General features: G+C 44.3%; 1 protein-coding gene and 2 long non-coding RNA genes across 3 annotated transcripts; 2 read left to right on the forward strand and 1 right to left on the reverse strand.

The window, feature by feature from the left end:
• Positions 1-9179: 9179 nt before the first annotated feature.
• Positions 9180-11474, reverse strand: Gadd45a (growth arrest and DNA damage inducible alpha). Its single transcript, XM_052173870.1, has 4 exons — positions 11271-11474; positions 11079-11180; positions 10727-10964; positions 9180-9838 (listed from the first exon to the last, which is right to left on the reverse strand). The coding sequence occupies exons 1-4, from the start codon at positions 11312-11314 to the stop codon at positions 9725-9727; spliced, it is 498 nt and encodes a 165-aa protein (XP_052029830.1). The 5' UTR covers positions 11315-11474; the 3' UTR covers positions 9180-9724.
• LOC127678715 (uncharacterized) lies at positions 10896-89757 on the forward strand. The gene is made up of 3 exons (XR_007976621.1): positions 10896-10984; positions 83494-83594; positions 89470-89757. It is a non-coding gene; the product is annotated as an uncharacterized LOC127678715 (long non-coding RNA).
• On the forward strand, positions 48387-51847 carry LOC127678716 (uncharacterized). Its single transcript, XR_007976622.1, has 3 exons — positions 48387-50034; positions 50567-50684; positions 51556-51847. It is a non-coding gene; the product is annotated as an uncharacterized LOC127678716 (long non-coding RNA).
• Positions 89758-144179: the final 54422 nt, after the last annotated feature.

The raw sequence follows: 144179 nt of genomic DNA on the forward strand, positions 1-144179 counted from the left end.
AAAGGATGGCCTATTCCAGGTAAGTACTATGATTAGGTACTATTTGTAGTATTTTGCTTCTATTAATTAACTTAAACTCACAGCAAGTCCAGGAAATAGCTACTGTTTTTTGTCTGAAGTTAAACACATACAAAGGGAGAAACAAATTAAAATTCTTATGGTTTGATTTACATAGAAAAACCACATAGTCCTGTTTGCTCCTCACTCTTGTTTCCAGTCCACAGGAGATACATTCTAAATGCTGCCAGTGGTCACGCAAAACCACGATAGTGCAAGTGCTACGCAGACAGCCTTTTCTTGTATGTACATAGTTATGATAAAGTTTAATTTTAAATTGGGCACAGTCAGTTGAATAACAGTAACATAGTAAAATGATTATAAATATGCTATAACAACATTTTTGGACTGTTCAGTTTTCCTTGTAATATCTTCCAGTCTTGTTTGACCACAGAGGAGGGCCTATTGAACTATCCAGTCTCCCACCTGGTTGCTAGTTTAATATCCCAGCACAGGAGAGCTAGGATCTCTGGTTTTGTTTTCTTGTCCAATAAAAAGAATTCAGGCTAAGCAATGCCTAACATTTTCCTGTAGCTTTGAATTTCATCATGAAAATTGAATTTTGCCATGATCACTGTCTTAGGTTTCCATTGCTGTGATAAGTAGCATGACCAAAAACAATGTGAGAGGAAAGGGTTTATTTCAGCTTGTTCTGTATCACAGTCCATCACTAACTGAAGTCAGGGAAGAAACTCAAACCCAGCAAGAACCTGGAGGCAGGAGCTGATGCAGAGGCCCTGGAGGAGTGCTGGGTACTGGTTTGCTCAGCTTGCTTTCTTGTATAACCTAGAAACTCATCACCACCACTAAGGGGTGGGGTGGAGACACCACCCACATTGAGCTGGGTCCTCCCCCATCAGTCATCAATTAAAATGAACTACCAGCTTGTACACAGGCCAATCTGGTAGGGACATTTTCTCAATTACTGTTCCCTCTTCCAAAATTATTCCAGCTAGTGTCAAGTCATAAAACTAGTTTGCACAATCACCAAGGTGATTTCCCCAGGGCCAGGCTTATCCATGGCACTCTGGATGTGCTGACCCTTGCTATTTCCCCAAATGTGGGAACGTTGACTGAATAATTTGTGGTAATGGGAGTCTGCATTCCCTCTGTACTGGGGTAAGAAAGAAAATTGGAAAGAAGCAGAGTTCAGAACAGGGAGGCTGAGAAGAATGGGTTCATGGTGTATAATTAGAGATGTTTGAAGAGTCGCTGCTTACTATTTTCAGTGATGGACTTGTCACCAGGACTGAAGAAATTTTTTAAGGAAAAATTAATTGCAGAAAGGCATTTCAGTTTTAATTGTCTACGGTAATAGAGTTAAGAGAAGTTCTTCAAAGATCTTTCTTATGGTAAGTCACATGTGAACGACAAGGCCTTTGGCTTTCATTGACTTATTTACCAGGAAAGTAGCACAATGGAAGATATACTCTTGGATAAATTCCAGAAAGACAAAAGAGAGTTTGCAGGGAGCAGGTGAAGTACTGAGCGAATGTGTATTATTAGCATGAGCATGGCCATGCTAAGGACTTCAGTGTCTCGAACACATGGACGTGGCAAGGCTTTCCCTGATACCAGGATGGATGTTGATACTATGTGCAGAGCGGCCTCCTCCAAATGACTGTAGCCTGAGACTGCTTCTCTACATAGACCTCTTATCCAGATTAGCTAACCAGCAAACACGCGCGCACACACACACACACACACACACACACACACACACACACACACAAGAAACACCCTGAGTTTTCCAGTGCATCTCCATCTGGGAGCATGGCCCACCTAGCCCCAGCATTTCTGTACACGTGTCTATGGTTTCTTCATTCCCCATCGCCCCAGGCAGGTCAGTTGCATCAGAGTTTGTTTGGAAATAATGGTGAATGGGCAGTAGGATGGAAAGATCAATTACTACCCAGCTTGGCAAAAGCTGTATTGCTCTTGCTATGCCTGGAGGAATTGGCAACAGTCTTGGGGAGAAGGCAAAGTATCTGTTGGACTTTGAAGGATGAGTAGAGCCTTCTCGGTGAAGAATAGGGGAAGGATTGTAGACGCATTGCTTCTTGACGGGGACAGAGCAGTTTTAAAGGAGAAAGACTTTATTTTGGTGCATGGTTTAAAAGGTCTTGGTGGAGAAGTTACCTGTGGCTGCACAGATTTGTAGGACTAGTTCTATCTTAGCAGACTAGTATGAAGAGAGGCCCCAGTCAAAGCCACACTCCGGAGGCTTGGGTCTTTCCCCCTTGAGCAAAGCTTTCCAGTGAATGACTTTTGGCTCCTTGTCCCACCTCCCAGGGGACTACAACTTGGCTTTTACTACTACCACTGGTAGAATGGAGCTGATCACACACACAACAGTTTCCAGGTTCAGTGAGGCAGTCCATCACTGCCTCAGACCTTGCTAACAGTGTGACCACTCTCTTACACCACTGTCCTCTGTGACCTCAGACTTTCCCCTGCTCTTCCACCTCCTGAGCCTGACTCTTGCTTTCCTCCACAGCCACAGATTTGTGTTCTGTGACCCCCAGAGGCTTCTCTGACTTTGGCTGTTTTCCTTGGGAGATCACACCAACTCTTCATGGTAAAAGCTGGATGGTTTGGGATTTTTTGTTTTTGTTTTCATTTTTCTGGCCCGTTAAGAGTACTTTTGTCTTTGTGCATGGAGCTTTGAGACAGGATCTTGCCGGCCTAGAACTTAAGTTGTATGGCTCAGGTTGGACCTGTGTCCCCTTTGTGCCCCTGTGCTGGCGTCATGGGTCTGCACCAACACACCAACCTGAGTTTTGTTCTGTTTTGGGTCTTGGGTTTTTTCTTTTGTTCTGAGGTGAGTGTCACTGTTAACCATGATTGGTCTAGAACTGTGGGGCTCCTGTGATCCCCCTGGCTCTGCTTCCTCAATAGGAATGTCCTATTGTGTCTGTGTCTGTCCTACTGGACATTATCTTTACGGATTTACTTCTTTTTATGTTATGTGTATGAGAGGTTTGCCTGGCTATAAATGTATATAGTGCCCACAGAGGTCAGAACACAGTGTCCGATCCCCTGGGACTGGAGTTTCAGATGATTGTGAGCTGTCCTGTGGTGCTAGAAACTGATCCCAGGCCCTCTGAAAGAGCAGCCAGTGCTCTTAATCTTAATCCATCTTGACAACCCTGGACTGGACATGTTTAAACACACATATTAGGACCCGAACTATAAATCCAAGGCTAAACTCTCCCCTCCCCAAAGTTCAGTTGGTAGCACTGTTACACATAAGTTGCCTGATCTGAAAGCCCAAGAGACATTCTCATTCCTCAAACTGATAACCAGCTTATGCCTACTTGACTCCCAGATATGTCTCAGACCCATGCCCTGGTTTCTTCGTTTTTCTGAAACATTGCTGCACTGAGTTGACAGTGGAGTTTGTCTTGATTTACTTGGGACTGTCACAGTTGTTCCATTAAAGCTGCTACTATTTACTTACTTTTAGCTGCAAATGAAATTGGTTCAAGCACATCACTGAAAATCCCTGGGCTTACCCTCAGGTCTAAACTCAGAGCTCTGCTCTCCAGCCTCTTCTGTATCCCTGGAGTAGGCGGCTGTGATTCAAGTGTCTATTGACCATGTAGCACCAGAAAAAATTCTGAGATCTCTGGCTGAAAAGCTACCTTCGCTATCCCCAAACCATGGTCAAGAGGATAAGACAAGTACACGACATGTCTACCCTGAGGCTGGGGTGAAGACTATCAAAGGACTAAAAGTGCAAGGCAAGGAATAAGGCCAGCAGGGACTCTAACTAGTCCTCTGCCAGGCAAGCCTGTGAGACCCAGCTCGCTGGAGACCTTAATCTACCTGAGAGGAAAGAACTAGAAAACATTCAGATTTGAATCTTTTTTTTTCTGGGTGGTGTGTGTGTGTGTGTGTGTGTGTGTGTGTGTGTGTGTGTGTGTAAAAATCCTCAAGCCAGATGTGATAGTGATAGCACTTACCTGTAATCCCAACACTTGGAACTGAGATAGGAGGATCAGGAGTTCAAGATTAGCCTTGGCTACAATACTGAGTTCAAGGTTTACCCAAAATTCTACCAATAAATAAACAAACATAAATAATCCTGAGTCACCTCACTGTCTGGAGAGCAAAGTCCATGCTGCTGTGCCTGGCATGCAAAGAAAGTCCTCAGTGTGTCTCTGCCTTTTCGTGCCTTTACCTGTCTCTAGTCCCTTAATAGTAAACCTGGGTAAACAGCACTAAGGGAGATCCACCCTTCCTCCTAACAGAATCCCAATTAAGACTTGTGACTCAGGTCAGGCATCACCCTTTCCTGGAAGACTTTCTGACCATCACACTGCACAGGCAGAGGGAGGGGTATGATTGGGGCTGTTGGCCAAGCTTGCCTTGGTAGCACACTGATCTGAGAGTTGTCTTTTGTGGAAACCACATGGGATCACTCGTCGGAAGCAAGCTCTAGCACAGCACTTGGCATGCAGCGGCTGCTCAGCCCTGGATGTTTGTCTGGCTTTGTAGCAATCCTCCTACCTCAGTCACCAGAATTACAGGTACTAACCATGGATTTTTAACAAAAGTGTTCTGTTAGCCCAAATGAGAGGGGAAGAGCTAAAGTGAGCACTTGGTAAACAGATAGATTAGCGATAAAGTGAGCACTTCCGGCAACTCCCCTGGTAGCAATACCTGGAAACTGGTAGCAATGCCTCTGGGATCTGAATGTCCAGGGCATTGTTGCCTTCATTTTAACTAATTTACCTAATTGGTAGTAATCAGAAGGAAACTTTCAAGAGACACTAGAACTTTGCCCATGTTTAAGTGTTTTGCCTGATTTTTTTTTTTTGCATTGTTAACTATTGTGTAAACAAAATTTCAATTGACTGCACTTTCTAACTTCCCAGTTGTGCTACGCAAATATATATACAATTTATATATGCATAGATATTCCTGCCCCCCTCCCCCATTGCACTCTACCACTGAACTACAGCGCCAGTGTTCCTGGAGCTGTTCTGGTCCTAACAAGCTGGACTCAGCCATGGAGCCTCAATCGGAAATTAGAGACAATAGTGAAATGCAGCAAAAGAGATTCACATCGAATCCGGAAAAGGAACAAATAAGAGGTTTAATGACCTCTTCCTCCTCCTCCTCCTCCTCCTCCTCCTAATTCCTGGCATGAGGCTTAGATTTAAATTGAGGACAAGAAATGTGCAGTCCTGGTCAAGGGGTGGCCCTCCCTATCACTGACACATCACTCATTGTCGCGGCTCCAGCCTCCAGGTCTGTCCTGGTATTCAGCGCTGTGGGACAAAGCCCCCCTGCAGGCTGGCAGCGCCAGCTCCTTTCTTCACAGCGTGAGACTCCCAGGGGAATTCCAGTTCCTTGGGGTCCATTGTCTCAGTAGTAAGATAGCCAAAGGGAAGGGCAGTCTTACATTAGAATGTCTTCATTCCTCTCAGCATAGTTACACAACCCCAACTCTCCCAGTTATTTTTAAAGAGCTTTCCATCATAAAGTGAGTGGGTCAAAGCTTGCCTTTCAGACAAGGTTTGGTGCCTTCTGTCTTTCCTGCCTCATCACCTTCTGTCCAGTAGACCTCATCTGCCCTGGCTTTGCCACTCATTAACAATTTGCTCCTGGGCAAATTAGTCTTTTTCTAAGCAGCATGAGGACAGTAACCAAACCCACTGCTCTAGGACTGTTGTGAGTGTTGGCGAATTGTAGTTGGTAAAGTACTTGGCTCGAAGCTATCTTGGTATGTCCCCAACATGCAGAGAGCTCCTTCATCAAGAAGAATGTCAACCCTATCACCTGAGCTCGTCCTGCAACAAAGCACTTCACTTTCCCTGGCAAATGGTTTGACTTTAGTGACCTGTCTCCAGCTCAGGAATCCTTAGGTGTTGGGTGCCTCCCTATTCTCCCAGTGTCAAGGTAGGGACACACACACACACACACCAAACTAGGCACATCCTTGAAGGTAAGTCACTGTTGCTTTTATAGCCCTGGGACATAGTACTATGTACATGACAGACATCCAATAAACCTATTATAAAAACTTGCTTGACTTTCTTACAAATTATAAACTTTTTGGTGCCAAGAGGTCCCACAGGCTGCATCTCCGGTCTCTGCAGCATCTAGCAGAATTGTACACAGTCCATCAGCCGAGCATTTTTATGTTGTCTGCAAAATACAATGCTAACTCTAATCAAAGAACTTATAACCCTTTCCTCAGTTCTGTCTATATGCCCTCAGGAAACTTCTCCCCTTCAAACTTCCACAATAGTCCTTTATGCCTTTTGTTGCTGGACTCTACTTTAGGCCCTATCAATGTGATTTCTGTTTCATTAGACTGTGAGCTCCCTGAGGCCAAAGTGTCTTTTTCAGCCTGGTCTAATGACCACAGTAAACCTCACTAAATAGCTCTTGGTAGTTTCCGACTACTTTTTCAAAGTTCTTGTGTTCATGTAAAAATTGTTTAAAGGAAAAGTAAAATTCAGCTTCTAGTTTGAGGGATCCTGGCTTTGTCTTGTTTCAGTGCTATCAAGCTTTGTTCTTGAAGAAAACAGACCTCTTCCTATGTGGCAAGAATACAATTTTTTTTTTTTTAAGGGTGAAGGTTATAGTAAGGTCATAAAGCATACTCTACAAGTTTCTAGTTTCCTACAAATAGCACCTTTTATTTTAGCTTATGGAATAGTTTATTATAAAAGGTTACTTACATGGACTCTTTTCATTACAAAGCTCTAACTCACTGAAGACCCAGACTAACCAGGCAAAGCAGAAGCAATATTGAATCTGTGAAGTCACCTGTGGAAAAATAGGTATTTTCCACTTTTCAGCAAACAGCACATCTCAGCAGGTGTGTAAAGTCTTTGTTCTTGGTGCATGTAAGGAAGTCAGTTGTTTGCTTTTGTGTTTTTAAGAGGATAGCAGGACAGGTGGGTACTAGGTAGCCCAGTGGCCTTAAACTCAAAGTAATCCTCCTGCCCCAACCTTGTTTAATAATTTTTAAAGCAATTAACTAAATACTAGGATAAGTTAGAGGCATACTTTATTTATACTTAACTTTTTCATAGATTTACCTTTTTATGAATTTTATTAATGTGGTATGGTATATAGGTGTGTGTGTGTGTGTGTGTATGTGCATGCATATGTGTGTGTGTGTGTGTGGGTGCATGTGTACATGTCATGCACTTGTGTGGTCAGACAAGTTTGAGAAATCCAGTCTCTTCTTCTCCCTGACGTCTCAGAGATCAAACTCAGGCTGTCAGGCCTACTAAGCCAATGGCTCATATTTTTTCTAACTCATGTTTGAGTTGTCTTATGAAAGAACAATAAAACAAAAATCAAAAGAAAACCTACCTGCACTTATTGTTGAGCATTTTCAAGAACTGGAGTAATCTTAAGGTTGTATCCCACTACTTCATATCACTAAGCACTGGGATTTAAGTGACTCAAACTCCTTTTTAATAATATGTATGATAAGTAACATCTCTGTAAGGCCTTCAATATTCTCCTGTTGCTATGATCCGAGCAAATACCATGTACTAGGGAGTAATTATTTTTCCCAGGGCCAGAGATATTGCAGGATCTCATACATGCGCTATCACTGAAGCTGAAGCCTCGGGTTTACAATTTCTAATCATTCATTTATTTAACAAATATTACCTCATCACCTACTATATGGATATATCTATGGATCAGATATTAGTTCACCCTTCTAAGAGATGACAAAGCTCTAAAAGGCAACTCTGTAGGCTGGATAATGTGCTCTTCATTCTACATGTGGATAAGTGAGAACAGGGGAGGCCTGATGCACCCATGCCCTTCCCTCCCAGCAAACAGCGGCTTTTCTCCACTTGTCCTGCGTGGTTTAACTTAGTTCATGAAATACAACAGTTGTGGACACAAACGGAACCAGCCTCTGGTGGGAAGGCTAAAGGTCTTGCTCGTAAGGAATTGCTCTTAAATCTCCTGCTAATATAAAAAGTAAATGTTGTTATTCCAGTTGTTTGAGATTACACATTGGCCTAAAGCAAAAGACGAAATAAGGCCTAGAAATCCACATTCCTAAGAGTAGAAAACCAGAAGGCTCATGGGCCTAGGCAAGAAGGGCAGTAGCTTAAGGGCTTGGTTGCTGCTTCTGCTGTGATGGTCACAAGAAGGCTGGCAAACCGTAGAGGCCCAAGGAGCTCCAAAGAGAGAGAGGGAAGATGAGAGAGAGGGGGGGGGGAGGGAGCACTGCAAACAGCAGAGACTACAGCTCAGCTCCACCAGGCTTTTCTCCAGCTTGGCTTTTGCTTTCCTTGGCTCCTGGCTCCGCCCACATGGGCCTGCTAATTACCAGGTGCTTTCTAACCAGACAGTAGAAAGGCTTCTTCTACTTAAGTCTTTTTTTTTTTTTTTCCTTCCTTTTTCTCTGACACTTCTTCCCTGACCTAACCAGACCCCTCACAGCAGGAGTGGAAATGCTCTGGAAAGAGGCTACACACATGACAAAACCTGTCCCAGTTCTACCTTACTAGTACTGTACGAGCCTTTCATCCTATTAGCTGCCCGGTACCTCCCTGTGTTAGCTACCTACAACACTGACTGTGTCACTTCCTTCTGCGGACTGTGCCAAGTTCACAGAGAGAAGCTCGAATACATAATGGTGATGTAAGAACTCCTGTCAGAGCGTCTGAGCCAAACCTCCACCTTTCTAACCCTCTCTCCCTTATCTACTTACACCAGAGGCACCCAGAGGCACCCCTGCAGGTCTCTCTGCAGGCTCTGATCTTTCAGGCCTCCACCACTGCACTAACGTTGGTAGCTGTTAGCAATATCCTTTCTTTTCCCTCTCTCTCCACCTAGAGAAATTAGACTCATTTCTTAGGCCACCAATAAAATGTTTTTTCCTCAGTAAAAGCTTAACTCATCTTCAAGCAGCTTTGGTAACCCTCCTCTCTGCTTCCACATTTTGCATGCAATTAATTATAGCGTTTAAATAATTCACTGCAATTCAAAACTTTGCAAGGTGAATCTACATTTTCCCTTTTCCCTTGCCCAAACTTTCTACAATCCCCCATCTTTCTGCCTAGTGTAAAATAAAGCAATATGTCCGGTAATGTTGTAAAACACAAACCACACATTGAGAAATAACACAATTATTCCATACCAGTTTATTTTAGATAATGTGCTTCAAAAACTTTATCATAAATAACCTTTCACATCATAAAATAACTTAGTACGATTTATAATAAAACTTCTGAGAATTTAACATCTCATCAAAATACATTAAACTGTGGCTTGAAAATATGATTAATCCTTTTCACTTTCCTTTTATTTGAGGGCATAAAAGACCAAAAAAATACTCAACACTATTGCTACACATTTAAAGTTTCAACAAAGCAATATTTGGCTTATTTGAATGTAACCTGGCCATCCTAAATTAGCAGTTTTCTTTTGCACAGTTCTTTGTAGTTTTTGTCCCTTTTGACTTGGATTTCTGTTTCCTCTCGGCTTTCTTCCTCAGGCTCGCCTCTCTCTCCCTCGGCAAAGTCATCTCTGAGCCCTCGTGCAGTTGAACTCAGCCCCTTGACATCAGTTTCTGTAATCCTTGCATCAGCGTGGGGAGCGACTGCTTGAGTAACTACAAAGGTATTTCAAAACTTCAGTGCAATTTGGTTCAGTTATTTCCATTCGGATGCCATCACCGTTCGGGGAGATTAATCACGGGCACCCACTGATCCATGTAGCGACTTTCCCGGCAAAAACAAATAAGTTGACTTAAGGCAGGATCCTTCCATTGTGATGAATGTGGGTTCTGAGAACAGATTTAGAAAAAATTACTTCCCCAGAAAATAATCAGCTTCTGCTACTAATTGTACTACTTGTGAAAGGGTCAAACCCCGAACATTCTGCTAAACAGCATTTGGCAAAGTCTAAACACCTGTAATGCACACTGAACTACAGAGTTTTGCATATTAACTACTCCAGTTTGCATGAGGTTATCATTCTTAAGCCCGCCCTTCCAAGCATGTACCCTAGTGGGGGTCATAAGTAAATACTCCTGAAAAACATTCTCAGGCTGTGTGCACGGTGAGAACTGCAGGGCAGGCAGCCGGACTCTTATCTTCCCTGACGATGAATAGCACTTTTCACTGGCCTCAACATTCAGACTGCCACTTCCCTACACAAGTCAGAAGTACAAAAACAAAAGAACCCCAGAAGAGCAAAACTGCACTTTCTGAAAACACTATCCACCCGCCACACATTTTTAAGCGGTGGGGAGGAGCGTGGAGAGGGCTCGTTTTAACAAACTCAAGGGCAGCAAAGAAAAGAACTCCACTCCGTACACTTCAGAGTATCTATACCCAGGGGATTACTAAGGTCTGTCTCCCACACCACTTCTATCTTTAGCTTTGACAGCAAATGAAGAATGAAGATGACTTCTTAATGAAGGGTGAACCGGGAATTTATTTGGCTTTATCTAATCTGTTCTGCTCAAAGAATTAGTCACGCGAGGTAGAGCAGAGGTAGGCAGGGGTAGCCGGCAGCCTGCTGACTCACAGAGATATCTTCCGCCGCTGGAGGCCACCCACGAGCTTAGACACGCTCCATTCCATATCAGAACCCCCGCGAGATCGGCGTCCGGCTAGCTCGGACAAGGTCCACCCCAGCAGACTCTGGGCTGCAGCCCCGGGTCTCTTACCGTCACCAGCACACAGTGCAGGTCCGGGGTCTGCGCGGCACCCCCGCTCTCCGCCGGGCCCGCGTCGTTCTCCAGTAGCAGCAGCTCTGCTAGCCGACCCGGGTTGCTGACCCGCAGGATGTTGATGTCGTTCTCGCAGCAGAACGCACGGATGAGGGTGAAATGGATCTGCAGAGCCACGTCCCGGTCGTCGTCTTCGTCCGCAGCCAGCAGGCACAATACCACGTTGTCGGGGTCTCTGCGGGCAGCGGGACAGCGGTGAGTGCATACGCTCCGGGGGGGAGCGCGGGGGTGCGCGGGGGAGAGGCGGATGGGTGGGCGAGCGGGGACGCGGGCGGCCGGGGCCACTTACACGTTAAGCAGCTTGGCAGCCTCGTACACGCCGACGGTAATAGTGCGCTGACTCCGAGCCTTGCTGAGCACTTCCTCCAGGGCATCGCCCACCGTGTCCATCCTGCGGACGGCAGGGCGAGAGCGGGTCAGCCGAGTGCCCGGCCGCCGAGGCTGGAGGGGCGGCGGCCACCGAGTCCGCAGGCACACTTACCTTTCAGTCTTCTGCTCTGCAGCCGAGAATTCCTCCAAAGTCATATTGCAAGTGCGAGTCCCTCACGCGGCGCGCGGGCTGCTCCTGGCCCCCACAGTGCGCGCCGGCTCTGCGCTCGCTCCCACCCGCCCTTCTCCGCTCCCTCCGGCTTCTCGCCCAGCCTCGCCGGGGAACCGCACTCAGCTGCCTCGGGGCCACTGGAGGACAAAGGGCCGGAGTCCGGAGATATGGGGCTAGCCCTCAGCCAACCACGTCCAGCCTCATTTGCATGCAGTTAGGCCATTGGGTTATGCAAATTAGCAGACCTTGACACTCCGACCCTCGCTCCACCCAACTAGGCAGAGTTGAGCGGAAGTGGGCGGAGCTACACGGGAGGGAGCCCGCGGGACGAAGGTGGTGCTAAAACCCGGTTGGTGGGGTCCTCAGCCAGCTCTAGGTAGTTTGTGGAGCCATCTGGTGCGGAGGGCTTTGCAGTGGTTCGGCTGTCCTCAGCGCTGACTGAAACAGTCTGTCAATTGTTTTTCTGGTTGTGGACATCTTTTGATTGTCATTTCGTGTCCTTTGTGTTAAAGGGCTGCTTTTTAAAATTCATTTCCAGGGATTAATGTGCTTCAGTCTTGATGTTAGTAAGCATATATTTAAGTGTCCAGACATACCAGGCAAAGCTTGCTTCAGAAGTGTTTATATGCAAGTTTCAGATAAAGCTGCTTATTCCCAGTAGTGCTCTTTCGGTGCCCTGATGGCTGGTTTGATTTGGTTTTGGTTGGCTGCGAGAATTTGAAACTCCAGGGAGAAAAATCTCAGCACATTTGTATGTAGTGATGGCACAGTACCAAGTTGGAATCTTTTCTACAAAAAGCTGATGAAATTTCTGCCCACTCCATGTAAGGCGGGGAGCTGGTGATCACAAGTTTAATGAGCCAAAACCACCGTTCTTAAAATCTTTCCTGAAAAAGGCTCCTCTGATCAAGAGCTAAGAGACAGTTTCTGTGAAACTCAGAGATGCCACAGTCTAAATTCGAGGTGCTCATGATGTTCCGTGAGCTTCCCATCAAAGGCAGACGAGTATGACACTGCCTTTACTGTCCATGATCTCATTCTGAATTACTGTCGCTGAATCGTGAAGCTGTAACTGTAGTACATTCTAGCCATGTGCTAAAATTTCACCTTTGAGATAATAACAACTTATAGGTAAAAGGCAAACCTTCAAAACTGCAAGCCGGAGTTATAAATTAAAAACAATTTTTAATGCAAAATTTTACTGGATAGCTCAAAACTCCCTTTGTTTTATGAGCTAATTCAATAAACACAAAAGCATTGCCTGAACCTACTAGTCACAGAGAGTGGTGAAACTGCTGCCCATAGGTTTACATTCCTAACAGTGCTTATACTGAGGTCACTGGGCAGCTTACCGTTACAGAAGTAAATTTTGCAGAGGTACATGTGAGTTTTGCATCCTTAAGTTTTTATTCTTGTGGACAAAATATTTTCAAATTCTCTTAATCTCAACTTAATGGGAAATGGATAGGTTGGTTTTCAAATTCACTTATTGGAGATGTCCCCAAGAGACAATATAAGTGTCAGTATATGACTTACACTGAGTGCTTGTAAACCTCATACTTATGCCTTCAATCTTTAAAGGGCTATGCCTGTTAAAGAATTCCTCGGGGCTGGAGAGATGGCTCAGCAGCGAAGCACACTGGCTGTCCTTCCAGAGGTCCTGAGTTCAATTCCCAATGAGATCTGATGCCCTCCTCTGGAATGCAGGTGTATGTGTAGTTAGAGCACTCAAATAAAAATAAATAAATATATAAATAAATAATAAATAAATAAGGGAGAGGGAGAGACTATGAATTCCTCTACCATGGACCTGGGATTCTAGCTCAGTGGTAGAGCAGTTGCCTAGCGTGTTCCAGGCCCAGGCTCAGAATTTGATCTCTAGCCCTGCAAAACAGCAACAGGAACAAAATTTCAATATTGAAGTTTAGGCTTCAATTGTGATGGTTAACAGTGATCATTACCTTAATGGTGATCTAGAATCATCACTGAAACACCAGATCATCTAGATTAGGGTGCATAAAACCATTCCATGGGCTTGGAGCCTTCACTGCATGTGAAAAGGAAAACAGCTACACTAAGCCTGGGCATTCCTGGTTCATTCCTAACCGAGGACACCCCAACTCTGGCTGTCAAGCCTTCCCCAGGATGGACTGTACTCAGGAATGAACCCTTCCTTTCTTAATTTTGCTGCAGGAATAAGACAGGTAACTGGCACTTAAGCATGTTTAGCTTTATGAAACCAAAATTACCCAAATTGATCCGAGTCATAATTTGGAGACTAATGAACTGTGTTCCCTAGAACTCCAGGGTTCTGCCCATTAGACACTTCTTAAAAGTTCTCTGGAAGGATACAAGCTGACCAAGAATTAGAGGATCATGTGACAGCAGAGACTATGACTTCATCAGCTTTGTATCCTCAACACCAAGCACAATTCCTACTTTCAGTAGTACAGTGGGTGTCATGAGTTGAAAAGAACCTGAGAATTAATCAACACTTCATGACCCTACAGTCCTGTACATGAAAGCTCAGAAAACTCAACTTTAACATCAATTCAAACACTCAAGCCCTGAACAATTTCTGGTCCTTTCTCTACAAAGACTCCATGATCTAATCCAATCTAATCCAATGTATTAAACAGGGTTCTTAGGAGTAGTGGAACATATAAAATGAATATATATGTATGCATATGTATATGTATACACACACACACACACACAAAGGGGATTTATTAGGTTGACTTACAGGCAGTCTATAGTCCAACTAATCCAACAATGGCTGGCTATGAACAGAAATTCCGAGAATCAGAAGTTGTTCACCCCATGAGGCTAGATGTCTCAGCTGGTCTTCTGAAATCGCACTGATGGCTGTGAAGGAATAGACTTGCTAGCAAGGCAGGCAACGAGCAATGCTTCCTTTCTCCACATAAGCTTCCAACACAAGGAGTGGCCCAGATTAAAGGTGTGACTTTCCCACCTCAAGACCAACATTAAAGAAGTGTGCCTTGTCACCTCAAGATCCAGATTAAAGAAGTATGTCTTCCTGCCTCAGGATCTGGATTAGAAATGGATCTTCCTATTTCAAATTAAGCAAAAAATTCTCACTGGGATATCCTCTATTTTTGAATTTTAGATAATTCCAGATATAGTGAAGTTGACAACCAAGAATTGCATCACACCTATGTTTCAACTGGATTTTAGGACAAGATGGTATTCACTGTCATCAGCTAGTTATGCTGAAAGTCCCATAATTTCTCATCTAAATGGAATCTGTGGGACAGTAGAACCATGTGCTATTTATGCCAATTCAGATGAAACATAATACTATAGTGCCCCAGTAAAGACAATTGTTTGAAGTTTAAAATGTGTATAACGTAGTAAAAGTTGAGTATTTATCCCTAACAAACTATACTTCATGCTGTGCTTAGCCTTATAAAAAGGCATTTTATCCAAGTCTTGAAAGAGTCTTCTGGTATTCAAAAAATATTCATGTCATCCATTCTGACTCAGACAAGCTTGTGTCACATTACCTCATTGCTGAGTCTACCTGGAATGTATCATCAGTGATTGTCTTCTGTGGGAGTTAGAGTTGGAAGGAGGAACCGCATCCAGCTTCCCTGCTTGATTGCAGTTGTATATGAGGGACCGGGATTAAGGTGATAGACGTTTATAGTTCACATAACAACTCCAATATGTAAAGTTATTGATTTAGATAAAATTTCTTTTGCTGTGATAAAAATACCATAGCAACTTGGGGAGGAAACAGTTTATTTGGTTTATATATCCTGAATCACAGTTCATTGGTGGAGAAGCCAAGGCAGGAAGTCACATCAGGCAGGAGCCTGGAGGCAGGAGCTGCTGCAGAGCCCAGGGCAGGACGGGCGCTGTTACTGTCCTGTTCCCCATGGCTTGGCTAGACAGCCCTCTGAGTGTAGAACCTGTGACCAGCAGAGGTGCCAGGGATAGCACCTCTTACAGTGGGCTGGACCCTCCCACATAAGTCACTAATTAAGAAAATATGCTACAGACTTACCTGCAGCTCAATCTTACAGAAGCAATGTCTCAATTGAGGTTCCGTCCTCTCAGATGGCGCTAGTTTGTGGCAAATTAACAAAAAACTAAACAGCACAGTTACAATTTTGTTTGTTTCTGCCAGAGTCTCAAGCTCTCAATCCTCCTGCCTCAGCCTCCTGAGTGCTGGAATTACAGGTATGCAGCATCATACCTTCCTAATGTCATTTTAAAACTACTCCAGGTAGTCCCAGGTATTGAAGTATAGAGAACTAGAATGACATTTTAATTATATTTATAAAATCTTTAAATGGTTATATCTAGTACTCAAGGGGAAGTAGGTATTAGACAATTATTAAATTATTTTGATGTTTTGCATATTAAAATTTTGTGACATCATCCTCATTCTTATCATACATACATTCCTCTTACTGGTTCTATAATACAAAATTGTATGATTCCCTCTTTTAAACAGTAGCCAATGCTACTGAAGGAAAGGAGCCTGTTATTTCAGTGTGAGTCAACTCAGTCTACTGCCTAGAGCTGAAACCCCAAGTGAAACAATCACAAGGCTTCAACTTCTTGTTGCTCTTGTTTATCTGCATAGAACTTCTAAGTCTTTTTTGGTTTGTGCTTTTTGTTGTTGTTTGTTTGTTTGTTTGTTTGTTTGTTTTAAAGCAAACCTGTGAGTTTACCTCCATTTTTTGTTTCAGAACATTATTTAGACAAGATTTACCATCAGTTATAAGTGTGTCTTTCCTTAGGATCAGTATTTCCTTTAAATTTGTAGCTTGGATATGAAAAGTTCTCACACCACTCCCCTTCCCTCTCTTCCCCCGCCTCCTGCTCCCACTCCTTCACCCCTCCAAAGCTTGGACAGCGAAGGTTTAGTCTGCAGTTAATGGTGCTACTTTAGACGGCAGCAGAAATGTTAGGAGCTGGTGCCTAGCTGGAAAAAGTAGGTAACTGGGGATGTGCTTCTGATGGATAGCCCTAGTTCTGGGTCCCTTCCTTTCTCTTGCCTCCTTCCCACCAGGGTTAGGCACCCTCTGTCTCTTGTTCCCACGTGATGACCTCCCAGCTGGCACAGTCAACAGAGCGTTTGAAACTCTGAGCCACAACAACTCTTTCTTTTCTTCTTTATGTCAGGTATATTTTTCTTCTTTCAGCCATGAGAAGTGTGTCTAAGATAGAATGAAACATGAAAGTTTAGTTTCTTGACCCATCACAGGAATGGGAAAAAGTCCAATATGATCATAATGATCTCTGCCCACTCCTGAGTGTGAGCAAAACTCTTGACTTGCTTTAACTAATAAAATATGAAAATAGGGTTTTACATTCCGTTGCAAACAGGAAAGGACTTTGTAAGTGTAATTAAGGTCCTAAGCAGTTGACTCTGAATGAAAGAAAGGGAAATTCTCCTGTGTAGCCCTGACTCAGACAGATAAGGTCATGTTGGTGTGTGCACATGTAGTCGTTCATGTGTGTGCCTGCCTATGTTGTGTTCTTGGGAGTCAGATTAGATAGATGTCTCCTTGGCCCAGAACAGACCATGTGGGGGACAGTGGCTGGATTGTTAGCTGCAGGTGAGGTCTTTAGAAGAGAACTGGACCCTCTCTAAAGAGAGACTGAATATATTTTTCCATTGTTGGCTTGAAAGAAGCAAACTGCAGTAACAAGGAAAGCAGTTATTCTAACAGCCTATGGAAGCTTAGAAACGCATCCTTCCTCATCAGGCTTCTAGATGGCAATGTGGCCTGACCAACACTGATCTAAGCATGCTGTGACTTAGAGCAAGAGACCAGTGGTCTGTGTCCAGACTGTTAGTACTACTACATACTGTTATTATTAATCTATTAATTAAATGTCTTAGACAGTTTCACACATATACAAAACACATATTGCCCACTCGCATCCCCCACCTGCCAATCACCTCATCAACACTATTCCCACAAATCTTCTGTCTCACACTGATGGTTATTTACTTTGTTTTGTGACCCACTGAGATTACCCAAGGCTGTCTGTTCGACCATGAATTTGGAGGCCAGTGGTCTCAGCAGTGGGTGCACAACTAAAGAGGGTCCCCATCTTCCAGAGTCCATCACTAGCAATGGTTCATAAGTAAAAGGTGACGCCCAGGGAGCCCTCCCCACTCCCTGTTCTTTGACTTATTAATAGAACTTATCTTCTAGAGTCTGATGCAGGTAACTATAGTAATTGAAGGTTAGTAATTGCAATACTTTTTTTTTTTTTGTAATTGCAATACTTGTATTGAGTCTACAGAATGGTGGTTCATAGTCTTTGCTCTATTGTCTGACTCTTACTTACGTCCTGCATTTTCCTCTGCACTATTCAGAGGAAATATTTCCTCTGCTCTTTCAGAGGACCCAAGTTTGGTCTCAACTCCTAAATCTGATGACTTACAACTGCCTATAATTCCAGACCCACAGGGATCTGATGCTTCTGGGGGCACCTGCACTCACATACACATATGTACTCCTACATTCACATAATTAAAAATAAAATATATCTTTTTAAAAATTCTTAAACTGTTTAACATTTATTTGTTTTACTTTGTGTGTATGTATGATGTGTGTGATATATGTGTATATGACTTGTATGTGTGATATTTGTGTGTGCTGTGTGTATGGTATGTGGTGTGTGTGTGTGTGTGTGTGTGTGTGTGTGTGCATATCTAGTGTGAGAGAGAGAAATTGAGAGAGATATGTTTGTGCACATATGGGCACACATGTAGAAATGTCAGCAGACAACTTTCAGGAGTTCTGTCCTCCCACCACATAGGTTCTAGGGATCAAACTCAGATTGTCAGGCTTGATGTCAAAAGTTCTTATCTAAGCTACTAAACATGGATGATACGTTACCTCCCATGTAAAACTGTTCAATATTCCCAGTTCCACCAATTTGGAGTTTAAGAATTACTTATCCGATGGCAACTCTTTTCTGCTATAAAGAACCATGGTAGTTTGACATGGTGGCATATGCCTATAATCCCATACTCAGGAGATAGAAATAGGAGGGCTGCCACTGAGTCAGTCGAGGCTACATGGAGATGGGGATGGTGGGGAGAGAGAGTAATGGAATCATGGTGTTGTGGGCAGTTTGGGCCAGCTGCCCTGTGTTGCTTCTAGATGTTCAAATCTCACCAGCCAGTCAGCATGTCAAAATAAGAGGACTAGAGCCTTTAAGGTTCCCCTCACTCCATTTCCCTACCTCTCAACGAGAGTTTGCCTCAGAAGGCATCCATCCCAGGAGTGTTTTGAGAGGCTCTATTCAACAGGTTGGCTTCAGGGGAAGAAGATGGGTGCCTTGGTAGCCGACCGTTGCAGGTCTGCCCCTGCTCTTACAGGCTGGGAACTTCCTCCCTGAAAGAAATGATCCTCTTCCCACATCAGCTTCTTTGCAAAGTTTGCCTCTTCCTCTCAACAGCTCTGTCCTTGAACCTCTTCTCTGTCTGTCCCCATGGTTCTCATGACCTCATCTAGGCTCATGGCCTTGATATTGCTACTCCGGTGACTATCAAATGTATGCGCGGTCGGCTGAGCCGTGTGCTCACTCATCTGTATCAGTAAGCATTTCGAACTTCAGATGACAAAAGTTGTCCAGCCTCTTGTTCTTCTAAATCTGTCCCTGCTGTGGTCGCTGGCACCGCCAGTCCTCCCTCCAGCTCCTTTCTCTCTCAGCCCTCTTCCACTCTATCAGTAAATACTATTGGCTCTACTTCAAACTGTAACGTCAGGCAACCTTCTCTTGTGCTCGCCGCTAAGTCCCTCTAAGATGAATGTATGCACTGGTCTCTGGCCTGTTCACCTCCAGAAGTGTAAACTACACCCTCTGATACAACTGATCTGCAAAGGTCGTGCTCTGTCTTTTTAAGTACATCACCGCTCATCCTCTGACACATCTGTCTTTCTTAAAAACTTTGTCTACCTGACTGTCCTCTATTGGCCATCTCAAGTATAGTTCAGTGGTTAGAACAGTGGTTTGCAACCTTCCTAATGCTGCGACTTTTAAATATAGTTCCTCAGGTTGTGATGGTCACCCCCCTCACCATAAAATTAATTTTGTTGTTACTTCACAACTGTAATTTTGCTATAATTTTACTATTATAAACCGCAATGTATCTAGCTAATATGCAGGGTATATATGTATATCTTATATACAACTCCTATAAAAGGGTTGTTCAGCCCCCTAAAGGGGGGTTTGGTTCACTGATCAATCTCTGAGTGACCAGAACAGTGCCTTACATACAGTAGACCCTTAAACATTTTTTTAACTCAGATCTTATGCTGAAAAGATGTATGTATGGATTTAAGGTTATGGCAAATGAACTAGAATTAGGTCTGTAACCCGGTCTTTTTGTACATACCAAAGTAGAAACTGTCTTGATGGAACACTACTCTGCTTGTGGCCTTGCTAAAGCACAGAAGCTGTGCCTACTATTACACATTATTCTTCATACTCCCTCCATGCTGCCCTAATGTTTGTTGAATAGGTTGTTTGTTTTGTAAAAGCCATCAACTGGTATGTTTTATAAACTAGTGATCGGTGATCTCTACTAACTTACGCTGAACTCTAAAACTTAGTAAGTTAAAAAGGTGCTTAATTGCCAAATTCAAGGCTTATTCTTTCAATGTAGCATAAACAGATTATGGGTCTTTTGTTTGTTTTTGTGTTGGGGACTGAATCTTTGTTATATTCTACCACTGAAGTCTCCGATTCTGTAAAGGTTTTAGGGAGGTCCTTTTTTTTAGATGGGAGAGTTTAAAGATGCAGTGCAAATAAGGATAACAAACAATTTTCAGAAGATTGAAAACAAAAGAAATGAAGAATAAAGGAAAGCTAGAGCAGTCTTTACTACAATTTCAACGTTTACCCCTCTAACTTCAGTGCTTTTAAGAAAGCAGTAAACCTTACGTTGTAAGATAGCATTCACACACTGTGACTCTCTGACCTGTGTGAGCACTTCTGTGCTTCACACACCAACCATATCAGTGTGTGGCAGAGTGATGGACAGTGTTTAACAGCATTCTCGTGATGACATACATGATTTTCTCCATATGTTTTGGTTCAGCTCCTTATAAGACCCAGGAGTGAGCCCAGGAATGAAAAATAGTTTTGTTAATACTTCTGACCACCAAACACAAACGAGTCATGGATTTTCTAGGATTTTTCAGCCGGAGCCTCAAAGGGCGAACAAGTTGTCCTCTTGATTGTAAGCAGCCTCACTACAAGTGCATGAGAAGTTGCTTGTAGACTCATTTCATTGCTTACATTTTATCCCTGGTCTGTATTTAAGGACGTTTTGAAGTGATGTTGTACAATTAAGATCTGTGTAGCTACTTTGTATGTGTAGCCAACTATGATAAATCTAGTTTGATGTCCTTCCAAGGATGTGCATTAGATAATACGTCCTGTAATGCAGGTTATTTGCTGGCTCCATCACTCAGTTTTTTTCATTTGCCAAATAGTTATGAAACCTAAAAAGAAAAAAAAAGACCCACAAAACAGAATTCTCTCCAGACAATATGGACGTCAGCCCCACACAGGCAGAGCAGAGGTGTGGCTGTAGTGGCCTAAAGGGAATGGGACTCTCGGTAGGCATCAGTTTCTACCCAGCACATGTATGCAGCCCACACACATGTATGCAGCCCACACACATGTATGCAGCCCACACACATGTATGCAGCCCAGCCACAGCCCGAGACACGCTGTGAGCACAACTGGAAATAAGACAGCTGTTCTCTAAGTCCAGTCCAGCTCTAATATTTTGTACTCATTCATTTGTTATTCTGTTATTTTCTGCATTCACTGAAACATGCCATCCCTTATTACCACTGAGAGAGACCAACAGACAGAGACAGAGACAAAAAGACACGTATGCATACAGAGACAGACAGACAGACAGATACAGTGGCAGTGTTTTGGCCTTAAAATTTAAATCTCCGCCGGGCGGTGGTGGCCTGTAATCCCAGCACTTTGGGAGGCAGAGGCAGGCGGATTTCTGAGTTCGAGGCCAGTCTGGTCTACAGAGTGAGTTCCAGGACAGCCAGGGCTACACAGAGAAACCCTGTCTCGGAAAAAAAAAATTAAATCTCCAAAGAATGTGTCTAAGACTTCAAAACACATTTTCTACAGCTTTGCTATTGATTTTTCAAAATTTCCAGTTCACCTCCAGAGTTCCGTCGAAGCTCTCTCTCTTGCAGTTTGCTGTATTAACCTCAACACATTGACTGCTTCCCAAATGCTGTGGTGTACAGTTTGGCCCTGAGTCCTCATAAACAGGCCACACCTGGGAGCTGGTAGGAACTCAAGCATCGGAGAACATCTACAACAGATGGGGAAACGACTGGGGCCAGGTGGGCTTCTTGTTTAATGACCATCTGAATTAAGTTCAGTTAATTTGGCGTGTCTCTAATTATCCCTAGCAACTGGACCCTCTACTCCGGTTTAGAAGTTTAGGTTTATATATTACATGTAAACTGCCAAAACACGCCCGCCCATCTGTGACCCAAAGCTATACACACGTGGCCTTGAATCCAGCCACAGTTCTCATTTGGTTTGAGCTCCTAGGAGCCTTGAAGGCAGGCAGTCCTCTCCAGGGCTCTGCTGTCTGCTCTTCTCAGGTTTGGCGACATTTCCCCCTTTATTCTTTGCTAGGATTTTATCAATAAGCAAGCTTCTAAACTAATATAATATGCTTCTTTGCACAGTATTCAAAACTCAAGAGTGTCTAGACCCATGCAATGGCAGATGCCTATAATTCCAGCATTAGGAAAAAAAAAAAACATTCTTCTTTCAGGGATAAAAATCATACAAATGATATTTAAGAAGCAGCATTAACTGAGGCAATATGTCTGTTTAGTACTTATAGTTATACGTTGTTAATGATATGGTACCACTTTATAGTTGCCTTTTTAACTGTATTTGTTCTGATTTCTTTCATCTCAATAAAGCACTATATCTGTTTGCATTTTCTCTAACCTTTACACTGTCATTGATGGCCTCCCAGTCTACCCACTATGATGAAAACCTCCTCTGAATTTCAGTGCAGCCAAGGCTACAACCAATATGCAAGGTCCTTCTTGGATGAAGTAAGCCCTCATGAAGAGAGATTTGACAATGGGAATGATGTATTTCCGTGTGCTAAAGAGTTGGCCTTGATGTTATGAAAATATTTCTCTTCTGCGCCTCTTTATATACCAAACAACGACTTCCCCCAAATCCACTTTAGAATGCCAGTATGTTTTCTTTCATCCTCTGAAGGCTTCCTGTGTTTGTGAACTTTCAAACCAGCAACTGCAGCCTCAACATCTGGACCCTCCCACCTTAGGGGACATTAATTAGCTGACAGTATCCAGTAACTAGAGGCCAGAGTATAAAGGACGAAAGGGCCAGGCTGAAATGGTTGAGGAATGTAGCAGCTGGCTGGCAGGCAGGCAGCACCTCAGAACTGGCCATGGCTCACATGGTTAATACTGTTGCTCCCGGAATTGGGCTGCCGTGCCAGGAACACGTTTCCCCCGCCCCCCCCCCCACCTCACCCCCTCACCCCTTCACCCCCTTACCCCCACCCATCTGACCCCCTGGCCACTATGCTGTGCTTGTCTGCCGGAGGGCTGGGGACCATTATCAACTCCCAGCTGTCATTTGATCTCCATCTGGCTGCTGTCATTAGAGATGCCTTTTATCGTCTGCCAGAAGTATAAAGCTGAAGACATTTCTGTTTCTCACAGATCTTTGCTTCTGGCCCTTGCTTTTCTACTTTTCAAATGATTCTGTCCGAATGTTTCCCATCATTGGCAAGAGAGGACTCACTAGAATATTTACCCACAAGTTATAACACTTCTTGCTAAGTGAACTACACGTAATGTGTTAATGATCATGTGTGTGAGCACAGATGCGTGTGGATCACAGAGAGCATGTTGACGTCAATCTCCTGCCCTCCTATTTGAAACAGGATCTCTTGTTTGCAGCTGCATGTGCCAGGTTAGCTGGCTCTGTGGATTCTTTGCCTACATTTCAGGGATCAGAGATGCTCGCTACCACATCTGGCTGTACATGGGTGCTGAAGCTTTGAACTCAGATACTTACACTGGAGCACTTTGCCCCCTGAGCCTTTCTCCCAATCACGACAATGGGACTTTTGAAATAGAAGTCCTAAAGGTGGTCTGTCACTTGGTTGACTTCAAATATAGTCTTCAATTAAGTGTGATTTTTGAACTCCTTATATAAATGTGAGCTTTGCTTGTATGAGCTCATGCTGTGGCATGTTTCTGAGGTTGTAGATCATGACAACCTAGTGATGCAATGATGCAGGTCTCCCCAAATTAAAAAAAAAAATAAGTCCAGTGTACCATGGGCTGTGTTTTCTAATGGTTTAACCACCTGAGGATGACAGAAGAGCACATTCTGAGACGATACTTTATGCACTTCATCAACTAAATGGTCTACTCCCAGCCTAGTGACTTATGGTTGTGCTCCTCTGGTAGCTAGGATTCAGGTCTCAATCAAGGATGCTCTTTTGAAAGTGATTTCACATTCCACATGCACTGCTGCAAAGGATGCTGGGTAGCATAGGCCCCAAATATCACCAAACAAATGTAGAACCCTTGCTCTATGTAGCAAATTGATCCTTTAAGGGATAATTATAAAGAATTTTTATGTATGCTCTTAGTACAGAGTTTATTAAAAAAAATTAAAAGCCGGGTGGTAGTGGCACATGCCTGAAATCCCAGCACTCTGGGAGGCAGAGGCAGGCAGATTTCTGAGTTCGAGGCCAGCCTGGTCTACAGAGTGAGTTCCAGGACAGCCAGGGCTATACAGAGAAACCCTGTCTCAGAAAAAACCAAATTCAAAAAAACAGAAAACAAAAAAAAAATTAAGATACAACTTTCATTCCAGCTCTATGCTATGTATGTAGAAATAATAGGATGGCCACATGTAAAAATGTAAGCAGTGCTCCTCTGAGCACAAGATCACAAGTTATGCTGGTTTTTTTTCTTCACAATTTTTATTGATGTTTTCCCTAATAAACAAATTTTACTTAAGACATTTTAAAGTAAGGCTAGAGAGTTCAGCAGTTAAGAGCACTTGTTGATCCTGTGATGCAGTTAAGAGCACTTGTTGATCCTGTGACGACTCAGGTTCAATTTGCAGCACCACAAATGTCACACAATTGTCTTTAACAACAGTTTCAGGGATCCTGACACCCTCTTCCAGTCTCTGGGAACAATGTACACACATGATGCACAGACAAATCACACATACATATAAAATAGCAAAGTAATTAATTTTTTTGATTAAAATATTTTCTGAGATGAAATTTATCTTCCATGAAGCAAAAGACACTTGTGTAACCCAGTAAAGAGATAAGGCCAAATCAAGCTCTGACCCTAACAGTGGTATATGCTAGTAAAGCAGATGCTTGGATCATGTCAGAAGACTTCCTGCCTGTCATTTCACATAGCCTCTCTTCCCATAAATAATTTCTGTTCTTATCAGAACAGTTACTTAGGTCATTTTTGTCAAGTCATATATATGTGCACATATATACACACAAACACTTTGTTGTTTGGTTGACTATTTGTTTTTGAGATAGGATCTTAGTACAAAATCTAGGACCCATAGCTGGCTTAAATTCTCAATCCTTATAACCTAGTTTACTGAGTCTCTGTCTAGTTCATAACAGTTTGTATGTATGTGTGTACACTTAACTGAATGACATAGCATCAATATGAAGGTTAAGGTCAGCTTTGTGGAATCAGTTTGCTCTTGCCATATTTATTTTCCAGGGATGAACTCAAGTCACCAGGCTTGCATGTCAAATGCCTTTACCTACAGAGTCATCTTGGTGGCTTTCAAAACAGCTTGTTACAAGAAGTTTCTATGCAGACTCAGATAACACACACATGCACACATGCATGTTCATATATAAATACTCCCATATATAAACACCTCCACCCACAAACACCCCAACACAAAAACACATACATAGCCACACACACACACATATACACATACACACACACATGTACAAATCCTCCCATATACAAACACCTCCACAAACACACATATACACACATACATGCTCCATTTTTCTGCATTTGAGGATTTTTACCTTACCAGTGAGGAAATAAGAGAGACTTAAAATAGAACATTTAAAAACTAAGACATACCACTCAAAAGACTTCAGGGAAGACAGAAATAATCATAAGCTGCTCTGAAATCCATTACCTTACTTCAGTAGAGAAATAAAAGACAATGCCAAACTGTGTGTTCTAGATCAGGACTAATTTATCTTTTTCACTGTGTCCTTGTTGACATTGTGAACCACAGGGCACTGACTCAGTACAAAATTGTGAACACTACTCATTAATCAACAAACATTTATTTGTTCTTTTTTTTAAAGGATGTATTTATTTTATGTATATGAGTATGTTGTCGCTGTCTTCAGACACACCAGACTAAGGCATCAGATTCCCATTAAAGATGGTTGTAAGCCACCATGTGGGTGCTGGGAATTGAACTCAGGACCTCCGGAAGAGCAGTCAGTGCTCTTAACTGCTGAGCCGTTTCTCCAGCCCCATTTATTTGTTCTTGGACAATTTATTCTTATTGTGTCATTGATTTGCTCAGATCAATGGATATATAATGATCTGGATATATGATGGAAAAATGGTAGGCATGGTCTCTAACTCCATAGAGGGATCTGATGGCGAAGGTTGATGCTATTTAATACCAGGTAGGCTAGCATGTGGAGGGTTCACAGAGGAAGGGTATGAGCAAACCTGAAGAAACAGAGCAAGAATCGTGCTTTGGCTAGTGAATAAAGGGTAGGTATCAAAAGTGACTGCAGATTGTATGAGCAACTTGGTTAATGGCAGAACCACTTAACTTTATTTTAATCATAGAAAATGAAAAGAAAGTCCGTGGCTCCAGGATGAACTGTGGTGGGGATCAGACCTCAGCTGTGCACTGGGAAGGCAAAGGTGACTTGACAGATGAGATACGGTAATATGAAGAATTGGAAGGAACTGTCCTTAGTGCCCACTAGCTCTTCCTGCGGCACATGCTCTCCAGCTACCCCTCATATCCTTTCTGAGTGTCTAATCCCTCATCCTGCTGAGGTGACAGCTGCTCCTTGTGATTCTGAGATGCATTATTTTGTTTTTTAATTTCTCAAAGTATCACATGCATGGAGTGTTTATATTTTAATTGAACAGATGTTAGGAGGACAGGATGAGTCAAAGATCAAGGTTTTGGAATTCTAATTTCTTAGCAAAGGGAGCTTCTCAGGCTGTGTGTACAAGGCTCACTTTACCAGTCTCTCTTGCTCCTGCATAGTCTCCCTTGCCTTTCCCAATATTTTCTTTGTGACATTTGTGTTGATTGGTTGTCTTTGTTTGGGATCCTAGTTCTGTGACTTTGGAAAACTTCTTCAACATAACCAAACCTCAGCTTAAGTACCTTTGGTGCATTGCACCAATGTTGGCAGACTTGGTGTCTTATACATTGGTAGTTTCTCAGTGTTACCTTCACATGTTTTTGGATCTACTGCTGAGATCTTATACTTAGAAACTCACTCTAGGACATAGTTAGTCTCCATAGGTAGACTTCATATACTCTCACATGGGTTTCTTTACCAGTCTGCAGGGACATGGCATCTATTTCTTTAGGAGTTATGGGACTGTTTAGATGGTTTAATCTGATACTAATCTAACTTTGGTATTTGGTATCTGTCTGGAAAATTGTCCATTTCATCCAGATTTTCCAGTTTTGTTGAACATAGACTTTTATAGTAGAATCTGATGATTTTTTAAATTTTCTCAGTTTCTGTTGTTCTATCTCCCTTTTCATTTCTGATTTTGTTAACTTGGTTACTGTCTCTGTGCTCCCTGGTTAGTCTGGCTAAAGGTTTATCTATCTTGTTGATTTTCTCAAGGAACCAACTCCTGCTTTTGTTGATTCTTTGCATTGTTCTTTTTGTTTCTACTTGTTTGATTTTGGCTCTGAGTTTGATTATTTCCTGTTGTCTACTCCTCTTGGGTGTGGGACATGACATCTGTGAGAGATGGTCATTAGTTCCTCCAAGATGTAAGTATACATCCTCATATACAGTAATTATTAAGGGAAATAATGTATCTGGATCTGCACAGATCATCCCCACTTCAGTACATATATTATACATGTGTTGTTTGATACTTATAAGATGTTGAGATTCATATATCTATGAATCAAATAAATAATCTACTCTAATAATTTATACCCATGAGTAATATACATGTTTCTGCAAGTCAATTAATATTGATCCAACATTCATTCCTTTACTCACATGCTGCTATTAAGCACCTATTGTATACGGGTCAGTATACCCAGTGCTATGTCTATAGTGAGGAAAGAGACAGAGTTCCAAAGGAGTTGATGTTGAAGAAAAAAAATCAGGATTAGTTGTTTAATTTTTCATTGTGGAAAGTTATAATACTTAACATTGGAAGTTACTATGAGAGTCATAGCCAGGGTTCAATCAAGTAATTTGGTCAAGGTTGAGGGAAACTCCTGAGGAAATTACCAAAGCACTAAGAAACCGAACACAGTTTGTAGAAGGGGAAAGAGGAGAGTGCCTTGCTATTCATAGGATGAAGATGGTGTGTTTCTTGACCTGACCCAGGGGAGTCAGGTTCAGGCTTTAGAAACTTAATGAGGTCCTGAAGTAGGGACCACTCAGCAATAAGGAAGCTAACCAACTAATTGACATTGGTGACAGCATAATAAAGATATTAAATATTTCCCTTACAAAATATACACAGGCTATCCAGGTGTCCAGCTTTATGGGTGGTCTCACTCAGCACAGCTGCTTTACACATCTGTGAGGTCATTCGTTCTTCTAACCTTACAATGCAGCTCGACACTCCATTGTAGACTCCATTTGAAAGCTAAGTAACTCATTTAACAGTGTACCTGTGACCTCACCCATCTGAGGTGAAAGGTCATGATCATTCTGTCTCAGCAGCCCAGTTATTAGCCCATTATCTAAAGAATGCTGTCCTAGTAAAGGACAGGTAAAGTATTAAACATGTTGATTGGGTTGTACCTCAGTGATAGGGTTTCTGCAAAGCACACTGAAGATTCTAGGCATTAGCACCAACAGAATGTGGAAACATTAAATTTGTAGTGTTATGGTTGTCCCTGGAAACAGGAAGTGAGCTATAGAATTACCTGCCCCTCTTGCTTTGAAAGATTACTTAATACAGACAGTTATGAATTCTGTGCAGATACCTTGCACAGTTTCAATGTGTGAATTGAGGTCCTAGGTCCTAAAGTTTCTTAGCTAAGAAGTAAAAGGGAAGTCAGAATGGGCAGTTCACACAAATGAACTGAAGCATGAGAAACCAAATAGAAGAGCACACAATCAGAGGGTTAAATAGAAGGGCTTTAGCTGTGGGAATGACTCTGCGCCTTCTGGAGATTTGGCATTTACGCTCCGTATCAGTGAGTCGTCATACCAAAGCGCTGATGTGTTCATGTAATTCTTACTTTGTAGATTAGACGAAACAGGGTTCATACACCGAAAAGAATGCAGGAAGCTTCCTGAGAATAGTTTGGTAACTGAGAAATCTCATCCGAAAGGTTTAAGGATCAGTTCTATCTCGCGGGGAACTCCACTGACACCCAGAGGCTATTTGGAAGGAAACCAATGATAAATAAACAGGTTCTTCTGCAACTCCTGCAAGTTATAGAATTGGAGTTCACACAACAGCTTCGTGTCTCGCATTTGTGCCTTCTCTAGGATGGGCTTCCCTAATAAAATGGAAAAGATGGTATTAAATAATTAGAACAGGCAGCATTTTGAATCAGTCTAACAAAAGCAAAAATGGTATTCTTTAATTTGAACTTTATACCCTCTGCCTCACCCATGCCTCTTTCCTGTGAGTCCTCTGTGCACCTTAATAAGTATTAACTCTGCAAGCCATCTTCCTAGTCTTTCTCCACACTACCTTTCTTGGCTATCCCTGGTACAAAGGCCAAGTTCAAGGCTGGAGCCTCTCTGGCCCGTACAATCACAACTACTGCTGAGCTGGCCAGGGCTTTCTCCCTTACCCTCCCATCTGCCTCTGGCAGGACTACCACAAGAGTCTTTTTACAAACTAATCCATTCAGGTTACATCACTGCTAAGAAGCCTTCTGTGGCTTCTTGCTAGTGATGGGCCAGATTCCAGCTTCCTTACACGATCTGGCCTCCACTGACCTTGCCAGTATCATTTCCTGCCTCATAAAGTACTGCTTGGGTACTCCTTGTCCCAACAATTCTGAAGCATTTATGGTATCTATCAGGTCTGCCTTTATCTGGGTGACACCTGTTCAGTTGCACAAAGCTTGGGAGCACTTCCTGTTTGATTTAGCAGCCTGCTATAACTGTTATGAAATTGTTAATAGTGTGTGTCCACAGCCACATTTGTGTTGGGCTCAACAATGTAGGTAGCTGGCAGCAGAACACAAAACATGTTGTTTCATTCCTCTGTGCTGCCTGCCTTGCCTCTGCCTACCAAGTCTTTCCCTCCACTCCAATCAGAATGCTTTTTCTTTAAAGCCCAGTTAGAACTCTGCTTCTTAGAGAAGGCTGATCTGGAATCATGTGCTTCCACCTCTTGCATCCATGGCTCGCCCGTTCTGTGTTGCTCTTTTATGTCTCCATACACCTCACATAATAACCCTGCGTGGCAGTTAGTCTCCCACCTGCCTGCCTCCTTTCATGAGACTTTGAACTCCTTAGGGACAGGGTTCATGCAAGGTCTAGGCAGTACAGTACCGTGGTTAAGAACTGGAAAAAAATGACTGCCTGGCTGGGTGTGACCCTGGAGAAGCCTCTCTGTTTCTTCATTTCTTTCTTTAGTGGTAGGAACACAATCAAAGAATCTACCTTGAATGGGTAATTCCTTCCAAATATTATTAAAAAAAAAAGGGTTCAGCATTCAGTAGGTGGCATATAACTATTACTTATTCCTGGACATTGTTCTCTTTATGTTCCTTTAACCTACTACAATCTACAGCCAACAGACATTTATTCCTTATGAGCTGAATACATACTGTGTGCCAGGCTCTGTGTTGGCTTCCTAGGCTGCAAAGTTCTGTCCTTGAAGGGTTGACGTTTATCAGGGAGAAGAACATGCAGTTGAGAAACATGGTCCAGTGTGATAAAGTGCTAAGTGCAAAATATTTTAGAACGTAGGGCAGGACATTCAAATCACCCTGGGGAGAGGTAACTCGATTGGAGTTGTTAGAATGAGTAAGAGTTGGCTAACCATGGAAAAGGAGAATATTGTAGGGACAGAGATCATATGCAAAAGCACATATGCATGTCTTTAAGTCTGCATTTCCTTCTGTGTGACTGGAGCGAGATGTCTGATATGTTCTGCAGAGGCTAGAGAAAGAGAGTCAGGCAGACAGGTCCCTATGCTAGCCTGTTGTTTGAGGTTGCCAGAAATGCCTTGTGAAGGATTAGAAGGCTATACCGAGTCTCCATAAAAGTCACTCTCACTTCTCCAATGAGTGTGGAGAGTTCACTACAAGTTGCTATGCTAGAAATCAGGGATACCAAGATGTAAGGATCTAGTTTCTATGCACAAGATATCTATAATAACTCATTAAAGTTTTATTTCACTTTTTAAAAGTTTTATTTAATTACTTAATATTTGTTTGTGTGCATCTGATATATATGTATGGGTGCCCATAGAGGCCAGAAGAAGGTGTCAGATCCCCTGAGTTGTAGTGACAGGTACCCAATGTGGGTGTTGGAAACCAACCCCTTGTCTTCTGCAAGAGCAGCCAGATGGTTCGAGGTAGGGCTAGGGAGTCCTTCATCACAATTTCCCTAAAGGACAAATAAAGTTGACCTTAAGTCTGCAGAATCTTCCAAAATTAAAGGTAAAGCATGTTCACTATCCTGTTTCCTGTATAGAAATCCTTCTAAAAGAATAATTTTTTAACATGCTAGACTAAAGATGCTCCACACCTCATAGATGGATGAGTTGGTTTCTGCTTAGAAACTTTCCCCAAGTTCTGGAACATAGGCTACTGAAGCAATCTAAGAAACTCCCAAGGCTACCTTCATAACTATTAAAAACTTACATTATCTGAACTGTGCTTTTCAAAGCCTGAAAAACATATACTAGATATGTAGATTTATATCTAGATTCATAGATAGATTCAAACACAGATTCAAAGCCCAGCTTCTTTATCTGCTGTCTTGTGTCTGTCAGTACAGCTACTTCTAAACCTCAAATTCTTATTTGTAAAATTGAGATTATAATATATTTTGATTGTTTATTCAGCCATCCAAAGACTATCTTACAAATGTTTATTGCATACCAGTATTTGATCTAGGTACTAAATAAATAACACTCAAGGGAAACACACTCTAATAAGCTTATAGCTAGGGAAGGGAGGAACAATAAACGATCTTGGTGCTATGATGAGAAATAAAAGGGGAAATATAAATATGGTATTCATTGTTACAGTAAAATGCTGGAAGCTGGCTCACCATGCTGGAGGTACAGGGTCTAAGGATAACTGTATGAGTTCCTGTAAAGACCCCTCGGCTGCAACATACAGAGGTATGTGTGTATCTCTCTGTGTGGTCTTTCTTCTTATAGAGACACCAGGACTCAATCATACGGCTTCACCTGATGGACCTAACCTCATCACTGCCCAGTGGACATAACCCTAAATGCTAAAGTGGGATAAGTGTTAGACTCTTATGTGAGTTTAATCAACCACATCCAATGAAAGCAACAGCCAATGCACGTGGGAAGTCAAAGGAGGCTTCTGTGCAAAGGTCATAGGTTGTAAAGGGCAAACTTTGTAAATGAAAATGGGGGATGGGCTTTAGGAAGGGAAAGTGGTTTGAGCAAAGGCTGGTTGGGGAGAGTCTTGTGATGGAAAAACAGAAAGTAGCATGGTAGGTTGAAAACTGAAAAGGAGGGCATTGTCTTAGAAAAAGGCTAGCGAGTCTATTTCTGGGAATATCCTATAGGGAAATGCCCGTCTGTGCCCACTAGTGGACATATGTGAGAATATGTTAACTGTTGTTCTCATCAGCATAACACTAAAGAAAAACAGACACTGAAAGAAAAAAAGCTTTATACGTTCATGTAATAAAAGATAGTAAAAGCCGAGTGGTGATGGCACATGCATTTAATTCCAGCACTTGGGAGGCAGATGCAGGTGGATCTGTGTAAGTTCGAGGCCAGTCTGATATACAGAGCTAATTCCAGGACAGCCAAGGCTACATAAAGAAACCCTGTCTCAAAAAAAAAAAAAAAAAATTCAAAACTCCCAAACCATAAAGGTTATTCAAAAATTAGATGGGAGAGAGGCTCATCAAGTCTTGTTAGCTGAGGAGCTAGTGACAACTGAGGAGTGCTGGGGGAGAGGGAGTCGGTGGTCTTCAGGAAATGAAGCCCCTGATAGGCTGCTGATGTTCTCTTGGGCAGCCCTACACCCATGCACGTACTGGCAGCACTAAGCGTACACAATGGGTTTTAAAAGGAGCACATGATGCTGGGGAGTGGGAAAGTGGTAATACAAGAATAAGAAAGGGTTGGAGAAAAAAAAAAAAAAGAAAGGGTTGGAGGTGAAGGAGTGGGGTGTGGATTTGGTCAAAACATATTCTATTCATGCATGGATTTCTCAAGTAAAAACTAGAGGAAAGGAGTAGGCAAATGTGCATATGAATGAAATATAGTTATTCAGACCAACAGATTGCAATTTTATAGATAATACTTTACATTGAGTAAATACACAGTTTAAAAAAAAACAAACCAGTGGTATCATTTACTATACTTTAAAAATAATCTTACTATATCCAATTTTTTTTCAAAAAAAAAAATTGTAGCCAGGCAGTGGTGGCGCACGCCTTTAATCCCAGCACTTGGGAGGCAGAGGCAGGTGGATTTCTGAGTTCGAGGCCAGCCTGGTCTACAGAGTGAGTTCCAGGACAGCCAGGGCTACACAGAGAAACACTGTCTTGAAAACAACAACAACAACAAACAAAAAAATTGTAGAATCTATATTTGAAGTGTTTTTAAAAAATAAAGAATAGAAATTTTCTGGCAGGATCTTGGAGCACATAGTAAATCTACCCTTTCATAATCAACTAGAAAATATGTCAAACAATGATTTGAGAAAGTGAGCAAATAGTAGCAGGTCTTACCTAGTAAGACAGCATTTCAGTGACTCTTCTAGGCCTCCGCCTGGCCAGAGAAGAGACCTCCTGAACAGAGTCCAGCGGTGACCCAGGGTGGACAGCCAGACAGCCGGGACAGCTCCAAGAATTTACAGGAAGATTCCCTTCATGTCTTTGGCTATATACTAACCCTTGCTAGAGTGCTGGGGAACACTGGAGGTCAGGGACCCTTGCTAGAGTGCTGGGGAACACTGGAGGTCAGGGCAAGGCTCTCCAGAAAGAAGAGGGCAGAATCATTCCCAGACCCCACAAAAACTGAAAGATGTTTTTGCTTCCACAGTTCAAAGCAGAAAGGTTTTGTAATGGTTGACGTATCAGAAGGAACCTTAGATATAAAATACCATGGTAGTGGGCTTCAAGGGGTGCAAAACCCACTCCCCAATAACAAGGCTTAACAGAAAGTTGGAAAAGACCCAACTGTAATCCAAAAAGCCTGGCTCTATGCCAGAAGGAAATATAACAATGTTCAGAAAGCACAAGGAGGGCTGGAAACAAGCAAAAAATTCATAATGCCCAGCCTGTGATTTAAGAATAAGAAACTAGAAAGCATGACTATAAATAAGAAATGAGCAAAATTATGACCTAGAATATGGGTACAAGTACAAGCAATAGAAACAGAAACAGAAATTATAGCAATGATGAAACAGTGGACAGGAATGTTCAAGCCGCCGTCATAAATATGTTCTCTGTGTCCAGAAGGCAGAAAAAATATCAACATAAAAACTTGAAAATATTATTTTCTGTTTTTTATTAGATATATTCTTTATTTACATTTCCAATGATTTCCCATTTCCTGGTCCCCCCTCCCCTAACGTCCCATAAGCCCTCTCCCCTCCCCCATTCCCCAATTAACCCCCTCCTACTTCCTTGTCCTGGGAAAATATTATTTTCAAGAACACCCACGTGGAACTTCTAGAGACGAAAGCCACCATACTGAAAGTGAACTTTTTGTTGGATGCGGTCTGGCTTTGGTTGTGGGAGATGTGTATTCCTTCTCCCTTTCCCATCCAGTCTCAGGTTCAGTGACTTTTGACCCCTGTCTTTGGTCCACTCACACTGGGCGTCCATATGGACTTGTTGGGCAAGTCAGCCAGTTTGCTCCTTTCCTTGTCCTCTCACCTGGTTTGCTTTGGGTTTTGGTTTGGTTTGTGTATCCCTCCTTTATCTTTCAGTGTGTGATCTTTTTTATTCTACTCTAATTCTTCTTTTGACTTAGTACCTACTTTTAGCTTCATTTTGAGGAGTTCTCTAAAACCAGAACGCTTCTTTAACTTATCTCACTATAAATCAAGTTAATGCTAATGATTACTGCTAATACATAGGAGCCTCTGGCCACCTTAGTACACACACACACACACACACACACACACATGCATATATACACACACACACATACACACATGCATACACACACACACACACACACAATGTTGTGATGCAGTGTTACAAAATTTATTTCAGAGAGTCAGATATCCAGGATTGGGGAGATGAAGTACTTGCTGCACAAGCAAGACCTGTACTTGGATCCTTGTCACCAGGTAAAATCTGGACTCAGCAGCACTTGCCCTGTGTCCTAGTGCTAGGGATGCGGTGGGGCAGTCAGGAGGGTCACAGGGAGCTTATTAGTTTCAGTGTAGCTGAAACTGACAGCTTCGGGTTAAGTGAACCAGCATTTCTCTAAAGATAAGATAGAAAGCAATAGAGGGAGATACCAGAAGTTGACTTTGGACCTCTATCTGTGCATATCCAGGTGAATATGTCCATCCCCAGTAAGTGCACCCTCACACAAGCACAACACATACATATGAACACATGCCAAAATATAAGAGTAACTTTAAAGAGATGAAGAGAAAATATATAGCTATGTACAGTATTTTATATTCATGTCCATATTAGTGTGGTATACATACATTTTATGCTGTCACATGTGTGAATATGTGGGCATGTGGGCACACGTGTGTGTATGTGTGTGTGTATCTGTGCTTGTGGAGCCCAAGATTGATGTCAAGAGCCTTCCTGCATGGCTCTCTACTGGTCTGACTATTCTGGCTGTCCATTTGCTGCAGGGACTGCTGTCACTGCTTTCCCAGCAGTGGAAATGCAGGTTACCCTAACCCCTATTTATGGTATCTTGGGGATCTAAACTCTGGTCCTCATGCTCATGCAACAAGCTCTTCACCCACTGAGCCGCCTCCTAGGCCCAAACAAATCAGCAATCGTTGCTGTTCTTTCTGCTTTCCTTTCTTTGGCAGGGTGCAGCACACATTTAATCCCAGCCAAGGCAGGCAGATCTCTAGGGGTTCAAGACCAGCCTGGTCTACAGAGCAAGTTCCAGGCCACAGCCAGGACTACATAGAGAAATCCGGTCTTAAAAAAACAAAGCAAACAAACAACAAGACTATTTATGTGACCCAACAAAGAGCTCTACAGCTCTGTTTAATTTTCTTCTACATTTTTCTCTTCTTCAGACTTAAGGTCTGTGTAGACCCATCCTTGAGTTCACAGATGGCTTAATGGCAGGACAACCTAGTGAGCGTCATCATTTTGGTGATGTTCTTTGCAGCTTAAGGTCCTTCTGCCAGGCAAGGGGCCCAGCCATTTTTCACCCAATGTTAGAACACAGCCCCTGCTTTTTTGAACAAACACATTTTAAATTCCTTATACTTTGGCCGAATGTGGCCTTTAATCCCATCTTCATGGGCAGAGGCAGGGGAATATCTGAGTTTGAGTTCAGCCTGGTTGGTCTACATGATGAGTTCCAGGCCACCCAGGGCTGCACCTTGAGACTTATTTGCTTGATTAATTAAAAATGGATTTCCGTATATAAATATCTATAAAAGATACCTTTAAGTATATCTTAAATCTAATATCTAGAGCCTTTTGGACTCAATTTTTATTGATTAGTTTCTATTCCTGTGTATGGTCTTCTTCTGATTATTTTTTGTTGTTTAAAAAGCAAACATTGAGATAATATGCTTTTATTTTATATTTTATTTATTTTACTTATAATTATTGCTTTTTGTCTTATTAGGTAATTGACTTGTCTGCACTCAAAACTCAAAACCTGTCTCTCTCTTCCAGAGTATGACGTCACTCCTCTCCACCCACCTGCTTCCCTCCAGGAGTAGGTGTGCTTGGCTTATTGATGGCCAATGATGTTGTCAGAGCTTCTGTCCTCTGCTGAGTATGTGGGTTGGGGTACATTAAAAGGCAGAGAATTTTTCAAGCATAGCAGCTGTAGTGACTGAAGTTAAGTAAACTTCACCAAATGCTATAGGGTTTGCAGTAACTGGAAGCCTCATATGTTAGTGAGGGATAAACAAACAACAATATAAACAGTTCAGCCACTTTGGAGAATGTTCACAGTGTCTTGAAAGCTAAGCCTATTACTTTACACATAATTCAGCAATCATACCTGGATGTTCACCCAAGAAAAGTGACAAGATATGCTCACAAACACACTCTTCCATGACCTCTCACAGCAGTATTAGTAATAGTGCTTTTTTGTTTGTTTGTTTTGTTTTTTGTTTTTTGTTTTTTTTTTTGTTTTTGTTTTTGGTTTTTTTGGGTTTTTTTTGTTTTTTTTGTTTTTTTTGGTTTTTTTGAGACGGGGTTTCTCTGTGTAGCCCTGGCTGGCTTGGAACTCACTCTGTAGACCAGGCTGGCCTCGAACTCAGAAATCTGCCTGCCTCTGTCTCCCAAGTGCTGGGATCAAAGGCGTGTGCCACCACTGCCTGGCAGTCATAGTGTTCTAAAATGATTAATAACTCACATATTTATCAACTGATTAGTTGGACAGTGCTGCATAAATCGGGAAATGAATCTCAAAAGTATTGTACTTACAATACTTTTATAAGGCATAAAATGGGAAAGATCACATACTGTATATAAGACTCTAGGAATAGCAAGTCTATACTTTTCAGGAAGCAGTGGTTACGAGCAGCTGGGAAAAGGGGAAGAGACAGACTACAGGTGAATGAAGCCTAGGTTGTAATTGTGGTGGTTGTTACTGATTATACTTGGCAAAATTCATTGCATTGTATATCTTCATGTGAGTTATTACATGTAAGTGATGATAAGTCTGGTTTTCTTTCTTTCTTTTTTTTTAGGCGTGTGCCACCACTGCCCGACCTTATTTTATTTTTTAAAGATTTTATTTATTATTATATGTAAGTACATTGAAGCTGTCTTTAGACACACCAGAAGTAGGCATCAGATCTCATTACAAATAGTTGTGAGCCACCATGTGGTTGCTGGGAATTGAACTCAGGACCTTCGGAAGATCAGTCAGTGCTCTTAACCGCTGAGTCATCTCTCCAGCCCAAGTCTGGTTTTCTTAAAGTAGGGCATAGCTCTCACAGTGTATACAGGTGCTGAGAAGGCTAGTGGGGGAAATTGCTGTCAAGAGTCTTTCTTAGCTCTGGACTCTGTGCTGTATTACTGACTTGCTACGCCAGATGTGCCCCCTGGTATGGTTGTAACATGGCTATTACGGGGTAACACACTAGTATTGAATTTGAAACTTTTCCACAAGAAGGAATTTACAAATGGTACCCAGTCAAAAGCTTATCCAGGAAGGTCATAGACCCTGGAGGGTGACTGCACACTTTGCTAAACGTACCTGTCAAAATGCCTGCTAAATATTTATGTTGCTGCTGTCATCTTTGGTCAGAAAAGCTTCTTTTTGATTTAGGTATCAGTTACTGCAGAGACTCAAGAGATTTAAGTCCATTGAGTGACTCCTGAGTGCTCAGGCCTAAGTTGGACGATGATATCATCCCCTCCAAAGCTCAAGGTATGTCAAAGAGAAGAGAGCAAAAGGAATGTGAGAGGTGAAGGAAGAGCGTTGTAGGACACTGCTGTCTGGGTCAGATGTGGGCACTCAGCTCCTGAACTCTAAGCAGCTATGACTACCTACAGAAGAGCAGAACAAGTAGCGGTCTATTGACCTTCCATCATAGATGAGGACAGGCTAATGTGTCTTGATGATCTAAGACAGCTGACGGTGGCTAGTGGAGGAAGAGAGTTTTCCTCTGGTGATGCAGTCACTGGTAAGTCGCCTGTGCTCCCAGCTTATTCATACCCTAGACATGAAAGAAGAAGGGGGCATAGTTGGGAAAAAGATGAGCTGGAGTGGGAGGGAGAGAAATAGGGAAATGGGGGTAAATATGATCAAAACAGACACCTGTAGGAAAGTGCCATAATGAAATCCATTATTATGTTGTTAAAAATATTTAAAAAGAGAAAAAAAATCAAGGGAGCACTTAAAAACAACTTTCAAAACAGTGGTTATCTTTGGAAGGTTATAGGGAGATGAAATCTGATAGGTATATATAAGAACTTTGAATATTGGTTATGTCTTCTATACTTTTTCTATAGATTTTTAAAAATTAAAATGTAGAAAGGGGTAAGGAAATGAGAAGAAATGTGGACCTATGTGGAAAATCTTAGAAACAAAGATAGCAGCTGGAGCAGAATGTGATGGCAAGACATTTTTAAATTAAATGTATGTCTTTGATTTAAAATGAAATTATTTCATGCAGTATATTCTGTCATGATTTTCTCTTCTCCCGATCCTTTCCACCTCCTTCCAACGCCATGTCATCTTTCTCTCTCTTAAGAAAACACACAAGCAAATAAAAAGACAAATAAACAAAGATAAAGCAAAATGAACTATGATACAGAAAAAAAGAGCACAACACCCCAAATAAATCAATATAAGACAAAAAAAAAAAAAAACCTTTCTTCCAAAATATCTTTGAGTTTGCTTTGTGCTGGACACCCCTGTTATTTGTGCTGGGCGTGGGGCCTGCCCTTAAATGTGGTTTATACACTCAGTAAGTAAGACTCCCTTGGAAACACTCAGTTTTATTTCTAAGTGGTTGCTAGTTGGAGCTAGCACCTGAGTTAGAAATAGGGGCTTGTGTCCATTTCCACATCCCAGCACTGGAAACCTGCCTGGTTTGGATCTGTGCAGGCCCTGTGCATGCTGCCACAGCCTTTGTCAGTATATATGTGCATTAGTCCTGCTGTATCTAGAAGGCCTTGCTTCCTTTGTATCTTCCATTCCCCTGGCTCTTCCAATATTTCTCCCTCCACTTCTACAAAGTTCCCCGAGTCCTGAGTGGAGGGATTAGATGAAGACATCCCATTTAGGACTGATTGCTTCAAGGTCTCACACGTCTGCACATTGTCCAATTGTGGGCCTCTGTATTAATTTCCTTCAGCTGGAGGAGGGAGATTCTTTAATGATGGTTGACAAGACAGTGATCTATGGGCACAGTAGAATGTCATTAAAAGTCATTTTGTTCCTGTGTTCCTTGATCAGAACAATAGTATTGGTTTTCCCCTGGGCCCATAACCTTGATAATCCCAGATTCTTGGCCATTGGAACAGTGTCAGAGATGTGTTCCAACTCATGGAGTAGACCAGAAATCTAAGCAGGTAATGGTTGATTTCTCCCACATCACTTGAGCCACTATTGTACCAGCATGTCATGCAGCCAGGTCACCATTGTAATCAAAGGGTTTGTAGCAAGATTGGTGTTTACTGTTCTCCTCTGGTAGTGTGCAGAATCTAGTCAAAGAGTACTTAGGCACCAGCTTGACTCTGCACGTTTCAATGAGATATGTAAGTGCGGTCTTTAGCAATAAGACTTACCATCAATTTGTGGAGAGTAACCAATAGCCTTGGCAATAGCCTGAGTTGTTTGGGGTTTCTATGGGGCCCCTTTGGCCAATATCTCAATTAGCTATAACCTGTTCCTGACACTGGACGTTTCACTTGGTGTCAAGAGATGTCTAGTTTGGGCTTGGTCTCCCTGTTATTTGGTAATTCTTATTAGATTTATTTCATATTTTATTTTAAGAAGCTTCTACTACCATAGATTTCTGTATGATTCCTCAGATGGCCCTTAGTCTTAGCCGTCCACCCCCTTTCCCTTGCTTCCTCCCCTCTTCCTCCTCTTCATCTGAACCCCCTGTTCCTATTTCTCTATACTATTTCTCCATTCTTGGGAGATCCCACTGTTTCCTCTGGTTCCTTACTTTATATCTAACATCTGCAATAATTAGGATAGTAACACATCTATCAAAGATTTAAAAGTTAACAGCCACATATAGGAGAACACATACAATATTGGTTTTTTGGGGTCTTGGTTAGCTCATTTTTTTCTAGTTCCATCCATTTTTCTGTGGATTTCACATTTTCATTTTTTAATAGAAGAGTGATCTTCTGTTGTGTAAATGTACTACTACAATTCCATCATCAACTCATCTGTTGGTGTATGTCTAGGCACTTGCTACTTTGGATATACTAAGAATATGTCAGCAATGAGCCAAGCATCTCTGTTGTAGAATGAACTGTCCTTAGGGTATATGCCCAAGAGCAATAGCTGGATCTTGGGGTAGACTGATTTGCATCTTCCTGAGGAACCACCACACTGATTTCCATAGTGGCTATGCAAGTTTGCACTCCCACCAGCAATGGATGAGTGTTCTCCTTACCCACATCTTTGTCAGCATGAGCTGTCATTGTTTTATTGATCTTGGCCATTCTGGCTAATATAAGATGAAATATCAAACTAGTTTAGATTTGCATTTCTCTGATAACTAAGGTTCTTGACCATGTCTTTCAGTACTTCTCAGCTCTTTGTGATTCATCCTTTAGGCCTGTCTGTTTAGCTATATGCTCCATTTTCACTTGGGTTATTCATTTTTCTTGATGTCCAGTGTTTGAATTCTTCTGTTTGTTTGTTTGTTTGTTTGGTTTGGTTTAATATTGTTTTTTGTTTTTTTCGGGGGGGGGGTGATTTGTTTGTTTGTTTGTTTGATTGGGTTTTGTTTATTTGTTTGTTTTTGTATTTTTTTCAAGACAGCATTTTTCTGTGTAGCCTTGGCTGTCTAGGACCTCATTCTGCAGAGACCAGGCTGGCCTGAACTTAGAGATCTGCCTGTCTCTGCCTCCCAAGTGCTGGGATTAAAGGTGTGTGCCACTACTACTTTATATATTTTAGATACTTATATATTTTAGATACTTATATATTTATATATTTTAGATATTTAGATATACTCTAGATATATTTATATATTTTAGATTTCTATGAGATGTACAATTGGTGGGCTGGAGAGATGACTCAGTCATTAAAGGCTAGGCTCACAACCAAAAACCAGATGGGTAAATGGTCAAAATCTTTCCTTATTCTGTAGCCTGCTGCTTTACCCAACTGATAGTGTCCTCTGCCATACGGAAGATGTTCTGTTTCACAGCATCTCTTTTATGTATTGTTGCTCTTAGTGCCTATGCTGTTGGTGTCATGTTCAGAAAGTCTTTTCCTATACCAGTGAGTTCAAGCCTGTTTCCCCACTTTCTCTTCTATCAGATTCAGGGTATCTGACCTTATGTTGATGTCCTTTATCCATTGGGAATTGAGTTTTATGCCGGATGATATATACGAATCTATTTGCATTCTTCTGCATGTATGTATGTATTTGACCAGGACCACTCATTGAATATGCTGTTGTTGGTAATATCCAGCTTTAATCCATGGTGATAGTGGGGTATTGAAGTCACCCGCTACCGCCGTGTGAAGGTCAATATGTGACTTTTTGTGCAATAGTATTTTTTCATGAACTTGGATGCCCTTTTATTTGCTCCATGGTTATTTGGAGTTGCAAGACCCTCCTAGCAGATTTTTTTCTTTGAAAAGTAAGTATATAGTGTCCATCCCTATTTCTTCTTATTAGTTTTGGTTTGAAGTCTATTTAGTCAGATATTAAAATGACTACTGTTAGGTATCAAGCCTAATCAAATCACTAGGGTACCTATTTAACATATCAAAGTGGACCTGGTCACCAGGTTCTCTCTGAATTTCTCAGTCCCACCCTATTGCAGGGCCACCCTGACTTGGATATACCCTTCCTACCCTGAACTCTCCAGTCCAGGGGCTAGACTGCTCTTCTCTATATCATGATCTTCTCATCATTATTACTATAATTATCATTCACTTTACATTCTGATCAGAGCCCTCCTCCAATCCCACCTTCACAAATCCCCCCCTGAATTTCCCCTTCCCTTCTCCTCAGAGAAGGGGAAGCCCCTCTCAAGTACCATCCTGTCTTGGGACATCAAGTCGCAGCAAGACTAAGTGGAGATTGGTCCTCCACTACTTCCTCAATGTGTGCCACAAACTCTTGGCCTAGAAAGGGAACAGCAGCAGCGACAGGTCTCTTGTCTCTTTATTAGGAAATTGGGAGCATTAATGTTTCGAGCCAGTGGCTTCTGGTATTGTGTGATGGGATCAGCTTATGACTGTGGCATTATCCCCTCTCTGTGGTAAGAAGGAGGCATAAAAAGATGAACACAGACTTAGTTAAGCTTAAAAACTTAGTTGGGGGGAGATGAAGCAGTTCGCTCTGGAAACTTTGCTGAGCCAAGTCCTTTTCAGGCAAGCAGCAGAAGTGGGAAGGTCTGAGAATACTGTTGGAAATGGCCCTGAAGTTTAGTGAGGAGCAGTGGAAAAGTGTATGCTCACGGCCTGGTAGACTGAACAGCACTCCTTCCTCCTATCATATGTGTTTACTTTAGTCAGTTCAAGGCGTGGAGTGTCTTGTGGAAAGCTAGCTATGCTGTGTCTGTAGCCCAGAGGGGTAGAGCTCAGTCCATGGGCCAGAAGAAGAGTCCTCAGAATAAGCAGCTACCTTCCAGCAGTCACCTTGCCCTAGATCTGTTGATGTAAACACAGTTGGGGAGCTGTTTCCAGCATTGTACAATCCCCAAGGGCAGAGGGACTCCTCTCCTCTAAGGTTTGCATGCCAGCCAAGCACACGGAGCTTTCTTGGAAAGTTTATGTTTGGGGTATTTGCATGTGGTTGATTCAGTGTGCACTGAACTCACCCATCTGTTGTTCCCTTGGCTGGGTTCCACTCTCTGGGTTGTGTATAGTTCATCTTATGGGGGGGAGGGGTAGACGTGTGTAGTGTAGCATATGCCAGACTGCAATAGAATGGTCTACTTATGGTGGTGTTTCTTGTGTATCTGGCATTGCAGAAGCTCAACAAATGTGGAGAAGCTAATCAGCCAAGTGAAAATATACTAATGAGTATTTACTTCAGCACTTAAGAGACAGACTTCAGCCAGAAATCTCAGATAAAGTCTGTCCTCAGTCACCCATCAGCAGACTGGTAAGACATACAAGGTATGAAGGAGACAGCGGGTACAATATCAGTGTATAGGATTAGGAGTCAAATTTGTAGTCTACGGAAATGAAAGATTTGTGAGTTAAGGCATGTTGTCTTACTTTCTCAACCTATCTCTTTGTTTTTTAGAAATTAGATGCTTATAATCACTGTGAGAAATCACTGAAACCCTATAGATACGGTGACTAACATCGGGACTGGACCTGGAGCTCACTAAAGTTAGCCATGCATGAAAACACCTTTTACTTTTAGTAAAAGCAGAGTTATGATCTCATCTGCTAATGAGGGTTGTATAACACACGCTTCCAGTTTGTATAGCAATATCCTCACAGTAGCTCCTGGATATGGAAGGACTTGTATCTAATTTACAGAAGAGGAATACAGAAAGATCTATTTTCTCTCTCCCTTCCTTCCTTCCTTCCTTCCTTCCTTCCTTCCTTCCTTCCTTCCTTCCTTCCTTCCTTCCTCCCTCCCTCCCTTCCTTCCTCCCTCTCCCTCTCCCTCTCCCTCTCCCTCTCCGCCCCCCCCCTCTGTTGTTGCTCTTGCTGTGGTTGCTGCTGTTTTTGTTGTTTTGTTTTCTGATACAGGGTCTCAATATGTAGATCTGGCTGTCCTGGAACTTGCTCTCTGGACCAGGCTGGCCTCGAACTCACAGAGAGCTGTTTGATCTGCCTCTGAGTGCTAGAATTAAAAGCATGTGCTACCATTCCCAGCGAAGATCCATTTTCTTAATGCCTGGCAACTAGTAGAAGGAAGATATGCAAATTGAGCCTCCTAGCTGGGTGTTAGTAATGGTAGCAGATCTGTGACACTACAAGTGTTAATAGCAAAAGTATGAGTAGAGAGAGGTCATGCTAGCTGTGAGCTCCGATGGCCGCACTTAGGCGGTGGAGGCATGAGTAGCATGAGTTTGAGCCTAGGGTGTACGGTGAGATTCTTTTTCCAGAGAAAGAGATGGCTTTGGTGGCAGTGAGATTCTTGTTGGTCTTCAAATATGACAAGACTTCAGTGGGGGAAGAGGGATGACCCATTCCCAAAGCATGGGGTCACTACGAGCCAAAGTCTGCAGTCTGCAAAGAGACAGTCTTGCTCACAACACTCGGCCTATGTAACCCTGCCAGGTACACGCCTCACAGGGAAAGAATATAAGACGAAGCTGCCTTAGATGTGTGAGAACTAAATACTGCAACATGTTGTTGCTTATAAGTTCATCAGGATCTGATGTACCTGCCGGGAACTGAGGACATCCGCTAGGTTAGAAATAAAGATTTGAAACTTGTGTTACAGAGAGTGTTTATATATATCTATATGTATGTACATATATATATATCATATATGATATATATATATGAGAGAGAGAGAGAGAGAGTCAGTCTAAAAGATGACTCAGTAGGTAAAGCACTTTTGTACAAGTATAAGGACCAGAGTCAGGATCCTCAGCACTGATGCCTGTGTCTGGTGGGCATGGTGGCTCTCTTATAATCCAGTGCTTGGGAGACAGATAAGATCCCTGAAGAAAGCTGGCTCACTAGACTAGACAAATCGGCGAGCTCTGGGTTCAAGCGGGAGACCCTGTCTCCATTAATGAGGTAGACAAGGATGAAGGAAGACATTTGACATCACCTTTGGACCCACACACACCAGCGCTGACAGACATGCAAACACTCATACATATGTTTATACACCACACACCCCACATGCACACACACACACAAACACGCAAAACAACCGTAATGAACATTCTCACAGAACTTCAGAGTGCATTCATTGTGTCGTATTCAAAACTGTTCTTCATGATAAGCTTGTCACTGGGGTGGGCACAGCCAACAAGCCGACTTCAGAATGGGTACTTTGTCTGTGGCCATAAACACTCCCAATAGCATCAGAGTGGGTACCGAATTATAGTGGTTTATTTTGTACATACCGACCAGTGGAGGTCAGCTGTACTCCCTCGGGGACTTGTCCTGTTCACAAGGCCAGCGTGTGCTGGAGCGACAGCTGAGATGAGCTCCTTGCCCCAGCTCACTCAGCTTGGCTTGCTTTTGCAATTAGCCCAGTAGTCTTTCCGGTGTAACTCATCCAAGGAATGTTTGGGTGCCTACCTACTTACTGTACACATCACTTGTATCCGGCAACTGGAATACAAAGACAAGAATGTATACAGTGCCCGCCAATCACTGGAGAAACTGCACTTTCATACCTTTAAAAACCTAAAACAACACAGAAGAAAGTGTGGCTAGGCCAGAAGCGGTAGTGAGGGAGCCAGCTTTATGGACTGGAAGGAGGAGAAGGCTGTTTGAACATCTTCAAAATCACAAGCTCACAGATGGCCCGGGGCTCACCCTAAATTTACACTCCCAAGCTGTCAAGCATTAGTGGACACACTGGAACGAATGAGCCTCTAAAGGGGACAAGCGGTATTAATGAGCGCAGGCTGGCACAGGTGTGCCAGCGTGGGAGTGCTAGGAGAGCTTCACCGAACAGCTGGAAGAAGTGCGGGAGCAGACAGCCAACAGCTGCTGTCCCTCTGCAGCCCACCACTGTGACATACAGAGGTGACACTCCCTGAGAGTTCCAGACCAGAGTCAGAGCATGACGGTGGTAGCAGAGCAGGGTCATTACTGTCCAACATGGGAGTGCGAGGTACTCATTAGCCTGCCCACACCTGCTCAGAGGCGCCCTGCCTCTTGGGGCTTCCTGTCCAGTCTCTCTTCCCTCTTCTTCCACATTGCTGTACCCTGCGTAAGGCTCTCCCTGCCGGCTCTTGCCTGCTCTCTTTTGGGAATGAAAGAAGGGGCGGGGAGAGAAGGGGGTCCCGCAAGGATGGAGGTTTGGGCAATGCCTGGTTTTGTAGGTGAGGAAAGGAAAAGAGTGAGGGGCAGAGAGCCTGGTGGGGTGGAAAGGCCAGGAAGCCTTGCAGTCGGGATACACGGAGAGTCAAGTCCCGGAGGACAGGGCCTGGATTCTAAAGAGAAATGAAATGTGCTGAGACGGCGCAGCCACATATTTGGTTTTGGAATAAATAAATACATGTTGAGTGAGTGTATAAACAGACAGAGAACCATAGAGGCAAATACAGTCCCCGGTGCGCAGGCATCTTCTCCCAGCAAAATTAAGTTGCTTCATTTGTCTAGTTATTTGCTTGCTTTTTGGTTCAGAATCTCTCTGTCACGGTACAAACTGGCCTCAAATTTTCTAGATGCTCAGACTGGCCCCAGCCTCCCAGAAGCTGAACCGGCAAGCATGTGCCACCGTGCCTGGAAAAAAAACAAAACTGAGGATGTGCGCGCACTGCAAAACCAGTCCTGCAGGTCAGGTCCTTGGCTTGCCCATGGGGAGCAAGTGTTTCCCTGGGGGTCAAGGAAGGAGGTGGTGGTGGTGGGGAGTGGAGAAGGAAGGGAAGGAGTCATTTCATCTTGACTTTTTAGGTTAGTACGGCTAATGGGTTTAATTTTCATACAGCTGTGTTCTTACCTGGCTTATCCCCCGCCCACACAGTCCTCGGGAGTTTTTCAAGGTCTGATCTAGGAGCATGGACTCCACCACCTCTCACCTTCACTTTGGAACGGGCATTTGGGCAGTGTGGGACGGGAAGTAAGGTCTGCTCCTGAGGGTGTGGAAGAGGACAGTCCCAAGAGACAACGCAGTGTAAAATCAAAGACTTTCTCCGCCACGTGGCAGTTAGAGACCCAGGATAAATCTTCAAAGGGAGGGTCAGGGACAGGACTTTAAGCCTGTCAAATGTTTTAACTTGGTGACAAATCACAATGAGTGAGGGGAAGCAGGTGTAGACTGGTTGGAGAGTGAACTCAGAACTGCTTTGGGGATCCTGCCATGACATCTCCTGTGCCCTCTGACCCGGGAGTCAAGGTCACCCCACTCCCTTCAGTTCTTTGCATTTCCCAGCCTTACCCAGCACTTGTGAAGTTCTTGCTGCTGTCTAACCTGGACTGCAAGCCCTGGAAGGGGGTAATCTGTCACATGGCTCATGTCCGAATGAATCCCTGACTCCAGCTTGGTGTCTGGCACAACGCCACCCTCTGTTAAAAGAAAAAAAATGAAAACATTCAACACTCTGGAAATTTTGATCTAAGAACCTGAGGAAAAAGAACCTGTCATATTTTTAAAATAAAACCTTTATTTCTATGGTCATGCATGCGCATAAAATTTAAATTCAAGCCTTTTAAGGTCTATAGTTCAGTGGTACTGAGCATGCGAAACACCTACTCACCCACAGAGCATGTCCTACCAGGAAAATCTTCATACCCTTTCAATAGTAGCTGTGCATCCTCCCTCCCCTGACCACCAATGGTTGCTGCTATACTTGTCTCTATGACTCCACTACTCAAGGTGGCCTCGCCACAGGGCCATTTCTTGAAGGTTTATTGTCCTCATGATCATCTGTGTTGTAGCTTAAATCAGAACTTCTTTTCTATGTTTTGTTTATTCATTTAATTTGGGGTGTATGTACGTGTGGTTGTGTGTGTGTGTGTGTGTGTGTGTGTGTGTGTGTGTGGTGTATGTGGTGTTAGTGGTGTGTATGTTCATAGAGACCAGAGGAGGAAGTCAGAGATGTTCGGTTTTATTCCCTTGAGAGAGAAACTCTCACTGAGCCTGGAACTAGGCTGGTGGCCAGCAAGCCTAATTATTCTTCTGTCTCCACCACCCCCACGCTGGTGAGGTTACAGGCATGTGACCACTCAGGTTTTTTGGGTTTGTTGTTTTCTTTTGTTTTGTTTCATCTTGTTTTTAATGTAAGTACTGGGAATTTGAACTCAGGTCCTTATGACTGGACAGCAGGCTCTCACCCTCTGAGTCATCTCCGCAGACCCATTTCTTTCCTCCTCTTTATTAACATCCCCAAATAGACCTATGCGGTATTTTGATGATCTCTCTTTAAGTGGAATTGGCGTTGTTTCTATATGTGGGCTGTGAATGATGTTGCTACATGAGAAGACTCCGAGCACTTCTTTAAGATCCTGTTTTAAGTTCTTCTATAAATATCTAGACTTTTTTTTTCTAGCTCTTGGAATAAAACCACAGCTAGATCTGAAGCCCTTTGTCCTGCAGAGGAGACAGTAAACTAAACAAGGAGGAATGCAGGCTGTAGGGCAAGTTTCAGGAGAGAGTGAAGATGTAAGATGACCTGACTCCTTATGTCTGTCGAGGTGACTTCTTCTGCTGACCAGAGCAGCGGCAGGCGAGAACTGAGTCTGAGGCTTGATGAAGGAGAAGAGACATCGCAGCTGATGAGGGGAATGCAGCCAGGAGACGGCAAGATGTTAGCAGAGGACCTGGGCTGTGTGTCTCTATCCCTGGAGGAGAAGGGTGAGAGCAGAGGACCTCCCCCTTTTGTTGGAGACAGTATGCCGCATGTAATTTAGCTGCCTTTAAACTTGTTGTATTGTCTAGAGTAACCCTGGTCTTCCCCCTCCCAGGGCTGGGGTGGTAGGCCTGCTCCATCGTGCCTTGTTTATGGGGTACTAAGGATAGAACCCAGGGTCTTATGCATAGGAGGCAAGTACTCTTCCAACCGTACTATATCCTAAGCTCACTTAAAATCTAGCTCATTTGTGTGGGGAGGAAAGAAAGCGTGTGGTAAGTGTGCTTGGAAATGATCCTTATAGAAAGCTATGGACATCTGCCAGGACCCAGCAGTATTCACAGGGTCACATAGTAGGGTCAGGGCTGCAGAGGACAGTGGGGGAAGAATGGATACTGAGAACGAGCTAGCTTTGTAAATAGGTCAGAGGATGTGGCAGGAGGCCAAGGAAGGAAAGGGCAGGCAGCTGAATGCCGGAGAAGTGCTGAGGGCAGCACGCCTGAAGACTAGCTCCTACAGGAGCTCCCTGGGAAACAAGGCGGGCACAGCCACGGCCCGGGCACCATTATCTGTTCCCTCAAGTCCTTCCCAGTGCCTCCTGTCACCCTGTCCTTGACATGATCCCTCTCTGTGCTCAGACTACTCATTTTCCTAGACACTGGGAACGTTCTTCACTATCAAGATCTCCACGCTGCATGCAAGTTCAGGAAGCAAAGGGCTCACTTTTGTTGACCTTGTTGACCTACAGTGACTGCCTGGCCCAAGACCTGCAGGTCTCAGGGAACCTCCTTGGTGACTCCACGGGCTGACTGCACTTCCTGCCCTCCGCTGTCCTAGCTCCTTAAACAGATGTGGGCTGAAGTGAAACTGCCCAGGAGTCTCATTTGAGCTCATCTTTGATCTGTTATGAAGGAGGTGAGAAAAGGAAAGGAGAAGAAGGATAGGGCAGAAAGAAGGGGAGAAGAAAAGGGAGGAGAAGGAAGAAGAGGAGAAAGAGAATGGAGCGGAGGGGGAGGGAAGGGAAGAGGGAGGAGGAAGAGGAGGACAGATGGTTTTAAAAGCAATTGTCCCGAAAAACCCATTCTCTCCATCGTTTCTCTCCCTCCTAGATAGCCAGCATGTCTTATAACCTGGAACTTCTTTGTCCAATGGGAGAACTGCTCTTTTCCTCCTGGGATGCCCCGTTTTGCCTTGATCTCTTTTGACATAGTTCTTCTCTTTTTGTTGCTTTCCTGGGGTGATTGCTCTGAGTGCCCCCTGACCCCTTGGGGAAATCTATCAATTGCAACTGTTTACTTGCTTCTCTGGGCTTCTGGCGGCCCCACCCGCTGCACCCCCTGCACATTGCTGCTGTGCAGGAACTGCACAGAGGCCTGCTTGTTTTTCTAAGCAGCCTCTTAAACTAGTGTTTCGCTGAGCACTTTTTACTGTCTTTCTCTCCTTCCAGACATGTTAGAAGTCCTCCCACAGGCTGTTTAACCTAAGGAAACCACTGTTCTCCTGAGACATTGACTATCCAGATGACAGTGCCCCACTGTGTGCCCCACAAATGTACTGGCAATCAGGTAAATAGACAGGATTGTGGGCAGTACTCAGAGTTTGAAGGGAATTGATTTTGTGTAGTAAGTCGAATAGTCAGTTAACTGTAAAAGATGGGCCAAGGGGGAAAAGTATGAAAGGAGGTGTCCTCTCAGTTTTCCTTTCGACTGGGGTGAGGCAACCCTGTCATAGGCTGTGCTCCAGGCCGTCCTCACTCAGTCTCCAGTCTTCTACTGTAGTCAATTTCTGCCAAGCTCATGCCTCCTGTTTGTCTCTGTAAAGTAGTGAGTTCCCCTGGCTTCCTGTGTTTGCACTGTCAGAGCTCCCTGGAGACCTAGACGGTTTTGTTTCGTGCCTGCCCCAGATAGAATACCCTTTCCTAGCTAGCGTCTATCCCGTTTGAGATTAAGCAACCAGAGTCGTGGCAGTCAGGCCTTCCCTCCCTACTCTGTCCTTCTTAGGTGGTCCTCTTAGACAGGGCAAAGGGGAAGCAGAACAGAATTCCCAGGAAACGTTTGAAGGATGCTTGTCCTTCTGTGGCAAAAAAAAAATGGGAGGGTGGAGAATTTCCAAGAAAGGAGTGGAAAGATTTAGAATAAGTTCTTTGCAGTGTGAGCAGAAGAAATAGGAGAGTTTAAAAGAACACCAGTAAAATAGTTAAGCATCTTGTGGCTTCCAGACTGACCCACATGTTAAGAACCAAAGAGAAAACTTGGAGTCAAATACAGGAGTAGAACATAGGAGCGTGAAGTGACTTGGTGGCTGTTTAGACCCTCAACTCACCACTGGTTTAAATGTCACTCCATAAACAATGATGCCTGTCTTACACCGTCATTTTATTGCTGACCTGCTGTACAGATTTTTTTTTTTTTTGACCACAACTTCATGCCTGTTTAGTGCTAGATAACCACAGGAGTTGCAAAGCAGCACAACCCAAGGCCGTGATTCCCAACGCTGCAGTCATCACAAAAGTCAGGCCAGGGCTCCAGAAGGCACTGCACAAGCACACACGGTTAAGGCCGGTCACTTCCCACACGTCTGCCAGTCTGCCATCACAGCTACACTGCAGCCAAGACGTCAGGGTCTGTAAGTTCAAGGTTGGTATGAGCTACAGGGTGAGTTCAAGGCCAGCCTGGTAATTCTGTAATGTCCTGTTTCAAAATAAAAGCAAAATAGTTATGGCAATGTATCCCAGCAGTAGAGTGCTTGTCTATAACTCACAATGCCCCATATCTAATACCCAGCATCGCAAAATAAAGTAAGTATGTGGTTGAGGATGAATGTAGTTGGTATCAAGGCCTTCCACGGGGGAGCTGCGTGCAGGTGGGGGTTGCGGAGGGATGTAAGGATGGGCCTCAAAAGGAGCTTGGGGCAAAGGAAGAGGCAACCGCCACTTCATGGCTTACTGCATTCTAATTACAGCAACAAACTCTACAATGGTTGTCTCTAGTTAAAAAGAAAAAGCAGCATTTTTGCTCTCTTCTGTGACCACCAGAGACCAAAGGAGACCATTCAGCAAACACCTGGTTTCTGGTTGCTGGGCCAGGGTCAGGTGTGGTGGCTTTCAGGTGTTATCCTGACCATAATACAGATTTGGAAGGTGTATTCTGTGCATTGGATAATTATGCACATAGAGTCATGAAGCTTTCTGCCCCAGGAATGGAGGTGGTAGTGGTGCCTAATAGTAAGTTTATTAATAAACATATTTAACTATTACTCATAACAGATGCAGTACTATATGCCTATAGTCCTAGCACTTGAGAATGGTAGGAGGAGCAGGAGTTCAAGATGTGCCTTGATTGTATAGTGAGGTTAGGACCAGGCTGGGCTATATACCTCAACTGGAGAGAAAAGTCTGTAGTCTGCACCTGCCCACATATACCCATCTTAAGTGGAGTCCTTTTGCCTGCCATGGGCTAATCTCACTACATTCATAACATGATGGCTACAGGTAGTTAGGGAACTGCATTTCAAACATGGAGAAAAGGACAAGGTCAAAGATGTTTTCCTCATCTGCTCTGTCTTTCCATTCACAAAGAAACTTTCTGCCAGAGGCATTACAGAACAGTTATCCTGAAACCCCACCAGCCAGAACTCAGTTATACACTTTGCCCTAGCAAAAGTTAAGCTAATCATAATTTCCCATGGCCCTAGTAGACCATGACCAGATTCCATAAGATCTCTGCTTGCTACGTCAGGTTAGCCAGAGAAGGGTGTGAGGATGGTAGATGGGTAAGTGATGACCTGTATCTGCCTCATTGTCCCTTCCTGTTGGCTCTCTCTCAACAGTAGACTGTGAGTAGAATCCTAAAATTAACAGCCCCAACACATAATGTATGGATCTGACTTGTACAAGAATGGCAAATCAAAATTCTAAGCAGCACACTTTCATTCTGAAAACATACATACGTCTGTTCATAGCCCCACATTTGCTGGCTCACAGCTACCAGTAACTCTAGCAACAGGACACCTGACAATCATCCGCTGGCCTCCAAAAGGTCCTGCATGTATGTACACATAAATACCTGCAGAAATAAATAATGCACATAACATAAGTAAAAATAAAATGAATCTTTCTCTCTCTCTCTTTCTTTCTCTCTTTCTCTCTTTCTTTCTTTCTTTCTTTCTTTCTTTCTTTCTTTCTTTCTTTCTTTCTTTCTTTCTTTCTTTCTTTCTTTCTTTCTTTCTTTCTTTCTTTCTTTCTTTCTTTCTTTCTGACAGAATCTCACTATAAATCTCTGGCTTCCTGACTGGACTGGAACTCTCTATGTAGTCCAGGCTAGCCTTGATCTCACAGAAATCTACAAGCCAGCTAGGACTGGCAGTGCACACCAGTATCACAGCTGACAAATAAATATTTTTTTAAAAAAGATTGGTGAATTAATGTACATTTATGTATAAAGATCGTCTGTAGTATATACCTTTTTTGTGTGTCTCCTGAACTAAACTAAACTTCACCTACAAATGCCTGGTCCTGGCTGGTTTTGACAAGAATACTTCTTATAGTTGTTGGTGGCTTTGCTGGAGCTCCCTGTTCAGTTGGTTCAAGGGTGGGTTTGGCGGTCTGTCTTAAGGACTGTGGGTTCTGCAGTAGCTGAGAGCTGTACACAGTCACTGAGCTCTGGAAGTCACACGAGTGTCATGTGGCCAGTGGGATGCAGGAACTAAACTTTTAATCTTGTTAAGTTTTAATTTATTTACATTAAAATTTTCGTTCAGTCCATAACTATGCTTGTAATAATTTGGATACATGAATCTTTTCAGCTGTCTGTGTTGTAGCACCTTAAATATAATTTAACTCTACATGGTAAAAGTCTATTATATCGGCTGAGATTATTGCAAGTGTAAACCGACCAAATCCCGAAGACCTACAGAGTTAAACAACTCAATTTGTATACAGGTTATTTATTGAAATGCTGACATTTTAAATATACCTAGTCTATAAGGCATATTAAAATTAATTTTACTTGTCTATATTGCTTTGTTTTTTGAGACAGGATCTCTCTATGTAGCCCTGCCTGGCCCGAAACTTGCTATATAGACTAAGCTGGCATCAAACTCACAGAAATTTGCTTGCCTCTGCCTCCCAAATTCCACAATTAAAGGCCTGTATGCCATCATGCCTAGCTTCTTCACTGATTTGTAGAGGTGACTCATGAAAAGTCACACGCGTGGCTTGTGTTCTGTTGCTCTTGGAAAGCCCTGCTCTAGTACGGGGTTACTGTAAATGTTAGTTGAATGAATGCATGAATCTTCCACATAAACTTCAGACTGGATCATAGGATTCCTGGTTTTCATCTCCATTCCTTCCCATCATTCCTTGCAGCCACTGATGTCACAAGCTAGCTTTGGTATATTCACTTGTAAAACAGCAACTTTGCCAGTGGGAGTTAGCTTTGAGAACTCTCAGGAAAGGAAGAACTGCCTGTTTGGGGGGCCTATAAAAGGCAGGGAAAACTGAGCCTTGGTGATGGAGCGAAGTCAGGTGACCTTTTTGTTTCAGAGTTTGCCATTTCTGGGTGTCTGTTTTGAAATCTCCAGTCAGCTCATTCTGGTGAGCTCATTCTGGTAAGTGTGTGTTTCATAAAAGGGTTGGGACTGCACTTGTGGCAGACTCCTGCTGTTGTTCCTTGCTATTCCTGATGCAGACAAGCTGCTTTGTGTGTGACTACATCTGGAGATCAGAGAACTGCCACCACCCAGGCTGGGCACCAGAAGGGGATTCCTAGCAAGATCTGCTCTGTCTGAGCCTGCAGAGGCCGCACCCAGCTTGCAGGGGCCCAGCAAGGAGCTAGCCATTGCTCTCCAGATATATAGAGAAATAGGTAATATATTGAAATGCTAACGCTGAGTCACTGTGGGTGAAATTAGGTGTGGCTTTATTTTCTTCTTTATACTGTAGGTTTAGACTATAATTGTTTACTCTTTCTGAAATGTATCATTTCCCTTTGTGGAGCTAATTTTGAGATATTCTTAAACCAGTTCTCCATTCAACCTTTCTAGATTTCCTTAAATACTCATTTTGGCTTTGCCATATTTGACTCTATCTAAAATTTTGAGCCAGTTTGCTGCTGGTTAGGACCCTGTGTGGGCATTTGCTTCCTGATGTTACATGGATCGAAGATGGCCTTTCTCTCTCAAAATATAGGGAAATGTATACTGTATACTATATACTATAGGGCAATGTATACTGTATACTATATACTATAGGGAAATGTATACTGTATACTATATACTATAGGGAAATATATGAGACAGAGAATGTGGGGAGCCTGGCCTTGCGCTGAACCATGTCACTCTGGGCTTTATCCCCTTCGCAGTTCTCTGCCTTATGTAGTGTTGTTTAATATAATTAAGTCCCTTCTTTCTCTCTCCGCCCCTGTCCGGACCCCAGCCCCGTAGCTGCCATTCTTTCTGCCTCTGGCAGTCATCCACCCGAGGTCTGTCATCTCCCTGGAGCCAGTGTCCTGTGGCCCACTGACTGCACTGAGGCTTTCCAGGTCCATCCATGTGCAGTATACGCCAGAACTGCCTTTCTTCCAGGCACTGAGTATTGGTGCACATTTCCATGTCTGCCCATGAGCAGAAGAACACCTGGGCTGCTTTTAGCATTTTAGCTTCTGTGAATAGTGATGCTCTGAACATAGATGTATAAACATCTATGCTGAGAAATTCTTTTTCTCAAAGCAAACTTTCTAGATCTTATGACAATTCCCTTACTTAATCTGTGAAGATTTCTCAAAATACTTTCCACACAGAACCTGCACGTCCCCCCCCCCCCCCCCCCCGCCACATAGGGTGCTATTTTAAAGAAAGATGGCTTATTTAGGTTGCCATCTTCCTGAGGTCAAGCACCCTGTTAGATTCATTTCTAAATCTCTCAAGTACTGTAGCTGTTCACGTGTATGTGAAGGTCATGCTCTCCAAGCTCCCGGGAGCTCATCTGTAGGCTGTGGGAGCGATTCCTTGTGCTCAGAACACAGCTCCTATGATTTACCCCCTGATAATGATGTTTATAACTTCAAAAACTGGCAGTCTGGTCATTCAGCTCTTCAGAGGAGGGACAATGTACTTAGAAAGTCCTGGCTTAGAGGTTGGATGGCCTTGGCCTATCTTCTGACCTCTTGTTTCAGATATCTGTCACATCATGTGAAGGCTGTTCTTAGTTGTCAACTTTACTACATCTGGAATTAATTAAACCCCAAGAGGTTAAGCTCACCTGTAAGGGATTTTTCTTTCTTTTTTTTTAAAGATTTATTTATTTAATGTATGTGGGTACACTGTCACTGTCTTCAGACAAACCAGAAGAAGGCATCAGATGCCCGTTACAGATGGTTGTGAGCCACCATGTGGTTGCTGGGATTTGAACTCAGGACCTCTGGATGAGCAGTCAATGCTCTTAACCGCTGAGCCATCTCTCCAGCCCGGGATTTTTCTTAATTAAGTCATTTGAAGTGGAAAGACACACCTTTTTGGTTTTTGGGTTTTTTTTTTTTTTTTTTGGTCTTATTGGTCTTTGCTTGTTTAGTTTGGTGTCTGTTTCTGTGTTTTAACCAGGTTTGTGTATGTGGTTTTTGCTTTTTGTTTGTTTTTTTAGAGAGAGTTGGACAGGTGAGGAGGTGAGGAGGACCTGGGAAGAGTTGAGAGAGGAGGAAAGTGTCATCAGAATGCATTGTATGAAAAGTTTTTCAATTACAATTTTTTAAAAATTTATTTTTAAAAAATTAAAACTAAATAAAAGAAACAAACAAAAATAATAAAACAGAAAGAAATTCTACTTTCAAATGCAATCATTTGGGGAATTTGGGTCTCAACATAAAAATCTGAGGGCAGGTATGCTTTAATAGTTTCTTTTGTCCATTGTATATTGTCATTTGTGTATGGGCATATGTGTGATTATATAACATAAATAAGTATATATGCAAATACAAATATTTTATAACATCTGGCATTTTGTTACTAATATCTTCGGTCATATATGTTTTAGTTTTTCTTATTTATAGCCCTTTTAAATGACTTGTTTAAGTCTATATAAGATTATAAACCTATTGTTTTTATTGTCATTATTGTTTTATTATTGTTCAAGGAATAATAAGTAGGCATAATCAATGAGTTAGGAAATAGAACAGAATTGAGAAAAATGAGAAATGAGAAATAGACTGTAGATGCATGCGAGCAAAGAGAAAGATATCAAGGCTGAGAGAAGTGGTTTTTTTTTATTCGATATATTTTTTATTTACATTTCAAATGATTTCCCCTTTTCTGGCTTCCTACTCCCCGAAAGTCCCATAAGCCCTCTTCCGTCTCCCTATTTCCCCATCCACCCTTTCCCACTTCCCTGTTCTAGTTTTGCCCTATACTGCTACACTGAGTCTTTCCAGAACCAGGCCACTCCTCCGTTCTTCTTGTACATCATTTGATGTGTGGTTTATGTTTTCGGTATTTCAATTTTCTAGGCTAATATCCACTTATTAGTGAGTGCATACCATGATTGATCTTTTGAGACTGGGTTACCTCACTTAGTATGATGTTCTCCAGCTCCATCCATTTGTCTAAGAATTTCATGAATTCATTGTTTCTAATGACTGAATAGTACTCCATTGTGTATTGTCTTAGTCAGGGTTTCTATTCCTGCACAAACATCATGACCAAGAAGCAAGTTGGGGAGGAAAGGGTTTATTCAGCTTACACTTCTGCATCACTGTTCATCACAAAAGGAAGTCAGGACTGGAACTCAAGCAGGTCAGGAAGCAGGACCTGATGCAGAGGCCATGGAGGGATGTTCCTTACTGGCTTGCTTCCCCTGGCTTGTTCAGCCTGCTCTCTTATAGAACCCAAGAATACCAGCCCAGAGGTGGTACCACCTACAAGGGGCCCTCCCCTCTTGATCACTAATTGAGAAAATGCCCCACAGCTGAATCTCATGGAGGCACTTCCCCAACTGAAGCTCCTTTCTCTGTGATAACTCAGCCTGTGTCAAGTTGACACACAAAACCAGCCAGTACATGTATATATACCACATTTTTTGTATCCATTCCTCCATTGAGGGATACATGGGTTCTTTCCAGCTTCTGGCTATTATAAATAGGGCTGCTATGAACATAGTGGAGCATGTTTCCTTATTACATGCTGGGGAATCCTCTGGGTATGTGCCCAGGAGTGGTATAGCAGGATCTTTCGGAAGTGAGGTGCCCAGTTTTCTGAGGAACCGCCAGACTGATTTCCAGAGTGGTTGTACCAATTTGCAACCCCACCAGCAGTGGAGGAGTGTTCCTCTTTCTCCACATCCTCGCCAACACCTGCTGTCTCTTGAGTTTTTAATCTTAGCCATTCTGACTGGTATAAGGTGAAATCTCAGGGTTGTTTTGATTTGCATTTCCCTAATGACTAATGAAGTTGAGCATTTTTTAAGATGCTTCTCCGCCATCCGAAGTTCTTCAGGTAAAAATTCTTTGTTTAGCTCTGTACCCCATTTTTTAATAGGGTTACTTGGTTTTCTGGGGTCTAACTTCTTGAGTTCTTTGTATATATTGGATATTAGCCATCTTGTTGGATGTAGGGTTGGTGAAGATGAGAGAAGTGTTTTAAAGCACCATTGTAAAGCAAAACAGGACGTGGAGCTGCAGCCGGAGAGCACCCAGCAACGCTGTGTGAGGGTCCTCTCCTCCTTACAGAGCTCCATGAGCATGGACCATGAAGAAGATGCCTAGACCTTTCTTGCCTCCACCTCGCCAGAGGAGTTTATCAATGGCATGAGTTACACTGGAAGCAATTTAGTTCTGCTCAGCATATGTAAGAACCACTTCCTTTGGAAGGACTGGCACAGGTGACTTCATTTTTATTTTGGTTTTGAAAAGGGTTCTTGCCATGTAGCAGAGGATAGCCCCAACTCAAAGTCCTCCTGTTTCAGCCTCTCATCTGCTAGGACTACTTGCAGTGAGCGAGCACACCCACCTGTAACTTCACTTCGATTTGGACAACTTCCTCCTCTTGTCTCTTTCCCAGAAGACTTTACTGACCAGGCTTTTTTGCTTTAGGGCTTTGGTGGCAGCCTCCCAGAAGGGCTGAACTCTGTCTTCATTGCTCAGGTCTGAACCCAGGTTGGGCATATGGGGCACGTAACAAGGAATGGCGTCAAATGTACCAATCAAGAGACAAACCCATTACTGATTGATATTTTTACCTAATGTTCTTTGCACAGGCTAGAAAGAGATACATTTAAACTAACACTTTAGTTTCTTTAATGGTCATTACTTCATCAGTATTTCCTACTTCTTAGACACATTTTGGTTACTTGGATTTTCTTAGAAAATCATTCTTTTTGTCCTGGGTTTCAAATTTAGTGTTAAAAAGTTATATTGATGTTATTATTTAAAGTTAGGCTTTACATTTATATTAATTTTTATGCCTCATGCTGCCTACTGAGCACTTTATCTCGTCTTAAAATTGACTTTCTAGCCAGATATTTTTTATAGTTATTTTATCTTTATGTGTATGTGTCTTGCCTACATGTCTTCTGGAACTGAGGCATGACTTTGCACGCCCCGAGGGTGCTGAGGACTGAACTCAGGTCCACTGTAAAAGCAGCTGCTGCTCCTGACTGCTGACTCGTCTCTCCAGCACCCACCCTGCCCCCAAATAATTTTTAACTTAAAAAAAAATCTGTTTTAATTTTTTCTCATCTGTTTTAGTTTTCATGTTTTGCTTTGCTTTGTTTTGCTTGTTTTTTTTGAGTTCGGTTTGGGTTCCTCCTCCCCCCCCCCCCCACCCCGTGGTTTTGTGTGTCTGTGTTTAAAGTTAGTGTTCAAAGCCAGGAGCTTGTGCAAGCTAGGCAAGCACTCAACCGCTGAGCTACAGTCCCGGCCCAAGACTGTGGTTTTCTTGTTGGTTTTACTGAGTCCTCTGCCCCAACCCAGTCTCTCATTAATTTCTCCATCTATAGTAATTAATTCACCTCCTCCCACTTGGCCTTATTTTATTCCCCCCCCCCATCATTTTTATGTTTTTAAAAAGTGAAGTGAGGACAGAGCTTTTTCTTGGAAGCTGCCCTGGCCCTATGTGGTTCACTTCCAAGTGGTTTCATTGCTCCATAAACTAAGAGAGTTCTCGGAGTATGTTTTCACGTTTTAGGAGTATAGATTTTTCTTTGCTCTATTTGTTAATTTATTGCATTCTGGCCAGTGAATGTGGCCTATACAGTAATATGTGTGTGTGCGTATGTGTGTGGTTGAATGTATTCTAATGTATGTAGCTTTTTAAGCTACCATTGTTAGCCCTTGAGATAAGCTATAATTTAGAAGCATACAACAATAAAACTTTTACTGGTTCATTTATTCAACATACTTTTTTTTAATCCATGCAGTCTAGGAATTTTGGAGATTTTTGGTATTTAGGGACAAGAAGCTGAGCAACAGACATGGCCCAGCCCATGTGACTAAACAACGTGACGCGGTCACTGAGCGGGTCAGGAATGACAGTCCCATAGGTGGGTCAGTGATCAGCAGCACAAGCATGCTCTTTGACAGCGCATGCAGAAGCTGGCTCCTAGGGAAGTCCTCCTGGTGTTCAAACAGAGCGCCAAAAAAAATGGAAGTCCGAAGAGAGCTGGGCGAAGAGTGGCTGGGGCTGAACAGCATGCCGTGGTCCCTGGCAGAAGGCAAAGGAAGTTCTCTGGGATCCTGGAGGCAGGCTTCTCTGCAGCACCAAGAGCTGAGAGGCAGACCCTCTAGCCATTTCCAAGAGTTTCTCTGTTATTTTTAAAAAGGCAGGGAGCCAACAAATTGGCTCAGCTGGTAAAGGAACTTGCTATCTTGATAACCTGAATTCGATCCCTCGGTCTCACAGGGTAGAAGGAGATAATGCCTTCAAGGAGTCCTCTGACTTCTATGCGCGCACGCACGCACGCACTGAATAAATAAACGAAGAAGGACCTAATACAGGTACTGCACACGAGTTACGAATCAGAGCTGGACCTGTGGGTCATTTCCCCATTACTATACACGGGCCTCTGTTTTCCCAGGGCAGAGGGTAGCTTACTCCAGAGTCTGCATTTCTCTCCCCTGTGACAGTTTCTCATCTCTTGGCATGACAGAAGATAGAAAGTTAATTGTTTTCCTAGTTCTGTCATAGACTTGGGGGGTGGGGTGCATTAAAATGTATACTGAAAACACAATTAATTGTGAAGTTCCACTTCTTCAGAATTCCTATTCCAACTGTATAGAGGCACATTAAAATGTTTGGTTAATTTTTGTGTGTGATTTTTTTTTATTTGCCTTTAAAAAAGTAATAGGCTTTTTTTGTTTTTTTTTGTTTGTTTGTTTGTTTGTTTGTTTTTAGGGCTGTAGCAGTGTAGCAGACAAACAGACAAAGGTTTATTGTCCCAGTGGCAAGCACTGGTCAAAGTGAGCACCCTGCACACCCTGCAGCAGGAAGCCACTTACTGCCCCTACATGGCTAGTAAGGGGATTCGGGGCAGACAGGGAGTAGGTACATAGAAAGTTGGAAAGGATATACATGTCTGTGAGCATGAGTTACCCTGGGAACAAAGGGAAGAGAGGACAGAGGAAGACGAGATAAAATGAAAGAGAATGGTTGTCTAAAAAAGTACCACGTGACCACATATGTCTCCAAATGAACTTATGTTTATGTATCTGTGTGAGTATCTATACACATACATGCACATATATGTATCTATATGTATATTATAAGTATATATATGTATATGAGTACACGAGGAATTAATTTAATGTAGAAACTGAAGTTGAAAAACAAGAAGCTGGGGAGAACCTGCAAGGCCTGAGAATATTGAGGACAAAGGTTTCACTGTGTGACACAGAAAAGATACCTGGTGTGTGAGACAGAAACTGTCACAGGGGAGAGAAATGCAGACTCGGGAGTAAGCTGCCCTCTGTCCTGGGATATGGCACACAATGGGGAAATGACCCATAGCTCCGGCTCTGAGGCCCAGTGGAGCCTCCAAGGTTCCCCTCGCAATGCTCCCCACTATCAGCTCAAGCAAGATGTGTCTCTCTGTCTCAGGTCTTGTCATCTGAGTTGTCTACTAGGATACCTATTTTATGGAACCTGGGAGGCTCAGCAGCCTGTGTGCAGATGAAGAGACCCTCTAGAGACTGAGCTGAAATTCAAACTCAGGATCACATAACAGCAAAACCTCATTCTGAAGGATAGGGAAGTTTTCTATGCTTTCAAAGACAGAGTGTCCCCTGAGTGGGAGGCCTGAAGCCCACAGAAAGTACAAAGGTCAGAGTCCAGTTACCTGAGTGTGGAGAAGGAACCTCACAACCCTTCCCTCTCCAGACCCCTCTCAAGTTCTGTGTGTACTTGCTCAAACACAGAGGACACAGGGTCCTCAGCTTCGTTGGCTCCACAGAGAGTGCTCCTTATGGCTCCTACAGTAGCGACACTTGAAGATACTTCCTTCCCTGACCTTTATCCAGTCACCTTTTACACTATTCCTGGTGTTGGCGCTGTCAAAACTCAGCCATGACCCAGAGACCAGACAGGCCCACAGATGTGAGACAGTTTGGAAAAGCCCAGATCACCATCCCAGCTGTCACCAGAAAGCACAGTGACAGAATCCAATGACCAAGATCAAAGCCAGCTCCGGGTCTTCTGCAGGACTCAGAGGCAGTGTCCATGTCTGCCTTCACTCTTCTTAGGTGGACATCCACTGCAACATTATGCAATAAAATATTTTATTTTAAATATTCACTGCTTTGCCTGGTACTAGTTCATGTCTGTAATCTTACCACTTAGGAGACTGAGACAGGAGGATCACCAGTTCTAGGACACCCTGGGCAACGTAATGAAACTCCACAAAAGAAAATTGCTTTTTAACTTAAATAAAATATGTCATTCTAGGAAATGAAAAACCGAGGCTCACATGTGCAATAGAAGGGAGCCTTAAAGATACATTTAATTATTTCAGTGCTAATCTCTTATCCATGTTTCCGCAGAAACCTCGACCCAGTTTAGCCTGACTTGTGTCACCCGCCTATTGATCCTATTTCCACTGCTGTGGTTGAGAGCTTACAGACAGATGGACATGTGGCTTCGCCAGATGGCTAGGCCTCATTCCCGTCCCTGGTTACCAGGGGCCATCACAGCACCTGCCTCCTAGAGATGTTGCAAAGCTTGGAGGAAAACCCACAGAGAAGGTGCTCAGCAGAAGGCCTGGCACACAACACACCTGTCCTAAATCCTGCCTGTTTCCCAGAGCCCTTCCTGAAGGCAGGGTTGTGACTTCCAGACACCCGCTGTGACAGTAGCTTGCTTTTTATCATAAGCAGATCAAAGCTCAGTGTGAAATGGAAGGCACCTAAGAGAGTGGTACAGAATTAGTGGTATTGTTGAACAGATAAGAAGTCAGGCTCTGGAAAGACAGCTTACAAGGTGAGTGGGACAAGATCAAAGGCATTTCTCATGATGAGGCTCTAGGGATGCTTCAGAATAAGGTGGATATTAAGTTCTTCTTGGCATAGTCCTCACCCCAGCAGTGCCCTTGGGACACTTGGGCTAGAACACTATCTCTGGACTCTTGGCCTCATAGGCTAGAGGCAGCTCATTCTGAGCAAAGACTACAGTCCTTAGCCACAGGTCTCACTTCCCAGATACCCTGGGTTGTTGTCAGAGAGTAGTTCACCTCTCAAGAGAGTCAAGATGCCTCAGCCTGGGTCAGAAGACACCCGGGCACTGTACAACCAAAACCAGGCCTTTTCTCATAGACATTTGCAGATGGAGAGCAAGCCCTCCAGCTCAGTTCTGGAGGTCTTGGTATTCCCTTGTTTTTAACCATTTCCTCTCTGGCTTAGCTTTACATGTTCTGTCTGATTCACAATGCCATTTCATCCTTCTGGGAGACAAGCTACTCTTGCCTCTCTTCCTGCTTGGTCTTTCTCATCCCCCCTTTTCCTCTCTTTTCCATTTAAGTCCCCTTTCCCTGTTCATCTTTCTTTTTCATCTTCACAAACATGTCCTGAGTCATTCCTCATGAACCGGCTATTGGGCCGGAAGATACAATGGAAGCAGAGTCCTTATCCTTCTGTGATTTTAGTCTGAAAGGGAAGACAGATTTTAAAAATAATTGCCAAAATTTGTTTAAATATGCCTGTAATTGTGCTATTAATAAGGCACTCATTTCTCCAAAACTCATTTGGCATTTTCTACATCTGGTTGACTTGGCAAATAACTAGCATTAAGACCATCCTGGAGAGCAAAGCCTCCAGTGTCTAATTCACACGGAGCCTGGAACGTATCTAACCTGCACTCAGCAATTGTTTGGGGAATAAACAGAGAAAAGATAAAATACCTCAGAGTAGAATCTGTGAATGAACACTTGACCCAACGGTCATGAAAGAGAGAGTAAACCTCTTGTCTGTGCCAGCCCTCTCCTACTCTACCAAGAGACGAAAAGATGGCAGGAACATAAGGTGCCAAAGAATAGATGGATGCCATGTAGCCGAGACTCTTGGTCATTAGCTCTACCCCTGGACCTTTCCTTCAATGAATGTCAACCTTTTTAGTGTCTTAGTTTGTTTTGTCTCATTATGACAGAACACCATTGAATAGCAAGGTTTATTTTGTAATCCACTTAGTTCTGGAAGCTAACAAGTGAAATGTCAAGGCATCAGCATCTCCTAAGGGCCTAATAACACATCATTCCATGGTGGAAAGCAGGAGCCCATCGTGCTATAATCAATGTCACCACCATGGTAAGGACCTCCATCTATCCACAACGGCAGAGGCCTGACCTAGTCACCTCGTGCACACCCAGCCTCCCAACACTACCACACTGGGGATAAAGCTTCTGATACATGAACTGAAGGGGATATATGAAGCCAAAGCCAGAAGAATAAACGGACAATCACTGTAACCCAGTTTCAGGGCTTTGGAGCCTGGCAATATTTGTCTTCTCTAACTATGGCCATATGAGTTCCTTTCCATTCACACCCTCTTTAAGAGGCTTTCACTCTGATGACTCCAAATATATGGGAAGCAAATAGCTATTTAAAGGGACAGAGAGAAGGCTCCGTGGTTAAGAGAAGTCTTGCAGAAGACATGTTTTCCATTCCCAACACCCACATGGTGGTTCACAACTGTTTGTAACTCCAGTTCCAGGAGATCTGGTGCGCTCTTCTATCCTCTGAAAGCACCAGGCACACATATGGTACACATGTGCACATGCAGGCAAAGCATTCATACACATAAAATAAAATAAAACTTAAAGACTATTACTTAATTAAGAGCTGGAGACATGACTCCATGGGTAAGAACCCTGGCTGCTCTTCCAGAGAACCAGGGCTTCCGTGAGGGCTTACCCATGATGGCTCTGGTTCCAAGGATCTAACACTTTCTTCTAGTCTTCATGTGAATATGCAGTCAGGCAGTATACATATTTACACACACACACACACACACACACGTACAAATAAAGTTAATTAATTAATCCTTAAAAAGAAAAAATATTTAAAGAGATGTGAAAAAAACTAATTAAAAGAGGAGCATGGCTTTTGTACTTCACCCTGCACAATGAAATAATAAGGAAGCATCGGAATGGGAGTAAAGTCACGTGAACTCCTGTCCCAGCGGTGGGTGGAGAGGGGGCAGCAGTCATCACTGGGGCTTGCCAGAGCCCCAGAAGTCGTAAGAAATGATGAGACCTTGTGTAAGGAGGCAACAGAACCTTTGGATGGACCTGGATTTGACCTGGTTCTCACAAGAATGGGCTCTAAATCCCATGCATTTCAACAGGGAACTCCTGTTCTTCTCCACCGGACCCCAACATAAATAAATAAATAAATAGATAGATAGATAGATAGATAGATAGATAGATAGATAGATAGATAGATAGATAGATAAATAAATCTAGATTGCTCTTTTGGAAAGATTTACCCTCATTGTTACAGTACAAAAACCATGACATCTCTGACCTTCTGGCTCAGGACACAGTCAGCCTGTTTCCCCTCAGTATATGTGAGAGGGAAGCTGATGTGAGGGCCAGTGACATCATGTTTGGTGATGTGTGCACAAGTGAGCACATTAGAAAGAAAAAGAAATGGACGCTCTGAGTACTTCGGAGCAGACCATAGGCTCATAAACCAGGGTTGGATTGCTGACAGGATACTTTCTGCTTCCAGCAAATCTCCATGGTAAGTGCTCAGCGGGTTCTATCCATTCCTGAAACTGAGAAGTCAGAATTACAAAATTCTAGCAACTGCTGCAACTTGCCCTTGGTCCACCCTGGGGCACTTCAGTGGCATCTTTCTACTTTCAAATGCAGACATCAGGGAGATCACCCAGGCCCACACAGCTGACCAGCATCAGAGTAGGTATGCCGCCTGACTTTAGTGTCAGCAACCTTTCTAGGAAGCCTGCTGTCCTCCCAGCACTCTGTGTACTGTAAGGCCAAGAATTAGGAAGTCCCTATCCATCAGACTACACAACCAGTGCTCTGCCAGTTCTGTCCACAGAACAGCTGTGGTGTCGTGATGCTCACCAGAGGACAAAACAAAGACCTCAAGGCAAGCATTTCCATCCATTGTGAGCACACCCCTGGGAATGGGTGGAAAGCAAGAACAGTTTGCTGTGGACAAGAAGCAGGTCCCACAGGTCCTGAGCCATAGAGAAGTGTCTAGACTTGATCGTCCCCATGGAGCTTAGTGGGTGCAAATAAAGAACTATGGGAGACATAGGAGATTCGTGCCTAAGGCTGGGGAAAAAATGTGCTTGAGAGGGATGGGGGAGATGCTAAATAGGGAGAAGGAAAGATAGAGACTTAAACATCAGTTACAGAGAAGCGATGAGGAGGCAGGACAGATGAACTGAGGCTGAGAAAGAGGAAGCCAGATGCAGGTCTCCAGTTTCCAACGTTAATGACTGTGCTGCTGGTGAACTCCAAGCAGAAAGAAAGAACAACTGGGGTGACCTGAGTCTTTAAACTCCCAAGCTCACCTCTGATGACTTTTTCCAATCTCCTTAAACAGCACTACCAACCTGAGACTAAGTGTTCAAATGTAGGAACCTGTGGGGGACATTTTTATTCAAACCACCACAAGGACTTTATGCTTTATGCAAGAGTTCAAGTTGTGCCATGAGTAACTGCAAGTATCAGTGACTTGTAGCATACCAACAAGATATTTGCACATCCATGTTTCTTGCTAGACACAATAGTGAGGAAATGGAAGCAACCTATATGGCCATCAACACATGAAAGAATAACGAAATGTGGCATTTTGTGTAGTCATAAAGAAGGGCAATGATGAAATCTGCAGGAAAATGGATCAGATTGGACTGGACTGGAAATCATTGTGTTAAGAAAAATAAGTCATACTTGAATGATATACTTGTATATTCTTACATGCAGAAATATTTAAATATTTAAAACTGTATTGTTTAGTATTCTTTCAGATATCATGGATACTGTGAGAAAAGGTTTTGTCAGGAAAACAAATCCTGGTACCTAACACAGTGGTTTTCAAGGAACTTCACCATTGGAAGTTGATGGGGGACTATGAAAGAGAAGGAAAGGATCTTAAAGGAGTCAGGCAAGGCACACAGTGTGAAAGCAAAGGAGAAACTGGAGATAGGAGGATCAGCAATAGGGAGGATGTAGGGAAAAGAGACGATAAAAACAATTATACTGATTCCTATGCATGAAAATGCCATAATAAAAGTTTTCTATATACAACTTACTTCATTTGAAGATGGTTCAGTGGTTAGTTAAGAGCCCCAGCTGCAATAGAACCCAAGCCTGGTTCTCAGTAGCAACATCAGGTGGCTCACAACTACCTGTAACTCTGGCCTGAGGGGTTCTGAGACTTTCTTATGGGTTCTGTGCAATGGCGTACACTTAAACAGACACACGATTGTACATATTTTTTAAGTTAAAAAAAAACAGTGACTTAGCAAAAATGTACTTTATATATTTCTCCTTTGCACAAAGATCGTTCTATTTCTCCAGGGCAATTGTCCTCCATATGTCCACCCCATGTCTCATGAGTCCAGGAGCATCACCGTCTCTATGTAAGGCAGCTTTAGTGTTAAATGAGAAAGGCAATGGAGAGCTTCCTATAGGATTGTCAATGCTACAGCTTGGAACCAACCCACAACACTCTCAGGACACACCATGGCCTCACCCAATGCCAGAGACTAGGAAATCTGAAGTAGCCTGCAGATGATTTGGACATTGTTGTATTACTGAGCTACTGCTGTAGTCCTTGGCTGCCTGCCCAGAAAGATACTGTTGTGTTACCAAGAGCCTATGCCAGGGCTTGTTGGGAATCTCTGCGTTGTGAAGCACACACAACAGCCATGCTTTTCTCAGATTTCTCTATCTCTCCTCCATCTCTTCCTTCTCCTTCTCATTGTCTTTTCTTTCTCCTCCTCTTCCTCCTCCCCTCCTCATTCATCATCACCAGAATCGTCACCATCGTTTTAGCTGATCCACAACTACGACTGTCTCTAACTCAAAGTTTTACATCTTATTAGTTAGGGAGCTAATTAAAATTTATTAAACAAACTTCTAATGTAGTGTCTCCCAGGAACTATTCCAAGAACATCATTCTTTCAGATATTAATAGGTATTCTGAGAAAAAGCTTTACTGTCAAGTAAATAAACCCTGGTACCTAACATGGATTTTTACCACAGCATGTTTTAAAGCGATAGGCTGTTGGAAGGACTTCCAAAAGGTACATCTGGAAGGAGGGTGATAAAGAGTCAAGCTAATATCCCCCAGTCCCGTGTGTACTTGACAAATAATAACATGTCTGATTGATCCGACTGATGGTCCCCTTGTCCTGTATCCATGTCCTATCTCCATTCTTACCAAACACACACACACACACACACACACTGCTCTGTCTACCCTGGTATTAGTACACTGCTCACACAGAAGGCGCTGACTAACAAAGGGACCATTGTAAACATCATCACAGAACTGGACTCTAGAGACTGGGGACTAAAGCCTCAGCAAGTCAGGCACTTTCCAACTCTTGAATATTAATGGAACTGAAGGACATCCTAATGGAGTTGTTAAGAGTAGGCCATTAAAATATTTTCATGATAAATGACTGCATGTTCATTTTTTACATCTGTAAAATAGACTTGCTTGATAAATCCATCCCCTCCTACTTACTTTATGAACAATTTCTCCAAGCCTGTCTCTGTAAAAAAAAATAAATACATAAATTAGAAATTAGAAGGTTCTGCACCTTGCCTTGTTGAGCACAATGGGAAAGAGAAACGCTTGAGAAAAACCATTTGACTTATAACTTACTGTAATTCCAATAAAAATTTGCTTTCTGTGTTTAATTATTATGCATCAGATTTAATATCTCCTGTTGTCTTAACTAATTCTACCTTAATAATAACTAAATCCAGAAAGATATAAGCACTTTTGTATACTTGAAGTTACATAGCATATTAGTTGGCAGTGACAAGCACTATGACCAAAAACAGCTTGGGGAGGAAAGAGTTTATTTTGCTTACCCTTCCAGGTCACAATCCATCACTGAGGGATTTTAGAGCCGGAACTCAAGGCAGGGACCTGGAGACAGGAACCACAGAGGAAGGCTGCTTATCGGTTTCCTCACAGGCTCATGGTACAGTACCTTTCTTATACAGTTCAAGGTCACCTGCCTAAGAATGGCACTGCCCACAGTGGGCTGAGACCTCCTACTTCTTAGCAACCAAGAAAAAGCCCCAGAGACATGCCCACAGCCAACCTGTTGGAGGCAGTTCTTCAACTTACATTCCTCTTTCCAGACAACTCTAGGATGAGTCAAGTTGACAATAAAAACTACCCAGGACACATGTGAATTTTTTTCTTTTGATATGGATTGGGGGATATGATACCTTGACTGATAAAAGACTTTCAAGCATTAAAATATTATTTTTTTTGGAATAAAATTCTGGGGCTGGAGAGATGGCTCAGTAGTTAAGAGCACTGACTGCTTTTCTGAAAGTCATGAGTTCAAATCCCAGCAACCATATGGTGGCTCACAACCATCCATAATGAGATCTGACGACAGCTACAGTGTACTTACACATATACTAATAAATAAATCTTTAAAAATTTTTTCTGTTGTTGAAAAGGAATGGAGACAATGGTGAAAAGATTTACTTTAAAAAAAATAGAGCTTGTTTGTGGCTATTTTGCAGCCCAGTGGTAAAGCACTTACAAGTATGTGCAAAGCCCAGACTTCAGCCTCCTCTCTCTGGGAAAGGGAGAAGAGCCTGCTTATGTGATCTCACTAGCTAGTGGTAGGCTGTGTGCAAACCCCAGTAGGGTTCCTCAGGAAGCACTGATTAAAGTAAGAACTTTGCTTCTTAATAATAGCAACATTTGCAATAGTCACACCTGTATACAGTACATCTATCTAAAACCATGCATCTAAATGCGTGGATGAAACTGGAAGTTAAATAGGAATCAAAAAATTATTTTGAGAGGGCCAGATCCGGAGAAAGGTATTATTTATGGTATATTAATGATACATTAAAATTGTAATGGATTAGTGGTTTTAATAAAGAACTTTTGACAATCAAAATTTCAGTTTAGATTACCCCCCACTTAAAAAATGTGATAAAAGTAGGGGAAATAAAATCGGGTTGAAGTGTCACCTCCAACCATATTAGGACCTTAATCCTAATATTTAAAATCAACTCTTGGTTAATACCTGCTTCCACAGTAGCACTATCAGTACTCCCAGTTGCTGAATAGTAACATAGTTAACAACCTAATGCCTTATTCAGTCTTGTACCTAGTAGTCAAGCTTCCTTTATAATCCTGTCTGGAGAGATGTTAAAATGGTTCAGACATGGAAAGGATGAGTGATTACAGCAGAGATTTCTGCTGCCTGGAGACAGTGAACCAGAGGAATGTGGAGGAAAGCGGACCTCTCAGCTCAGCCACCATAGAACAGAAACTCCCCTTTGAAGAAAAAGGAGCTAGCTCACTCAGGAGTGTATTTTCTAGTTCCATCCATGTACTGACTGGTTTTGTGTGTCAACTTGACCCAAGCTGGAGTTATCACAGAGAAAGGAGCTTTAAGTGAAGAAATGCCTCCATGAGACCCAGCTGTAAGGCATTTTCTCAATTAGTGATCAAGAGGGAGGGCCCATTGTGGGTGGTGCCATCCCTGGACTGGTAGTCTTGGGTTCTATAAGAGAACAAGTTGAACAAGCCAGAGGAAGCAAGCCAATAAATAACATCCCTCCATGACCTCTGCATCAGCTCCTGCTTCCTGACCTGCTTGAGTTCCAGTTCTGACTTCCTTAAGTGATGAACAGTAGTGTGGAAGTGTAAACTGAATCCTTTCCTCCCCAACTTGCTTCTTGGTCATGATGTTTTGTGTAGGAATAGAAACCCTAAGACAAACTGGAACTTTGGGCTAGAAGATCCATTTGGTGTTAAGAGCTCTGTGGGATGTTGTGTAGGAACTTGGAAGATAATATTGAGAACAGTATGGAAAATGGGTGCCTGGCTTGCAAAATTTCAGAGGTAAGATTAAAGACTCTTATCAGGGCCATGTTTTGATTGTGAAGATTCTGTGGTTTTGGTTAGCTGGGGCTGAAGAATCATTTGCAATTAACAAAATACCAGAATTACTAAAGCAAAAATTTTGCATTGCTGGTACTATTGATGCTGGTTAGCCAGAGCTAAAAAAATTAGCGGTGATTAAGAAGAGACTAGTATTATTGAGGTGAAATCTTCTTGGAAGTGTTTTCTGAGAGCACAGAGGCTGTGTTCCAGAGACAGCCAAGGCTGTACCTTGTGCTGTGGCTGGACTTGGTAATGTATCCTCAGGTGGTACTGGTTTTGAAGGCATGAAGGGGTCATGAAGAGCAGCTGAGGCTTGGCACTGTGAGAGGCTGTAGAAGGCCATTGGTGAAGGTACAGCCTCAGTTGCAATTGGTGGCCCAGGACTGAAGGGGTCATGCAAAGGAGTTGAGGCTTGGCACCATGAAGAGAGCCTATGAGAGGGTATTGGTGAAGCCTAGTTGCAGTAGAAGTCAGCAGTGTTTTGAAGATGCCAGTACCATGAGATGACCACCAAGAACAACTGCAGCAGTGGAGTACAGGCAGCTGGAGGCTAGATGACAAGGTGTGTGCTACAAAGGGCAGAGCTGGAGAAGTGGCTCAAGCCCTTGGAGGAGCCTAGAAGATCCTAAGTGGATCCCAGACATTGGACGATTGGAGTTTGATTTTGCTTTTGATTGTGACTGTGCTCTAATATTTTTCCCTCTTGAAATAAGAAGGTGGAGCTCACAGTTAAGAGACTGAATTTTTTTAAAAACTTTGAATTTTAAAAGATATTGGGTATTTTAAAGGGATTCAACTTTTAATATGTAAACACTGTGGGACTTTTAAAGTTATTAGATCTTGGGAATGAATAAGAAAGTAAGGGTTGAGGCTTAATAGTGATGTGTTTGTGTGTGTCAAGTTGACAAGGGGTCAATTGTACTGATTGGTTTTGTGTGTCAACTTGACACAAGCTGGAGTTACCACAAAGAAAGGAACTTCAGGTAAGGAAATGCCTCTATAAGATCCAGCTGTAAGGCATTTTCTCATTGAGTGATCAAGGGGGGGAGATCCCATTGTGGGTACCATCCCTGGGCTGGTAGTCCTGGGTTCTATAAGAGAGCAAGCTGAGCAAGCCAGGTGAAGCAAGCCAATAAATAACATCTCTCCTTGGCTTCTGCATCAGCTCCTGCTTCCTGACCTGCTTGAGTTCCAGTCCTGGCTTCCTAAAGTGATGAATATCAGTGTAGAAGTATAAGCTGAATAAATCCTTTCCTAATCAACTTGTTTCTTGGTCATGGTGTTTTGTGCATGAATAAAAACCCTGACTAAGACAATCCATTTGCCTGAAATTTTCATGGTGTCCTTGTTTTTAATAGCTGAATAGTATGCCATTGTGTAAATTGAACCACATTTTCTTTATCCATTCTTCAACTGAGGGACATCTGGGTTGTTTCCAGTTTCTGGGTATTATGAATAAAGCTGCGGGCAAGGATCAGGTATGTAAAGATAGCCAGGGAGAGAAGACCAGGAGAGTATGTGGAAATTGGTGGCTATAGGGGTACAGGGGGTGGCATGTCTAGAACATGCCAGAGACTGAGGGAATGGCCAACCAATGATTGACCCAATTAAGATTCATCTCATGAGCAACAACTCCATCCCTGACACTATTGATGATACTCTGAAATGCTTGCAGACAGGAGCCTACAATAACTGTCCTGTGAGAGGCTCCGCTCAGCAGCTGACCGAAACAAATGCAAAGACCCACAGAGACGTGCAAACATTAGATGGAGCCTTCGAAGTCTTGTGGAAGAGTAGGGGAGGGATTGAGGGACCTGGAGGGGATAGGGACTCTACAAGAAGACCAACAGAATCAACTAAATTGGACCCTCTGGAGCTCCCATAGACTGAACTGCCAACCAAACAGCATCCTTGGGCTGCACCTAGGTCCCCCACACATATGAAGCAGATGTACAGTTTGGTCTTCATGCAGGTCTCCCAACAACTGAAGTGGGAACTACTCCTGAATGGGAATCTACTGCCCACCTGTAGATCCTGTTCCCCTAACTGGGCTGCCTGTCTGGCTACAATGAGAAAAGACAGTGGGTATTGTTCAACGAATGAATGGGTAGGTGGTGCAATAAATAAGGACCAGGGGAAACACACCAAAGCCATGTTGTGGAGAATCAGGTGAAGGTACTGCTGATTTTGCTGCTGAGGTGAGTGTCAGTATGAGAGACTCTGGGATCTATCTTGAGAGATGAGTTGAATTAGAAGACTATAGCTGTAACTTAGTGTTAGAGGACATGGCCAGCCTATGTAACTTCCTGGGTTTCACTCAGCAAACTACCAAAATAAAGTAAAATAAGCAAAAGATAAATTTGCATTTCCCTTAAGACTACTGCATAGAAGAGTGTTCCAAGGTGAAGGTGAGCAAAACTACAAAGGTACAAACGGATGTGGGTCACTGAAGGGGACAGACAGCATTGCAGACAGCAACACTGCAAACACTGGAGACAACAGCACTGAAGACAGCAACTCTGCAGAGCAGACATCAGCACTGCAGATGATAGCCCTGTAGACTACAGCACTATTGATGGCAACAGTACAGACACTGCAGACACTGCAGAAGACAGCACTGAAGATGACAGCAAACAAATGACAGCACTACAGACACTGCAGAAGACATCGCTGCAGATACTGCAGCAACTGCAGAAGACAGCAAAACAGACAATAGCACTGCAGACACTGCAGAAGACAGCACTACAGACAATAGCACTGCAGACACTGCAGATGAGAGCACTGTGGACCACAGCACTATAGATGACAGCAGTACAGAAGACAGCACTGCAGACACTGCAGACGACAGCCTGGCAAAACTCCAGAGCAGCTCTTAGTGGGAGGAAGTGGGACAGGTGTGGCTGAAAGGATCTCAAACAAGTTACAAAAGACTTGGAACTGACACCAAGGAGTCTGAAGTAAGTCACTCAAGTCTGTAAGCTAAGTAATAACATAACCAGATCGCTAAACAGAAGAAAAATATTTGTTTCCTTTTCAGTAACTAAAAAGCCTAATTTCCTCTATTTTTATATCTCTTATCCCATCATGAAAATGGACAAACAAAATCCAGCTGCCGTGATCCTCCTTGCAAAACAAACTCGGGTTTCTCCTCTTGCTCTCTGGCAACCGGCTTGGTGCAGTGAAGGCATCATGTGCAGCTGGGAAAACAGGAGTTTGTTTGGCTCTGAGCAATACGGGGAGTGCTGGTCTGGGCAATGAGTCAGCTCCTTCCTGAAAGTCTAGGTCAAGGGAGTCCATACCACAATCTTGTTTACTGGCTTTTGCTGCCACTGCCCAGAGCATTGATTCTGATTACTGCAAAGGTGTATTCGGTCACTGTTGGCTTAAAAGCCTGTAATTCTGTTGACAAGAAGATGTGATCAGGACAACTGTGACCCCATTTTAATACTCCAGTTCATTTGGGAGAGCTGGATGGGGAGTGGAGCGTTGTTTTCTGGTGGCTTTTGTTCCCGGCTGACCACAGTCATGTGTGGGATTGCTGGGAATGAATCTGCAGAGCTGTTTGCTGGGCTGGCAGATTTGGAGGGGAGACGATGAGTGACCTGTCTGAAGCAACTCCTCCAGCCCAGACACGTGGGGCTACAACTAATCAATCAAGTCTGCTGAGGTCTGCTCCCTGCCAACCTCTGAGGACAACCGGATACCAGGGTGAATAAGAGTCTCTACCAGAGTCTAGGAACTGGGATTAAAAACTCAGGGAAGGGAGACTTCAGCTCTTAACTTTTTATTATTATTATTATTGAATACTTTTTATTGGTTATTTTATTTATTTACATTTCAAATGTTATCCCCTTCCCGGTTTCCCCTCCACAAACCCCCTATCCCATCTCCCTCCTCCATGCTTCTATGAGGGTGCTCCCCCACCCCACCCACCTCGCTGCCCTAGCATTCCCTTATGCTGGGGGCATCAACCCTTCACAGGACCGAGGGCCTCTCCTCCCACTGATTTCCAGACAATGCCATCCTCTGCTACATATGCAGCTGGAGCCATGGGTCCTTCCATGTGTATTCTTTGGTTGGTGACTTAGGGGAGCTTTGGGGGTGGGGACTGGTTGGTTGATATTGTTGTTCTTCCTATGGGGTTGCAAACCCCTTCTGCTCCTTCAGTCCTTTATGTCCCCCAAATTGACTAGCATGGTGTAAATACCAAATGCCTAAATAAAGAGGTATAATTCAAGTTTGCACAGATACTTCCAAGCACCTGTTATTAGCCAGTGTATTAGCTAGGTACTTGAACAGGATGGCCCCCATACTCTCAAACTGCTCACAGCCTTGAGGGGAGTCACTGTTCTGCCTGTATTATTGGGATCATCCAGGAAGCACTGGGGTTTCCACTGAATTCCTTGACACCTGGATCCTCCTCTGGAACCCTCAGATCTCAATACTAAATGCTAAAACAGCTGGCATCAGAAAGGAGGGAGGGGGAAAGAGAGAGAGACAGAGAGAGACAGACAGAGAAACTTTCCTCTATCTTTACACCCATTCTGGCTGTGTGAACTCTGCTCTTTCACTGATATCTGGATATCACTGCTACAGGCAATAGTGGAGGGATAAGCCATTCTTCATGAGGCCAGAGATGGGTAGTCTGAGGAAGGTGGCCGTTAGATACTAAAGGAGAGTTTGTAGCCTTCCCCAGGACCTAAGGAGCAGATATATGCCACTCCATCTCCCTCACGCTCTTCCTGATGAAGATCAGCATTGTTCACACCCCACACTCAAGGAAACTCGTGAGCCAAGAGACTCCAGCATCATCTGCTGTGATAATTAACATCAAGAAACAGAGAAGGGGCTGGAGAGATGGCTCAGTGGTTAAGAGCACTGACTGTTCTTCTGAAGGTCCTGAGTTCAAATCCCAGCAACCACATGGTAGCTCACAACCATCTGTAACAAGATCTGATGCCCTCTTCTGGAGTGTCTGAAGACAGCTACAGTGTACTTACATATAATAAATAAATAAATCTTAAAAAAAAAGAAAAGAAAAGAAAAAAAGAAACGGAGAAGGAATTTGAAATGGCATGATGGAGCATTTCCATTCTGAGAGTTGATTTAATTTTTTGAAAGATGATCTGGCCGGGCAGAGGTGGCACATGCCTTTAATCCCAACATTTGGGAAGCAGAGGCAGGTGGATTTCTGAGTTCGAGGCCAGCCTGGTCTACAAAGTGAGTTCCAGGACAGCCAGGGCTACACAGAGAAACCCTGTCTCAAAAAAAAAGAAAGAAAGAAAGAAAGAAAGAAAGAAAGAAAGAAAGAAAGAAAGAAAGAAAGAAAGAAAGAAAGAAAGAAAGAAAGAAAGAAAGAAAGAAAGAAAGAAAGAAAGAAAGAAAGAAAGAAAAGAAAAGAAAAGAAAAGGAAAGAAAGATGATCTGATTGGAATAAGCTCTGTTGTATCTGAATCCTTCCATCGTTTTGGGACAATGCTGTCAGATGCAAGTGCCCTGGCCTCAGGGTCACCTGTGACCAGTCCTGGTCCAAGCCTACTTACAAAATATTTAGGGTGCACCACATGGAGGAAAGAGGAGAGCTTCTGTTTCTCCTTTTCTCCCTTCTGCTCCCAGCCTGCCTGTGCTCCGATGGGGTCTCTGACTCACTCTGGAAGTGGAGGAGAGGCAGGCCTACCTGGGTGTTAATTTCCTGTGTGTCCTCTAACTGCACACAGTTAAGGTCTCCAACCAAATCTACTCTCAAATGCAAAAGAAAAAAAAAAGGGAAAGAGAAAAGTTTCTCTGCTCCAGCTGCTCCAGATGATGATGGAATCTTGATGAAACACAGAGTACGGAGAGAAACTAAGCAGAAATAAGGGTTTCTTCAGGATTGAAAGCCCCGTTGTTAGAATGCTATATGCTGAGTACAGGGTTATTTGAAGCTGTATCCTGTTTTATGGTAAAGCAAATTTGAGAAACCAAAGGAGGAAGAATTCAGGATCAGCTGTCTTGGAGGGAAGGGGCATGTTTTGAAAAGTTCACTTCTTTTGGACCACTCTAGAACATTTGTCCGTTGGCAAAAAATATTCCCAGTAGGCTAACCTGCTCTCTCTCAATGCTGCAGTCTTGGAGAAGGAAGATGAGAAACATCCTGGAACTTTCCAAGTGAACAGAGGATAGCATTTCAGGTTAGATACAAGAGCCACAACACAGGTCTGAGGATAGTGAACAATGCCACAGTCCCCAGAGACCAGGGGTGGGGGTGGGGAACAGCAGCTTGATCCAAGTGTGGAGAGAACTTGTGAAGGAGATGGGGGGCAGTGAAGGAAAATGACCAGAGCAGAGAATAGTTGAGTCTCTAGAACCTGGCAGCATGTTGTTTAACAGAAGTGCTGTGTAACTGGGTAGCTTAAGTCACAGGGTGTTGAGTCACACACTGTTTAGTGTCTTAAGGGGTCATAACAAAGTACCACAAACTGGGCGACTCAAATGTCAGAAATGTATTGTCTCACAGTTCCGGAGCTGGAGCTAAGATCAGAGTCCTGGCTGGGGTGGCTCCTTGCAGGGCTTTGAGAGAGACGGTTTTCACTTCTGTGCCTGCTGGCTTGCTGGCAATCTCCACATTTCTGTTTATAGGGGTATTATGAAGCTCTGCCTTTATCTCCACACCCTGTTATCCCTGTTTGCATGTCTGCCTCTGCAGTCATCATACCTTAATCCCGAGGTCTTCAAATATCCCTTATGCAGATGAGATCAGATTTGCATAGATTGGGATTTCCACATATCTAGGTGGAAGTGGGGGATACAGCTACACCCAGGGCAGGTTTTCAGGTGAATTCTGCTACTTAGTGTCTTTGTCTTCCAGGAAGCAACACTGACTAGCATCTATAATGGGACAAAGAATGTTTCTTTGTTGTTTTGAGACACTGTCTTTTTTTTTTTTTTTTTTTTGAGACAGGGTTTCTCTGTGTAGCCCTGGCTGTCCTGGAACTCACTCTATAGACCAGGCTGGCCTCGAACTCAGAAATCTGCCTGCCTCTGCCTCCCAACTGCTGGGATTACAGGCGTGCGCCACCACTGCCTGGCGAGACACTGTCTTACAATGTAGCCCAGGCTGGCCCTGTGTGTTCTATCCCGCTTCTACACCCAACACCATACCTTCCATCCTAGTTATGTATCACCAGGCCTGGCTCCAAAAAATCTTCTAGATATAAGAGTTAGCTCCAAGTGTCCAAGGGGTGTCCATCCCCCCTTCCAGTTGTGTACTCAGAGCTTTTAGGGAAGCCAAGGCCTGGCACCACTTCTGAGAAAGGAGACAGAGGGACAGAGGTGCCCCTGACAGCCTCATCTCTCTCTCTTTCTCTCTCTCTCTCTCTCTCTCTCTCTCTCCTCTCTCTCTCCCCCTCTCTCTCTCCTCTCTCTCTCTCCGTTATAGCTTTAGACTTAATCTTTTTTTTTTTTGGTTTTTCCCAAGACAGGGTTTCTCTGTGTAGCCCTGGATGTCCTGAAACTCACTCTGTAGACCAGGTTAGCCTCGAACTCAGAAATCCACCTGCCTCTCTGCCTCCCAAGTGCTGGAATTAAAGGTGTGTGCCACCACCGCCCGGCTAAACTTATGCACATATTTTTGGGGTGCTAGAAAGTAAAAGCTGTCAAGCTAGGTTTTCTTCACTTTTTGCCAGGATTGTGGGAACTCTCACTATGCCATGCCGTGACTCAGCGCACTGGCACTGACTGCTGTTCATTCACTGTCTCCTGGGCTTCTTGTCAGACACCCAGTGTCTGGGTTTCTTGTGAGACATTAAGTGACCAAGTAGAACTCCAGGCACCAGTCCCCATGGGCTTCAGTGTTCTGTCCCACTGACCACTGAGCTCTAGCAGGGACTCTACCACCCCCATCTTTCCCAGGTCATGTGGGATCTTCTGTTTCTGTGTGCCTGGATGGAGCATGGGAGGTCTATCTGAGTTTCTCTGATGGTTAGCGGCTGTAAACATTTACTCCTGGGGACTTCCTCTAAGGCTCAGTGTAGGGAGGGAATGGCATGGGACCGCTACCCCTGAGCTTCCCAGAGTTTGTGGGCACTTCTAGTTCCCAGGAATCAGTTGGCTTGGTTTGGTTTGGTTTGGTTTTTGCTTTTCAACACAGGGTCTTTCTATATGCCCCTGACTGTCCTGGAACTCGCCATGAAGACCCGGCTGGCCACCAAATCATAGAGAGCTACCTGCCCGTGCCTCCCCGAGTGCTGGGATTAAAGGGGTGTTCCATCGTGCCCAGCCTCTCAGCCCTGTTCCTATTAACTTCTTTGTTTTTTTGTTTTGTTTTGTTTTTGTTTTTTGTTTTGTTTTGTTTTTGTTTTTTTGGTTTTTTTGTTTTGTTTTGTTTTGTTTTTTTGGTTTTTTTTTTGAGATAGGGTTCCTCTGTGTAGCCCTGGCTGACCTGGAACTCACTCTGTAGACCAGGCTGGCCTCGAACTCAGAAATCCGCCTGCCTCTGCCTCCCAAGTGCTGGGATTAAAGGCGTGTGCCACCACTGCCTGGCTCCTATTAACTTCTACCACCTCCCCAAGGGAAACATTTTAGAGATGCCTATTTATCCTCTGCATTTTTGACGGGGCTTGGGCTTGAAAACATCAAAACCAGAAAGGGGTTGTAGGCCTTTCTCCTTAATAACTCTGTCCCTGAGGCCTGCACAGCCTGCCACAGTGGGAAATATCAGGAAAGTGACAAAATGAGTTTTTAAAAAATTGTTTTTTAATTCTATCATCCTAGCTTGTTTCAGTGAATACATAAACCAGTAAATGAAACATGGCCAGGTCCCTTGGGAGATCCTAGCTAGCTTCCTGGGAACCCACACCTACATTCTTAGTAGGGGGATCAGAACCCCTATACTTATTCTTCACAGACAGCCCAGTGCCTATGCACCAGGTCCCCAAGCCCAACTCAACTCACTGATCTCTCTGTGCTCTCAAGCATGGCTGTGGTTCTAAAGAGCACTCATTCATGCCTGCAACGGTTGTAGGTTGTAGTTAATATTCTACATGGCTGGCCTCCTTTCTACTTGGAATTGGTGCTTACACATGCAGTGAAACCTTTGTCACCCACTCCTTGGATGACCTTGACTGGCTTCGCCATTCCCAGCCTCATTTTCCTAGTAGGTAAAACGGAATGGTTCTTAAAGACATGCAACACCCAGAGCTGGTTTGCTATGAAGATTTAACTAACAAGCTTGTAAGCCTCAGGTCAATTAGCTATGGCTGTTGGCTTGAGCAGGCTTCCTAGAGAGGAGAACAGATGTGTGCTAATGAGCTTCACTACAGCAGAGTGGACCCCCGCTGATAGGACTCACCCAACTGAGGGGCCTCTCCTAAGGCCCGCTCATGTCTTCAGCCATCACAGATTCAAGGCATATTAACCATGCATCAATCACATGTAAGGATATCGAGCGTGAGCAGGACAGCCTACACTCCAGCCATCTGATTGAGGGAGGCAGACAGGAACAGGATACAGATGGTAACGGCAGCTGCTACCACACTGAGTTCAAGGTGGCACAGAAACTCAGAATCAGGGAGGGTGCTGTTTCCTTACTTGGGTCATTTGTGTGTTAATATCATCTTCCCAGCCTCCTCCTTTTCCAGAAAAGGATTTAAAAGAATCAGGTAGAAATTCTGCCCAAGAGGTCATCTGTGACCTTGGGTCAGGCGGTTGACACTAGGTGACAGAAGGTCAAGGATTGTTGGGACTCGGAGGACAGCATGTGCCAGGGCAGGGCTGTGTGGGTAGCAGGTATGGATGTTTCTTTCCCATGGCTGCGCATTCATAGCTGTCCTTCCGCACCCCCCTCCTCCAACCCTGTTACCTTCAGGCCTCTGTTTAAACTTACTTTCTCAACAAGCTAAACCTTGTTTTCCTAACCACCAGTGAGTCTCAGATCAAAAGAACAGACTGCCGCAGTTCAGGAACCATGAGCGATGAGTAGGAAAAACAGAGCATATTTGATTTCAGAAATCAAAATTTTAAACTACTCAAAATTCTGGGCTGGAGGTTGCTAAATGGTTAAGAGACTAGCAGCCCTTTAAGAGGACCTGTGTTCTGTTCTCAGCACCCATATGCTGCCCCACAATCATCTCTAACTCCAGTTCCAGGCGACCTAGTGCCCTCTCTGGACTTTTTGGTACTGCATGCATGTGGTACATACACATGCATTTGGGCAAAACACTAATGCACCTAAAATAAAAACAAATACATATCTTTAAAATACTTGAAACTGACCATTTTCCTATTCGTTACCCAAGGGCTATTTATATCTGTCATCCCTGGTACAAACACTGCAGAGTGCGAGCCCACGGTGCTCTTCCAGTTCCCACTTGACGCCAGCCTCACCAGGACAGTGCCATGGTGGGCGTGTTTACATCACTGAAGTTGGTCATTGCTTCAAATCTGACCTCCGCCAATTATTTCCCTGTACTAGCACACCACTGAAAAATCATGTCACTTAAAACTATAACCGCCTGCCCCTTCCATTCCCATTTACTCTCATTTGTTCTCTTATGACCATACTACTTGTAAAATGTGTTTCGCTGCTTAGTGGTGTCCTTATTCTTTGTAAGCTCTGTGAGGTCAAAGTTGTTTCTTGTGACCCCAGTACCCAGAAGAGTGACTAAAATAGAGATAAATTTGAATCCCATGAATGTTGGCAAGTGCTGATCCTCTGTGTGTGAAACTGCTCTGCTCAGTATTCTTCCACAGTCTTCCCGCGCCCCGTGGACTCTTTCCTGACTCATAGGCTGACCTCATTTGCAGTCACTCTCTCCCCATCCCTCCACCATCAGTCACAGTCAGGAAGATCTTTTGTGAGCATGTTCCTAAAGAGACCAGTAATTGGAGGGCAGAGAATGACAGATGTCTGTGAGTTCAAGATCAGCCTGGTCTACATAGAAAATGTAAGGTTGTCCTACATAGTGAGACCCTGGCTCAAAACAAAAATAAAAACAGAACAAAACAAACCCTGTCCATAGATTTCTTGTGCCTCCGCAGTTTTTGTCTCAGCCCTGAAAGGGCTCAGCACATGGACATGAATGTTCCCGAGATGACTGCTCCCAAATGGTCCTGGAGTGGTAGCACCTGCAACACCGGAAATGAAATCATGGGCTCCGTGGCAGGCACACTGAATCAGACCCTCCATGGATGAGACCCAGGAATCTGCTTTTTAAGATTCGTTCTGGTGGTTCCAGGCACAACAGTTTAGGACCCACTGACCTAAGCTCTAGAGTCATGCTAAGGTAATGGCTCTTGGCTGGGGCTGCTGTGTACTCCAAGTGACATTTGGCAGTGTCTGAAAACATTTCTAGTGTTATAACTGAGCAGGACCCACTGGCATCTGTTATACAGAAGCCAAGAAGGCTACTGAGAGAACATAAATCCTGCCCCCAAGAGTAACTAAATGCCAGTCATGTGGGGTTGGAGGGTTGTTTGGTATCTATTGCTGCCTGCGCTTGTGCATCAAGCTAGCTCTCCCTTCTTCCTGAGAACGCCTTTATGATATAGTTAAATATCATTAGTGACAAAATGCTCAGGTGACCTACAATCAAAACCATGGGGAGAGTTCAGCCTTCGGGGGGGTTGGGATCCAACAGGGTGGGTGACAGGGACACCTCCCATGGCAGTCCATGCTACATTCCTTCTAGTGTGTTGGCTAGACCATCTCATGCAATCCCTGGAGCACCTTCCAGTGGACACTGTTTTCTCCATTTTACACTGAGGTTCAGAGATGTCCAACGTGTCTGCGTTTCCACAGGTGGAGAATGCTGAAAGAGGAATTTGGACCCAGGACTTTTATTGGACTCTGGACTCCAAAACCTGCACAGAAATAGTTGCTATTTACAGATAGCAAAGGGGGTAAGTCTGGGGTGTTTGAAAATAACAGTTAACTTCTGTGGAAAGGAGTAGGTCATATCCTGCTCCTAAATTCATGTGTTGAATTCCCCAACCTCTGGTACCTTAGAATATGATCGTGCATTTGGAGGTCAGGTCTTCCTTCAGTCACCGAAGAGGAGATGAGGCCTTCAAGGGAAACTGTCCTCCTGAATATGCACAGGGACACAGGGGTGTGCAGGGGCCAGGCCATACGGGCAGGACACCGTAGGAGAAAGCACACTCACCAGCATCCCTGGCCTCCTACCCTCCAGAATGTGAGACAATAAAGGCTCTTGCTCAAGCTTCCTGTCCCACTGTGCTCAGTCATGGTGGCCCTGTCAGAATAATACATCTTGAGTTTTCTTTGAGAGCATCCAAGTTTACAGGATGTTACCTGAGGAGTTGCTTCCTCTGTTCTGGAATAAAAAGGAAATGAGTGGTACAAGCTTTGTCCTCCCTTTGTACTGATATACAACTCTAGAGGACCCCTGATAATTGATAATTCAGCTCAAAGACCCTTGATACTGATATGCATCTCAAGAGGCTCTCTGGGCCTTTTGTTTCTCCAGCCTTAGGGGAGACAATGTCTGTGGCTTTGTTAAGAGCCAGAATTCATCACAGAAACAGAAAAGCCAGAAGAGGGCCCTGGAGGAGTCATAAAATGTGGCTTGCATCTTTGAGTGCCACCCGCAGACTGAGACTTGCTGCAACACGGAATAGACATTGGGCAGGGTGTGGTGGTGCATACAAAGGTAACCACAACTCAGGAAGCAGAAGGTGGCAGGCCTCTGTGAGTTCAAGGTCAGCCTGGTTTACAAAGAGTTCCAGGACAGCCAGGACTACAGAAGTAAGACTCTTTTGTCTCCAAAGGTTGGGAGGTGAGGTGTTGTAACCTGGTCAGGTTGGTAACTGGATTTCCGTTTCATAGAGCACTTGACCGGAAGGTACAGCCACAGGGGAGCTAGGAGGATCCTGAAGGCATTCTCATCAGCCATGCGCAATCAAAGCTGAGATTGGCTCTACCCTAAACCTAGAGAGAAGGAAGACTGGTGTTTAACAGAGATGAGCTTAAAGCTGAAAAGTAAACAATGTGGCACTTTTTACACCCCAAATTTGTACACTGAGAGGCAAAGCAACCACAATTTATTTTCAGAACCCTACTGCCAAAAGGTAGTGTGGAAGGAGAAGGCAGAACTAAAACCACTTCTTCCAGGAAAAAGAGCCCAGGACAGGAGGCCGACCAAGGCCCAGTGTTTTTCCTTTGGTTGTTCCTCTCCCACTAGGGCTAATTATGCTTGAGGGCCCAGGCTAAGATTAGCAAGTCAAGTGGGGAAAAGTGCTTGGAACTCAGAGAATGAAAGAGGATGTAATTAGTTCTGCAAATCACACCCAAGCCTCCAGCACCTACAGAAGGGCTCCCTTCATTTTCCTCCAGCCCTGGAATTCTTTGAGTGGAGGAGAAACTAACACAAGTTCCTCTCTAGGTCACTGCCAGAAGGAAAAGGTGAGGAGCTCATCAACTTTTCTTCCACACTAGTTGATTTGTGTGTGCCGAGGGTTAAGGACACGCAAACAAAGCTTGGTCAGGTACTGGCACAAGAGGACCAAGGTTCAAATCCTGGCTCCTCCATTTCCAGGTGAGGAGAATTTAGCTGAAACTTTATATATGAGACCACACTTCTTTATTTGCCCAAGTGAGGGTGACTCCTGTAATGCTTAAACTGGCTATGGTGAGCATATACCACCCAAGTATGAGTAAACATCTGATTGATACTGTACAATAGCCAGGTATGTCCCGTCCCAGAGATCTGGCCCACTATAAAAGGGGATACTTGCCCCTCCTCTCCCTCTTTGCTCTCTCTGCTCTCCCACATACTCTCACCTCTCTGCCCCTTAGGCTCCCCCCCCCCCCCTCTCCACGTGGTCATGGCCGGCCTCCACTCCACTTATCTACTCTCTCTCTCTCTCTGCCTTTCTCTACCACTAACTCCCATCCTCTACTCTGAATAAACTCTATTCTATACCATGCCTGTGTGTGTGTGGTCCCTCAGGGGGAAGAAGTGCCTGGACAAGGGCCTGCCTGGGCACCCCCTTCCCCCACACCGCTGTGCCACACTCCCTTTACCCCCATCCTCTCTTTTTAAGCCCCTTCAATGGGTGCTTAAAATAGTAGCTAGCTTAAATGTCTTTCTTCAGCACCTGCTTGCTTACCACGTAGTTTGGTTTTTGGTTTTCTTTTTTTTTTTTTTTTTTTTTTTTTGGATTTGGTTTTTTCGAGACAGGGTTTCTCTGTATAGCTCTGGCTATCCTGGAACTCACTCTGTAGACCAGGCTGGCCTCGAACTCAGAAATCCGCCTGCCTCTGCCTCCCAGAGTGCTGGGATTACAGGCGTGCACCACCACCGCCCAGCACCACGTGGTTTGTTATGGGCCAGGGAATGTGGGTGCTGCACATCTTGAATGTGTGTAAGGATACTGTAGTGCAACAGAAGATGCCTCTCCTCATGCACTAAGTTCCTCCCTTGAAGCCTGGCTTTTCTTAAAAGGTGTCAGTTGAGTTGTTTTTAAAAACGCATGCTTTGGGACGCAACTCAGATGTAATCCCAGAATCTAGGAGGGGAAGCAGGAGGATCTGGAGTTCAAGGTCATCTTCTGCTTATAGCTAGTTCCAGGCTTGCAAGGGCCACATGGAAATACCCACCCCTAACTCACCCCTCAAAAAGGAAGGAAGGGAGGGAGGGAGGAAGAAAAGAAGGAAGGAAGGAAGAAGCAAGCCAGGTAAAATCCTGAGCACGGCTTCTACCTTGAGAAGCAAAGATGGTTGGTTTACAGCACCCTACCCTAGCCAAGAACTACTTGAGAGTACTGCACAGCGTGAGGGGTGGAGCTAGTCCTGGCCTTTCCCTCCAGCCTTGCAGTTCAACCTGTTATGTAAATGAAAGCCTGGCTGCCGGAAGAGGGTGGCTAGTTCCCCCGGGAGGAAAGACCGGTTCTCACCAGTCCATCTCTGCACTCAGGCTGGTAACTGACTGGAGCTGTTGAAAACATTTAGTCAACTCTTTTGTACTGGGTTAGCTTATGCGGTGCCGCTGCGGGTGGGCAGCCTGCATACCAGGGTCGCTGTGGAGCTAAGGACTTCTTCCTGTGTGTTGCATGAAAGATCTCCAGCAACCCTCAGAGACGGAAGCACCTCTTCCACATGGTTTTCAGTTGAGGGAAAAAAGACTGCTGCTAGCCAGAGTTGCAACATGACTTCCATCGGACTGTGCAGTTAGTGAGCGGCAAAGTCAACTCCCTCAGGAGGCCTGCTCCAGGGTCCTCATGAGCAATTTCCACCACACTGCCTAAGACATGCTTGCAGAAGACCACAGATGGAGCAGGGGCTTGCTGTAGGCTGGAGGAGAGGTGTGTTGGGTAGAGAGAGCAAGGCCCGCACTCGAAGTCCGTGGCACCAGAGCCTTAGCAGGAGATCTACCACAGGAGGAATCCAGCAGGCTAGCTTCGCTACTGATTAGCTTGGGCAAGTTACCTTCTATTTTGACATCATACTTTTGTTTGGAAAATTGTGATTGAAAATGAATGGGACAAACCCTGGCAAAGAGGTAACAACACGTATTCCCAGAACTCAGGAGGTGGAGGCAGAGGCATGAGGATCGGAAATTCAAGGCCAGCATGGGCTACATCCACACTGAGTCTTTCACCAAACCAAACAATAATGCACAGGGCTAGATATGTAGACTGTGACAAAGCATTTGCCTAGCATTCATGAGGCCTTAGGTTCAAACGCCAGTACTGCAAGAGAGAAAGGAAAAAAGAAAGAGAAAGAAAGGAGAAAAGCATTGATAAGGATGCAGAGAAATTAGAATCTGTACGTTGTCAATAGGAATGTATAATGCTGTAACTAGCCACTGTGGAAAACAGTATAGCTGTCCTCTAAAAGCTAAAAACAGAGCTGCCATACAATTCAGCAGTTCCACTTCCGAGCATATTATCAAAAGAAGGGAAAGAACCAGAGAGAGGCATGTGTGCTCATTTTCATAGATGCATCATTACAGTGATGGAACAGTTGGTCCACCAGTAGAACAGATGGCTCAGTGATAGAGAGGCACAACAGAACAGTATTTAGCCTTGAAAGGGAAGGGGGCTATGGCACGCGCTGCAGTGGAGTTGAGGATCTTGGGGGTTTTTTTTGTTTTTTTTTTTTATTGTATATTTGTTTGGTTAGTTTTGGTTTTTCAAGACAGGGTTTTTCTGTGTAGCCTTGGCTGTCCTGGAACTCACTCTGTAGACCAGGCTGGCCTCGAACTAGGAAATCCACCTGCCTCTGCCTCCCAAGTGCTGGGATTAAAGGCATGTGCCACCACTGCCCCGCTGTGGTTGAACATCTTAAGCTAAGTGAAATGTACCAGATTCTGGGAGACAGAAAGGATGGTGGGTAGGACTGATTTTTCAGAATATATCTATATAATATCTATATCTATACACATATGTATACAAATAGGTATATATATACATATATATTCTAAAATTTGATAGCTGTGACAGCAGATGAAGATGCCTTCATGTCAGCTCCGTTCACAATGAGCTGTGCATTTCTAAATGGCCAAGGTGGTAAACCTTATGTTCACCACAATTGAAAACTGATCTATGTCTGAGGAGTGTTGTATCAAACAAAATAGTGACTGACCCCCCCACCCCGAACTCTCCAAATGCCCCCAAAACCAAAGGACCCCATGCTTTAAGAGTTCCTACTGTCCAGACCATAAACAAGCAGAGAACACCCAGACTTTATTCAAGTGGAGGCCACACACGGAGCTTGACATTAGGGTTAGATTTGGGGTTGTGTTCAAATCAAGGAAGAACTTTGGATGCAATTGCTGGCTTCAAAGCAGACATTTCTTACAGCCCACAGCTCCTGACACTGGCCTCCAGGCAGGGCCTGATGAGCAGGGCCCACTTGGGTGCCTCTAACCACACACAGGTGCCTAGGTGCTACCAGCTGTCCGATCTTCCAGTGGGGGTAAAAATCAGAACTTGTGACCTTGCCAGTCTCTGTGCTGACAGGAGCACGGAAGGGCCTCTGTCCAGGGATACCTTGTTGAGTTGCAGACTCTTTCGTTTAACCCTCAGTGAAGCCCCAAGGGGTGACTGGCATCTATTTTTCAGACAGGAAGACCGACGTTGAAAAAGCTACAGTGGCTTGCTAAAGCTGGCGAATGGGGAAGCCTGGCTCTGAAGCTGGGCTCGGCTCAGAGGTTAACAGGGTTCATCCGGCTTCGTTGAAAATGGGCAGAAGAAAATACTGGGCTGTTATTTCTCAGGGTGTTTCACCTGAGGATTGCAAAGCATTTTTCCCCAAGAATTTTACAGTTACATATCGGTTACTTGCTCTGCAGATGCTGTAGAGGGCTAGGATTACAACCACAGCTGTCTCTGTCGTTGGGGCTTGCATACAACTGGGTAGACAAGTGTGTGGTAACTGCTAATAAAGACTGTTTAGTGATGTGGCTGAGCCTGTGTTATTTATTCTATGTGAAGAAGAGGAGGAGGAAGAGGAGGAAGAGGAGGAGGAGGAAAAGGAGGAGGAACAAGAACATCAAGAAGAAGAAAAAGAAAGAAAATGTTAACAAGAGTTAGCCTGTGAAGCTCTAATACTGTTTTCCAGCCAGAATCCCCTGGCTTAGACAAGCTGCAGATGACCTGTGGTCCATTCAACTCTGCCTCTCCTGCATCACCCTTGGATACAAAGGCTTCTCATAGACTGCTTCAAATCAAACACAGAATTTGGGCAGAGATGGGCTGTAGCACTTCGGTGGAGGAACAATTGGTTAAAATTCTTTTTAAATTGATCTTGCAGGGTCCACGAAATAGCTCAGAAGGTAAAGGTGTTTGCTGCCAAGCCTGATGACCCAGAATTCACATCGTTAGGAAAGATGACTGATCACGTGGGACTCTGAAAATATGAAGCTTTACCTGAGGAGGTGTGCTGGGTAACCCTGCATGGGGTCTTTGTGGAGAGTAATCAGAGGATTTCTCCATACTCAAAATACTAATAGAGGGTTCATGCCTCACTTAATAAATGAGGAAAGTTTTATACAGGACCTGCCTCTCTAACGCCAACCACCAGGTGAGCATGAATGCTGCATTAGGAATAAAACATATTTGGTTGTATGACTAAAATCTGTGTCTTTGTGTGAATTAGTGGATCCCACAGGAGCAAAGGCTACCAGGGGTCTTCCTCCTTGGGGTAGGGTGCTGCTGGACCTGGGGCCTGGGTGATACTTGACCTAAGGGCCTGGAGGATGCTGGACCTGGGAGCCTGGGGCATGTTGGACCTAGGAGCCTGGGGGATGCTGGACCTGGGAGCCTGGGGGATGCTGGACCTGGGGGCCTGGGGGATGCTGGACCTGGGAGCCTGGGGGATGCTGGACCTGGGGGCCTGGGGGATGCTGGACCTGGGGGCCTGGGGGATGCTGGACCTGGGGGCCTGGGGGATGCTGGACCTGGGGGCCTGGGGGATGCTGGACCTGGGGGCCTGGGGGATGCTGGACCTGGGAGCCTGGGGGATGCTGGACCTGGGAGCCTGGGGGATGCTGGACCTGGGGGCCTGGGGGATGCTGGACCTGGGAGCCTGGGGGATGCTGGACCTGGGAGCCTGGGGGATGATGGACCTGGGGGCCTGGGGGATGCTGGACCTGGGAGCCTGGGGGATGATGGACCTGGGGGCCTGGGGGATGCTGGACCTGGGGGCCTGGGGGATGCTGGACCTGGGGGCCTGGGGGATGATGGACCTGGGAGCCTGGGGGATGATGGACCTGGGGGCCTGGGGGATGCTGGACCTGGGAGCCTGGGGGATGCTGGACCTGGGGGCCTGGGAGATGCTGGACCTGGGGGCTTGGGGGATGATGGACCTGGGAGCCTGGGGGATGCTGGACCTGGGAGCCTGAGGGATGCTGGACCTGGAAGCCTGGGGGATGCTGGACCTGGGAGCCTGGGGGATGCTGGACCTGGGAGCCTGGGGGATGCTGGACCTGGGAGCCTGGGGGATGCTGCACCTGGGGGCTTAGGGGATGATGGACCTGGAGGCCTGGAGGATGCTTTACCTAGCGGCTTGGAGGATGCTGGACCTAATATTGTAGCCTTTTGAGTAGGAAGAGTTCAGCAGGCACTACAGTGGCAGTTGTGAAAATGTCTGAGGGAAATTGTAATACTCATGTCAGATGCCTCGTAACTACCTATAATTCCTTCTAGGGGATCTGATGCTCTTTTCTGGCATCTGACAGCAGGTTCATGAATTTGGTAGATACAAACTCAGATACATATACATAACTTTTTACAAATGAAGGAAGGAAGGAAGGAAGGAAGGAAGGAAGGATGAATGGATGGAAGGAGGGAAAAAATCCAAGCATTCTAGAGGCATAGGAAGATTTCTGTCATTCAAGGCCAGCCCAGTCTGCAAAGCAAGTTTCAGGACAGCCAGGGCTGTTACACAGGAGAAACCCTGTCTTGGAAAACAAACAAACAAAACAACATTGTCCTATTTAAGAAATTTCTGCAACTAGGTCGGGGACTGACCTACTTCAGCTCAAGACAGATGTGGTCTAATATGTCACAGCGTTCATGCCTTAGAATGTCTGCCAAGCCGTTCATGTCTTTGAACAGAGGCCCCATCACCCTCCTCCCTCTGGAGGAGTCCTATTCATAATATTTGTGAGGACTCACCGTGTGCTAGGAAGAATGCCCGGCCATAACCAACAAAAGTCATCATTACCAAGCAGGGATCCCTCATGAGAGCAGGTGATGCTTCTGTAGAAAGGAGAGTTTCTGCTGAGCCTCAAAGGGAGGCGGACAGATGTGGGTATGGGGATACACAAAGCAAAGATAGCACAGGAGTCAGAATCATTACAACTCACCTATGAGGTAGCGACTGAGCACTGTTTTCTTCAGTCAGTGAGGAATGAGTGTGACCTAACAGTTGGTTTATATACTGTTTTTCCTGTCTTCCACTGCAGCTCCCCTCTCCTCGTCCTCCTCCTCCTTCTCCTCCTCTTCCTTCTTTTTCTTGTCTGAAGAGTACTGATACTCAAAACACCTGTGAAATGAATTTCTTGTAAAATATATATTCTGCACTCCAAAATCTAGACTCTAACCTTGTATCTAGAGCAACTGTGAAAGGAGTCATTATCAGATGAAATATAAAAATGTCTTACCGGGCAGTGGTGACACATGCCTTTAATCTTAGCACTTGGGAGGCAGAGGCAGAGGCAGGCAGATATCTTAGTTTGAGGCTAGCCTAATCTACAGAGTGAGTTCCAGGACAACCAGGATAAAAAAAAAAAATGTCTTTGAAGCAATTAGAACTATGAGCAGACCCAGTTTGTTAAGAAAGGGAACAAGTTTCCAGGAACTACTACTCCTCGCAGGGTAGTTTGGTGTGATGTTCATTCAGACTGAAATGGGTTTGAATCCTGTCTCACACTGGCTCAGGTTACTAAGGGCGTACTCTTATCTTCTGAAGCCTCCATTAAAGTAAAAATCTATGAAAGGGGTAAGGCACCATCATGAATTAGAAGGATTAAAACATAAAGCACCTGTCTCCATAGCCACAGGACATAGAAACCCACTAGAGACCTCCTTGGAGTGGTGGCTCCCTCCAGTGAGCACCTAGGTCAACTGTATATTATACTTAGGGGCTCTGGGCAAGCAAGGGACTTGCTTCTTCCTTTGATCTATTGGGTTTATAATCAACTGAATAGAGTTTACTCCAGTGTATACAAGCCGGGACATGCATAGCATCTGTCCCTGTGCAGAACACACAAGGAGGCAAACAAGAAATGTATCCCTGTTTTTGAGTCTTAGGAAAAGGCCAAGAGCTATTTTTAGCTGTGGTAGATTTGGGTTCTGCGAGGGCAGGGGAGCCGTGTTTGTGTGTTTGTTACATTAAGTTTTAACATAATACAGAGTCACCTGACTGAAGAGATCTTTGTCAGGGTGTTTTTATTAACCAAAGAGTGGGGTTTTTTTTTTTCAAGTTGAGATGTTCAGACTTAATGACTAGCAAGCAGCAGAGTCCAACCTAGCAGATTTAACCTAGTAGAAATAAATTTTCTGTTGTATCAAATTTCCATGAGTTATCCTAAAAACAGGGTTGAATAGTTGCAAACACATCGTTGCCTTTGCCTGAGTAAGACATTTTTTTAGAAAAAAAAAGAAAAAGTCTCATGATTATACTACTGTGTGTCTCACAGCAATAAGTGTTGGAAGAGCAAGCTGAAATTTAGGAACCAAGCAGGGCCTCCCTATGGAAGAGTCTTGAGCTCTTTCAGGTACAAATGTTTGTCTCCTAAGGTGACAGCAAGCATGGAGCAGCAGAGGAGAAAGATCATGACAGCAGCTACAGTTAATTTGGATTTGAGAGGTTGAGGAAAATATGTGAATGGAAAGGAATGCACCACGTCCTTCAGGATTGGACTCAATATGGTTATTCCAGAAACATTCACTGAGGGACTTGTGGGTAGGGCGACAGATTAGAAGCCACTACAGTATGACCAGTTGCCGCAATCCCCTGATGTTGTAATTTCCCTACCATGATGGATTACAATCTCAAACCATGAGCCAAAACAAAGGTTTCCTTCATTAAATTGCCTTTGAGAGGTATTTTATCCCAGCAATGACTCGAGTAACTCAGACACTATCCTTGTTCATTTATGACCCTACAGCTAATAAGTCAAAGTACCATTGTTGTTGCTTGGCTAGTAGGAAATTTGTGTAGATGGTATTTCCAACAGCTATGATTACCTCATAGTTAATATTCTACTCTAAGAGTTATACAGAGGGCACACCATGTACCCCGAGCAGTTGGACTAAGTAAAGGCCTACGTTCTGAACTATGCACTTCCACTCTCCCACAACCAAGCATCATGTGACTACTGTGAGTGCTTAGACTAAAAGCAGACAGCTGATCAAAAATCTAAGCAATGAACTAACACCGTGTGTATAAATATCAGCACAGTAACATAAGAACATGAAACCCCAAGGTAACATAATCCTCCAAAAAATTATGAACCAGCAGCAATGGCCTCCTCTGAGAGTGAGTTACACAAAATTCCACATAAAGAATCCAGAAGAATTATGATAAGTGTGTTCAAAGAATCTAAAACAGATAAAGACAAAAACTTTTGAATGAATCCCAGGAGAAGACAAAAACAAAAACAACAAAAGCAGTCGAATTAAAGGAAGGCAATTCAAGGTAAGTAGGAAAGGGGAGATGACTCAGTGGTTAGGAGCCCTTATTGCTCTGGCCTGGGAGCAGGGTTCAATTCCCAGCACCCACGTGGCAGCTCACAAGCATCCATAACTCCAGTTCCCAGGGATCTGATTTCTGTGAGTCCCAGGCATGCATATGGTGTATATGGTGCAGGCAAACACTCGTATACATAATAAAATAAAAAATAATTTAAAAAAGAGAACGATGAAGAAAAGTCAATAAAGACATTCAAAAGCAAAACAACAACAATGATAAAACAAAACAAAGAAAAGTCTAAACTGGAACATTGGAAATGAAAAATACAATAAATCAAATAAAAAGCTCCGTAAGAAACAGAGGTCAGAATCCCCGGGCTTGAAGTCAAGGTGGGAGAACTGAGACTTTCCAACAAAGACAAAGATAAATTAATAAGGGATAAGTGGGCTTGTCAATACTTGGAACAGAACAAAAGACAACACCTAAGACTAACTAACAGGCATAGCAGAGGAGAAGTTAGTTTTAAAAAGAAAAAAAATTAAAAAACAATTTTGAAAAAAATTATAGCAGAACATTTTAAAACTTAGGGAAAATGAATGCCAATCCAAATAGTAGTGTTTAAAATACTAAATAGACAACAGTAGAAAAGAACATCCTTAAGTCATATATAATCAAACCACTGACCGTACAGAATGAACAGAACGAAGAATAAATATTGAAAGTGGTCAGAGAAAGATACAAAGAAAACCCATCAGAACAGCAGCAGAGTTCCTAACAGATTTGAAAGTCCAGGTGAGACGGGCGTGGTGGCGCATGCCTGTAATCCCAGCACTTGGGAGGCAGAGGCCGGCGGATTTCTGAGTTCGAGGCCAGCCTGGTCTACAGAGTGAGTTCCAGGACAGCCAGGGCTACACAGAGAAACCCTGTCTTGAAAAACACAAATCCAAAAAACCAAAAAAAAAAAAAAAAAAAGTCCAGGTGAGTGTGGAATTATGTATTTCAAGTCTAGAAAGACAACTTCCAATCCAAACTACTATATCCGAATAGGCATCTGTTATATTAGAAAAACAAAGAAAAATGTTCCATGGCCAAAATAATTATGATAACAATAACAATAATGATAACAATAAAGTTAAAGTATTTTATGACCATAAAAGCAGCTCTACAGAACTCTTCAGATTGAAGAAAGACAAACATATATGTGAGGCTGCAGAAAACAGTAAGCCATACTTGAATGATTTAAAGAGGAGAGGATGGGGAAACACTGAACCCTACAAAATCAATAGAAATTGCAGGAATTACTGCACAGCTTTCAAGAATGACTCTGAACATGAATTGCTGCAATTCACTAATCAAAAGGCACAGACCATCAGAATGTATTAAAAACAGGATCTCGTTAGTGTCTTCTAGAAATGCACCTCCCCATAAAAGAAAGACACTACCTCGGGGTAACATATAGAAAAGGTATTCTAAGCAAAAGGAGATAGAGAACAACCTGGCGTCCATGTTCTACTATCTAAAGGTGGGAGGGGCGAGAAGCAGATGGCAGACAAAAACTAGTTCTAAAGAAGAAAGATAGCCTACTGCTTAAGGGAACGGTTCATGAAGAGGACATAATAGTTCTAAATGTATGCACATTGTAATGGTTATTCCTGGTTGTCAACTTGACTAGATCTGGAATGAACTACAATCCAGAATTGGCGGGCTCACCTGTAATGCAGGTCTTGAGCCACAGTGTCTATGAATCTCAGGAGACTAAGGCAAGGAGATCTCAGGATTCAAGGTCAGCCTGGGACAAAACAAGTCCCAGATCCAGGCCTGGTGGTACACACCTTTAATCTGGGCCACACCTTCTGCTGGAGACCTACATAAGAACATTGGAAGAAGGAAGATTGGCTCTTCTTTGTCTTCTTGCCTTGTGGGACTGAGCAATTATTAGATCCTTGTGCTTCCATTCACAGCTGGCCATTATTGGGGAATTGGACTACAGACTGTAAGTCATCATAACAAATTTCCTTACTATATAAAGACTACCTATAAATTCTGTGACTCTAGAGAATCCTGACTAATACACACATCAAACCTGGTGCACCATGCCTGTGAGATACACTGAAATCAGTCCTAGGCCAGAAGTGTATATGTAAGTCCCTCTATTAAAGCCAACAGTGAAATCTCAGATAATAGCCTAATGACACACTAGAGTCTTGGAAAAACAAGAAGAGCCAAAACCCAAATCAATAAATAAAAAGAATTGAGATCAGGGAAAATTTAATCAAGTGGAAATGGAAAAACAAACAAACAAGAAGCAATGACACCTTCTGGGACAGGGCTAAGGAGCCATTACCTACTGCGCCAGCCCAGAAATTTCCAGTGTCTTAATCATCTGGAGTTTCAGGTGCTTTATTTATGACACAAAGCAAAGTATTCCTGGTAAAAGACAAAACAGTAGGTTAAAATAGGTTAAATATGATGATATTAAAAGGAAGCGTCCTGTGTCTCCTTTCCTACTCTCCAAAATGCAAGGATAATCTAAAAAGGAGACAGGGTGTGACTCACAAAGAAGGTGTCTCTAGGAGAGAGGGCAGTGAGGGGATTCTGGGAGACAGCAGCATACTTGGCTTAGAAGCTGAAAGGCCCACACTGGCCCAATCAGAAGGCTCCCAGGGGAGGGGGCGGGGAGTAGGCAGGGGGTAGGCGAAGTGAAACCGACAGAATATTAATTCTATCTGAAAATATTTAGGAAGTTTTTATGCTTCTGCAGATATGTTTGTGGTTGAAAAGTGTACAGAAAATAAAGCTGACTTTAAAAATAAGGGAATAATTCCACAGGCAACAACAACAAAATGTGCAGGGAAGGTGTTTTGCTTTGTTTTACTTGTTTGTTTGTTTTAATTGAATGTGTTTGATGACATTGCTAAGAAAGTACTGTCCAGCTAAAACTGAGTTATTCTAGAAAGACAGAAGTGGGGGAGCAAGGAAGTGTGTGGGAGGGTACCAGGGTATATGACATGGCAAGGTACAGAACCAACAGATAATGCTTAGGAACAGGAAATCACTCAGGATGCAGAGCCAGTTCAAGGTCTACTGGTCTACTGAATTTGTTCATTCTGAGTAATTCAGGAAAGCCCATCTCCAAGAACATAGTGGGAGGTGGAGGAGGCAGCTACGGACCAGTGGTTAAAGTATTTGTCTAGCATGTGCAGGACCATGTGTTCAATACCTAGCAAACACAACACACACACACACACATACACACACACACTCTGAACAAACAACAAACAAACAAAAAACCCTGAAAAATCATGAATTTGCATTTCATGGGTTTCAGGAAAAAGTGTGAGAAGTGAGAGGCAGAGATGAAGTTGGGGTTTTGGGGTTTTTTTGTTTATTGTTTTTTGTTTTTTTGCACTGAAGTATGTAGAGCTTTCTGACTCTTAACCACACACATAAAAGTAACATCTACAGAAGGACACACAGTGCTGAGGTCCCTGCTGTGTTTGTCAGCAAACACAAAAGCCATAGGAACATCATATGAAAACCTGAGAAAGAGCTTGTGTCACATGGCATGCCAGCCTACCTGCCCCTTCACGTGACCCCCCTCACATGACCACCAGGTTTACAAAGCTGCCCTGTTGCTAGAACATCATCGGCTTCACAGCAGAAGGGGAGAAGGGGAAATACAACTGTCCCCGTGCAGCATGGCTGAGAGGCGTAACTAAGGAAGGGCATAGAGTAGCCAGTGCTCTAGGAACTCTGCCAGGTTTCCCTCTAGGCTCCCTTCCTTTGCCGTAACAGAGATAACACAGTAGTTCTGCCTATGAAGTGGTCAGTGTTAAAGTCTCTGAAGCCATGCTAAGGAGCTTTGACCCCAAGTGTATAAAAGGATGTGACCCACTTGGGAGATTGTAGGATTGAAGACCAGAGAAGTGGGGCATAGAGTCTAGTAAAAATTCTGAGGGATCCTGAGAACTAGCAAAAGGGAGCAGGAAACGGTGGGTGTGGAGGAATTGGATGGACAGAGCCAGCCGGCAGGGAGCATCAGCTGACCCCACATGCATGTAATGGGAGAAATCCAAGGAGGCTGGCTATTTGTCTATAAGGATGGCTAGGTAGATCAAAGAGACAGAGAGAAGAGTAGTTAGAAAGAGACACAGAAGGCTCTAAACTAAGTGGCAGACTTTCTATGTGGGAAATATCCCTGTGCTAAGGTTCAGGGAGAGGCTGGACATCCAAGAGAGAGTCTGGGACTCACCAGAAAATTAAAAATAATTTAAAAATTAAAAATACATTTTAAAGGGCGAATTAGGTACACTTCTGAACAGCCACATCCAACTGGCAATAAACAGAGTAAGCATTTTATACTAGAGGACCTTGGAGGAACCCAAGGATCTACAGCCTGCAGTAGGGAAGATAGAGAGCTAATTCCTTAGTCTGATCAAAAGTAAAAACTCTACACCAAACAGTAAACACATCACATAACCTTTGCTAACTGCTGCTCTAAGCACCACTTAATTCCCTCGTCATATCAGCCGTTCATTGGTCAAAGGAGAATTAAGGACCTTCCTGGGCACTCTGAAGGTGTAGAGTTTGAAAACATAAGGCAAACTGATAAAGCACTGTTCTTTTGCCTTTTAAAAAGAAGGCTGTTGTCACAAATAAATAAACCTTCCCTCCTTCCTAGAGAATTTCAGGTAGTGAGCATTGGGGACTATTAAGGAAATAGAGCCAGTTGGATACCACCAATGGCGTAATTGCGATTGGATAACAAGGAAATATGAAGATGTGTCCTGAATATCAAGGACCAACTATGTTAAAAAAAAAATCTGAGAGAATATTGCATTAGGGAGCACTGGTTAGAACAGAGCCCTTGGGCTAAGGGGACTTGGTGCAGAGAGCAGCCAGAGGGAGCAGCTGGGCTGGGGCAGGCAGGACTGGGCTGGAACAGGCAGGAGAGGGACACAAGGGCTCGATGGGAGAGAGCAGGGCCTCTTTCAGATCACAGCTTGGATCGGACTCACTGCACATGGGAGGTTTTAGTTATGAACCTGCCCAATGCCTCTGGCTGTAGTGTGTGATGTGTAGATTCAGGCTGAGCTGGAAACAGGGAGGGGAGCCCACAGACTACTCCTGCTTTGGGCCTGGCCCTTTCTTCACAGCCTCGAAGTCCTCACCATAGCCGTGAGAAATTGGAATCATTCCTCCTACCTTGGGGATTAGCATCCTATTTTGAACCCTCCACGGACCCAAGCACAGTCTGAGGCCTGGAACTGTCCCTTTAATAACTCTGATGTTTGATTAATAAGTTAAACAACTCATCGATTCCATTTACTCCAAGGATCACGCAATCCAATTAAAAGGCCTGAAAACAAAGACTGGACACGCCAGCTGTTTGCCGGCACTGGTCAGTTGCTGGAGCGGGAAGCCTTGTCAAGCTCAATCAACAAGGCAGAGCCAGCAGCCCACGATGACACAGTCCCCAGGTCTGCCATTGTTCCCGGCCAGCCGGTGCGATGCTGCATCTGGGTGCCTCCAGGAACTAGGATGAAAACAAAACATTCTTTTTTAACCCAGTGTTTTCTTCGGTGGCTTTTCGTCATCTAGCTATGACAGGAGCACCCCAGTTCAAGTGACCATGAGCAGGACACCCTTGCAGACTAGATCTGCTGCCTCTCAGCTTGTTTCTCTAGCACAGAATCTTGGAGCTTTCCTCCCAAATACAGCCTGAATCCCTATTGAAGCTGAGGAGAAACACTTGGACATTCTAACCATTATTAGCATTGCAGTTTCCGGCCAGTTAAACTATGGAGGGTAACCATTGGGATTCTGTCATGCTGAGGCAAAGGACAAAGTGACATGTGTCTCATTCAAACAGCCTCCTGAGGGATCCCCACCAAGTTCTGTTTGGAGAGTGTGAAGTCCCATCTGGCAATAAACCCCTGATCTAAGAGCTTCATACAAAGAGCGGCCTTTCAATTACAGCCTGGCATGAGAAAAAGATGGATGAAGTAAAACAAGGCATTCTGTAAGATTCAGAAGCGATTTCCCAGCATCTGTGCTCAGCAGCAGGCCTCCTGAGACCGAGGCTGTGGAAGATAGGCAGGAGCTGTGCATGTGCTGTGCCAGGAACAGGCACAGGAGGTTGGCACTAGCAGAGAGGGAGAAAGGAAAGGCCTGGAACCGTGCTGCACAAAGTCACAGCTTCAGGCTGGACAGGTGACTCAGGGGGCGGGAACACTTGTCGTTCTTGCAGAGGACCTACATGGTAGGCACAGGCATGCATTACTCCAGTTCCAAAGGATTTGGTGCTCTCTTCTGACTTCCGTGAACACCAGGCTTGTATGTGGTACACGTATACCCTTGCAGGCAAAATATTTGTCCATTTAAAAATTCAACTTAAATCTAAAAAATTCAGCCACATGCTGTCTATTTAACTTTCGTGTAAATAACAATTTCGCCTGATTGGGTTCATTAATTTGTTGACATTTAAATTTTAAAAGATAGATTAGGGGTGCTAAATGGCTAAGCAGGTAGAGGACTTGGCATGGAAGCATCAGGACATGAGTTTGGTCCCTGGCACCCACACAAAAGCCAGGTGCATTGACATGTGCCTGCAATGCTAGCACTGAGGAGGAAGAGACAGGCAGATACTCCAGTCTCAGTAGTCAACTAGTCTAGCCAGGCAGCAAGCTCCTTAGGTTCAGGGAGAAAGCCTATTCCCCTCCCCCCAAAAATGCATAGGGTTGTTGAAGACAACCCTATATGACCTCTGGCCTCTACATGTTTGTGTATACAAGTATGACATGCGTGAGTGTACATGTACATGCATGTGCAGGCATGCATGTGTGAAAACAAACACACACGCACACACACCACACAACAGAGCATTGTAGCAGAAACCTGAATTCCCAGCACTTGAAAGTTAGAGACAGGAGTCTAAAGCCATCCTCAGGTACATAACAAGTTAGATGCCAGCCTGGGCTACAGGAGACCCTGTCAACAACAATAGTAATAGAAATTAAAATCTGAGAATCAGACATAGTGGTGCTTATCATCCCACCACCGGAGAGGTCGAGGCAAGAAGATTAGAAAGTTGAGGACAGCATGAGCTACGGTAAGATGACTCAGCTTCCGGGTCTCAGGATGTGGACGCAAAGCATCCCTCCCATCATTCCTGGGTTTAACTACGCAGGTTGGGAAGAAGCAAAGGACAGAGAATGAAATCTGCATCCTGGGACTTCCATCTCATCTGGAGCTCAACGCTACCTCCTGCTCCTGCTCAGAGCTGTGGCCTGGCAGTAATCTATCACGCCATCTCTCCACCTAACCCTCAGCTGAGACTTATTTTAGGACTTTGTAATCAAAAGGCCCCAAGGAAGAAGTTGTGCCTCCTGATGGATACGAAGGGAAAATTTTCACGAACACTGTAGTTTATCAAGTGGTTGCTAGCCGTATCTCAGCTCCATAAGTACATGTTCTTATTTAGTATTTTTTAGGAACCCGGTTATGTGGACATTTTTGGTTTGTTTGAAAGACAAGGGAACCAAGAGAGCTAAGCTAAGTGAGTTATCTAAGGTCAAGTTATCCAGAGCTGGTGGCTGGCCAGGTAGCCAAATGCCCTTCAGCTTTTTGTGGCTGAGTGTGGGAACAAGGAACCGATCTAGGAAGGGGACATCCCACGCCCCCTTCTGCCATGTACTAAGTGTCAACTCAAGTGTGGAGTTTCTTCCCAGGTCTCTCTGGCCTCTGGGACGCCTTCTTTGAGCTGGTGTGGCTCTGCTTGGTCATGTTCCTCCTCTTTGATAAGAAGTGTGAGAGGCCACAAGGCTCTCAGCTCAGGCTGGCCCTGGGTAGAGACACCCCACTCATTTGAACTTTATGCCCCCTGAACTCGGGGTCCTGCCAGCAAAATTCCCTCATAGGAGGACTTTGGTTAGAGAGCCTAAGTCATGTGCTGCCTGGCACTGGAGGCCAAGTCTGTGGGTGTTGGGGGGCAGGGAGCCTCAGCACATACTGCTCGCCTGAACTTCCCTTCCCTCTTTGGCTTGGCAGCAGCTTGAAGGACATAAGACCAATCCAAGAATTCCTTGTCAACATCGCTCCTTTGACCGGAACCACAAATTCATTCCTGTGGGTCTCAGCTTTACCTCTGGGCAGACATCAGAAACAACTCCTCCTTACTTCAAAACTGCCACACTCTCCTGAGGGCCACCCACTTCCACACCTCTTTCTCCCTGCTGAGGAAGAAAATAAGGGCCAGGCCTGTAGGAAGTATGGTTGGCAGAGGAGGTCCACGGCCCTGCCAGGCTGTGGGGGGCTCTTCACACCCAGCTGTTGATGTCGCCTTTCTTGTGGTTCCAAGGCTCCTTCCTGCCTCCTTCATTCTTCCAGAACCAGCAGGATGAGTAGGCGTGGCCTTCCCCAACCCCTCAGCCACAGTTGCCCTATGCAGGGAAAGGACCATTTTGCAAAAGATTCGGTTGCATCCAAAACACTTTTCCTGCCTGTGAGCGAAGTCCAAGAGGCTTCTGCAGCCCCTGGGGTTCTTCTCACTTCTTGGCTGCTTCAGCGCCTGAGGAAAGCAGCAGGGGGTCAGGATGAAGGAGGCAGGAAGAAACAGATCAGCTCTTAGCTGACAGGACCTACCTGGAGAGCAGTGGTGTTTACCACACGCAGGACTTTCTGGTGGAGAAGAGGGAAGGCAAGGCTGACTGGCACCCTTTCCTTTGCTCAGATGACCTGGCTTCCGAGCACCCCCTTTCCTCCAGGAAGACCTCCAGGAGATGCTTCCGCCTCAGTGCCTCAAACACCTTGTAACTGTCTTTGATGGTTCTAACCATCTCAAAAATGCCTCACTTCTCCCTTTTCTTTCTACCAACATTCTCTTGCCTACAAGCCCACCATACATCTACACGCTGATGCTAAGGCAGACCCGAGCCTAAATGGTACCTGTTAGTATCCTGTCTAAGCTCCACCCCACACTTACCTGGCAAGAGCCAGGTATGCCCTGCCCCATAGACCTGGCCCACTATAAAAGGGGCTACTTGCCCTTCCTCTCTCATCACACTCTCACTTCTCTGCCCCTCTTGGGTTCTCTTCCCCTCCCCCCTCTCTCCACATGGTCATGGCCGGCCTCCACCTCTCTCTACCTCTCTCTCTCTCTCTCTCTCTCTCTCTCTCTCTCTCTCTCTCTAACTCCCATTCTCTGCCCCGAATAACCACTCTCTCTCTCTTGTTATGCCTCCTTCAGTACCAGCTTTGCCTTGGAATACCTATGCGGACAAGAGGGTGTTATGATCATAAAAAGAGAAAGAGGTTTAGAGAATGTGGAATACAGGGCTGTGGCAGAAGCGGCTGCCTAGGCTTCCCACGCTCAGGCACCTTCCCCCAAGGGACCAGACACACGCAGACATGGTATAGAGTAGAGTTAATTCAGAGCAGAGGATGGGAGTAAATAGGGTAGTGGAGGCAGAGAAAGGCAGATGAAGAGAGGCAAGAAGATAAGGGAAGTAAGAGAGAGAGGAGGGGCCTAGCACCCTACCTAGCCGGGCTTACCTGGCTGTTGCCAGGCAACTGTGGGGGAAGGGCATACCTGGCTGTTGCCAGGTAATTATGGGATGGAGCTTAGACAGAATCCTAACAGAGGGCAGCGGATCATTGCTGCACAAAACAAAGCGGAGGCTCCAAGCCCAAGCCAGACTGTGGTTGGGAGTGAGTCTGGAGCGTGGACCCAGACTCAGCACACATGAACTGTGTGTGCCTGGGCAAGTTCCGCTGTCCGTGCTTCTGTCTCCTCACTGTAAACAGAGTGATTTGAGTCCTTTCCTTTCAGTATTTGTGAGAAATACATGAGTTAATGCAGGTTAACGATCTGTTATCCAATATGCTTGAACCAGAAGGGAGTTGAGAGCTTTCAGATTAGACAATAACTGTAAAGATTATAAATGTTGAACATCCCTTACCCAAAAACCATTAAATGTGAGTTGTTATAAATCCAAAAGTTTTTGGGTGTCATGCCTATATTAAAACCTTTTATATTTTGAACATTTTGAATTATGAATATTGCTATCTCTATATATTTCATCTTACTGGCTTCCTTCCTTGATACGAGGCCCAGTCTTGTCTCAAGGCCTGATATATCTTTGTCCCTTGGCTGGCCTACATTTCCCTGATTAGCTCACACCCGTTTTCTCTCAATTACATTAACCCGCATGGATTTTGCTCAGCTTCATTTAGGTCTTCACTAAACTGCTGTTTTCTCAGAGGCCTTCCCGGCAGACCCTTACCCACTTCAGGATTCATCTCAAAGTGTGGACATGGCACGGGTCTATCCCTCTGTTTATCATGTTTAAATAGTATCTCCATGAAAATGAGGACTTTGTTTTGTACCTGTATCATTTCTAGTGCCTAGTAAAATGTCTCCCACATAGTAGGTGTGTAAATGAATGGATGCTTAGCTAGATGGCTCCGCAGATCTCTTGGGGAAGGCTTCTGCACCCATTCCCAGCAGCCTTCCCTTCCTCAAGCCCCTTGTCACACTGTCACACTCCATTTAGTGCAGCCCCTCCTCTAACTCCTCTATACCCACGCTTGCCCTCTGGCCCTTCCCTCTCCGTTGACCCAGTGTGACACTGCCATTCCCTGTCTCTGGCATGAGCAGTTTGGGATTTGCTGACTATTCCAGAAAGATCAGCTGTCCCCACGTCAGCTGTTGAGGGGACACAGTGAGCAAGACAGACTCACATGGGCAAGCAGCAGAAACAGATGATCAGAGAGACAACCGCATCCACATTGGAGTCAGGTCACAGAAGCCCCAGGGAGAGGGAGGGCACAGAGGAGGAGGGTCTGTTACCCACATGACAAAACAGAACTGCAGCTAGACCCCCTCCAAAACCACATCTTCCATAAAGCATGCAGGGATGACACATGGGTGAGTTGTTGGATTTATTCTAAGTTGAAAAAGTACCTGGAGAGTCACAGTCTTGTGCAACAGCAGTGTCAGCCCAGGAGCTCTGATTCTGTATCATCAGAAAGGTATTTTCAAAGCCCCAGGGAGTGGTGAGATTAGCTGTGAAAAGAACACCTGCACTTTCAAGGGTAAATTTGGTTTCCAGATGCTGTGGCCCCAGAACAGGATGGTAAGCAGCTCCATCTCCAATCCTTGAGACAGGAACCGCTCATCTGCCTCAACCAATGGTGAGCCTCATAGTTTACCTTTCCAGAAGACCTTCATTGGTTACCATTCTTTGGTATGATTTGAAAATATTTTTCAGAAGAAGAATGTTGTAGGTTATAACTCCCCCAAACCTCATCTGTTGGTCTAGCTTCAGTACTTCAGGGTGCAAATAATGCTTTAGTGTGAAGGGAAAGCTGAAAATATCTGTGGTGTGGCTGACTAGTGATCTCCCTGGGCTTGAAGTCTCAGGGATCTGCTTAGGATGCCTAAGCATCCTTGGGGAGCTCGCCTCTTAGACGTGCTGCGCTTTCCTGGTTTTGAGTCCATTCTGCTGTCCATCCCGCTCACGTGTCTATCTACACAGTGATCCTGTAGATAGACACGTGAATACAGCTCTTACAGCTGTATTCATGTTGTTTGTAAATTTCCAGCTAAATGCTCTCAATTCAAGGGCAGCCAGAAGACCCTACTTCAGTAATACATTTTTTTTTTTCAGAACTGTGGGAGGCTGAAAATATGTGTCTCAGTCACTGTTCTGTTGTCACTGTACTATTGCTATGGTGACACACCATGACCAAGGCAAATTTTATAAAATCGGGGTCTTGTTTATCATTTTAGAGCATTTTATCAGCAGCAGCAGCAGCAGCAGCAACAGCCTCATGGTAGGAAATAGACAGCCACGGCACTGGGGCAGTAGTTGAAAGCTTGACCTCCTGCTTGGGAGTCAGGAGGCAGAGAGCAAGAGACCCTGGACCTGAACTGGGCTTTCAAAACCTCAGAGCCCATCCCCAGCAACATACCTCCTCCAGCGAGGCCACACCTCCCAATCCTTCCCAAACAGTTCCACTGGCTGAAGCATTCAAATTTCTGAGTTTGATGGGTGGGTGGGTTCTCATTCAAACCATCACACCTTATTGTCCTTTGAGTTCCAGTTTCCCTATTACAGGGTGACTGCAAGAATTAAGAAAGGAAGCCATGCTGTGATGGCACACATGTTTAATCCCAGCTCTTGGAAGGCAGAGGCAAGCAGATCTCTGAGCTTGAGACCAGCCTCATCTATAGAACAAGTTCCAGGATGTCAAGGACACACAGAGAAATCCTGCCTCAACAAACAAAGCAAAACAAGACGCACAAACAAAGGCTTAAGCAAGGAGGTATCCATTAAGTGTTCAATAAATCATAGTACAGATAAAAAGGAGAAAGACAGTACGAGGGCCCATTTGCTGCCTATGTTCCATGGACTCTGCTCTGAAATCAGAGGAGCCCTTTGGTTCTTCTGGGTCATGGTCAGTGCTTTAGACATATATATCCCCCTCTGTCATCTTTCTCCAGTCTAATGAAAATAGCCACTATACCAAAGCAATAAGAAGTAAATTTGTGGATGTGGTCAACAGTATTTTTCAGTAGTCACAGATTCTCTCTGCCCTTTCTCACTCATACACACACTCCTCAGTGCTGGAAGGTCCTGCAGAGCTAGTTGCCTAGGAAGAGAACACAGTACGACAAACACCACCTACCTGCAACGTTCTCACATCTTTTATCAAGGAGGACATCAAGAACGCTTTTCTAAAATAGCATGTATTATGGGTTGCAGAATAAATACAAAACATGTTTTCAGTTATTATAATACAAAAAAGTAAAACCATAGTGGTTCCCTCCCATGTTCATGCCCATTTCCTATTTCAGGAAATTCCCTCATTTTGCAGGTCTTTAGTAAAGGAGGAGATAGACAGGCCTGTCTGTCTGTAGAAGCTGAAGAAAAGCAGGTGTATGTTCATCCGTGCCTTGTCAGCTGACTGGCTGCCTCTTTGTAGGAAGTGAGGGAAGTCCTGAGAGAATAGGTTCTGATGACATAGGCACAGCCATGTTAAAGACCCTTAAGGTATTAGGCCCATGGGAAATGGCAAAATCTTCTCTCCTGTTCCATGTAGGACCGCTGGTAGTATGTGCAGAAAACGAGATGTTGATGGCCTGAAAACTGCTCAGTACTGATACTGCTCCTACTAAAATTAACTAAACCTGCCTCCTCATTAATCTGTGTCCCATAAACCCCACCTCCCTGTTTAACTGCATACAATTACCCCACCTCTCTGTTCAACTGTATATAACAAACATGCTGATTACCAGGCTGCTCAGTTCCGCCAGTCCCAGCTTTTCTTGTGTCTGTCTTTTCTTCATTTCCTCAGTGCCCTGGCCCAGTTCCAAAGCCTTGGTGGATGGGGCAGCTCTCTCTTGAAGTAAGTGGCACAAAGACACTGGGATGACTACAGCAGAATAGTATGACTAGTAGTAAGTAGCCTCAGCAGTTAGCCTCTAGTGTCAGAGAAGCAATACCATATCCTGATCAGATGGAGGCCTCAGTTAAATACACTTGATGTCTATTTGTAACCAAGAACTCAGACCAGAAGTAATAATTGAAAGATCTTGAGCAGTCATGGGCCAGGGATTGATTATTTAAGTTCCTTCTAGAAGTATTGAACTTCACCCTTACATTCCCAAGAAGAGTGACCCATGATGCCTGTTTGACAAAGCAAAATTGAAGTGTGTTAAGGTAACATAGCTCATTCAAGAGCAACAGCCTCAGAGGCAGAAGCAGGAGTCGGTCATCTCCATGTGACAGAAAGGCTTTCCCTTCTGGTCACATCTCAAACATGCATAGTTTACTAGTTAGTCAAAGAATCTTATGCTTTGCCTCATGTAATCCTTACCACTCCTGTGGGTTGGAATTTTTAATCCGTATTTAACATATGAGGAAATGGACTCAGAGGGATCAAAAGTAACTTGCACAAATATTTATCATCTACCTTAAAACTGTGCCTACCCGTTGGTCTAGCAATTCCTAGTCTAAGCATCTATCCCAATGAAATAGTCACAGACATAATTAAAGAGCTCACGGGGTTGGGATTTAATGCAGACAAAAACAGAGTGTCATCTTATGATCAACGATTCATAAATGAACAACAACACCAAAAGGACAGGGAATGCCCTCACATAGACTAGTGTGGGCATCAAAAGTCAAGGTGAGAGCTTGGGGCGCACCTGTGGAACAGCTCCTCATCCACACGTGCCAGGACCTCACCTCTAGGTCGCATACATCGATGGAGAAAGGATCGACCTCAAAAGTATTCAGGATCTTTTGAAGATGATAGGAATATTCTAAGTCTCGATTATAGCAAAATCTGCATGAGTACATACAACTGGAAAAACTTATAAAAATGTACTATAAATGGGAATATATAAGTTATTCCTTAATCAAATTTTCAAAACCTTTTTCAATAGAAAAAACTTTTTATCAAGGACAATAAAATGTCAGGTAAAAAAAAGGTTACAAAACTTTTTTTTTTTTGTATTGAAGAATATTATTTCTTCCATGTATGTTACCTGCATGGAGATAAAAAGGAAACATTTCAAAATAATCATTGTGATGAGTGATTGAAATGAATACTTTTGCCCTTTATATTTGTTCTTCAGTAATCTTTAGTGACCACAAGAAAAAAACAAAACACTAAAGATGTGGTACTAGCTTGGCTGCATGGCAGCAGGTCGGAAGCAGGAGGCTGGGCGTTCAGATTTCGTAGCAGTCAAGTCCCTGTGCTTTCTGTGAAGCCTCAGAGTCTCTCCCCTGGGCAGGAAATGCTTAGTTGTGAACTTTGGGGGGGAAATGCCTGTAAAACATGTCCTTGCCTGCCAGAAAGCTGAACTCTGCCAGGCAGAGTTAGGTGAGCATTGCTCCTGGTGAGGGGAAGCCGAGGCCAGGAGGAGGAGGAGGATGTGGCAGGACTCCAAGGAGGGTGAGTGGGTGGGAGGACTGAGGGACAGGCAGGAGAGTGTGCGGTAGCTCTGAGAGTCCCGGCTGAGGGATAGACTGTGGAAGGTTAGCACATGAAGAGGGTCCCACAAGAGAGGCCTGAGCTGTCAGCCCCAAAGCCCACGTTACAGAAAACAAGACTGAGGTCCCCACAGGTCCACTGTGTTTTATTCCAACTCCTGATAGAGAATCTGTGCTATGGCCAGAGTCCTTGAGAAAGGAAAGCACAAAACTCAATTCTGGCTGCTTGCCAGGTGGTGGTGGCGCACGCCTGTAATCCCAGCACTCTGGGAGGCAGAGGCAGAGGCAGGCGGATTTGTGAGTTCGAGGCCAGCCTGTTCTACAGAGTGAGTTCCAGGACAGCCATGGCTATACAGAGAAACCCTATCTCTAAAAATAACCAATCCAAAAAAAAAAAAAAAAAATTCTGGCTACTTTGGGTGATACACAGGACCTTTGCTTGTATTGTAGACAGCCCAGACCTCTGGATTCTAGAGTCCCTAATCTATTCAGGACAGTCAGATTACTTTGATACCATGCGGTGAAGCGGATGAGGTTAATGTTATGCCTTAAAAAGAAATCTACAAGCTGGCTGAAGTGGTGCATGCCTGTAATCCCAGCACTCTGGGAGGCAGAGGCAGGCAGATTTCTGAGTTCAAGGCCAGCTGTCTAGGGAATAAGCTCCAGGACACCCAAGGCTACACAGAGAAACCCTGTCTCACAAAACCTAAAAAGAGGAAGAAGAAGAAGAAGAAGAAGAAAAAGAAGAAGAAGAAGAAGAAGAAGAGGAAGAAGAGGAAGAAGAGGAAGAAGAGGAAGAAGAGGAGGAAGAGGAGGAAGAGGAGGAAGAGGAGGAAGAGGAGGAAGAGGAGGAAGAAGAGGAAGAAGAGGAAGAAGAGGAAGAAGAGGAAGAAGAGGAAGAAGAGGAAGAAGAGGAAGAAGGAGAAGAGGAAAAGGAAGAAGGAGAAGAAAAAGAAGAAGAAGAAGAAGAAGAAGAAGAAGAAGAGGAGGAGGAGGAGGAGGAGGAAAGAGGGAGAGAGAGAGAGAGAGAGAGAGAGAGAGAGAGAGAACTTACAAAATCAAGTGTGGTGGCACATGTCTTAAATCTCAACATTCAGGAGAAGTGTGTGGATCTCTGAGAGTTAGATGCCAATCTGGTCTACATATCAAGTTCTAGGCTAGCCAGTGTTACATAGTGAGGGCCTGTCTGGAAAGAAAGAAAGAAAGAAAGAAAGAAAGAAAGAAAGAAAGAAAGAAAGAAAGAAAGAAAGAAAGAAAGAAAGAAAAGGGGAGGAAGGGATGGAGAGAGGGGCAGGTGTGAAATGCAATGGTTAGAGAGAGCATGGACTTCAGAATCAATCTGCCAGGTTTTGAAATTTTGATTAAGGAATAACTTATATATTCCCATTTACAGTACATTTTTATAAGTTTTGCCAGTTGTATCTACTCATGCAGATTTTGCTATAATTGAGGCTTAAAATATTCCTATTGTCTTAGTCGGGGTTTCTATTCCTGCACAAACATCATGACCAAGAAGCAAGTTGGGGAGGAAAGGGTTTATTGAGCTTACACTTCTGCATTGCTGTTCATCACTAAAGGAAGTCAGGACTGGAACTCAAGAAGGTTAGGAAGCAGGAGCTGATCCAGAAGCCATGGAGAGATGTTTCTTACTGGCTTGCTTCCCCTGGCTTGCTCAGCCTGCACTCTTATAGAACCCAAGAATACCAGCCCAGGGATGGCACCACCCACAAGGGGCCCTCCCCCTTGATCACTAATTGGGAAAATGCCTCACAGTTGGATCTCATGGAGGCACTTCCCCAACTGAAACTCCTTTCTCAGTGGTAACTCCAGCCTGTGTCAAGTTGACACACAAACCCAGCAGTACACTTATCATCTTCAAAAGACCCTGAATACCCTGTGAGGTTGATTCTTTCTCTAGCTGCCAGGCTTTGAATCCAGGGGACTTCCTGCCTTTGTGGCTCTGAGAAAGTCTTTTTTTTTTTCTTAAAGATTTACTTATTATATGTAAATACACTCTAGCTGTCTTCAGACACCCCAAAAGAGGGAGTCAGATCTTGTTATGTATAGTTGTGAGCCACCATATTGTTGCTGGGATTTGAACTCAGGACCTTTGGAAGAGCAGTTGGTGCTCTTAACCGCGGAGCCATCTCTCCAGCCCCTGAGAAAGTCTTTTAACCTTTGTGTCTTGTTTTCCTTTTTCTATAAAATGTAATCATAGAGATAGTTGCCTCTTGGGGCTGCTGTAAGAATTCAACAAATTACTTTAGTCAATAGTAAGCCTTAATGCTGATGTTAGAGACAAAAGATTATATTAGCTGACTAGCCCAAGATGACGTGGGACTGGGAGGAGGGGCTGGGTCTGCATCTGCCAATCAATAAGTCTTTGAAATAAAGGACTTGCTGGTTGGCTATTAGCCATGTATCTGACATATCCCAAACCCTGTATAGGGACTATTTCCAGTGTTTAGTTAGAACAATAAGATGTGGAAACCAGAAGCAGGAGCCAGTGCTATTGTACAATGTAGTGGGGGATAGGATGTCAGGCAATAAGGTCACCCAAGGTTGAGGAAGAAGACAGGAGCCCCTTCTAGAAGCAGGATTTAAACATGGGATATGTGTGAGGACAGTGGGCTTTCTTGTTAGCCTGCATGGAGGGCAATTAGGAACCACCTTTCACCTCCACAGACCTTCTCTACACCCTCCCCCTGTGCGGTGAGGCAGCCTGGGTTGGAGGGGAATGGGGAAAGAGAGGAAAAGAGGGGAAAGGGGTGAGAGGACAAAGTGAGAATAAGAAGGCAAGAAAGAGAGGAGGGGGCAAGCAGCCCCTCTTATAGTGAGCCAGGCACACCTGGCTGTTGCCAGGTAACTGCGGGCGGAGCTTAGACAAAATGCTAACAACCACTATCTGTCCACCCAGTGACATTGGGACAGGCCCATACAGTCTCTGAGTCCACTGTTTTATTCTTTAAGATGAAAAGTCAAATTCTCTGTTTGATGAACTTTTGTGAGACCAAATGAGGACAGGGGAGGCCCCACAGCTCAGCAACACTGAATCCTTTCTCTCCATTGACCTTTTCTACAGTTCACCAGACTGAGGAGTCCTTCAGTCCTATAAAATGAAGAACAGGTGAAAAGACAGAGAATAACTCAAATTATGCAGGAGTTCAGATCACTTGGTTTAGGCAGGGTGTTGGATAAGAGAGTTGTCTGAAGGGAAGACAAAGCTTCAGACAAGAATAGGAAAACAGTGCAAAGCCAAGTGATTGCTCTTCTGAGACTGACATGTAGGGTTTTGAAGACTGCATGAGGGCTCTCTAAGAAGCCAATCTAAAGAGGGGGGAGATAGCATACTGCTCAGTTCTGTTGTAGGAGAATGGTGGATGGCGAAAGATGAGCCTGAGAGAGAGTGGGGAGGGGTCTAGATGATGATCAGCCACGCTCACCCTTATCCCGAGATGGCAGTGCCTACTGCAGGATTTTGGAGAGCTGGAGGATATACCAATTTACCAGTTAGAAAGAGCTCTCTGTGACTGATAGGTGCCTTACAGTTGGGGTAGTGCTGAGTGCTGGTGAAGGTGCAGTTTTATTGCAGTCTAGGAGAGAGGACAAAGGTCAGCCAGGAAGCCGGATGGCTATCTTCTCCCAAGAGTCTCTTTGGCACAGCCTGGCATCTCAGGTCCTTGTGACTCTGAGGCATGGAGGGTAATTGCCTCTTCGCTTCTTTTCCTCTCTGCATTCCTGGGCCAAGGAGAGTTCGCAGTTGCCACCTCTGTGTTCTGAGGACTAAGGGGATATGGAGTAAGTTGTGAGGATACAGCCTGTGGGCTGTTCATGAGCTAAGAAGCCCTATAGGCCCCTTGCTTTCTTGCTTCCCTTTCTCTGGCCGTAATCCTACCATACAAACAAATGTGTCAGATGCCGTCTATATTGTTTTGTAAGCCGGCAAAATCTAAACCTTCCTCATGTATGTTTACCATGCAGAGCTTTAAGGAAATAACAATCAGGGATGGAAAGGACAGACAGCTGACAGAAGCCTTTTCAGTTGTCTGCCCTCTCCCTGACAGCGGGGAGAAGTTCGGAGTGGAGAGCAGCCTCCTGGAGGCGAATTGCACAGAGCAGAGACCCTCACAAGCAGCCACACGCACACTTCCTCCACTCCTCCACAGCAAGCCCTTCACTATTCTGTTGGACCTGTGTGGGTAGAGACAGGGAGGTCGCAGGCTCATCAGGGCACAGATGATGTTGCCACCTGACATGGTACCAGTTGCCTATAAAGTGAGCTGATTCTAGCAGGCACACAACCCAAGCTGGTACTGTGCCCTCCTCATGTCACCTGCCAGGCGCCTGCAAGCTTTGTGCTGCCAAAGGTCACCAAAGAAGCAGTGTCCAGGGCTAGAGCTTCATGTGGCCCTGGAAGGAGCTGCGTCTGAGATGGGCTGGTACATGTGGGCAGAGAAGCAGGCCAGCGCCAGCGAGGACTGAGAGTCCCGGGCAGCACCTGTTCCCGGGGAGTAAATAATTCTTTGTCCTTGTGTCATGACTCCTGCCTGCTGCCGAGCCGGCATTCACTTCACCCTTCCTTGTGGGTTGTCAGCCTCACAGTAGCATGCCGCTGGTGTGAACTGTGCTTTGGAAAAAGAATCAAAGCTCCTGGGGGCTTTAACTCCCTGCCCTGTTCAGTGTCGCTCTCAGACTCCTATTTCACAGCTGCTGCTGCCAGGGCTACATGGTCAGTCTACCAAGTATTTGGATGTGGCACTCCCCCCCACCCCACCCCACCCCCACTGACAGAAGTTGGGTGACAGGGGCAGACAGCCCTAGATTGCAGTCCTGGGAGAACAGGTGTTGGCAGCTGCCACATCCCTTCCCCCCCACCTTCTTCTCCACCCGCCTCTGCTTGCCTGTCTGTTTACAGTGTGTTTTCCTGGGACAGCATTTGAAGTATTCTAAATATGGGCACCGTGGCTAGAGATGGAATGTCAGACTCATTGTGTGGACAGAGAATTAGTGAGCTTAAGACTGGGAGGACCAAATGAAAAAAAAAAAAAAGTAGACAAGTATGCTGGAAAAGCCACAATAGCAGTGCTCAGATTGGTATGGATATACCTGCTTGAACTGGTCCTTGAGCAATAATGTATCAATATCAGAAACTAAAAAAAAGACGGGGAGGACTGATTCTTGTGTTTGGAAATGAATCGGAGAACCACGGTTACTCAGTTTTGAAAGCGCATCACCCACTAGCTGAGGTAATATTGTGACGGTTAAGAAGGCGGGTGCTGGGAGCACCTAGGCCTGGGTGTGAATTGCAGCTTGGCTGCTGGCCTGCAAGAGGACCTTGGGTAAGCTCCGGTGTCCTTGTTTGTTGGGTTTGTCAGCTCCTTCAGATTTTTCTGATTGCTGGGAAGCCCTCTCCCTGGACCTATCTAGAAGAGGCTAAAGGCACTCACCTCAACCATAGGGAGTGCTAACTGGGCAGGTACTGTAAGACCATTTTTCAAGGCAGTGTGGCACACAGTGAGCACCTTCACCAGGTGCTCCACTTTGAGTGTCTAGAAGCCCTAGTTTCTCCCAGTGAGCCTCCTATGCGAGAGATAGCTACAACGCCACTGTGGACCATCATTCCTGGAAGCTTCCCCCATGCCACCTCTTTTTCTCTCTCTCATGAGAAAGAGAGCCCTCCCTACCTTAGGTTAGAAGGTAAATGTCCTCTCCAGCTCAACTTGGCTGTCAATCCCTGAGTTCTTTTGTCCCAAACCATTCCACCTTTTGCCACTAGACCTTAAGAGTTGCATAAGTTTTTCCTCTAGCTATCCCTTTCTATGTCCCGACTGCCAGTTCCTCCTCTTTACATTGGTCTAAACAGCACCTTCTCCAGGGTTTACACTACCCTCCTGCTGTTTCTCTGTTGTTGGTGTACCCTATCTACAAATATTTTCTTCCTGTTTTTGTAACAATTTGACACTAGGCCTGTGTCCTGTGAGCTCCCTTCAGGCAAATATTATCTCTGTCTTTCTACCTCTCCCAGAGACATGCGTAGCTCCTAAGGCAAACTCAGTGCTCTGTAAGTATACCTGGATTCAAGAAGGCAATATGGTTGTCTTACACTTAATAATGCTAAGAGCTATGATTATTTGAGTGCTCATGATGGATCATACACTGTACTTGGCTTTATTTAATCTCATAACAACTTCATCAGTTCTGACAAGTGGCAGACAGAAGCCTGAGGCTCAGAGAGGTTCAATAACCTTGTTGAGTTCAAGCCATCTAATGTTCTTGATCTGTTGCTCTTGCCTCTAGTACACTAGGCGTTCGATTAGTGCTGGCTGTTGCTTTGGGCTGATGTTGTGAGGGTCGAGGAGCCGACAGAAGGGGAGCACTAGATATAGTGCCTCTTGTCCTCAGGCTCTTGAAGACCAGCTGTCACTAGAGTGTTTACAGGGACTGCTGTATCCCTATGTTAGCATGGAAAGCTTTCTCTAACTCCAAGAGCCCATTTTCACACTCACGCCTCCCCAGCTTTCCTTATTCTCTCGGGGCAAGGTGAAGTCTGAGAAAGCCGAGGAATTACCTTCACCGAATTCTTTGCTGATAAGACCCAGGGGAGTTTCCAGACACTTTCCTATGACTGTTCCAGCTAAGGACATGGCACGAAGAAGCTGTGACTCAGCAGTGAAGAGCAGGGACTGCTGAAGGTTCCCAGGAAGAAAAGCAGCTGCTGCATAGCTTCATCTGGCCAGGGCAGGAAACCACAGGTGGCCAGGGGACAGGGCGGGGGAATCTCAGGATGAGAGAGAGACTTGGTGTGGAAAACCACGAAGGGCCTTGGAGTCAGGTCATGGGGTAGAGTCCCTGACATTGCTACTTACCAACAGTGTGACCACAGCTAATGAGGTAAACTTCCTAAGATTGGGGCTCCTCCCTGCAGAGTGGAGCAGAAGAGAATAAGACCGGAAGTGTTCAAGCACAGGTACACCTGATAACAGGAGTGTGAGGACAGGAGGGAGGGAGAAGGCCACCAGCTGTTTGGACAAGTCACCTGGTTGTGGCTCCTCAGGCTGCGTTGCACCCTGGCTCCGCGGTACAGAGTGATCCCTGACCCCGGGACTCTGAAGCCTGGTTTCTGCAGGTTGCCATCTAGCTTCAGGAAGGGCTGGATTACTCCCAGCTCATTGTCTTTGCACAATGTGTGTTTTGCTTTGGCAAGCTGGGAAGTGCATGGCTGTGATACTGTCAAGGGGACTTTCCCTCCAGTGGTCAAGCTGGACTGGTTACTTATCCCCCAGGAACTTTGGCTGTGGTGAATTTCCTCTAAATGCCAAAACTAATGAGTTTCACAGCCCAGCTGATACTTCCCCTTCTTGCCATTTTCTTTAAGGGAATTTTTTTTTTAAATATGTTTACAAGAAAGATGCTCATGTCACTCAACCTAGTTTCTTCTCTGACTAAAGGGCCAAGAGGCCTGGAGTTGTGTGTGGCAATGGCTTATTGTCAAGTTGGTAAGTCTACAAACCAGAGTGTCTGGGGACTGCATCTCACAGTCTTTCTGGGCATACAGGTTTAGGGACTAAAAGTAGAGTCTTCAGAGGAGATAAACAGGCTTAAGTGCCAGATACAAGGGCATAAGCAGATTAGATCCCCCTTTGCCCTGGTGTTTTGCCTGAAACCCAGACTGAGTGCCTTTTGCAAATACGGAGGGTAGCAGCTGGGTGCACACTCTCCACCACATGCGCAGTGTTAAATATTGGTCTTGCATTTCTTATTTCCTCTCTGATGTTTTGAATCCAGGACCTCTTATATGCGAAACAAATACTCCACCTCTGCGGGAACTCAGGATATCACACAACATTTAATCATCTTATATCAGGTGTTTTTTGACTATGACAATTTCTTGAATTTTTTTTTTCTTTAGACTCTCGCAGGCAGACAGGGTCAAAGACATGGGCATCCACGCACAGCCATCTGGGTTCAGTTCTGGTCCCATTGCGTGTATCTGTATTGCTTATGTCTACCATAAACCCTTTCCAAGAGTCAAGGAGTATGATGTTTTCCAACTTTTCCGTATCACAACACCAAGCAAACACATGAGGTTGTATCATATGTTAGTATGATACATGATGTCAAGTCTGGAGGCATAAGTAAGTGATTGTACTCATGGCCACAGATGAGCGTCTGAGAGCTTGAGACCCACCCGCAGTGCTGCTAGGTCATGCTAGGAAGCTGCTGTCTGACACATACGAACACGTTTATATTCTGCCTTGGCTGGCATGGCACAAGGTTTACCATAAATATAAAGATATGAACGCAAGGAGCCCTGCAGAAGGGAGACAGTGATAGTGCAAGTGCTAGGTGCCTCAGCAAGTATGTGTGTGTCTGTGTGTGTGTGTGTGTTTGTCTTTCTAAAGACAAGTAGCAACACTTGTCTTTTCTGATGGTAGCCAGCTAGTGAACCCTCATGACACATCACTGTACACAACAGAAGAGCTAGTGTCTGGCACTTGAAGAACGCAGAAAGTTTTGTGTTTGGAAACGGGACATTGCTGGCCCACACTTCTGTTCCCAGCTTCTTCTCTGGCGCCATCATCTGGTGTCAGCTGGGTGTTACCATGGCCTTCTCCTGCTAAGGTGCATAACCTGCCTCCGCCTACTCTTACAGAGACTTGTTTCTTTAAGGAAAATCTTACCACTTGAAAAAATCAAATAAATCCAGTTTTTTAGAGAGGGATAGATGATCAATAACCACAAAGAGAAAAAATTCAACACCGTATAAGCCAAAGCATAACCCAGATGATATGTAACTGAGAAATTCTGAACACTTAAAACTGACACAAGATGATATTTTACATTTGCACTTTGTGATGTGTGGTGATTTGGTCATAGGTCAGCTAAAAATGAATGTTTTGTTGTTGTTGTTGTTGTGGTGGTGGTGGTGGTGGTGGTGGTGTGTGTGTGTGTGTGTGTGTTTGAGAGTTGCTGGTGGGTGATCTAACCCATAACATCAAGTGTATTAGATAATTATTCTACCATTGTGAACATCTCCAGATGTAATCAAATATTGAGCTGAACTCCATAAGATTACAGGTTATTTTTGTTTTAATAGAGAAAGCAGAAAAGTATTCAATGCGGTCACATTGGGAAGAGTCAAACAGTTTTAGCAATGCCCCAGGTCCACATTCAGGGATCTTGACAGGGGCCTAAGGTTTAAATAGGAAGCAAGAGATATCCATAAATAGTCAAGAAGGTGTGGTCCTTTGTCCACCATTGTCTCTGCTTCAAGTTCCTCTAGCAAATTTTTTTCCCACAAGTTGTCAATCTTTTTCTAGGAGACCAGTTTCTCCTTTGGCCGACTCCCAGGGCTTCAGCTATTTCCTGTCCCAGCAGGAGATTCCTGGAGAGATTCTCATTTCTTGGGAAAGATTCTTTCAATAGAACCATTCATTGTCCCTGAATTAATTTCTTCCGGTCTTGCAGGTAGCATTGACCACAGCACCCCTTTCTGGGGAGCGTCTTGATGAGCCCCATGATGAGCCACCACAGTTTATCACCTCTCACAGCATAGGAACTTGGAGAGTCCAACACACAAACATCTAGGAGCAGTGGCTCTTCAAGCATAACCTGGATCTTCCTACACACATTTGAAATCAAGTCTGGGCTGAATGGAATGAACACGCTTCTACCTCTGTTCCTGCTGTGAAGGGCTGGGACTGCAAGGAGGCATGCTGTGGCCCTGGGACAACCCACCTTCGGAGGCTGGACCACACACTGAATGGGAACTGTATGGTACCACAACACTAGTCATTTGACTGCACTTGAGCTTTGTGCCCTTTAAGATAACATCAAAGTCCAACTGTGGGTCTGGCCTGTAAGTTTGCTGGCTGCACATTTACTAAGTGCACCTTTCCTGAAGCTGAGGAGTTAGAGGTGGGAAGACCTGATTTTCTTTGCACTTTGCTGACAGTGCGCCAGCACCACCTCTGTCCAAAGATTCTTCCACCTTTAAGATCCAGAGGGATTTGTAGATGTGTTCACACTACTGATGCTGGTTTCTAATTTTGTGTTTTTAAGGGTCGTGTGTGTGTGTGTGTGTGTGTATTTCTTGTGCTTTTTGTTTTCTCCATTTGTTTTGTTTTATTCTAATTTGTTTGTTTTCTAAAAAGAAAGAAGGTATGAAGTACTTAGAACCTTAGTCCCAGAGCTCAGGGTGCCTGTTTCTGCCTCTGAATTATTCCCAGTGTAGAATATTATCTGTGAGAGCAGCCACAGCTTCTGAATATGCCCTCCATGCAAATGCTGTACTAGCTAGTCAGCTAGAGTGGCACTATTGATTTCAACAACTGTTGGAAGGTAAGCAAAGATGCCCTACAGCATATTATAGAATTCGTCACTTAGATTAGGAGAGAGAGGGGGGAGTGTGGTATTCTAAGGATGGGGACTGGCGTTAGAGCAACTTTGAAAAAGATATAGAGAGGAAAGGCAGTGGAGAAGGAGAAGGTGGGATTCTTTTAGGATCCACAGATCTTAAAGATTTTCAAAGCTGTGGAAGGTTATGGTTGTGAGGTATAGAGTACAGCAGGTTACAAAATGGGAGAAAATGAGACAGAGATGAGGGGGAAAGTGTGACGTTGTACATGGGAAGATGTACTTAATAGAGTGTGCCCAGTCTTAGAGTGGGTGATGGGAAGAGAACAATCCTAGAACTTAATAATCAAAAACAAAACCATTGACATATGTATATGTGCATGTATGTGTACATATAACTATATGCAAGGGTAGAAATTAGAGATTAAAAATGAAAGAAATTAAAATAAGATTTTAAATACTAAAAATTGCTAATCATATAGAATTTAAAAGAGGCAACTACAATAAAAATATGTTAGAGAACAGCTAAGCATATTCTGTGGTGCGAGGGGCTTTGGATTCTTTCCCTTAACGATGCTTCATGTAGCAAACTGCACCATGTGCAAGGGACGATGTGCAATAGCAGCCCAAACCTCTAGAAGCAGATTTGGCTATGTACTGCCCAGTACTGTTCAGGCTGCTTACCTTCTAAAGGGAGTTTTGGCGATGTCTCCTTGGGGCTCAGTGCTGTGGGCGTGGCTGTGGGAAGTGGGCGTTGACTTCACTCTGAGCAGTCCCCATCACCAGTGTCAGGGGTGACCCGCTGCCTGGTGGTTCCCATGGTGCTCAGCTTGCCCCTGCACTCTTTCTCAGCATCTCTCCTATCTGTAGGACGTATGTGTGAGATAGAAGCACTCTCTAGCCACTTCCGCTCGGCTTAGCAGACCTGCAGCTGGAGTGGATTTTTGCTGACTCATGGCTTCTGCTTTGGATAGCTCATCTGGATAAAGCTACCTTACAGATCTTGTCTCATACAGGAATAGATTATCTTGTGTGTGTGTGCATGGAGAGGCCAAAGGTCAACGTTGAATGTCTTCTTCAGTTGCTCTCCACCTACTTGTCTTCTCACTAAACCTGGAATACAGCAATTCAGCTACACTGATACTGGCTGGCCACTGAGCTCCAGAGATCGCAGGAACCTGCCTCACGAGTCGAGTCGGGGCTTACAGACTGCGCTGCCCCGCTGCCCCACTTGGCTTTGCAGGGCTCCTCAAAGCACTTTACCAAATGAGCCACCTCCTTGTTTCCTAGTGCATATTTTCTTGGCTATTTTTCTTTCGTGGGATTTTATTGCCAAAGCTAACCTGCCAGCATACCCGGAAGTCCTCTCTGCCTGCCTCCTTCACTACTGTACAAACACACACACACACACACACACACACACACACACACACACACACACACGTGCATATTTTGCAAACCAAACTTTTCATGAGAGAGCACTCACTTTAATGGGTATGTTGTTAAGTATAAGCATACATAGAAAATAGTTAAGTAGCAAACACGGATTTATAATACTTGCAGCACAAAATATACCAAAATGTGTAAGCCGAAGCTCAAAATGTTAGCTTTGCCTCTCTGCCTTAATTTCACAGCCTTCAGTGGCTTGCAGGATAACCTTAAAAACACACGCCTGTCAGGCACAAGGGCCTTTAATCTCAGCACTTGGGAGGAAGAGATGGACAGATCTCCAGGAGTTCAAGGCCAGCTATTCACCATATATAGTGAGAGCGACATAGTAAGGCTGTGTCTCAAAGGTAAAACCGGACAAAAGCAACCACACACAGTTACCCAGCACACTGTAAGACCCGGCTTCTATCCCTGGCCCCAAACAAAAACAAAACACAGGTCTGGCTGAAGTATCAGGGAGGTGACATCTCTGACCACAGAGAGTGGGCGGGAAATGCAAACTGCAGGCAGCCCAGGTGAAACCCAGGGAAGTGGCTTTTGACCTTCAGTGAAAGGTGACTTGGGGCGACATGGCTCAGATGAGGGGAGCTGGGGGAGGCAATCAGGCAATGCTGCTGTTCAACACCCGGCCCCTGGCCCCTGCAGCAGGAGGGAAAGGAATGATTTTCCTGCCTGATTGTCATGGTAAGAAGCCATTGGATGAAATGCTTGCAAAATAAAACATGAGAAAACCAAAACAAAACCCAAAACCCACAAAACAAAACACGCTTACCAGCAAAATATGTGTCTACACAATAACAGCCAACAAAAGTGCATTACCAAAATCTAAGATATGAGAGAATTGTCGCCAGAATGCATGCTGGACGGAGTGAAGCTCCGGGGTGATTGTCCCACGTTTGCTTACAGACGAGTAAATTAGAGACTCTTTAATTGCTTACACGGTAAAAATCAAATTGCTTAACTCATACCGGCGATAAAGCTTTGAAAGGTGTAGACAGGTGTGGTTTCTGGCTCCAGAAGGCTTGCTCCTCCAGGGGGCCTGCCCTCCTCCCCACCAAGCTCCCGGTGTTCCCAGCATTCCTTGCACCTGAGCCCATCCTCACCCCCAGGCTCTGAGCTTGGTGCTGTAGATCCCATGAGTAGAAAGGGTAGGACTGCCTGAGGCCCGCTCAGCCCCGTCCGTCAGGCTGACTCAGCCTCCCCCTTCACCTATGCGTGCACTAATAAGCAGGCTCCTGATTTCACCTGCTGTTCCGTCTCCTGCCTGGACCTGGCTCTTCCTGGCTCACCCTCTGGGGCGGCAGTCCGCTGTCAAGCTTGCCTTTCTGTGCTTGGCTGTGGACTCTGCCTCTCACTTCCTCTCTGCACAGCCCTTCCCCACACCTACAACAGGTTCTTGTGCTGAATATCCTCACAAACACAAGGTCTGCAAAGCACTTGGTCATTCTTTTATGGTTGGCGTTAAGGAAGTCCAAAGTGACCGGAAGGAGCTAACAATAATACATTAGTTATTTTCTCTTCCTTTTTTTTTCTTATTTTGTTTTTGTTGTTTTATTTCTTTTTCTTGTTGTTATTCAACTTTGTGTTAATGCATATCTGAGAGATTTTTGGTCATATTGTTCCCATAAAAAGTACTGATTTTTAAAATGAATAACTTACATTACTCTCTCTCTCTGTCTCTCCCTCCCTCTCTCTCGCTCTGTTACACCATACCCTGCCCCCCCCCCCAAGATCCACAAAATGTTCTCTATTTCTTCTGGAAGTTTTAGGCTGCCACTAACTAGATCTTCACTATTAAACATAAATGACCAGTTGAGACAAGCAGTTCTGAGGCCACTCTTTAAGCACTGGCTGAGCCTGAGCAGCCGGTGTTAGGACTAATACTCATTTAGCCTTCTGGGTTTTCTGCACAGATTTGCTGATTGGGGCAGCTCCAGCAGCCTTCTTGCCCACAGCTTTGCTGATGTCCACAATGACCAATTTGTTTCATGTCACAGACAGCAAAATGACATCTCAGAACATGCGTGCAATTGCTTGGAGCCATACTGATGATAGGTGTGTTGGAGGATTTCAAGGATTCAGGGCCATCTTCCAGCCTTTTTTCTCCTTCCTGCCTCTTCCTCCTCCTTCTCCTCTTCCTTCCTCTGTCTCTCTCTGTCTCCCTCTCTTTCTCTGTTCCCCCCCCCTGTATGTGTAACACGTGTGCATGTCATGACACAAATATAGAGATCAGATGATAATTCTCCAGAACTAGGTCTCTTCTTCCACCACGGGTTCTTGGGATCAAACTCATGCCACGAGGCCTGTTTTTACCCACTGAGCCATCTCATCTGCTCCATCTTTCAGTGTCTTACCAGAATGGCCATCAGTTTTTCCTTTCAGCTTAGCAAATTAGGCAGCAGTGAGAGCTGCATACTCAGCCAGCACTAGTTTGGCCTGAGGAGTCCCGGAAATCACCTGAGTGGTCAAGCCAGCTGCTTCCCCATTGGTGTGTCACTTTAGCTGTTGCCAGAAACATTGCCACTGTGAACATTTTTAACAGAAACATTCTTGGCACTGAAACCCACACTATCTTCAAGGAAAACTTCACTCTAAGCCCCGTGGTACATTTCAACAGATTTTTGACCATGGTGATCAAGAGTCACCACCATGTCAGGTTGGAGAAGCTCTGTAAACTGGGACAATACTAAACCTCTAATTTTATAACTATCCTGGAAAGGCTGGTAGGAGGGAGCAATCCAAAACTTACAGCAGTATGGTTCCCTCACTGCCATCTTCACGGGTGACAGTCTACCTCCTTCCTGAAGCTGAGGCCAGACCAGGCAGACTTTAAAATAAAGCAATCCCTGACAGGACACTCGAGGGCTTTCTACAACAATGCCTCCATAGATCACGTTCCTGTGGTGCATGGAGCAGCCTTTAAATAGTTTCTCATCTCTCTTTCCATCTACTTGACCTTGAGTCTCTTAAATACTTCTGCAAACCACTAGACCACCAAGATACAGAAACCAGAAACGCACTGTGTCCCTCAGCAGCCCAGGCAGATCATGCTTATCTTGCCTCAACTGGCAGTTTCCAGAATTGAAGAAAGGATGAGGGGAGAGAGAGAGAGAGAGACAAAAAATGAAGAAAGAAAAGGCGGGGCCACCAATGTGAAATCACATGTAAAGTGTAATTTGAAGACAGGAAGAAACTAATGAATGTCAAGTTTAGAGAAGAAATAGCCTTACATGGTTCTATCTCTCCTATTCTCCTAGAGGGAACAGCCTCATGAAGTTATCACTAGACAGTGGTACCAGATACGAGCTTGGCTCGAGTGAAGGGGTGTTGTTCAACCCTGGGCTCAGTCCTTGCTGGAAAGCCACAGCTTAGAAAAGAAAGTCTTTAGCTGCAAACAACCCTTGTGTGAGCCAGAATGGTATCACCTGAGCAGCTCCATGGTGAGCTGTTGTCTGCTGGCCCTGTGGATGAACCCCAACCTGATAACCTGGCTTGGCCTGACTTTTGGTTGTTGTATTTACTGGATGAGTCAGCTCAGCTGTCCTGACCCTGGGCTGTACTGTAATTAACCTGGCCATCACCATAGTGACTGGGTCAAAAGAGTCCAAACCCTTTCTCTGACACCTGCCTATTCTTGGACAAATAATCTCATCAAGTATTACACAAGAAGGTGTTACTCCTATAACAATCCACAACCCTTCCCAGGTGTGCATTTTCCATAAAAATGTAAATATGATCTATTCCTACTTAGTTGGTAAACTCCTCTGCATAAGCTCAGAGTCTAAGTCGACTTTGGTTCCCAGTTTCGAGTGTGCTGGCTAGTGGTGAGTGTTCATACAAAGTCTATGAAAAAGTGGAACTCAGTGGACAAGCAATAAGCAAAGAGAAAAATCATTCAAAACTAAAAGAGCACCACTGAAATTACTAATGTCTTCCTATTTCGTAAAGACCTTAAGTTAGGACACCTTTTACCGTTAACAACATAGAGACACTTGCTGAATGCCTGGATTTGCGCTAGGTGTAAGGAAGAAGACAACGCTGAACAAGAGGAGGCAGTTCCTAACTTCACTTCGCGGGCCTCCAGTTTAATAGAGGAAACCAAAACCAGGCAAGCTGTTGACCAAACAACAGCCATCAGGATAAAAGAGAAAGTGCAGGCTTCTAGGGCGGTATGCACAAGTCTGTTCAATCCTGGGGCTTCACCCTAAGGTGCAACCTAAAAAATGCTTATGAATCAGTCATAGCAGGAGGAAACAACAAATCTGACCAGGAAGGATCTCTGTGCATCTGTAAATCAAATCATCTGAAGGGTAGGAGAGGACAGAGACAGGGCAGAGTGACACTATGTGACACTGGGAAGGACAGTTTGTCCCAGTCTTTCAGGGCACGATGAGCTACAAACAGGAGTTGAAATTTTAATTAATGAGGAGAAGAAACATTGGTAATGAGTGACTAACCAATGGTGACATCATATTTGTGTTTCTAAACACACACACACATACTTCTGTCTACTCTGTTAACACAAAGAGAACAAGAAGAATGAATGCAAAGCCATAAGCCTATGGCATGTCCAAACACAATAAACTGCACACTTAAATATATACAATATGTGTCTTGGGATACATCAATCATCTATCAATAAAAATATAAAACAGGGGAGGGGATGAGAAGCAGAGACTGGAGGAGAGAAAGAAGAGAGAACAGAAGATATGATGTCAGGTTATAGTGTTGAATCAGGGTAAGACAGTATGTGTCAACAGGACTGTTTCCGGTCTGGAAAAAGTAAACCCACCTTTGATTTGTGTTAGGCCAAAGGGCAGTGCATATGCCCCGAAATGACAGTCTAAGTTCAAGGTGGATAACAGAAGGATTTTTAGCAGGTAATTCCTCAGGAATCTGTGAAACAGGTCTCTGTCTGCCAAAAGGAACCATTTCTATTGTCTTCCCTTGACTCTGGTGAAAGGGATGTACGGTTCTCCATTGACTCACACCTGTGGCTACCTAATCAGAGCCCACATTGGCCTCATCCACAGTTACTTGTTATGCATTTAAAAGTCCTTGCCAGCCTCCTGGCCCTCTCACCTCTCTGACCTCACTATGCTGTTTCCCAGGCTGCTGTAACCTATAGGCTTCCCTGCTCCCAGATACACACTCATTTTCTACATGAAGGCAGGGCTTTCCCCCTAGCTCTGATATTCTAGCTATTCTCTCTCTTGCTTGTCTAGCTTCTCCTGCAGATAGAACTGGCTATGTCTTGCCTGCTTCTTTTTCTTTCTGCTCTGAGCTCTCCCAAATGTCTATGGATGCACTCTCTTTCCAGCTGTTGGTTGGGTTGGCTATGGCAAAGCGCAAATAAAAGTGTGGTACTATGACTCCCTGCCCCCTCCCAAAAGATTCCACCCCATCATGGATACAAGGGACTTACACAACTGTTATTTGTTAGCATTTGTAGTACCCTAGCAAGAGAATAGGGAGCCAGGAGGGAACGTGAGCAGCGTTAAATAGGAATGGCCTCCATAGATTCTCATGTTTGAATTAGGAGGTGTGGCCTTGTTGGAGGATGTGTGGCCTTGGAAGAAGTGTCTCACTGTTAGAGGTGAGGGGAGTTTGAGGTCTCCTATGTTCAAACTACATCCAGTGTAGTGCACAGTCTCCTTCTGAAGCCTGTGGATCAAGATGGAGAACTCTTGGCTCCTCCAGACCACATCTGCCTGTGCACTGTCTTGTCCCGCCATGATAATAATAAACCAAACCTCTGAAGCTATAAGCCAGCCCCAACTAAATCTTTTCCTGTATAAGAGTTGCCATCGCCATGGTGTCTCTTCACGTCAATAGAAATGCTAAGACAAAAAGCAAAGATCAGAAGACAAATCTGTTCAAAAATGTGCTGAACTGAGCCAGGTGTGGTGGTGTATGCCTTTAATCTCAACAGATTGGGAGGCAGAGGCAGGCATATCTTTGTGAGTTCTAGGCCAGCCTGGTCTACATAGTGAATTCCAGGAGAGACATAGCCATACTGTGAAACCATTTTTAAAAGACAACAACAACAATAACAACAACAACAACAACAACATTTTAAAAAAAATGTTGCTGAACTGGCAGGGCAGAACTTGGTGGTTATTACATCATTGTAGGCTAACGAGCCAGAGCTGCAGGGAAGAGGAGACATTGATGATAATACCTCTCTAGTGTCTGCCTTGAGAGTTTGGGTGCAGGTGGCATCATCCTCCCAGTTTACCAAAAAAAAAAAAAAAAAAAAAAAAAAGGCAGTAAGGAGCTGCTGACCTTTTTAAACAGGTAGACTTTACAATGCCAATATCCAGATGGTGGTGACAAATCAGGGTCAGGTGCATGAGTCTCTAAAATGAATGGCTGCCCTGAGAGAGAGGTGGTATTAAAACCACGTGAGTGGATGGAATCTAGGGAGAGACTACAGTGAAAAGAGAAAGTTGAGTGATGAAGGCCAGGGTTCAGGAGAAGGCCTCATCACAAATGGACAACAATAAAATCTCTGAGAGAGTCTGGGTGTCACATGAACCTACCACTGATTCTTGTCTGCAAGTCTTAGAGCTTAGTGGACCAACAATGGATGAAGGTCAGCCAAACAATTTGGCAACCTAATATCTGGGCAAGGCTGGACCTGCATGCTCATGTCCTGATTACCCTAAAATAAGCCAGCCCACGATCTGGTCTTGTTTAGCTGCACTTGTAACCCCAGACCAGTCATCAGGAGGCTGAGGCAGGATGATTACAAGCTCATGGCCAACCTGGGACACACAGCAAGATACTGTTTTAAATGTTTAGATGTGGTGGCTGGAGAATTGGCTCAGTGGTTAAGAGCACTGCTCTTAATGCTGCAGAGGAGTCAAGTGGTGGCTTACAACTGTCAGTAACTACAGTTCCAAGAGATCCAATGCCCTCTACTGGCCTCCAAGTGCACCATGCATATATATGATATACATTCATACACATTAAATTTAAAAATATTTTTTTAAGTCGACTCATAAGAAGAATGTTATGAGAACTGGACTCTTCTCTTGGGGAAGACAATCCTGTCCTTGTCCTGTTTATGGCTGTGAGATATCATACATCTCTACAGGGCTGGCTCAAATCTAACTCCTCAGCTATGAAAGGGGCCTCTAATGCTATCATTTTTGAGAGAAGAAATAACCTGGAGAGTCAAGTTGTACCACTAAGCAGACTCACAACTTGCACATCATTGAAATCCACCCAGTCAAGTTTTATGGTATCCATGAAACTTCAGCTCAGTGAATTTATTAAGAGCTGTTTGTCAACTTAATTGCAGAAAAACAAGGAGGAGCCTGGACAACCACATTAATGCAAAGATGAGACTCAGTTGCCTTTTCATACATGTCCCTAACCAAACACCATAGTCACCCAGCATTCATAGGTGCTGTGAGATTTCCTAGTACCTTAGAAGTGGTAATCTTCAGGAAATATTATTATTGTTGTAAATATGCATATATATACAAAATGCATACTTCTGTAGACATATACAATTTTTATAAGTGAGAGAAATAATAGTGGAAGTGAAGTGTGAAACTGTTAAGTGTGCCCTCTCGTTGATCTTTCTTTACACAGTCTACCATAATATATATGTAAGTCTGTTGATTCTGATATGCGCACACACACACACACACACGCACACACACACACATCTGAAGAAGGAAAGTATGTTGTAAGGACTTGCCAAGAGTGATAATATTTTTTTTTTCCTGTCAAGAAAAAACTTGCCTCAGTGTGTAGTGCATTCACTGGGAGCTTTGGGGTGAAGACAAGCTTTCTAGAAAAGACCATCACTAAGTGAAGCTTAGGAAGTGGCCTGGGATTCCAACAGCTAGGGGTGCAGAAGGGTCAGCCTTCCAGCTGCAAGGGAACACTGAGTACAGAGGCAGGAAGCAGCAGCAAGGGACTAGGGGGACACCAGGTCTGAGCTGCTTCATCAGCTACATCTAGGAAAGTAACAGAAGGAGCGATGGAGAATCAAGTTGAATGGCCTTGGATAATGTCTAAAATGACTTGGAATTTATGTGTAGGAAGTCAGGGTAGGAAACCTCTGAGGATACTGAACAGGATAATGATACGGGGAAAGTATGCTTTCAGAGGATTGTTTAGGCTAGGGAGAATTTTGAAATGGAAATCTGGAGGTTGTAATATGGGACCAGGCCACAGTGATGTGCCAAAAGAACCATACTCTATAACCTCATATCTAAAAATGTAAAGTTTGTGTGTGTGTTTGCATTAAAAAGTCTTCAAGAAGTATACCAGGCTGTGTGTATAGCACTTATCTGGCATACATTAGGCCTTAAATTCAATCTCCAATAAAAAGAAACATACCCCAATACAAACACTGACTGTTTATTGGCTATATGGTTATTAGGATTATAGGTAGCTTTTATCCCCTGGTCAATTTTGTGCATTTTGTGTTATTTTCTGCGATGAACATTTTTTTATGCTAAAAGGATCAAAATATTTTCTTTTTGCTTTTTACCCCATCCCCACCCCCAGGCCAAGCACTCTCTCACTGAGCTGTATTCTTAGCCTCACAAATGTTTTTCTTAATAAAAACATCAGCCAGGCAGTGGTGGCACACGCCTTTAATCCCAGCACTTGGGAGGCAGAGGCAGGTGGATTTCTGAGTTCGAGGCCAGCCTGGTCTAAAGCGTGAGTTCCAGGACAGTCAGGGCTACACAGAGAAACCCTGTCTCAAAAAACAAAACAAAACAAAGCAAAACAAAACAAAAGTCAGTCAAGACTGTGCATTTGAGTGTGCATTTTTCTTTATTTAACAATTGGGACGAGAAGCAGTGTACCTGACCACTGATTAAGGAAGGCAGTCGTCAGAAAGAGAACACAGCTTGATCAACCTGGCACATGAGAACCGTTTACTCTAGTTTGGTGACAAGTGCTAGAAGCCACAACCATGAGTTCAGGCTTCCAATTGCACCTCTCAGGTAGAGGGCATCTGTTGCCAGGAGAATTCTTGGGGTCGTTGAGATCATTGAGACACTTAATAGTGTGCTTAACAGTAGTAAAAACCAAGACAGAAATTTATATGATTACAATATATTTGCTAAACTTAATGGATCATTCTAGCTCACAGATTATTGGCATAAGCTGAATCCAAGTCCCCATTCTACCCACGTCTTGGTTCTAATTCAGCCACAGAAAGTAATCCACTCACGAACAGCAGGCCGATTGCTGCACTTGGTGTTGGAGCTCAGCAACAGTCAAGACCCATTTCGACAGTTGGATCCCTCCGCTTCATTTCCTGGAAGATATCCACCACTGCTTTTTCCTTCCTTCTAAGCTTCAAGTTTCTTGAAGATGAGCTTCGCAATAGCTTGAAATGAGGTAGTGATATCTTTGCCTCCTGTCTACTGGACTTAGGCCAGCCCATCTAGCACAGAACACCTCATATTAGGCAATGGTGGATGGATGATGGATTAGCTTTTTTTCTAGAGAGAAAATATTTGACAGAAACAATTTAAGAGAAGAAAGTTTTTCTTGGCCAGTCATATCAGAAGCTCAGTTCACTATAGCAAAAAGGAACAGTGACTGGGGAATATATGTCCTGGGTGGAGGGACTGTGACATTAGGAAACAGAACAAAACCAGAAGTGGAGCAGATATAATTGTCAAGGGCCTGTGTTCAATGGTTCGGCCCCATATTAATTTGTCCCAGAACGTCCCAGAACAGTACCTACTGGGGACCAAGTGCTCAAACATTTTGTTGCACATCAAACCAGTGACTTTCAACTAGCAAGTAAACCAGGCTCTCTATGGAGACCTATCCTGGCCACCTCTGCCTCACCTGTTCCTAGATTTCCTCTCTGGCCTTGCTCAAACACCTCTTTACCTAGAAGTTTCCAGGTTCCCTCCTCTCTTCTTTTTGTATTTAAACTTCTGATCCTCCTGCCACTACTCTGAAGTGTTGAGATTACAGATGTATGTCACCAAGCCCAGATAGCATGACAATTTTTGTTTTACACCTTCAATAGTAATGTGCCTTGTAGCCACACAGAGATTTAATGTTTGACATAGAGAAGCAATCAGCTTTTCAGTTTTTCTGTTAAGGGAACTTGATGCTGTAGGTAAGAGCCACTAAAAGATATAACAGAGCGGGTAGCGTGACACAGTTCTTCCAAGAACTGCCTGGTCTTCTGTCAGTAAGAATAAGATAGCTCATTAGCTGAATTGCACTAACTGGTTTGAGTGGAGTTGGGGGTGCCAGTGGTGGGAGCACCAGAGTCCCAACTCTTCTTTTAAGGCACAGGGATATTCAGTTCCCTGTGCAGTGGCCTGGGAGCATCATGTCCAGAGGCTAAATTTCTCTGAGACCCCAGAACCTCTGCATTCTATTCTTGAGAGTAGACCTGTCTCTGTTGGTTTTCTCTGCCTGAAACCTGTCCCTCAGGCAACCAGACTAACTAAGAGCACATGAGCTATAGGTTGCATGTCCATTGGACGTCAGACTGGATGAAAGCTGTCAGGGAGAAAGCAAATCCCCTGAGAGAGACCCATATCTCCTCCAGGGCAAGTGAACACCGAAGCCAAGGTATGACCCAAAAGCCAGCTGTTTGTGATGAAAATCACCTACCGCAGTGCTAAAAGTTCATACTGGCCAGACCAACATGTTCTCACCCTGTTGAAAAGTCCATTCTTATGAAGCCAAATTATCAGAGGAGACGTGGTGAACAAGCGGTGAATGGAATGTGTTCCCCAGTTTAGCTGTCAGTGGAGCTCTTACTGTGATTGCCTTGCCGCCTTCATCGTTCAGGTCTGCTGGCCAAGTGTCCTTCTCAGCAGAAGACTGATAAGGCCAGTCCTTGAAGTGTGTCATGCTCTAAGTTTTCATGGCTGGCAAATTTCCTTCTCTCACAATGTTGAACCATTTCCCCCCAAGTCACAAGCATTCATTTAATACCTTATTGTCACAGTCAAATGCAAAGCCATCTACTTAAGAACACATTTAAATAAAATTTCTTGGTTTGTCAACAAAAACTTATCCCAACCACTATATATAATATATATATGTAATCCTTTTAAAGAGATTTCTTACTTCCATGTGCTACATGTGTGGTGTTGGTTGTAGAGGGCAGAAGGTGTTAGATTCCCTGGAGCTGACATTACAGGAAGTTATGAGCTGCCCAACATGGATGCTGGGACCTCAACTCAGGTCTCTGTAAAAGCAGCAAGTGATCTTAACCATTGAGCCACCCCTTAACATTAACACAAAACAAAACAAAACACGTCTCACTATATAGGTCACTGTATAGGCTGACCTCCGACTTGAGGTCCTCCTGGATTGCTTCTTGGATGCCAGGGCTATGATGTACACTGTCACAATAGCACCTATATCATCAGTTGATTTATGAGTTTGTCAAGGTTGCTGGATAGCATTTTCTACTGGCTTGCAATGGAACAAAACAACCCTTTAAATAAAGAGCTTAATTCTCACCAGGAATCCTGAGTATGGAAACTTCCTCCATCTGATGGAGGATGGAGTAATCTGCAGGGATTAACCTAGTGCCTGTGAAATTAGTTGGGTACATGGGAGAACAGAAGAGAAGGACTAACATTGGAAGGTCTGGTTAGCTTCCGGCCATGGTAGAATGCCCTTAGGTATACGTAGCAGAAAGCACTCTACTAGAACGTGGCGAGCACATCCTTGATGTGACATGATGCTGCGTTCCCAGCCCATCTTCGACACAGATCTCTTCTCCAGCACCCACCTCTGAACTAAATGGCAACACTCGTATCTTTTTGGAGGGCAGAACAACAATGCACGGTGCACGGCACCCTGCCGTCCTTCCTCCTTTGCTTCTTACGTTTGACATCATTGTCCTTCAAAAAATGTCCTGGCTCCATCCGACCCATTCGGTCGGGCATCTTAAAAGTGGTGAGATTGCCGGGTGGTGGTGGCGCACGCCTGTAATCCCAGCACTCTGGGAGGCAGAGGCAGAGGCAGGTGGATTTCTGAGTTCGAGGCCAGCCTGGTCTACAGAGTGAGTTCCAGGACAGCCAGGGCTACACAGAGAAACCCTGTCTTGAAAAAAAAACCAAACCAAACCAAACCAAACCAAAACAAAACAAAAAAAAGTGGTGAGATTGACTGGTAATCATTTTTTCTCTCCAACTGCCTTAAACATACCACGGTGTTCACCTTGCTGTGTCTACTCCTGAGATTAACTGCAGTTAACGAGAAGAGGGAATATAGCAGTGAGACATTCCGAGGAAAGGTGGCCCAGCATGGCTGGTGCTTGTTGGACAGCAGACACGGGGGTCCACTAAGTTGTTTGCTGTACTTCGGGGTGGAGCTGTGTATTCCTCAGAGCCCTTGCTGTGGCCTAGAGTGCCTAGGGTGAGGAGCGTGGTCTAGCAGGGAGCGCTCGTTATGACCTGGCGGTATCAGGCGCCCCCATGTGGCAAAAGTCTAAACCATCTCTGCCAGCAATAAATGTGAACAAGTCTTGTCTGATCTCTGTGTTGGGGTGGGCGGGACTGTTTGTGGTGTTGGAAATGAAACCCAGGGCCTTGTGCAGGTTAGACAACCACTACACTCTATCTTAGTCCTAGCTTCTAATTTAAGAAACTTCTTGGTTTTGTTTTGTTTTTAAATATTTGCCTACAGATCAGCGTTGGTTAAAATGTTTCTGACACACTGTTTCAAATCTGTGGCGTAATTTCAACTTCCATAACACTTGGCTGCTAACTTCTGGTTATCTGCTTAATTATCTGGTCCATTCTCCTTCCCTCCTCTTCTCTTTTCCAAATGGTCTAGAAGGAAGGAGGAAGAGAGGGAAGGAGAACAGAAAAGAAGGAAGGAAAGAATGAAATTCTTCTCCCGTCCCCTACTCCAATGTCCATGCTGTGTCATATGAGGATTAACACGAACCACCATCTTTTCAGCCGTTGTTAAGTAATTAGCATGTCAGTGCCATTAGACCCTGTTGAAAACTAATTTCTGCCACTTGAGTTTGTCATTTTACTTCCCAAGATATTTTTTCCCTTTATCTGTAACATAGAAAAGGCAATATTATGCTGGCCTCTGAAAGGTCATGCTAGATGGTATTGGAGAAAGCCCTTTGAATCCCACAAAGCCCCATGTGCGAGTTGGGGGAGCTTCAGGCTGGAACCACTGTTACAGCAGCTGGTCTAGCTCCTGACTCAACAGCCTGCAAAGCTAACTGAAGTCCACTTTAAAGAGACGGGGCTTTAGGATCCTCCTGGTTAGCTGATCAATTTACGAGCACAGAGCCCAGCAAAGATGGTCTTTTCTTGTAATTTTATTTCAAAAAGGGAGACAATTATCTCCTCTCCAACATCGGTGCACACAACGGTGCTTGAATTTGTTAAGACAGATAAGGACCATGGGCATTGAAAATACAGGCTCATCAGTAACAGTTACACTTTTTAGGGGAGTGGGGTTAAAGATGTGGTCTTTCTAAGTAGCTGAGTCTAGCCCAGAATTCCCAATACTCCTGCATCAGCTTCCTGAGTGTTAGGGTTATAGCTGTACACCACTGTACCCAGTCTTACATTAGATTTCTTTAAGTGTAGAATTTTAAAAAGAAACTGGGAAGGAAATACCCTTTGTCAGGGGATTTCTCATTCTGTGCTTTAAGCTCAGACACTATCTGGATGCTGGCAAGAAGCTCAGACCCAGGAGAAAGCATGTGCCCTGTGTACACCTTTCTCACAGAAATGTCTGCTCACTCGAATGTGTACTTCTTGGACACGAGTCACACGTCCCAGACCAGGATAATACCAGCTTTGTGTTTGCTGAGATAATGAACGAGTAGACAAAGAAGCTGGAGATGAGACTCTTACAGAGACAATCCTTTACTTAGTCCTGCTGGGCCCCTTCTTGTTTCCCTAGCGAATTCCCACATTCATCTTCCGGTCTCAAGGTGGGCTCTATTGTATGTTGCATTCTGTTGTTTGTTTGTTTAATCTTATCATTATTTTAAATATGAACACACTGCCCTGGTGAGATGACAGGGCCAGGTCAGGACATGATTTTTTTTTTTTTTTTTTTTTTTTGGTAACTGATCTTCAAATTCACCCTTGCTGTCAGTATTGTGCACAATGTTCAAAGGGAAACACAGCCCCTTGTGCACTGCTGGGAGTTCCTGCAGAGTAGGGGGTCGGTTGAGTACCTTTTCTAGTAGAACCTGGAGCTGTATTCTATAACCGCTATCTTTAAAATAAAATCGCATTAAGGGGGAAGAGGGAGGGAGAGAGACAGAAAAGAATATCACTGTTGTAGAGAAATACAAAGAAATAAAATAATCAAAAAGGAATCACATAAAGTAAAACAAAGCGAATAGGAAAACTTACTGTCTGCTTAGGACTGGGTTTATGGCCAAGTTGCTTGAGGTGAGTTAAATGTCACTGCTGTGGGAGTTAAGGACACAGAGTCTGTGTTCTCCACATTGGAGTTAAAGATAAGAGATTGACGGCATTTTCAGACCCAAAGACAGAAGTTTTACAGGTGCCTGTAATCCCAGCACTTGGGCCGTAGAGGCAAGATTGGGAATTCAAAGCTATGTGGGCTACATGAAGTTCCGTCTCGAAAAACAAACAAGAAGAGAGATGTACAGAGGAGCTAGGCCGCTTATCTGAGACACACAGTAAGTGGTGCCTCTGGAATCAGAACGTGCACTGGCCTGTCCTGCTTACTCAGTAACTTTCTGTTCCAGGTTTGATTGGGCAAGGCCCTTAGCCCTACTTATCCCTGAGTAACAGCGTGACTCGCAGCGTCACCTTGCAGCGCCCACTGTCTGTGGAAGCACTTGTATCAGAGGCTGGAGGCAGCCTGCATAATCTTTTTGCCCACATGTTCATAGCTTGCCGACTCTGAGTCCTCTGCTGCTGCTGTGACTATGGGAGCGATGTGAAGCAGGACAGCCAGCTCTCGGTGGGAATGGGACAACTTTAATTAAATGACCACACAGGCAGCGTTGCTTAGGTGGCAGAACCAGACAGGGCCACGTTGTTGACCTACGTCAAATACGCATGCAGTGGCTCAACTTTACAATTGAAAGTCCCCAAGAGAGGAATAATTATTCCTAGCAGCATATTTAAAAGAAAGGGTCTGACAAGTAGACACTGACATGCCAGTTGAACAATAAGTTTAGCATCTGCTAACTTTTCACGGATAGTACTGATCCAAGCTCCTTCGCTACCCAACCCCGGCACACCTCAAACACCATACACATATACATACTAAACCATACGTGATAGAATGCATATTCACAGACATAGACACACACATACATGCACATGAACACACAAGTGTGTACTTGGTATACTTGTATACATATACTTACAAACAGAAGCACTGACACATGGACATGTGTACACAAAACACATCTACTCATGCATATACGCACATGACCATACTTGAATTCATTAGTAAACACATGTGAACATACATACTTCCCCATACAGGTACACTTGCACAGGCACACACATACATGCACCCACCAAAGCAAATTAATACACATTCATGCATATCCTCACACATGTGCATGCACATACCCACAAGAACACACACACACACACACACACATACACTGTGTACTTCCACATGCTTACACAGCTGTACCCATACATTCAAACACACATGTATTCACATGGTCTTGCATTTACATGTATATGTATATGCATACATTATGTGTATGCACATACTGTACACATGTAAGAACATGCACATATGCATGCACATGCATTAGTAGACACTCATGCACATACTTGTGCACATCACATGGGTTCTAAAGTTGACAAAGCTCAGTGGAGACCTGAACTGGGAACTGGAAACCTGAGCACTGCTGCATTCACTCTCCCTGGCTGGTTGCCAGCCTAGCACTCAGTCTTATGGGGTTTAGGTCATGATTTACCCTCTTTTTGGATCCTTGGTTAAAGAAGTCACTTTAGGCAAAGAAAAGTGACAGAAATGACTGTTTCCATTTAAAAACCAAACAACCATAATCAGGGCTGATAACTTCACTAGCTGAGATGGCTATGCTGGACCTAGCTACCTAACACACAGGGCGATTTACCTTGGGGATCTAAGTGACAGAACACAGCTTCTAGGACTGAAGTCACTCTATGCAAATAACAGTGCAGATTAGACCCTGAGAGCCTGAAGTCAGAAATGTCTGAAACTCCAACAGGATGCAATAAGTGGACAGTTCACATCTGACCCTATGCAATGCAAGGACATTCAAAGTGTTGTATATAGTCCTTGGGTCCATCCCACAGTCACTATATATATGTGTGTGTGTGTGTGTATAGTATACAATTATATATCTGTATATATAATTTGAATGTGTATAGATATAAATGTACATGTATACACACACGAATATAGGATGATTTCTAAATCTAAAAAGAATGAAATCTGAGGCTGGAGAGATGGCTCAGTGGTTAAGAGCACCGACTACTCTTCCAGAGGTCATGAGTTCAATTCCTAGCAACCACATGGTTGTTCACAACCATCTATAATGGGATCTGATGCCCTCTTCTGGTGTTTCTGAAGACAGCTACAGTGTACTCATGTACATGAAATAAATAAATCTTTAAGAAAAAAAAGAATGAAATCTGAAATACTCCTGGACTTTAACATTTCAGACAAGGGACACCCAACTCATGACTACCTCTAGTATTTCATGTGCCAGGCACCATTCTACATGAGTGCTATATATTCCTGACATGGCACAACAACCCCATGAGGTAAAGTCTAGTGTTTCCTTATCCTACACATGCAGGGGAAAAGTCACAGAGAGGACAGGTGACTAACTCATCAAGATCACACAGCTACGACTACAATGCTGGAGCTGGAACCAGGATTGGCACACTTGGAGTCTCATGTTCTTCTTCCCACCCTGATGGGAACATTGCATCTCCAAAGGAGCAGGTTTGCTTCATATTGTACTTCCAGTACAGTGAATGCTTAACACATGTGCATTAATTAATTTTTACTTTTTATTGTCTTACAAAATACCTGACAGAAACAACCTCACAGAGGAAGGTTTTATTTCGACTCATGGCTTTGAAAGAGGTGTTAGCCCACCATAGATGAGAGGTCATGGTAGCAGAAGAATGTGGAAGAGGCTTCCCAATGTGGCATGACGACATATCACAGGCTGAGCCAGCAGTGAGTATGACCTCCGAAGGCCCTAGTGACCCAGTTCCACGTTGAAAAGGATCCATGGGCTTCAAACTTGTACCATAGCTGGAATCTGAGTGCATTAACCAAGAGCCTGTGGGGGACATGTCCGATTAGAACCATAATGACATGCTGGAAGCGAAAGACAGAGGAAGGGCAGAGGAAAGAGGGAAGAGCGGCTTCAGGTTCAGCCACACACACCGCTCCTGTGGAAACGAAGGCCAAGACCAGGAGAGAGAAGAGCTGACAGGATGTTCTGTGGCAACTCTTTCCGTGGCCTGAGATTTTCTGCCAGCCCCTCAGAAGGAGAAAGGTCTTTGCCACTAGGGGCTCAAGGTCCCCTCCTCCCACCCAGAGCCTGTGTATCATTTTAGTAGCAGGTTAAAGGGACCCGTTTCGTGTGGAGAAACAATTTTAGGTTCAGAGCAGAGTTGGTAGAGATGGTCCTTCCACGGAGTCAATCTCCAATTATGTAGCATTTAAGAAAATATTTGTATGGAAATATTTACACATAGCTATTGCAGACTATGCTGAAAGCCATACTGAGGAGTGCAGAGGTCATGAACACAGCCGACCAGTTCTTCCTCGGGGTTTCAGAATATCTGATGCCTAGTTAGCTTTAATACCATGTTTCTCTCTGTCTCTCCTACTGCAGCAAGGTTTGCCGCTATGCAAGGGCCTTGCTAGTCTTCCCCACTTTAGTATGAATAGCAAAACATGAGGCCTGAAAAGTTAGATTACCTGTGATAGCATTAAGGTTTTATCACTTCCTTGTGACTTTTGGCAAGTTACCCAACCTTTCCAAACCTGTTTCCTTGTTTCTTAAATAGAAAGTAATAAATTTTTTTTCCAAAAGGAAACCCCTCCAGTCACTGAGCAAAGGTCTCCTGGGCTGGTGCAGGAAGCGGGAAGTTGCCTGAGCCTACGATTTACTGAGGAAAGGGGGAAGGATGGGGCGGAATTAGCTTTGTTTTAGGCCATCTTGATGAAGGAGAGGTCTGTGTAAACTATTTACACACTTCCTGCTCACTCCTACTGTGATCCCAGGGGCAAGTTTGCTCCCTATGGTGTATCAACTCCCAACCTGGAATCCTCCTGCCTCTGCTTCATGGCTTTCCTTTTTCATTTAGTGTCAAAAGTTCCGGAGTCCCTGGTGGAGTTATAAATCATTGCAAACATCTAGGTGAACTGGCCCAAGAGCACTCATCAGTGGTTGAGAGGAACCTCAAGCCAGCACTTGGGAAGACTCAGCCAGATTTTACCTGCAATCTGAAAGACCGGAGGGGCAGCGGGAGGCCCAGCCCCTCAGAGGAAGAGGAAGAGGAAGAGGAAGAGGAAGAGGAAGAGGAAGAGGAAGAGGAAGAGGAAGAGGAAGAGGAAGAGGAAGGCAAGCCTGGGTCAGATTTTCAGCTAAAGGTAACTTGATTCCCTGTGGCAGGGCACAAGAAGAGGAACTGATCTGAGAAGCAGGCAAGGAGTGTCACCAAATTGTCAGGCACTCTTTGTTCTTAAAGTCTGAGGAGGAGGGGTGTGGCACTGCCCAGTTGAGGCTGGCTAGGCCCTTTATTCATGGTCTCTGAGGAGTGTCTTCATCCTCCGAACTAGTCCTGAAAAAGCCTTTTACCGAGAGGCCTGGAATGCTCCCTGCTTGGACGATCAAAACTCCCTGCAGAGATGCACACACCTCAGAGGCCTCAGGTGCTTTCCCTGTCCTTTTGAAAGGTCAAGCCAGCCTCTTGCCTCTCTTCAAACCAGACTCCAGGAGTGATGAAAGGTGGATGTCCCCACACAGGATGACTATGCCCTCCTAGTCAGCAATAGCTTCTAAGGAACGTTCAGGCACAGTGTGCAAGCCTTTATTTTTGTTCTGTTTTAAAGATCACACAAAATTTGATAGTGCAAGTGTAAAATCCAATGCGAGGCTCTAAGTACGGCTTCAGAATAGCTGTTCCAGCTGGCGGTAGAGGTGCACGGTGCACGTCTGTAATCCCAGCACTCTGGGAGGCAGAGGCAGGCGGATTTCTGAGTTCAAGGCCAGTCTGGTCTACAGAGTGCGTTCCAGGACAGGGCTACACAGAGAAACCCTGTCTTGAAAATAACCAAAAAAAAAAAAAAAAAAAAAAAAAAGGGCTGTTCCACCTGTATAGAAGTTCATTGAGATATAAAGCCTTAGGTCTGGTTAATTTTGGTGTGTGTGTGTATGTGTGTTTTGTTTGTTTAATTGTATTTTCAAAGTTGCTTTTAAATAATAAAGTTTATAAGGGAAAATGAGAGGCCTTTTAAGTTAAAATAGAAAGAGCATGCACTTATGTGGGACTGGTACCAGTAGGACTGGAGCTGACTCTGGTGTGTCGACTCCACAGATGTTAATTTAACAGTGTATTTTGTACCACCACTGTGGGCCCTATCAAATTTCATAAGGTTAGAGCAAGTTGGCACCCAGTGCACTGACTTGAGACAAGAAAAGGCCAATATGCCCAGTGGTGGTGGTGGCGGCACATGCCTATAATCCCAGCACTCTGGGAGGCAGAGGCAGGCAGATTTCTGAGTTCAAGGCCAGCCTGGTCTACAGAGTGAGTTCTAGGACAGCCAGGGCTATACAGAGAAACCCTGTCTCGAAAAAACCAAAAATCCAAAAAAGAAAAAAGAAAGAAAGAAAAGGTCAAACTGCGGTTTCTTTCTCCGCAGGTTTCCCTGAGAGAAGAAACCAAAGCCAGTCTGAGAGCGAGAGAGATGAACCGGGAGAAGAGCACTAGCTTTAGCTGCAGAGGACACAAGTTTGGTTCCTAGCATCCAGACAGGGCAATACATCTCTTCTGTAAATCCAGTCACCAGGATCCAACATCCTCTGCTGGATTCCAAAGATACTCATTCATATGCACACCATTTAAAAACTTTTAAATGAATTTAAGGGGGGAGGAGCAAAAAAAAAAAGCTTGGTATTTAGCCAGTGTTTCCAAATGCCTGTCACCATACTTAACCCTTTAGATGGATTCTCTCATTTCACTTACAGAATTAAACCACAAAGATGGCTGGGGATATAGCTCATTTAAAAAGGTGCTTGCCTCTGGGAGCTAGAGAAAGGACCCAGGGAACTGAAGGGGTTTGCAGCGCCATAGGAGGAACAACAGTTGGCCCAGAGCTGGAGATGCTGAATACTGGCATGTACTAAACCCTAGGCTCCATTCTCAACAGGCTTAGAAAAAAAATGTCTAGTCACTCAGGCTCCAGCAAACCATGTTGTGACTCACAGGGCTGCGGTGGCCAACAATAGTGTTGCATCAAGATAGCATAACCATAAAACCTTTGCCTTAGGATGGCCTTGTGGGACATCTGTGGTGAGGAGAGACCCTTGGGCCTGAGGGTGGGAGTTCCATGCCCTGGTGTAGGGGAATGCCAGGGTGGGAAGATGGGAGGGGGCGGGTGGGGGGAGCTCCCTCATAGAGGGAGGGGGAGGAGGGATGGGATAGAGGGTTTACGAAAGGGAGACCTGGAAAAGGGAAAACATTTGAAATGTATATAAAGAAAATATCCAATAAAATAAAATAAAAAGAGCAGCTCTAGAACAACAACAAAACAAAACAAACCTCTGCCTTTATTGTTTGTTGCAGTCTATGCCATAAGAAACCCGAACCAAGTTCTTCCACCTGCAAGTGAGTTAAAACAGCCAAGTTCACAGTAAAAAGAGCTGAAAACAGAAGAGGGACAAAGAGAACAACTGATCAGGATTCCTCTTCCAGAGCCCAATGTGAGGTTAGGCTTAAGTTGAGGCCAGAGTTGATAGTTTCCTGATTAAAAAACTACATTTCCCAGCTTCCCTTGCAGCCAGGCAAGTCCACAGGAAAGGGAGGAGAAAGGGAGAAAACGTGCTACGGTCATTTTCACTCCTAAAAAGGGTCACAGCCATCTTACCCCCACGCCCAGGCATTCTCAACCAACCCCGTGGGTGTGATTATGCCCTTCGCTGTGTGAATCAGCCAGTGAACACGATCCCATCCACCTAGAGTCAGATGCCTCTCTTTTCCTACTTTCCCTCTCTTTTAAGAAACCTAACAAGAGTCATGCATATCTAAGCAGTCCTGGTGAGGTTCCTACCCGCCAGTAACCAACCTTGTTCCTGCTCCATTTTCCTGAAAAGTGGCCTGACCAGTTGCAAATCTCCTTGAAAACAGTTTCCCTTCTAGCTGTGCCAGGCTCTGAGCTCCCTCTTCTCCCTGGGGAATTCCAGGTTCTTCCGCTCCATTATTTCAATAGTAGCCAAAGCGAAGGGGATACAGTTGTTTCTTTAGAACAGGCTAGTTACTTCTGACCAAACATCACTGACTAGAAGTGGTAATTAATACTGGGAAACCTCTACTGCAACCATGGAGAGATGGGAAGAGAATTCTAGAGACTTTCTTGGATGGCTGGTGGTTCATAAGATACCTGATATCTTTAGGGACAATGTCAGAAATAATGGCAAAGAGGAGTGGTGGTGGTGGTGGTGGTGGTGGTGGTGGTGGAGGTGGTGGTATTTTTGCATGTTAGTTTACTTTAATGATGTATAAGTAATATATAATAATATTCCCCTGGTACAAGTCAAGATCCTATTTAATAATTTGTAGTAAGTTACTGAGTTGAATTTGGTAGTAGACCAGTCGTAAGTCTCCTTCATACTACCATCCAACACTGATAGCAGCAATATTTACCAAGCCCAAACCAAAGGGCAACACTCGCATCAGAGCTTCATAGCTGACATCACTGTGAACCAACTCAGTGTGCTGAGTTCAGCAAGGCCACGTAAGGGACAGTATGACTGGGTTTCCTGCCCCTGGAACAGAGCCAGCAGGGTGTGGGCCTCCAGGAGAGGGTCAATGGCTGCTGTGGACCTAAGGCTTGTTTGTATAAAAATGACCATGTTCTTCCCAGGAATGTTCTCCCTGCTAATGACCCCATGATAATCAGAGACAGTGTGAGTCTAGGAATTGAAGGTATGGTTAATGTCTTCAGCAAAATGGTAGATGCTGGGACCTTCGGGACAGCCCTTAAGGCTGTAAAAAAGAACTCTAAAAACATGAGTTCAAAAAAATATAATTTCCCAACTATGCAAAATTATAAGGATGCAATATGAATTGTATAAGGAGCTTCACAGATCTGAAGGAACAGAAGCAGCTATGCTCTGAGACAACTTTTCAGAAGATACAAAGACAGGCAGATGCAAAAGCAGACAGACTCTTGAGTTCAAGGTCAGCCTGAGACCAAGTTAGGTCCAGGCAAGGCCAGAATTGTAATTCCAGGGTGGGGTCCCAGCTATCTTATTGTGCTATGCTAGCATGTCTTCTTAACAATCATGGAACTAAAGTCATAAAATGCTGATTTGTGTGAAGAGGGAAGAGGGAACCAGGAGTAAACTGAATTGATATATGAATAAAAAAAACTGACTGGGCTTTTGGTCGCCTAGGATGAGCTAGCACAAAGTGATAGCACTTTGGTTTTTTTGTTTTGTTTTCTTTTAATTTTTCTCTAGCAAGAGCTGAGCTGTCTGGAGATTTCTGGAGAGTAAACAGATCTTTTAGAATGTTTTTAACAGAATTTCTGATTTGCTCAGGAAATCTATGAAGAGAACCTGTTATCAAGATCACACAGGCTGGTTGTGGTGGCGCACTCTGGTAGGATTTGCTGAAGGAGGCAGAGGCAGAAGTTCAAGGTCAGCCTGGGCTACACATTTTGCCGGGCAGTGGTGGCGCACGCCTGTAATCCCAGCACTCTGGGAGGCAGAGGCAGGTGGATTTCTGAGTTCGAGGCCAGCCTGGTCTACAGAGTGAGTTCCAGGACAGCCAGGGCTATACAGAGAAACCCTGTCTGGGGGGGGGGGGGGGGGGGAGATTGCACAGCGAATGTGATTCCCAACACTGTGCAAAAGGAAGAGACAAAAGAGAGGAACGACTTTTGATACTTAGAAGAATGGAGGACCCTTGAAGACCAATGGCACTGCCGGGAAAGCACCGTGGTTAAGGCAACTTACAAAGGTAGCATTTAATTGAGGCTTGCTTGGGCACTGCCGGAAATGGGGCGGCAGGCAGGCAGATGTGAGCAGTAGCTGAGAGCTTACGGCCTAATTCTGAGGCAGCAGACAGAAAATTTGAGACTGGGACTTAAATCCCACTCCCAGTGACATACCTTCTTCAATGAGACCACACCTCCCAATCCTTCCAATTCACAAACTGGGAACCAAAAATTCAAACAAATGACCCGGGGTGGGGGGTGGGGTGGGGGTGTTCTTATTCACAGCACTGTACCTAAGTTACAGGTTTCTGATATGGATCGGATGAGAAAATGCAT

Source organism: Apodemus sylvaticus, chromosome 2, assembly GCF_947179515.1.
Source record: "Apodemus sylvaticus chromosome 2, mApoSyl1.1, whole genome shotgun sequence".
Taxonomy (NCBI): Eukaryota; Metazoa; Chordata; class Mammalia; order Rodentia; family Muridae; genus Apodemus; species Apodemus sylvaticus.

Coding starts and splice junctions, on each gene's coding strand:
- Gadd45a (XM_052173870.1), bottom strand. CDS start 11,314: ATGACTTTGGAGGAATTCTCGGCTGCAGAGCAGAAGACTGAAAG. Junction 11,181..11,270: donor GCAGAGCAGAAGACTGAAAG/GTAAGTGTGCCT, acceptor TGCCGTCCGCAG/GATGGACACGGTGGGCGATG. Junction 10,965..11,078: donor GCTGCCAAGCTGCTTAACGT/GTAAGTGGCCCC, acceptor CGCTGCCCGCAG/AGACCCCGACAACGTGGTAT.